Raw genomic sequence first — 144,179 nt, 5'->3', positions numbered from 1 at the left:
TTCAGTAAAATTGTTTCGGTTGTCAGGGCATGGACAATCTCAACAAACACAAAAATCTGCTGATCCGAAGATCGTAAAGTTTTATGTTGACTTACACTGTTACAGAAGTAGTTGTGCAACAATATAATTATTATTGTGTTGTAGTTTGCAGTGGGTGTGGTTCGCATGTCTGCCAAAACATTTTGTGGATCTGAAGACTGTAAATTATTCAAATGCGAGAGTGAATACTTGTTTGTACTTTGTAGATAGGGCCTGAACTCGCCTCCTATAATTTCCATTTGTCACTTGTGGCAGCTTCAGTAAACGACTTACAAGGGGAGTCGGAATTTCAGTTGATGGGAGTAAATACGTATTTGCCGTAAAAGAAATAAAAATTACCTTATATAGTATTTGCAAAAGAGACTTATATAGCGCTTTATGTAGCGAATAGCTCAAAACATTTTGTTTTGTTTGCCAGATATTTGTTTATTTGAAAACACAGATGCATTTCTGCCCTTTTGTAACTACGGAATTGTTTGTTTTGTTTTTCCAAATGGATTAGGTTGGAAAAGTAACATCTAACATTGTATTGTGGCCAACGGTAGAATCTGGGTCAGGTATTGCACACATTGGTGTTGCGAAATAGTGACAATAGTCCTCGCGGCAAACACCGGATGGGTTGACTTGCACGCAAGGTGTCGAGGCCAGAGATATACAACAGCTAGTGTTTGGCTCTTTATAAATAATTGAATTCTTTTGCGTTTTTGATACGGATCGAGTTCTTAAAAACATCAGACATGCAGCTGCCATTTGTGTCATGGCTAGCATTAAAGTATAACTAAGAAAAAGGCAATGATAGATACACTAGCCAGACTTCATTGACTGCATACAGTCATAGCGACAGTGTCTGAAGTGACGAATGTAAACGTGAAACTGTACGTTGTCGCTGGCCACTTTGTCACCCTCCTCCTTGCTAAATTAGTAGGAACTAGGAAGTGGGATTTCTTAATAGGAAGCAGATTTCAGACCCAGCTGCCACTTCCCCCACACGCTGGTCTATAACTGTCAGAGGACTAATGCTGACAACAAAACGGCACTTCCGGTGACCTCACAACATCTCATCCGAGTACACAAATTATAAATCAATTTAATAATATTAACTACTTGGTTGGCAACAAGTCCAGGGTGTACACCAGCTCACCTATGACCCTGAACAAGTGAGTAGATAATTTGCGGTAATGTACAAATGCATTGGACACCATAACAAAGGAGCAAAATCTTATAAAAATTGTAAAGTGCAGTGCAATCTACAACCCCAATAATATTCACAGCTTACAGTGAGATAATAGCAGAGTTGTACAGCAGCAGTTAATTCATGACAGATGCAAGATCAGCAGGCCAATTCCAACAAAGGGGGGGGGGGGGGGGGGGAGCTAAGTGTCTGCTCACCAGTGTAGGAGAGTTCTGGTCCGGCCAGAACGATTCCGGTATGGGCCAATGCCCAACTGGCACCCCTGTTTTGGGGTTGGGGCGCACATAGATGAGTTTGTGACAGCTGTGCCACAACTGTGGACTGAAGGACACAACGGAGCGGCTTGACTCCACTGAGTTGTCTACAGAATAGAAGAGGTCATTGTTTGGTCAAAATATGGCATGTTAATCAGTGGTTACAGATGTTTTACATGGAGTTTTCTTGAAAGAACAGATCTTCTTTCATTGACGTTGACGTTGGGAATGGAAAAAAAAATCCCAGTTTCTTTATGGCACTCAAGCTACATTTTTAGTTGTGCATCACTGCACAAGTTTAATTTCTATGGATTTTACATTCTTTTAAGGTATAACGTCATATTTTCAAGACAAGAACAGCTTTAACTCAGGATGACGTGTGGATCACTAAGTAACTCACCTTCCCCAATAAGAGGTGGATCTGGCCCACTTTTCTCAAAATTAATGACAACACCACTTTGGACTTTTTGGACAAGAGACTCTAAACACTGGTTCAGCATTCTTTGTGTTCGCACGCAGTATGATCGCCCTGAGACAAAAACAGAATATGTGCATAGGTTTGTCGAGTGTCTAAATAAATACCACAGGAAGTGAATGAGTGAGCATGTCAACCTCCTGTGACTTCACACATTTGGGTGATGGCAGACTCATCGGTGGGGACGCTGCCAAGTTGCTCATTGTCTGCAGTAGCAGCTCCAGGGAGCCGAAGCACCAGCGCAAACAACCTCTGGTCCCAACGGAAGGGCTCTTTGGTGAGCTCACTGCCAGCCAGTGGTGAGTTAAGGGGCAGTTGCAGCTGCACAGGGGCAAAAATGAAGGTTATTACAAATGCACATTTCCGATCACCTGCCGTTTGCAGTGGCACAGAAAACACCATGGCAACACAGCACTGTTGCTTGTGTGTCTTTTTTTCATTCACCTCCTCTGGGACCCCGGAACTGTGTGTGAGTTTGTTGCCATCGGTGATGGTGATGATTACAGAAGGCTCAAGGAAGAAAGGGTTACGGCCCTAAGAAGGAAACATCCAACAGTCATCGACAAACTTAGACAAAGTAGTCAATGATCCATGCATTTTCAATTTGCTTATTACGTTGAGGGTCACAACAAGGCCAAATGATAACAACATTCACATTCACACCCAGGAGCAATTAATGTTTTCAATTAACCTAACCTACATGATGTTTTTTGAATGTGTAAACTTGACATTAGGACAACCTTTCAAAAGAAGGTTGAAACAATAAAAGAGGTCAACGTGAGACAACTGCAGTGTATTTAAAACGTCCCCTAACTAGGGCTGTCACTACCAAATCATTTTAGAATCAATTATCATAACAACTCTTCCATCGAGTAATCATCTAAGAAATATGCCAAACATAATCACTGATGAGACGTGCCCCTAACAAGGAAGAGCACGCTGCAGTGTCAAGTTTGCACCAAGAGAGAGCGCTACTAGACTGTAAAAAATGTCATGAGTGTTTAAATGATAGATACAACAGCCTGGAAATTTATATGTGATTGGTGTACAACGGCAATGCTAAATACAAGAAAAACATTGCGTTTACCATTTGTTTTGTAATTTTAATCGAATCTTTCTCCCAGCCTTACTCCAAACTACTCGTGACCTTGTCGTCTGTTAGCCCCCTCTACTGTTGGAAAGCTGACACTGCAGTCAATGGCACTTCAATAGGTTTTGCCACAGTGATGATTTGTTTTGTCACAGTATTTAACGCGGACTACTCAAACAATATTTACAAATATATGACCATTATATAGACAACAAATGCTGGTCATAAAAAACTGTTGTTGTGGCTTTGCGACAGAATTCCTCTGCTAATAGCTTGAGTGGTTGTTCCGTGCACGAAACACATGCCACCACGACTGCCCTGTAGAGGCCAGCCTTGTCTTACTGCAACGCAGACAGAGTGCTTAAAGAGATTTACACACTCCTGAACTGGGGTCACTACTTCACCATTGTAATCCACCCAGCCTTGTCATGAAGAGACATGAGAGAGAAGTGAAGAATATGAAGCCAGATGGGGTGGGATTAGAATGAGATGTCCCCTATGAATCAAGTCCAACTAGAAGTTTTTACGCTAATCCTTCACTCAAACAGTCAAAGTTCATGTGAATGTGTTAGAATTGACTTCTCGATTCAATGTTTAAGTACTATTACGATGGTCACAACTGTAATTGTAGACTCACCGAGCAGCATAAGCACATCCAAAACATCGAATGCCAATAATAGAGCTAAAACATTCAACTTTAATAAGATAATAATTAGGATACAGTATTTTCCCCTGTAGTGGCATCCATTAATGCCTTAGGGAAACTGGGTGTTTCCACTAGTTTGAGTTAATAACATTTAGTATGACATCTGATATGTGCAGGAGTCACGTGGAAGGCATTCCCACAACACACATTGCCTGCGCAGCATACATGGCATCTGTAAAGCTCAACTCTACGGTGGGCTTTAAAGAAAAGGAATTCCAAAATGTAAAAAAAAATAATAATAATATGCCTTGCTACAGGCGGAGCGAAGACTTTATTGTAAATTTTTATGCGCTTTATTTATTCCTCTCTTCTTTGTTTGTTACTCATGTGCAATGTTCTCGTTTGTACTATTTCTGTGTGAGCTACTGGAACCAGAATACATTCATCTTTATCATTTAACAAATGCTAATAAAAATATACTATAATGTTTTTAAAAAATAGCTCTCAGTCTGCTGCGGTGCAGTTTTACGCCACTGCAACCAAACTACTTCTTTTATTATTAACCTAATTGACAAAGTCCATCAAAAACTGATCATTACGGGAAGAGCTCTTGTGTTGTGTCTTGTGAGGTTAGGTAGATGTATTTATTGTTTTGGTCAGTGAGTGTATAAGCATACTGCAGCATGTTTCATAAAGCCCTCTCCATAGGTGAATGATTTGTCTATGCACATCTTCTACTTTTTTCTGGAAGCAACAAATAACACCACAAAGGAGGACGACAACATCACATACTGTACCTGTCCATAATTGTCGATGCCTGAGACGAGACGGTTGAGGTTAAGCAGGTCAAAGGCTGTGCGGAGAGCGTGGCCTAATGTCGTCAGCCCAGACGCTTGCAGGTTCTTCAGCTCACACATGAAGGTGGCATGGTTCTCCTTCCAACCTGCCTGAAATACAAACATTATGAAGTTGAACACAGGAATAGCTACAAATATGTGTGATTTAAACCCTCCCAAATTTCTGAAAAATGTCCAATACTGTGCATTCTCCACAGACTGTGAAAAATAGCAAATACTGTGCGTTTTGTGCATTCTCCACAGACTATGTCTAAGCACTTTTCAGTTATCAAGACATGGAAAAAAAAACATTAGGTTAGACAAACACTTCAAATATGCAGTAACACACGTAGACAGATCCACAGAGAAGAATTTAATTTCCTCCAGAAGGCTCCAGAAATACACCTCCCACTGCTGCCTGTTCTCTGTCAGAGGACACAAGAGTCCTACGGGAGAGGATGAGAGTGTGGAGCTGCTCTTAGACTTTTTCACCAGTGAGGTCAAGTACTTCAGTGCTGCAGCTTCATGCTTAATCTAAGGATGACCTGCAAGATTACCACCATGACATGTTGAAAAGGGAGGGGCAGAAGAGAGCAGAAGAGAGCGAGCAACGTGTTTGCTTAAAGTGTAGGTAGCTAGGTGGGTAGGTAGGTAAGTGAGAATAGAGTAAGAGTGGAAAAGCAAAATGTAGGTGGAATCTCATTGTGGCTGCATATATGATATTAGGTCATTTGAGCCACAACTCTGAGCTACTGAGCCAGGCTATACAGTAAAGCAAATACACCCTCATGTAGGCTGATAGACATATAAGGCCTTGCTTGCACTCAATAATTCAGACTACGGAATCTTTTTATTTTCTTCCCACCCACCAGCCTCTCGCTCCCTCTCTATCAACAATTTATTGCCTGTGTAACGGCACAATTGAGTCGTCCCATGCAGTAAAATCATGTCCTTCCATCACAAACCTCCGTTGCACTCATCAGGCAAGACACAACATACGGTAAAGTGACAAAAAACAAAGAGAGGCAGGATCAAGGGACAGACAACCTATGAAATGGACAAGACATGACTGTGAAAAGGTAACGCAGGGGTCAGGTGACAATTTTCACTTTGAGTCATGATGAATCATTGTTTTCTGATCATAAGACACACTATCGACTCAGTGATCAGGGATATCCTATCCAACAACAGCAATTTATTTCACTTGCACCGCTTTAAAAAGGTACACCAATCTGTTACAGGGTGGTAAAAAAGATGCCAGACTGGCTTATGTCATCTACTCATCAAAACATCTTTGTTTGAATTTCTCTTCTTTCAAAAGAACTACAACAAAGATGATTACTATGAAACAATTATCTGCAGGTAGCCATGCAGCATCAAAACCACTACTAAAAAAAAAATACTGTTGCATCAACAGGGTTAATCTGACATGGACTGTTATGTCAAAACAACAGAGTGGTCAAATTTAAGACCTGAGAAAATATGTAAACATAACTTTGAAATAAAAAAATTAGTTGTTCAAACTAGATTTATTATTGGTTAAATAATAACCAATTATTTTTGAGCAAATAGAAAGCTGATTTTCTATTCCTGGTGATAATGCTAACAAAACTAAATAAGACTTTTTAAAATCAACACATTCTCTGATCACACCACCGTGCCACTTTGACGGCAGGACAGAATTCTTTGAGATTGAAACAGAAGACTGATTGAAAATCAAGATCAAAACTTTGTGCCGCAATATGAATAGGGAATGGAGAAACAGCTCCATGTCATTAATCTAATCGATCACATGGATCCGAATGCACACCAACATTATGTACATTTCTTTCTTTTGAATTTTATTAGAGAAGAACGAGGGCAGGGGGGGATCAATGAAAAATAACACCTAACATTTCTCAACCAATCAAATACAATCTATAAATTTTACATTGTATGTGACATGTCAATTATTTGCAATCATTTGATAAAGAGAATGCGACTTTGTGTGGCACTGATGCTGCAACTACAGAACTACATGTCACGAAAACCGACACTATTGAGTGTCTACAGCATGTAAGCTGTGGCAAGCAGAAGAGCCACCCAACAACTAAATGGCTGGTATTTTTCAAACTTTCAAACTCAACTTAGATATCAACACAGTCGTTAGACTTCAAAGGATGGGGTGCAAATGACATGCAGTTCCAACATATTATATGATCAAACTTTGGGATGAATTAAACAAATATAAAATGTTGCATTTGTGTATGTCCTGATTTGAATATGGATTGAACAAACTGGATTACATTGCAATTTTAACATGTTTGGTCCTTTGCTTGCAAACCTCTTTGGGTTGTTGCTACACACAGATAGGATGTAGATAAATTCATCCGCATGAAAACCTACAGTCCGCTGCCAGGTTATAAAACATGTCAAATAGATGACATGATGAGGGGCTCTTAATAAATGGAGTGTAACACAGGTTGCATCAATTTTTGCCCATAGGGTAGGTGTGTATTTTGGAGATGGGGGAGTTTTATTACATTATTATTATCATTGTTGTTGTTGTCTACACGACAAGTGTAAATGGCAGAATCCTTTTAGGGAGATGGCCAGACATTCATTTGAATGCAATATGTAAACAATGATGAGTCTCTAGGATAATCCATCACACAGGGGCAGTAAGAGAGAGGAGAGTGAGGGAGGAGTGGGTATGATTGTGTGCTGAAACAGTGCTCACAGTATCGGTATGAAAAATAATCATCATATATTGTTCCATTTGCACTCCCATCCAGTGAAGGAGGTTTATCAACTTTCAGCCCATGTTTGGCCAATGGTTATTCGCCAATAGGACAGGGGGCGGGGTTACTGATGACTGACGGGTTCGTTGGCAAATGAGGAATAGTGAACTGTGAAGGGAAAGTGACGTCTCAGTCGATAATAAATTTCTACGCCTCCATCTCAACGCCCGAGAGTTTCTCTACACAAAAGCAAAATGTCCGCTGGATGTAAGGAGGCAGCGCCGCTCTGCTTCTGCGGATAGCGCGAACAAATAAATTGCCGCTCTTTTGCTACCGGAAGGCCACCGAATGCTGGCAACACACAAGACGGACAATAAAAGCTCACGAACAGAAAAAAACAAGTTGGACTGGCAAATGTAACAATTGTATCAGTTGCTAATTACCTTCACTCCGTATGGTGGATCATCGAATGTAACTAGCATGTACCTGTCGCCTCTACTAGCCGGGTCTCGGGCACGCAGCTGTCAAAAAAAGGGAAACCAAAACAACATATATTAATTTCGACCGATTTCGCTCAAGGAAGCCGACGCTCGCCAAAGAAACGTCCACAATTGCTGGGAAAATAAAGTCGGGGTAGAAGCGTTCGTTACCTTCATAAAGACCTCAACCGCGCCTTTAGCAATGTCCAGATACGTCGTACCCAAATAAGTGCGCTGATTCATAGAGGCGGACGTGTCTAACAGGAAAACTAAAATAGGCATTTTAAATGGAAAGTCGCGGTTGTATGTTCTTTTCTTTTTTTAATTAACAGTTATCCACATATGACCTATAGTACGGCCAAGCAGGTCACACATGTGCGTATATATTTTGTTATAATAAGCCCCCCCTCCAGAAGAGGGCCGCTGCCTCTGCCCACCCTCTGTCCGCCTTTCCAGTGTTCTGGCTCGGCTCGCGCTGTTCAACTTCTGTTCCCAACCGAAAGGAACACCCCCTGCCTCCGCCCCAACGTCATTGGCTCAGCGGGCGTGCTATGGACACGCCCCCGTGCGCTAGAGCTATATAAACAAGGAGCAGCAACGCGATTGACGTGATCCTACTTCGTTTGTTCGTTCTGTCAACTCCAACTGTGTACTACACGATGACCGTCGGTTCCTTTTCTGTGTCGTGAATGCGTAATGATTCTAACATTAAATATACACTAATTACGTTTTTAGTAGCCATTTATAAAGATGTCCCTGACAACTTAACATGGTTAATATGCCCTTGATTAGCGCAAAGATCTTGGTTAAACATTAGATTTACATGTCTTTAATGCAACAGCACGAGTGTACGGTGTGCATGGTGCTCCAACGAAAGTAAGCAACAAACACTTGGTTGCCGTCAAGTCGTTTTTGTTGACGTCTCGGAAGACTTCCCAGAATGCAGCGCGAAATCTGCAGCCTATTTTGACCAAACCAGGGGGGAAAGAGGCTAGAAAGGAATAGCAGTAAATTGGGTTCGGCACAAGAAAATCCCGGTGGTGACATAACCGTAGACTAAAGGTAATTCCTCTCTTAATTTTGTTGCTGTCTTTAAAACTGTTCAATTCTCAAGTATGGCAATAGCGGCAGGACAATTTACTGGCGATTAGCATTTGGGTTAGCATATGTGTTGTCGTAGCATGCTAGTTACAATAATACGAGAACATAACTCTTCGGATGAAATGTCAGCAAATTTAAAACAGTTAGGGTCAATTGGCGATTGTTGGCGGCTATTTGTAATAACCCTTAAATAACCTGTTTAAATGAACATCTCAACGATAACATGAAAGCTCAATGTGCATTGTAGATAAGCTTTCTTTTCAGACGATGAAGAGTTACAACCTAACATTTCCTACATGACAACTAAAGTGTAACAAGGGAGCGTGGTTGGTGGACACACAACGAAAAAGAGTATATTGGTGAAATTTTGAGAGTGTTTTTATGGAGCTTTGAGTGTTGCGACATCACGTCGCGCCCTCGTGTTCAGACTCTGAACATGAAAACATGTAAACAAATGACCGCGTGGAACAAGTTCTTGTCATGTATGATTGGATTAGAACTTTACAGACACTCGTCGAACAACTGTACAAATAGTTACATTTATGTTACCCAATACTGTAACTAACATCACTACGCTTTATAGGATAGTCACTGAAGTAACATGGTCTTTTTTTAAATATATTTTCCTTTTTTTTATGACTTATTCTACAATGATTCACATACTTAGTATTTTTATAGTCATGCTTTCTTAACGCAATTTTATTTATGAACACTTGTGGCATACACTGTTGTACATTGAGTAAAAATCAGACTGACAAAAACAAAGACAAGTTAAAACGATAAATTAATACCATGTAAAAACAGTACACTCCATAAAATAATAATAATGTGGAATTTCAGGTGAGTCAACGGCCATATCGTAAAAATTTGTAGTTTTAAAAATGGAGAGAAGGAGGGCTTGCCCAATGTATAACACAAGGCCCATTCCATGCCCACGCACTCAAATAATCTAAAAAGACAAACAATGGTGATATAAAGTTTCGAAGCAAGGTGGCCACGCCCCTTTTTGCCGAGAATATTCAAATTTGGTGGGCCCTAAAATTTGAGATTCACTGTTGTGCCATCACTACCACCAAAGGAAACCCCACACAAGTGCTGCGGAAAAATGCCAACTCTAAACTAAAACTTTAAGAATGTTTGGCAGACACTTAGATCAACTTCCTTTAAATTTGACTGTACGGTTGCACTTCAAATTATTTAACTAAAATCACACATGTTTAATTTTGTGTGCAAAGTATCGCTAACCAGCTCACTGCCACAAATATTACAAGAAACTCTCTATGGAACATTTTGATGTATTTGTATGAAATAAAATATCTAAATAACAATGTCTTTTTTACATTTAGGTTATAAATGTGTGTGTGTTTAATATATTCACATACACTTGTATTTTGTTTGTTAAACACAAACTAACGATTCAGGTTCTATTTTTTTGTTTATGTTAAGATATGTAATCAAAGATTAGATATTTAAATTTGACGAGTTAAACTTTGGCTTCCAACTTCTCCCTGCATTCCATAAACACGACTGAGTAGATTTATAAAAGATTTCCCTCTGAGGCAATATTTCACGTCAGTGTTCAGGTTCTGAATGTTTGGACGGGAAGCCTCGTTAATAGCGGCGTCCACCTCTATCGCCCTCACAGTGCCATGCCATAGAAGCCAGGAGTACCGTTTTCTTTGACACGAACGGCCTGCTTGAGTTTGCCGAGCGAGGGAAGAGGGCGGCAGGGCAGACGGGGGACGGAAAACAGCTCAGTGGGGGCCAATGCAGCAGCAGCATCGACAGCCTGAGCTGGTGGAAGGAAACCTTCCCGTGTTCGTGTTCCCCACTGAGCTCGTCTTCTACGCCGATGAGCAGACGTCTCACAAGCAGGTGCTCACCCTCTACAACCCCTATGAGTTTGCTCTCAAGTTCAAAGGTCAGTGGTCACACACGGGACAGCGCATGGACCTGATGTTTTCTCACTGATCATTGATGTATTTTATTTTTTAATTTCTCTTCTTCCCAGTGCTGTGTACAGCGCCAAACAAGTACACGGTGGTGGACGCCACCGGAGCTGTCAAGCCGCACTGTTGTGTTGACATGTGAGCCTCTTATTTTGATTTGAACAAGCAAAACACCCGACTCGCAAATGTCGGGGTAATTCCGTCTTTCTGATCGCGTCGAGGCCACCAGAGAAGGTTTGGCTTGCTCTGATGGCACACCACTGATTCCCAGGAACTAACTCTCCCCATCTAATCTTACGTGTTGCAGCGTAATCCGACTCCGAGACGTGCGACCATGCCACTACGGCGTGTACGACAAGTTCCGCCTGCAGGTGTCAGAGCAAAGTCAGCGCAAAGCTCTGGGCCGCAAGGAGGTCACGGCAACGCTCCGTCCCTCCCAGGAACCCGGCGGCCTCCGTTCTCAGGATGAGGAGCGCAGGGCCAAAGATCAGATGGCGGACAGCGAGTTTTTTGAACAGACTGTTTTTCAAACAGGTAAGGGTAAATGGGTAATATGCGTTTCTTGATTAGGTGGTGCACATTTTCACAAATTTCATAATCCACAAGTGTTTGATCCACGATTTTATTAGATTCCCAAGAAGATTATACGTGACACTCAAAAGGCCAAATGCTACTTCCCTTTGAAAACATTGTCGATCAGTTGTTAGGATTGATCTCATTCACACGATGTCAAGATCCGAGCAAACTGATTAAGAGGACTGTTTAAATACCAATTGTTAATTGAACCGGGAAATGTATCAGTCTATTTGTAGATCCTAAAAACGATTGTGTATTTTTCTATTCACCGTGCTGTTACAAAAGGACAAGAAAAGCGCCTAGACCTTTTTGTTATTCGTGTATTTTGTCTTTCTCAACATCTTTTGTAGTCGATCCCAAATGTCATCTTTCGCTATAGCATTTACTCTGTTTTTACCCTCATGTCATAATTGTTCAATTACGGTCTGTTTGTTAAAAAAAAACAAAAACAAAAAAAAAAACAGATTTGTGCAATGATGCATGTCCCTCAGAAAGTCGTCCTGCCGCCGGAGGGCCCAGTTTGTTGACGGTGCTACTGGGGCTGGTTTGTGTGGCCGCCCTGATGCTCCCAACTCTGGGGGAGCAAGAATCCACTGTGCCTGTCTACCTCCACTTAAGTGTTAACAAGAAACTTGTAGCTGCTTATGTTCTTGGTAAGATGAATGCAATTTTTTTTTTTACATGCACCAGATCAATTAAATTAGGAGTTAAATTTTGTTCATCCTTGTAATTGTTTCATTCAGGACTTCTCACAATGGTCATCCTACGTACATGAAAGGCATGAAGCGGAGGGGGGCCCAGATGATTCAGACATTGCCACATACCACTACTGTTTCATTAGCTGTCTACAGGGGGAGGTCTTCGCTCCTGAAACATTTGAGTGTTTTCTCTTTCCAAGTGCAGGTTTGTGTTTGTGGCACATTGATGGAAACAGACCTGTGGTGGGTCCTCAGGGGAGTCCGTCCCTAAGCAGGACCTGTGAAGAAGCATGATAGGCCTCGTGCTTTCTAAATGCTATGAAACTGAAGTGAGCAGCCGTGTCAAAAGAATATGCATCCTACGTGTATATAAAGCCATAGCAATTTTCATATTGTATTCACTAGTAACCGACATTGATGTTTCAAGTCATGTAAGTGTAGAGAAACAAAGACAATGCAGTTTTCTGCATGGATCAATACCTATCTGAATGCATTTTCTCTCTCCCCCCTCCCCCCCCCCCCCAGCAGTCATGTCAACGAAGGCCTTTTGCTCAAAATACTTGTACTCTTACAATATTCTGAAGATTTAATAAAGTGTCAGTATGTCAGCCTGTTATAACTGATCATTTTATTTGGTTGTTGACAGCAGAATGTATGACATTGGACACAAACAACAATTTATTTAGTCTCTGATGCGAACGCAAACAAAAAAGCTAAGGTCAGTTTGACATCACTTAAATGTGTGTCCAAGAAAACCTCATGCGTTGACAAAACAGGCAAACATCTTTTTGTGTTGTAATTTTGGATAAAGTAAAATGACATTCAATTGTGTAACTGCAAACAAAAAGGGCACAACTCCTTTCGAATGATTACAATCATATCCTTGTTTGTAAATAAAGGCGGGGGCAACTGTTAAATCACAAATCTAGGTGCAAAAGTCACAGTACAGCCTTAACATACTGTTCGATTGTTTTTTTTTTTGTTTTTTTCCAATGATGGGAGGTCCAGTCAAACTTCACCCTCACTTAAGACTTCAACACAGGGTGAGAAGAAAACAAGATACCCTGTGCAACATGAACCACAGCAGGAACAGCAGCCTCATAAAACAAAGCACTGGTGCCATTTGGATGTTAACTGCATTGGATAGCACTCACAAAGAAAATAACACAAATGTTCACTTTTACTTGGGATAGAAGATTATCACCATCCTATTGAATATTTATATAGTTTTTTCTTTACTATAAATAACTTTTTTTTTTTTCTGAAGCAAATTTGTACAACTCGAGAGGCTTTTAGTGTTTAACACTACAAAGACCAGGTTATTCATTGCTCCTCCTGGTAACGTGCCATGTGACAGGCATCAAGCCACTTGGCAGAAAAGGAAAAAAAAAACACCACAGTTTACACCTTTGAACCAAGGGAACAGTTGTTTACAGTATAACAGTAACAGTTACCTTCTATTTCTTTCGCAGATGCATGGCGTCACAATTAAACTCATCATATAAACTTTAAACTATACAAGCTATTCATAAGATTATTATATGTACAGAATAGCAAACAATACAGAAAGACAATAAGTTAAATTTTCTTTTTTTGACAAATCTGATCGGAAGTCTTTTACGTACAAAGGCCTGTTGGACGATATGAGGTCCAGCACAACGGGGGGAAATACACAAATCCAATTTTTTTTGTTTTTGTCCAGTGCTTGGTGTCTTATCGCTAAGGGAGAACACATGAACGCTAGCTACTGTAATTATATAACTAATGCCAGTGAAGCTGAGCACCATCCATCCCAAAAACTAGCAGCTTGTGCTCAGCATCCTCAAACCTTTCACACAAACGACAACAACATGGCTTTCAACTCTTCTTCTGACGTATCCGGACACTAAAAAGCACACAATCCTCTAGGGATTGCTGAGGTGAAGGTTCTTTGGGGGGGGGGGGGGGGGGGGGAATAGTTTCTTGGCCAGAGAAGAATGGTTTTGGGATGTTCCTCATTGACATCGTGCTCTCACTTGGGAGACAAATCCTGGAGGGAAGCAAAGGGAGAGTTGCTGGACGACGACGGTGACACTCCCTCCATTTTGCTTGGGGAGTCAGTGGAGGAGCAGACGCTGCTGAGGCTGCCGTCCAACAAACCATCTGGCGAGTGGCTATATAAACACAGAATTAGGTGAGACCCCACCCAAAAAGATTTTTAAAGAAAATGACATTGTCTGCATCTCTGTGTGGTGTGCTACAACAATCTCAACACAGCACCACATGCACGACACCATCTTTCGGGCCATCTCGGGCGAAAAAAAAAATAATTCTGAAGAGAACTGTAAGTGGGGGCATTACAAAATGTTGACATCATCAAAAAAAAAAAAGCAACATTGGATAGGAAATGGAAACCAATAGCTCTTATTAACCCGATTGTCATATACATGATGCAATATTCAGGTTAGAAAAGGGGTAACCTGGTGAATGTATAAAAAAAAACAAATACAGTGATCCCTGGGTGGTTGTGAATCGCATTTCCAACGAAAAACAAAATGACACAAAGTAGAAACAGTATATACATATATTATTTGGAAATTTAAACACCACTGTGTTGAAATTTCCAACATGTAGTGTTTCTTGTTGGCTGCTAGAAGGCATTTTGTATTCTAAGTGTGGCTTACCTTGGCAAACAATGCAAAGTGTCCAACCTCAAAATGACATCATGCATGGCCAAACCTAAGCGAGTCATCCTTGCAACAACCAAAATCTTTTGCAACAGCGTGTGATCATTTTGTCTCTTTTCAGAGTTTGATCATCTTCTCCTTTGTTTTCGATTGACATCTTGATAGCCGTTGTTAAACCAAAGTAGATATGCAGGAGCGCGCACGCATTGAGTGAAAGATGGAAGCCGTTGCTGTGGGGCAAATTGTTTATAAAAAAAAATAAAAAAAAAAAAAAATGACTTTTTCTGTCTTTTTGGGTGTATTTTTTACCAAGTGCAGAAAATTAGAACAGTCCAAGCAAAGTTAGGGGGTCAAGAATAAAGTGAGATTTTTTTTTTTTCGTTATGAAGTTTTGATAAAAAGGAAAAAAATTAAACGGTTGCTTTAGTTTTCTGTGTGTTCTTCACAGAGTATGCATGATTTTGCTTTTACATTGATGACCATGGGAAACGTTGCTTGTACTTACAAAACATTTCGACTGACAAACCCGATCACGGGATCAATTAAGTAGAGGTACCAGAGGTAAACGCAGCCTCTTTCTCTTCCTTCTTCTTTCGGCTGCTCCCGTTAGGGGTCGCAACAGTAGAGCAATTGTTTCCATCTCACTCAGTCCCCTGTATCTTCATCTGGCACACCAACATCCTGCATGTCCTCCCTCACCACATCCATAAACTTGGTCTCCATCTGATGTAACCCGGATTCCTCCTCCATGTGTCCAAGCCTTCTAAATCTCTGACTGTATCCAAACTGTCCCACCTGAGCGGTGACAGAGAATCACAACTTTTTCATCTCTGCCACCTCCAGCTTTGCCTCCTATCTTTTTCTAAGGGTGTATTTAGACCTGACTGTTTGGTCCACTTGAAACGGATCAGGGTTTCGATTGTACCGCTGGTTCGGACCTTTTTGTGCAGGTGTGAAGACACGCAAACCAATCCTGGTGCGGATTCAAGGAACGGAGCGAGACCCACTTCTTAAAGTGGTCTCGGTTCGCTTCGGGTGTGAATAGAAACAGTGTAGATCCGAAACAACAGCGGAAATACGGAGAGCAGCGTTAGACTCGCATGTTTTCCTTCATTTCCGGGTCTTTCCGCTGTGCCCCGCCCTGGTCATTGCTGTCCAATGGGAGCACATATGTACTTCAATTACAAAATGTACAGTTTGAATAGGAACCGCACCAAACGAAAGGACTTTTCTGGTCTGATTACACCCTTTATGTCGACTTTCCATTTCACTCTTTCTTGGGTCACAAATCACTCCTGCCACCTTTCTCCAACCACTCCACCCTGCTTGCACTCTTTTCTTTCCTTCTCTGCTACTGTCTGTGTCTCTTTCGATATCCATTTGTGCAGCCCTGGCATGTTGCGGTACAACATGTTACAACTGTACAGTGAAGGTGCGCAAGTCGAAATTCAGACTTGTCTGTACACGAAAAAAACAACAACATGAAAATATGCTATATAGGATGGGCGTGAACAACAAACCACATCAGTGTGGGGTTCACTGTAGTTCATGTAGGTAAAAAGCTACCAGGACATTCCTAGTCAAATGCAATGATGCAATTTTACACAGTATGGATTCTGTCGGGGACCGTAAGCTGCCAGCACCGAGTCAAGTTGTGTGGCCCCCTAACCAGAGAGCCTGTAAAGTATTGAGGTCTTTTTGTCCCTTTCAGACACCATACTGCTTGTTTGTGATTTAAAGATAAAAGAGTGAGTAAGGTGTGAAACAAGCTACACTATGGCATTTGCATTTCTGGAATTTCCCTGGGAGGGAGAAATAAAGGAAAATCTTATGTTATACCATTTGCTGGGCTTGTATATCTACAAATACATTTTTATTACTTGCGCATTCATTTTCAACTTGCGCTTTTTGCTACTCTTACTTTTGCTCCAGCTCTAATCAATAGTTTTCACTCGTCAATGTTTAGTATCTTTTGCCTTCAGGTTGCACAGAACAACACCTCTTTTTTCCAACCCCAATGTTAATTTCTGCTCGGTTGTCGTAAAATGGACCAATCTGGAGTGGGGCATTTATCATTTCTATGATTTAAGATTTGTAAATTTGAGAGCACGCCTGTTAGAGCAGCAATTACAGCTGAAATGTGGCACCCGCATCGGATTTGTCAGAAATTAAGATTTCACATGGAAAACGTGTTCAGATGCTCATTACTTTATATTTTATTGCACTTGTGTTGGATCAGAACAGCTGTAGGGACTCTTGCACAACTTTTGGATGAATTTCTCAACACCATTGTTCAGAGCTTTACCAAAGATATGAGCATATACATCAGTTACATTCGAGTGAAATTTGAACCACTTCATTTATCGGTCACGGTTGATGATGTCTTACCAGGAGCCGAGATCTGTCAAATTGGAGACTTCAGCTGACAACATAGTGGTGGTGCCTTGAAAGAGCCTTTTCGGCTGACTCTCTGTCTCCATCTCTCCTGCGCGGTAGAAGACAACAACGAAATTGACAAATTGATCTCCAATCCTGTCTGGTGAGTTCCTTGGTCTTCATAATACTGTGTTGTCTGAATAACTGGTGAGGCCTTCCTTCAAAGACCAGATATATGTTTACTTAGATCAAATTACAGTGGTGTGTATTTATGGCTCTCAGAGACACATCACATTTATCCATTTTATATTTCTACCTTTGAAATCTGTATGTCATTTCCAGTTCAGTTAACAATTATGTTCTACTTTGTGTTGGTCTATGGCACCAAATCGCAAAACACGTTTGTTATTGGAGGATAAAAAAAATAAATTCTATGTGATACGAATTCTTTTTCAAGGCATGGTATGGCTACGGAAAGCTTGAAAGAAAATTGTTGATAATACTCTAATTCTTACCTTTGCGTTTTATCGGCCCAAGTATGCTGGCTCTGATGCAGTTGATAGGGCTCTGGCTACGTCGGCTGTAGGTCAAAACATGAACTTTACAAAATCAATCTGGATACTTGGGTCTTTTTCAATTACCATAAGAATAAATAATTGAAAATAAATCACTTCATTATCAAATTGAAGCCAGCAAACAGACTACAGAAGGTCAACAGCACACAAATGTTGTTGGAAAATGTGGCGGCATCCCTATGAACTCACCCAAAACGCCTTGTTGGACTTGGTATCGGACTGGGAGTGAGGCCATTGCTGCTCACAAGGATTTGAAGGGAAGGAGAAAAGCACTGCTGCTCCCAGCAAGGAACAACACATGAGACAAATAAAATCAATCTCAAAAATCTATCTCAGACTCCTGCACAGGCTGGATTTTAAAGGTCAACAACGATATTCTTTTTTTAAATATCCACTGAAAATGCTAACTATACTGTGAAAGTGTGGTCTAAAAAAGCTAGACTAAACACATCTATCATTAAATAAATTGTAAAAAATGGAAGCGCACATTTAAAAATTCATTAGTAGTTTAGGGGACAATATTCCTCTACTTAGCGGCAGAACAATCGGTTAATGTGCATTTCAACACACTAAAAGGTCAAACGTACCTTTTTCCCTATGCCTCTGGTTGGTGACGGTGCCGGCGACACGGGCACAAAGTCAATGCGCTTAGGAGATGACGACGCCGACTTTTCCAAATCATTGTCGCTCTACAACAACAAAAACAAAAAAACTGAAAACGACCATCGGTCATCACACAAACTGACAGAGGTTATCCAAATAATGTGGGAGCATTATACTACCAATTCAGCCAGACCTTGAAAGACTGATGGCCCTGTTAACTCCCAAATACAGTAATTGTATTTTTTTTTTTTAATCTAGCATGTTAGTTGACGCTAACTCCACAAAAAGAGCAGCGATGGCCAGAGGCCCAAACATGCCATGAGGAAGTACAGCCAAGAAATGACATTGATGTGCCACTGAAGCTTCCTTACCAGGCTAAGACTCTCTTCCCAGGACTGACTTATTTGCATAGCAGCTTGAACTTCCCTGTGTGGACAAAATATGAAAACAAGAGCTTAATTTTATGAAAAAAAAAAAATGACAGGTGACTTCTGTTTGACACAGTTTGGTTCCGAAGGGTAAAATGAACTCTGTGTTAACTATTCTAAATCTATTCTGTCAATCAATTTTAACTCTTTAGTGTCGGTCAAGCATGTCAAGTAATGAACAGGGGCACGTCACCCTCCACTAGCATATTATACGTGCTACTGTAACCGGTGTCCAAACGAAAGGGTTATGAAAAGGTTGGGAATCTTTCTACTGAATACTGGACTCAACTGTGTGGAAAAGAAGTTTCAAAAGTGATATTGCATCAAAGCTAATTATCAGACCTTCAAAGTTGAATACAATCTCCTCTTGGGCTGCAACTAATGAGGACTTGAGTAATCAATAAATGAATCGGGGGGAAAAAGGTTTAAATTGCAGCCTTTCAAAAAACGGGAGATTACTTCATGTTTCGGCACTAACAATTTAAAATAATTATCATTCAGTTACTGTTTTGTAACTTGGGGGAATAAGAAAACATGTGGATCCCTATTTTCTAAAGTGTTTTATTTAGATTGAACACAATGATCGGTCTTCTTTCATGAAGGATGACAGGAGAATTGCTGGTCACGGCAAAATAAATCCCTGGGTTCTATTGTACGACAACAGTAGAAGCGAGGGACCCTGGAATTTCAAGTAAAATTTGTAAGCGTTATTACTACGTTTTTAAAAAAGTACATTTGTGGCTTGGTAAAGCGCTTAGGGAACCCTATGGTATAGGTAAAGGCACTATTCACCTGATTCTAGAGGGTTTTCATGGGGAAACGACCGCAAGAGGTCCCCAGAACAGAAAATCCTCCCGATGCTTCTATAAATTATCTTACCGCTCGTGTGCAGTTTCTCTGTTCATCAGATCGACGCCTTCTTCCTGCGACGGCACGTTAAAATGTTAATTCTTATTGACATGACCACCAAGACACAATTACCGACTTTACGTCAACGTCTGTTGGAATCTGGTACTACCGATCGATCATTTAAGAATCGACGGTCTTGTTAACCCCAAAATATTACTATAGCATGTTTTATAAAGCACCATTAATCCCTATGGCTTGAGAGGGAAGATGGTGGTCTGCCATGCATATGTTACTAAACGACTGGTTGCAAAGGTTCTTTTTCTTACTTGTTTGATCTGATGAAGTCTGGTGCTGGGAACACGGATGGGCGACGACGGCACCTACGATGAAAGGTGAGGGGAGAGCATTTACAAAGAAGTACTCCAAAATAATATTCAGTTGAAACAATATTTTGTACCATATTGGGCCTGTTGACAACTGTTGTGCTATTTCTGCGGCATCGCAAGACCTCTCTCTGGAACACTTGGGAGTTATCACTGCAATGACAAACTTGTCTTAGCACAGACATTGACAAATATGGTATGAAAAAATATGTTCAACAAATAACAAAGGAACCTTAGGCCATTAATCATGGGTGCACTGTTGGATCTTCTCAGTTGCCCCTCGATCTGACCTAAGGAAGATGGGCTGTCCAGGTCGAGCTCCATCTTTTCTTGTGATAGGACTCCAGAATTGTGCATCGTGCCTTGTTAATACGGCGATTCTTTTTGCGATCCAAAAGGCCAAGTCTGAGCCGTTACATGTTTGCTCCAGGAACGCGTCAACTTCGCACGGCGCGAATTTTTTTTTTTTTTTCTTTTTAAAAAGACTCCAGAGTCAGAGGGAACCGACCGAAATCAACGAGGCCCGTCTTCTGAACAACTCTACCGTGCAGAAAACTTAACGCCTTCAAATCAAATAACGTTGTCACTATATGTCCTCACAATGCAATTATCAGGACATCCACGGATGGTCCGAGTTAACGCTATTTGTAACGTTCCGCGTGCTCACCAACTTTCCAGATAGACGATTAGCATGCAATGGCTAAACGCAGCACAATGACCACGAACTGGAACTGATAGTTGCAGGAACGTGACTACTGACTACAACTGTTCCACTGAAAGCTAGCGCGTTAAATGAAGTAGCTCGGAGCGGCTAATATTACCAAACTGGAGACCAAGTAGACAATGAACGTTCAAGTCAACTGCAGTTTGACGTGAATCGGTTTTGATAACGCGCGGTTATCCTTCTCTTAAAATAGAGATGCCGTTAACGATGTTGGGCTTCGCTTGTTGCTTGCTAACATTAGCCGATTCAACGGCCGCAAGTAGCTCAGCAGTTTAGCCAAATGGGCGAGCTAGCTAGCCGCGTTAGCATTAGCGCCAATAGCCGTAATGCCATGTCCAGACAGCCGGGTCACTCATCATTAGCTGAAACACTCTGTGTTGATGACGAGTGAAACACGCTGAGCAATGGAATAAATAAACAGCATAAAGTTAAGTTATTCCACTTGTGCAGCTCCCCGCCAAAGAAATATTGGATTCGAATTAAAGCAGCTTCTTGTTCGCATAATAAGCAAACTTCACACCCCTTTGAGAATAGGCCAGTCTCCACTTTATGTTGCTTTTCTGCATTACGGTAACGCGCCATCAATGAGCCGCAAAGGCTGAAATCAAAGTAAAGACTCGCAAAATAAAAATAGATATTGATGGTGTTGATTTGAAATCATTCTGGAAATTAATCATTTGAATGTTATGTTTCAAAATGAAACGTATTTGCGTGACTGCAGTTTAATAAAAAATTCCCCATTTCCGCACAACCACTTCCAGAATTTACAAACGCAACCCAGTCATTCTGAAGAACTGCTGTTACTTTTCAAAATAAAAGTAATTTCAAATATGCACACGATGACTGTAATTACAACCCTAATTTTAACTTCAAAAGTTTATTTTAGAAAATCCCTTGGTCGCCACTGTGAGAGACGAGACAATCCTAGCATGCCATGTATGGCACTTTCATGAAGATCTGATGTTATGCCTCAAAATCTTTTTTTTTTTTTTTATCATCTGTATAATGCATTTACTTCCTGGGTGGCATCTCTTGGTAGTCTTATATCTCCTAGTGTAACAGATATTGATAACAAATGGAGACTGAAACTTTCATTGCTTTCCACTTTGAAGTCAAGCAGTACATGATATACATAATATCTCCGAATCAAAATCTTTGCTATCTGTAAAAACCTTTGTATTTTTTTGGGAAAGCAATTATTCCCCTAGCTTATTCTCACAAAGTGATGATTGGACTGACAGCTTCTTGGCCTTAAACGTTATTCTCGATAGGGATATCTGGCTTTTGGATGGGATTTTAGGATGACCCAAAAATTCTCTATAACCTTTGGAACTTATGAATGGGATGTCCAACACTTTTCCCCATTTTGTTGTGGTCTGACTCACAATGAGCAAATTTTTCGGGACATCTACTCAGTGGTCATTCCGAGCAAATCTCGTTTAACGCCCTGCAATGGCACAGTCCTCCGTATTGTCTTATGATGTCAAAATGTGAACAATGAAGAGGACAGTTTACCAATTATCAAAAACAATTTTAGTCGAACCAGAAATGTGATAGTCTCTGAAATGGATCAAACACCTGCCGTTTCATGTTAATAACTAATAAATAGCAAGTTGTGCAAAAAGTACTAAAAATTGGAACAGTTAGATGTGCATTCAAAAGTTTAGAGGTCAAATTAAGTCTACCTATACAGGTTGGGTGCAATTTAGTTTCTTCCTGAAATTTAATCCGAAAGCCAAATACCATTGCAATTACCAATTCCAAACTTCTCATGTAGTCAAATTCCATGACAGAACTAGTATATGTGACCAAGGTGAGTGCATAATACCACACGTTATAAGGCCTTACCTGAAAATATTGGCTAATGTTGGAACACATGACCCAAAACCAACATGCATATTCCCTGATAGCATCATACAAATATACAAGACATCAGTGTGCTATCTGAGAGCAAGATAATTGATTCCATTCTCACATACTGTTTGAGCAAAGTCAAACATATCAAAATACACATCATGGTGTGCATGTGTATTTATTGAGCAGCACAGCACAAGATAATTCATAAGGATGGCACCACTGGTTGTGGCCAGTTGAAAACACATTGAGAACACATTAGCCAGGTCTGCCTACTTATACAATCCAACACTACAATTGATTATTTTTTTTAGTCCTTGTGATTTACCGGCAAATAAAGACTTACATACTATATGGACACAGAAGAAAAAAGAAAATCTGTGAAGATGCAAATCAGCGGGTGCCGAACAGCGAGTATGCAAGGGTCAACTGTATGCATCTATGTCAAAGCAGACTAACAAGTCATTTTTTGTAAAATATTTAAAGAAGCAATGGTACTGTATCGTACACCAGTTGGCAGCATTGCTTTGAATACCATACAAGCTAAATGCTGAAACACTACTCAATGATGTGGCAAAAGCACATGGCCACAATTCTTAAGCAAATTGTATTAGGAGTATATACGGACTGTTTTTAATAATATACAGTTGACCCCCCCAATATTTGCGGTCAAAAGGAACTCAGCAAAAATAAGGATATGAGTAACGCTCACATTTGGGGACAGAACAAAAAATAAATATTAACCTCTTCCAAATTCTTGCAAAAAGGTGATAAACATTCAGTATCCGATTTCAACCCAAATTTGGGGAAAATGGAGGAACCCCCCCCCAAAAAAAATGTTAACATTTCATTTTTTTTTTAAATAGAAAAAGGAAACCCATCAATATACAAATCCATGTGCGGAACCACGAGTATGGTGAGGTGGGCTTTTTCATCTACTGTCACAAATTCAATACATTAGTTGCATTCTCTTCCCTGTTTTTGGAAAATGTTAATAAATGACAGGCAATTATGTTATTAGAAGGATTGACATTTACATTAATCTTGATGAGAGAGAAATAAATGCCTCAGTGTTGTTCTATGAAACTTTAGCAGCATTATCATGCACACCAGTAGATATTGGGTCCCGTAAGATGCTACTTTAGAATTATTCACGTTGTGGATAGGTGCTGAAGAGTCTATTGATGAAAGTGGAATCCCTTATTCTTTGGCGAGAACTAAAAACGCAGGCTCAAAGTGTGTTGATAGGGCTATAGAAATAAATGTGACTTGACTTGATAGCATGTGATTTCTCCTAAAATGTAGATCTCACAGTATTTCTTTGGCCCATTATTGCGATAACTAATCATCATAATCTATCAACCAAGTCAAAAGCAGAAAGCCACGTCAATGCGTGCTAGTATTGCCCAGACATGCTTTTATCTGAGCAAAATAAGAGAGGCTGAAACTTCTAAGTATTGGAGTGGGGGGAACAAAAACGGGAAAGCGTCACTATACTGGTCCACCCCCTGGATAATCTGAGCAGGCAGCATTTTTTTTTAATATGATGGTCTCATAGGTAAAACGGGTCTTCAAAAAAAAAAAAATAATCTGCCATAAAAAAATAAAGGTGCTCTTCACGCTTTATACTTCTCCTTCCCTGTTTCGCTAATGACGCAGATATGCTGAAACACAAAAGAAGCCAAAAGTTAAAAAATGTAGTAGTTAAGAGATAAATTATCATTAGACAGTGGCGAGAAAACACATACTTACATTAAGATCTCGAAAGTACTCGTTGTAGTCTAGCGCATATCCCACAACAAATTTGTCGGGAACTTCAAAGCCGACAACTGAAACGCAGACACCAAACATATCCGATCGATCAATTCACAGAAAACACATGCTTGTTGTTAATAGAACAAAAAAGTTTCAACTCACAGTCTGGTCGGTACCCAACACTTCTTGGTGTCCTTTTCACCAACAAACTAAAGATGGAAACCAAATTCAAATTGCCTCAATTAATAATAAGGATATAAAAAAAATGGAGATTTCAATAAATATTTAAAAGTAGTGAAAAAAAACGATTTTAATTGAATATCAACAAGAGTTTGTACAAGTTTTTTTCCTTATAGACCGCAACAATTGATTCGAAAGGCAGTCACAAGGTTGACAAACAGAATTCCTTCAAGACAAGTATTTTTTTCCTCATTTAAATGACTAGAAATAGAATTAAAACCTGCAATCAAGTTATTGACTTGATTTTATTGGTTTGGAAAAAAAGAATGGATTTACATTACCTTGCCACTTTAACCATTTTGGGATTGTACTGTTTAAGGAGTTCCAATAAGGTCTTCATGGTCTTCCCGGTGTCGATAATATCCTAAGAGACATCGCAAGAGAAGCTCAGATCAAATGGTACTCAAGTAGAAACCAGACAAGAGTGTCGATTGCCGATACATACCTCCACAATGAGCACGTTCTGTGAAAAAGAAATTGAGTTGAGTTGGATTGGAAACATTTTATCTTCCCGCAACCCAAGTGAGGATAAGCGGTTCCGAGTTGAATGGAGATTTTATCTGAACGTGCTGACTTCACTCTTTTGCTGTTCCCGTTTGTTGCATACTAACATGGGGAGGATCACTCCAGATGTGCGTGACAATAAGTGGTGCTTATAATATGAGAATGTGATGTATTACTCACCTTGCCTGTCAGAGTAGACAAGTCATCTCCTCCAATGACTTTGATGTCTCCTGTTGACTGGTCATTCTGCGTGAACACGAATCAAGCCGGCCCATTGCAGATGAAAACCGTAACCGAATACAATTCGTGTCAAACAAAACATTTTATAACAATGATTACGCAGTAGCTCTTGAGGCGAATGAAGTCCACGGTCATAGGGATGGATCGGTCGCTGTTTCTGTTCAGGGCCTTGATGTAATCCAGCAGGTCTGCAAAGAACTTGTAGCCTCCTTTCAGCACACAGAGGGCAATAATGTGGTCCCCTCCCATTTCCTTCATAATCTCCCTGGCCAGTCGCTCTGTCCTGGGATTACATGGGAGAGAGGGGCAGAGAGGGCAGACAACTCACTTTTTTGCTATAGTCATCAGGACAGGGGTGTCAAAGTCGTTTTTTTCGCGTAGTCTTAGTTTCTTTCGGAGGGCCATTATGACTGTCAACCCAAATAAATGTGTGAGCACCTCATATTATATACAGTAAAAGCTACAAAACAAACTGACAAATAACTCGTTTTCAAATCAGACGAGTAAAAACCGGTCAAATATAAAAATAAAAAAAAACTGATATTATTAAAAGTGAAGACAATTTGCAATTCTAGTAATGACACACGAATTTAATGCACAATTTGTCTTCGCCGGCCACATAAAATGATATGGCGGGCTGTATCGGGCCCCTGGGCCTTGAGTTTGACACGTGCATCATCATTTTTTTTTGTATATGTCAGCACTCATTGTGTCATTTTTAAACCTAAGCAAAAGTCTGGTCCACAAAACAAAAACAGGTCAAGCTATATCAAGCAAGCAAATATGTTCCTTGCGAGGTGTTTGGCCACATTGGACGTGTTCCTTCTTCGAGCTACGACAATTTTATAAATGAGCCTTACTGACTTGACGGGCTTTGCTATTTTGCCATGGCTGGCACTAAAGAAAAGTTCCAAAACGTTACGTATAACATGGCTCATTATTTTTCTGAAGCTGAGCTGTGACTGGTTGTGACCTGAGACCTGGCAACTGTGATGTCATTTTCAGTTGACAGCAGGTGGCAAAATGGCCGCTCCGTGAGATGGATAAAAACAGATTCATTTTGCTGCTTAACTCATATTCCACTAACAAAACATTAATAAGAACACTGTGTATTGACTTGTGGGGGGCACATACATATCGTAGAGAATTTTTTTAGGTTGACTTCCCCGTTGAATAATGAGTGTTCAGTTTTGAACCACAAAGATGAACATATTAACCACTGATTTAGACAAACCCAAATCTTAGCAACAGAGGTTGACATCAGCTATCATATTCTTGCAAGCTCTTAAAAAAACGTGATAGACCACCTGTCCAAAATGAGTCCATGTGGGATGTAGACACTCTGTAGGTCACCTGCGTAGTGCTTCGGTATGCAGAACAGGTCCAAATCGTACCCCTGCTCCTCGTCGGTGATCTGAAAGGGCGCAAGAGAAAAGGTTGTTCCTTAACATTAGATTGATCTGATGAAAGGACAGTACAAAATCACATTACAAGCTCATTGGATCCTTACTTCGCCATGAAACGCTTCAATATCGTAAAACTTTTACCAAGTCCAAATGATTATGATTTGAAAAAGCACAATATTGTATAGACGATCACATGCCTACATTTTACCACGGAAATAATGCACGTGGATCGTTCAACGTAATCCTGGTAACAAACAAATCATAATCACTGTGAAGGAGATAAAAATATTGAACACTTCACCACGCAACAAAATTGTAGTTGGCTGTAAAAACCCGAATGGGATTTACAATTTAGACATTATGTAAAAAAAAAAAAAAAATCCACCCCAATTGCAACCACTTGCAACCGTTTGCCTGATGAACGCAGGCGACTTAACTGGTGTCATGTGAAAGCTGAGAAGCTGGTGCAGAACTTTAGGTGCCTCGGGAATACTACGAGTAACCACAAGAAGACTAAACATTTGTGACTTTTGTCAGTAAGCTGTGAATTTGAATAGTGAAGCGTCCTTATGTGCATTCTAACGGAAAACGTGGTTGGTTGAGAAGTACAATTAAAGCATGTGTAAATGAAACCCAAAACGTGCCATCTGTCGAGCTACACACTCAAATCCAGATAACGGTGACATACACGGCAGATGTCCTTCACGACCTCATGATCTGTGAGAGTGTTCTTTTCCACTTACATAATGTGAGGTGAACTCTTGTCTGGGACAACATTGAAGTCAGCACTGGAAAAATCCCATGTTTGGCAATAGTGCACTTGAATTCAAAATACAGGAGTGTTACCATTTTCCTTGAACTCTTTTTAACAAGTTGATTTACTTTCTTTCTACTCCTCCCTTTGCATAAAACAACATACCTTTTGACATTTAAAGCTGTAAAACCTGTTAGTAAATCTTTTAGTGGACAAAAGTATGATACTCATTCCTAATACAGTATTATTTAGTTTCCTGTCTGCAGCTTTGTCATAAGCTAAATCAAAAATGACTCAACTGCAAAACTGTTCATTTTTTTAGAATTACAATTTCAATTACTGGACTGACATTGCCTTGATGGTCACTGTTGAAAACTAGAGCCAGTTAATCTCAAAGCAAGTTGAACCGTAAAACCGGGATGACCTAAGAATTAAAAGGCTTGGAGAATGGGAACCAATATATAGTTAGCAACCAACACAAACACAGGTTGGTGACTAGCTTGACCAGCAATATTCAAACTTTTTTTTCTGTCAGACAATGAGGAACTCCTCCTCTGCTCTGCTCGACGCCACCCCAGTGGAGTTATCACCCCTGCCATCAAACACATGAGGCACGTAGCGCTTGTTTCCGTCAGTGGTCACACAAAACGGAAGTCCATCAGACTAAAAATACCAGATGACAGAAACAAAAATGTTACATTTAATAAATCTTTTTGAATCCAGTGATTGCCGCACAGGTTGGTGCAACAAAACATTAAGGGTCCCATCATTTGTGTCAAGCTCTGTTTCATTTTTTTTTTTTTTTTTAAATGATTCTGTTGTTCAAGTGCAATATCGGATTCTAATAGGCCATTTTTTTTCGTATTTCTTATGCATTATTGATTTTGTCAATTTCATCCGGCCACAATTATAATCATTGGAAACATGCATGTAAAACTCAGGTAAAGCATGAAATACAAATGATGTTTGATTTATTTATGACACGCAAATAATTTATTATTTGTACAAGTAACGGTCTTGCTTGTCACTTGTTTGGCTCTTGCAATTGGCTGTTGGAGTATGAAAACGTCATTGTTGACTTATCATTAAAAAAAAACCACACACAATATGGTAGCGTGGCAAAGAAGTAGCGATACAATAAGAAGAAAAATATGAAGACATCTGATATGGAAGAGCAAAGTTGAATATCTAAAATTTAATTTGTCAATATTTTAGCGTATTGGTTTTTTTCCCAACAGTTTTGGTCATCCATAGTCTGAGTCACGTATACAAAGCATGGTGAGCGCGTGCATGTCATCGTCGCCGTAGGCAACGCTTGAAACCAGGATAAACACTAAACACGTTAAGATGATGCGTATTACAAACACAACGTTGATGACAGGTTGGTACCGATTAATGAAACAGTTGCGACCACGTACGAGCTGCGCGGTGAGCAGCGGGACTGCACCCATATGGCCATGAGCACGCCGACATGCTTACTGTGAGATGAGGGGTGGGGGGGGGACCTACCACAACACACTGGCCGGATGTCGCCATGTCTGTTCCCACCGGGGGGTCCCTTTTAGGATATCGTGCGTAGAAAAAAATAAAAAATAAAAAAGAACAGTTAATATTACTGCCCACCGTTACTGCTCACATGGATAAGCTATGTGCGTCGCTCCTGCTGTACCCTTCCGTCTCTCTTACAGGACGTTGCACCACTCTACCCGAGTGGAACAAAAACGTTGTCAATGACGTAAGGAGGAGGCGAGCAATCAAAGAACGAGATTTGGGAGACCCGCCCCCTTTTCTAACACACTCATTTGTGAGGCTTATTATTATTCATATTTTATGCCAATGTGGTAAAACAAACACACACAAAAAGGCTGAGTTGTTCTTGCAACTTTCTGCTTGTCTCATCAGGGGTCACCACAGTGAGTCTTTCTTTCTTTCTTTCTTTCTTTCTTTCTTTCTTTCTTTCTTTCTTTCTTTCTTTCTTTCTTTCTTTCTTTCTTTCTTTCTTTCTTTCTTTCTTTCTTTCAGTCTTTCAGTCTTTCTTTCAGTCTTTCAGTCTTTCTATTTTTCTTTTTCAAGTTTAGTCTCGGGACCAACGCCTGGAATGCAAGTACAAAAGTAAAACATTAACATGAATTTTTACAGGTACAGGATTAGTGAGAATACACAATACCACCGTACACAGGACTTGTGTGACGCGTAAAGTGCAGTAGTACTGGGGTAGTGGGGCTTGTAGTTAATGCATGCTGCTTCAGCATGCTGCTTCTGCTTTTAGCTGCTGCCGCCGGCTAGCTATCTGTGCGGGGTGCGAAAAGAGGAGCCAAGTGCGTAAGTCTCCACCGTCAAGACTCCTGCAGTGCCTCCACGTGGCCACGTATGGTAATTGGGTACCTCGCGGTCCCAGGCTAAATCTGGAGGGAATCTCGGAGCAACGGTGGGCCCCAGAGAGAAGGCGTGCAGGCCCACCGGTGTGTGCACAATGCCCTGGTGCCTCTCAATCACTGTCCCGGCTATGGGTAAATAGTAGGCAGAGGGGCTCAGCCATGGTAGGCTGCCCATCTAGGAGAAAGTCACTCCAAACAAAAACCACAGGTGCTGCTTTGCCTGAACCTAGACCGTAAACCACCTGAAGGTACCGGGGTGAAGGGGATGAGAAGGGCTTATGCCTGCAGATGCTCAAAGTATAGCATCTTCATAGAGAAGTTGATGAAGTTCCCGAACTCGGCCCGTGATATGGTGGTCAGCTGAACTGTCCCGAATGAAAAAAAGCCTACCACCAATTTCTTCAACAAAGATGCAAGTAAAAAAATCATCACAAACGACTTTTAGTATTCCCTCAAGGTGTGGAATAATGAGAAACCCACAGGATAGTTTTCCTTTGAATAAAAATAAGCAGATTCAAGATAAGCGTCAGTAAACATTAATTTAGGAAATGGTTAAATTTCTCATCGGTTTTATTTCATACATAATTTCTTATCCTTAAAGCAACAGTCCTTTGTGTAACATTTTTTTGTTTGGTTAGGTTATTGGTTAGGTTTTGGGAACATGCCCTTGCTGAATTAGATGGGGTTCACAACTTCACTCTCCTACCACTTATTCAAGATCCAATTGAACTATGTTGAACTGAATAATGGAAACAAATATGCAAAGAGAAATCTGTGCATTAACATGAATTAAATGCACAAATTAATTTATTGAAAATACTAAAAAGGCAGAATGAATGTTCCAGGTGAGCATGATAAGCTTCAGTCAGGTTCAAGAATGTAAAACTAAATTCACAAAGATACACAGTGACTTCATACTTGGGCTGGTGTCACATTCCTCTCATGGACGCGGAACAACACCAAGTTACCGGCTATGCGAGAGATTCTTAATTATTATTTTTTTTGAACACTCAAATAAGACCACATTATTCAGTAAACATGTAAAATACAAAAGAAATTCTATTTGCAAAAAACATGATTGCATACATTTGTAGAGATACGTTGTAACATCACACCAAATAAAGTCAAGCCAACTTTCCTGAAAAGCCGTGTACTGAGCTCTCTTTAGCGGCTAAAGAGAAAAAACAAGAATCCACCATTGAATGCAAGTGCATGCCAGTAAAACTTGTGACCTTCCTAAATCCACACATTCAAAATTACTCATGATGATTACACAGTAGCAAATGTATTACTACATAGCAAGAAATGAAGGCTAACACAAAAAATGTTGAAAGATATGATTGACACAACAAAATGATAAAACTGCACAACTTTGTAGAGACTGCTGACAGATATTGCAGTGAAGGAAAAAAATATTGTTTCATCGTGTGAAGTAGTCTACGAGGTGACGAGTATAACTTCAGTCCATCCAGCTTTTTGAGCATGACAGTAGCACAAATAGTTGAAGATACGTCCATAACTTTTCCTTTGAAAGTTAATCTTTGGCTTTTCATCGCAATTCTGCAGGAGTCCATGCTCTGTAGGGATCACCGATGCGTGAAAAGCTCATCTAGTCTCAATGCAGTGCATCCATTTATTTGGGAAGGCGACGTGTCGAAGACAGCTCATGGGGAAACTAAAGACCGCAACGCTGAGTAGGCGGAGATTTTGTAGAAAGACGCATAGCTCCCCCGCAAATTTTTGCTGTCAGGCACCAAACCTGTTTGAAAAAAAAAAAAAAAATCAATCAAGCAGGTCAATAAAAACCCATTTGCAATCTGAATGGATTCCAGTTGTATTGTTGAGGCTAAAAAACAACCACTATCTGAATTTTGACAATTGATAAATATTGTTTATAGACTTGGAACACTTACATTGTGGCTAGTTGCCATTTACTTGCATCGACAGTGTTCCTCCGCGATCGATTGCCGCTCTTTCTCTACTGCGATTCTCTCGTTCTTCGTCTTCCTCATCTCGCTCCTCGTTGCCACTGTGGTTCTTACAATACAGTCTGAAATCAAGAGGACTTGTAACTAACGCTGAGCGATAAGAAGTCATCCCCCACGAAGCTGTGTCTCAAAACGGTGGAAAGGATTGACTGTGCTAGCATTTTACTAGACTTTAAATAAGGCTGGTAAGAGGAGTGCTCACTTGTAGATTCCACGTGCCATGTTCTCGATGTACTTTGCTTTGTCTTGCAGACCGCAGTGGTAGTGGTAAGTCTTCACACAAGCTTTAATCTCACACCCAATGGTTGCACCCAACTGGCTGCAAAGTGTGCATTTCTTAAATAACAAAACAACCACAAATTCTGATTAGATTAGAATAGGCACATTTTGGAGTCATTCATCAACAATTGGATTAAGGAAAAATCTTTTCACCATTCTTTTGCCTCTTTTAATCTCTTGGATTACGGTTTTCACGTCAAAGTTCCCGAACTCGGCCCGTGATGTAGTGGTCAGCTGAACTGTCCCGGATGAAAAAAGCTGAAAAGTAGGAACAGTAGGCTGCCTTAAACACAGCACATTCACAACGCTTACATTTCTTGCAGCAACACGTTTCCCCCTCCTTAATATTACCATGCATTTGTAGTGAGCAGCCACTTTTTTGGAATTATCAGTGTGAAGCACGCCCCTTGTTCCATTTTCTTCATCACCAGCATGGCAAAAACCGCAGCGCTGGCCGCTATCAGCCGGACTGGTCCGAAGAGGCGACCTCTCCCGCTACAACGCACCAGTGAGAGGCCAAATAAAAATCAATCCAGCACGCAGGTGAATGTTTCTCACACTGTGAATGGCAAGTCGCCTTACATGTGAGGAAGTCTCCTCATCTGCAGCCTGAGAGGAGGTGGAGCGCGTGTCTTCTGCCTGGCCGCGAACCTTGGTTTTTCCCTTTTCAAATCTTCCTCTGCCCCTGTTTTGTGGTGGCGAGGAGTCAGAGTCATTGGCCACACTTTCCTCTTCATCTAAAAAAACAAAACAACTTTTTTTAAAAACAGCATCAAATGTCGTACAAATATGGGGGGAGCACGGGTTAGAACTTTAGATGGACTTACCTTCAATGCCATCTCGAGAAGCATCTCGATGTTTGCGGCAGTAAACGCTACAATTAAAAGCAAGTCGTGGTTCATAAATGAATTAAAAACATGTATTTTTCTGAAGGGCTTTGGGGAAGAAAGTAACTTACAGGTAAGTTCCTTGTGATGCATTCTCTTTAACCTGGGCTTTGTCCTTTACAGCGCAGTAATAGTGATAAGTCCTTCGGCACGTATTCACATCACAGCCAATGGTAGCACCCGGCCGGTGACATGACGAGCACATCTGTAGTGGTACGTGGAGCACTTTTGTTATTTTCAAAACAAAACCACAGACGTTTTTGCTTTTCACAAATGAGATATTATTGTCATGGGCTTAATGACATACAGTCATGATAGTGAATGAATTGCTGGAAGTAGGAATGGTTGGACAGCACCCTCGGTGAGCATGACTAGATTGCTGCAGAATTTCAACTTCAATTTATGAGTATGTACATAAAAAAGTGCCATCGTGAAAGAAACTTGGGGGCTTACTACAAAAAAGAGCAGATCTGACATTGTGCGTTCTGTGTATTGGCAAAGTATGGTTAAAACATCAAGCATAATTCTAAGAACCACCAAGCCACACTGAGAAGGTGAGAACAGCGGCAATTTAAAACAATATACACATTATGATTTTGTAATGGAGCATATACAATCGAGCTGAGATAGTTTCTGATTTTGAATATGTCAGCACCGCCTTGAAATATTTCACCTTGTCTTTCATGAACTATAACTTTCACTTTTTGACTTTCCCCTCAATGATTTTTTTTTTTTGGGCCAATCACCTGTAAAACTGCATTTGGACCCAACAGTATTCATAAAGGTCTTACCAGTGAATTTTAACAGGCTTAATTTATTTTCTGCTTATGACTTTTCCACTTTATTTGGCTTGTCGACTAAACCGCTTTTACCATTGTCTTTGTTTATGCGGTGTAAAAATAAAAACAACTCACCAATTTGTTCCCCCTTTTGATCTCCTTCTTTACATCTTCAACAGAAAACCCTCCAATGTTTTCATTAGCAGAGTGCGATGAGACCAGGGCAGAGGAGAAAAGCTATATCGTAAACAAAACAAAAAAAAGAACATTTGTGGAATCTTGTATCCATTGGCAAAAGTAAAACATTTATCATATTACATCTTGTCAGTGACATTATTCAAACAAACATTTTTTAAAAAGTTGTTAAGACAACATTACTTTTGTTTCTTTGTTTTGTGATCTAGGATTCCATCTGATCAAGGAAGACCGATTAATGCTGGACCACATTCTACACATGACAAATGAGAATAATAATAAAAAATAAAAAGAAATATAGAATAAAACTGATAAATTGGTTTTGGTCCAATGTTTTGTGGGTGTCGTTTTGAGTTTAATCTGCATCCACAATACCTGTGGATGCAGATACCTGTCGCCACTTTGTTTGTTCAAAGTGAAGCAGGATGCAGCAAATCCATGTCTCCATCCATCTATACATTGATAAAATCAATAGTGCTTGCATTTTCCTACTGTATATGGTGTTATCTGCATGTGTGCACCACATTGCCCTGAAAAGGGCACGGTACACACGGGAATGGCACACCCAAGGTGAACAAGGCACACCACAGGGTGACTAAAGTAATAACCAAATGACACAATAAATTGATCATTGAATTCTTGCTAACACTTATCGATTTCCCCTCTTTATTGTTCCAGACTATCCTTTTCTTAAATTATGTTATTACAATGATCTTTCCACATTGTCCATTTCTTTTTTTGTTTTGTTTTGTTTTGTTTTAAATCCCATCAAAAATAGCAGCATCAGAAACAATATTGTATTTATTTATATTACGAGTCGTATTGAAACAATCTGCCACTACAGACATCAAAAGTTGTGCGTGTATCATTGAAACAAAAGATTGCAGGCATACATTGGGTGGATGGGAAGATTTTTTTTATGGTTTTTGAATTGTTTCAAACAATAACAACATGGCTAGTTCTTGCAAGTACGGGTGTACGAATCAGTGGAAAAGGGTCAACATTTTTCTCAACTCCAAGAGAGAACAGGCCATTCAAACACAGGTGCCTGCATTAAACACAGACTGGATCATAATCATGTTTGGTTAGTCACCGTATTATCTGGTTAGTTATAGCGGCCATTCGCTTTAACTTCTTGCTTAATAAGCGGTCAGGAAGCGTGGAATAATGGCAAGGTGTTTGGTCCTAGAGATAACCAGTAAGTTAGTAACTGGTAGGTAACTCATTCAGCTATGGTCGGTGCACAATAGCTTCATGTAACTTTTAACCCCGTTAGCGTTATTGTTTAATTTGTTTGTTTACCTTAGCCGTTTTCCCCTTGGCATCCTAGAACAACTCCGCAATTTCAAATTGAAAAAAAAAAAATCCCTCTGGAAGGAATTATGTCATAATGTTGCCAAGAGAGGGTTAACTTATTTTTTTTGAGTCACATGCTTCAAGTAAAAGACCACAGTGATCTGCTCACCATGCACTTGTGGTGGGCTGCCACCTTCTGGCTGTCAGACACAAGCAGCTGTCCGCAGTCCTTTTCCCTGCTGGTTCGACAAAAGGCGCATTTAGGCAGGCGAGCTGCAGCACCTTTCCTCTGCCCAGACATGATCTAGAGTGCTGATGACTTCCTAATGAAAATCAAAGAGTGAAAGTGAAAAAGAGCAGCTGGATGAGACAAGTTGAACCAAACCTCATCCACATCCGTAGAACTGCTTCAACCACAATGAGTGATGAACTGAAGTCAGAAGGAAAGAGCCAAAGACAAAATGGAAAACGAAATTTTACATTTTCAAAAAAGCTACTATAGACAATAAAATAAGAGCACTGCATCCAATAGAAACTGATTGTAGAATTGTGAGGGGTCCACTCGGATGCTGAATCACCTCTTCTTGCGAAACAGACGTAGTGACATAAACCAAGTCTGAATTAAAGTTTTCTGAAATGACCAATCGTGACATATTGTTTTCTGTATAATGCTGGCGATAGTTGATTATATCAACACAGCAGAGGCCTGTAGATGCAACACCAGCGGTCACTGTAAGTATAATTAAATTAGATTAGGCAAAATCAGGACCAATCAAATTCTAATATTTGAATAATTCTAATACACATTGTACACGATGACTGCATGCACATACTTGATGCAATACAATGTGCTGACACTAGTTGTCCATTATCTGTCTTACTGTATGTATCAAATCGAACTCATTTTTGCATCCATTCTGCCAGTAAAAAACATAATTATATTAAAAATGGGCCATTTTAGAACACAGTGTCTGTTATGATATGCATTGGAATCTTCTTTCTAGTATGATGTAATTATTTATTATCTTGTTTTATTAAATAATATTTAAATATTTACATAACCATTAATTAGACATTAATGTGAAAATTAAAACGCGTTCTGTCAACCAGGGTCAGTTCAACCTCTAAATTTGTGCATTCTTTTCAGGGCTGGCGTGTTGAAAATGCTGCTAAGTGGTGTGTACGGATGAAATAAACGAGAACATTTCAAGATGAGACTCAAAAGCTTACGTCCAAATCGAAGTGGAAATTTTCTTTGCTACTTAAGACAAACAATGTACTGCGACGCCTTAGAACGAGCCATTACTGCCATGATAGCAGAGCCACCATCGCCTCACTGCGGCGGTGAGAGTGGCGTGCAAACACACAATAAGCTCATGTAAACCAAACTTAAAAATGCGTCTTGCAATAAAGTCAAGTGTTCGCTAAAACGATCATCACAAATGAACATTTCGGCATATTGCACGACGAACAATGTGAAGGAATATATGACTACTGTAAATGAAACGAGGAAACTCCCCCATGTTTTCTTGCCACAAAGTTTTGAATTAAAGGGGGTGTGTATCTCCTTCTCGGACAAACTAGCTATAAACTAGTGATTTTGGGGGGAACTGGGTACACTTCCACGCCTCGAAATGTTTCACAAGGCCTCGGTTTAAAAAAGAAAAAAGGCCATTGTCTGAAAAGAGCACTTTTTGATTCGGTGGTTGTGGGAAGCGGAATAGCAGCGAATATTTCCCTTTAAATGAGGGATATAGTCGTGACAGGCGCGGGTCTTTGCAAACCGCTTCGAAAGCAAAGAGCGCCATACGTGATGTATCCCTGAGAAGAGAGCAGCTTGGCTTGAGCGCCAGCACAACGGCCCCGAACCACAGCAGGCCACAGAACACGCTGGCTGTCTCGCAAGCCACCGATACAAAAGTCTTACCTGCTAACTATTATCTTACGGCGCCAAGAGGTTAAGAACAGGGAAAGTGTAGCGAGTGGCGACTGAATTTCACCCCGTCCTTCACAAGCGATCGTGTGCTTTCCCTCACTCAAGTACAGTTAAGCTAGTTACCAAGGCCTTCCACTCGCTACTTCCGGGTGTGGTTTTCCACAATAAAAGCTTCGGTGCCGAGTTGCTATGTGACCATTGGAAATGTGAAAAGAAGATTTCGTACACACGGATGCAAGATACTTAACTATCTTACAATACATAGTATTTAGGTGAAACCGGAGTTGCTGCCGGGAAGCGCACGTCTATGTTCGTCATGATGAAATCAGAATCTTCTACCAAGAAAAAAATCATTTCAAGTGTAGGTGTGATACCGGTTTGTTTAGTGTGGTGATAACTGAGATGAATAATCTGTTCATGTGGCAGCAGGAAGACTGTGGTCTGAATAAATCGTAGCCTACTTCCTGAAGGGAGAAGATAGAACAGGTGTCCGCTGTGTAGAACTATACCAACATGGCTGGAAGTTTGATTAAGAACATCCTCTGCTGGGGCTTTTTAATGAAGGAGATGATTTGAGGTAGTGGGTGACGATGGTGCCCAGGAAATTGAAAGAGTCCATGATGGAGAAGGATGAGTGTGTGGAGTTGAGGGGCCTATGGGGTTGGGAACTTCCTCAAGTCCATGATCACCTCTTCTGTTTTCTGCCTGGTAAGCGGCAGGTTGTTGTTGTACCAGGACACCAGCTAGTGTGCCTCCCTGTTGTTTGCAAACGTATCTGTTTTATTGGCTGATGCCTGGAAGTGCAGCAGTTGGTGTAAAGAGAGAAGACCCAGGCATTAGTGTTGGGTGGTCCTTGTGTTTGAGACAGTCTTCCACAGATGTTGCTTCCAGTCTGTCAGGAAGTCTGTGATCCATCTGCAGATGGATCTGCAGTCATGTTGAGCTCAACAGTCATGTTGAGCTGTGAGAGCTTTTCTTGGCAAAGAACTGGGAGGATGGAGTTGAAGACAACTGAAATCTACAAAATTAATCCTGGAATAGTTTCACATGGAGTCTTGATGTTGCAGCAAGGTGTGGAGGGACCAAGTTGAGGGCATCATCTAGGGACTCTGTAGGAAAAATGCAGCTGGCTCAAGGTACAAGTTCTCTTTGATTCTAAATTGTTTTGTCAGTTCTGTCACAGGGCTCATCTCAAGTCGAGACAAAAACGTACCCACTCTTATTTTTGTTGCACTGGTTTTATTAAAGTAAGCTTATAATACATTTGCATACCTACATGTCGAGATAGAATTTGGGCACACTATGTTAGTATGTGTGTGTTCTTTTTCAACCTTAATAATAATTTTAAACTTTGAACCTCATTATTTTTTTTATTGTATGTGTAAATTTGAATTATAAGACATGAAAAGGTCTCTGCCACTTATCGAACCTGTAGAAATTGCTTCTTCTTGTAAGTGAAGCCAAATTCATCACATTATAATGTGATATTAGACTTTTTTTAACATGTTTACACAACGAAATTAAAGGAGTGGATGGCTTCAGATGACATGTTAACTGTCCCAATTTGAATTCAATTGCATTTTTTTTTTAAAAACAGAAGCAACCGGCATGAGAGAGTTGTAGTAACCTCACCACCGTCTAACTCAGTGTTTGTCAACCTTTTTTCATTCACGGCACACCTTTTCATTGGAAAAAAATCTCGAGGCACACCAACAAAAATCTGTTAAGACGTAGCCACCTATATTAACAATATAGTCATTCTTATTGTTAGAGTGGTGCTCACTAACTTATTTTTGCAGGACAAGCTATGTTAATTATTACAGGTTACATTCCAACATAAGCATAGGATCAAACTAATCTATCAACCCTCTAACACTTATCAAAGTGTCTTGAATAGGAATCAACTCAAAAACGGATTTTATCATCTTTTATAGTTCTTTCAAATTAGAAGTTGACTTAAAGTGCAATAATTGGGAAAGGTTTCACTGTTACAATATGAAAAGTTGCATGTACAAAATGTCAATCTCAGTATACTTTACTCACTTTGTGTGAAACCTGTGCATGTTTGGATGAACACAGAGCTGATATCCTGGTTAATTTGTTTTCAAAAAATATTTTTAGACCAATTAGGTGAAATTGGATAATTTTGCACGGCACACCTGATGATCACTCACCGCACACTAATGTGCCGCGGCACAGTGGTTGACAAACACTGGTCCAACTGTACTCCCTCAATGTCCAGGTGGTGTACCGGGACCTTCCTTGCTGAACTGGTGGCGGCACCCATGATAACAGCAGTGACTAATTGTCCCGAGATGCACCTAAAGTCCAAATTATTTTTACAACTATTTGATAAATTCTCTCTTTTGAATTAAACAGGGTAATATTTTATAATGGCTGGTACTGGCTGTTGTCACATTCAAACTTGTACATAATGCAGCAATTAAAAGGCCATAAGAAACAGGATATAATGGGGGGGGTAAAAAATCGACCTAATCAAAAAACAATGGGAGGAAGTTTTGAAGTATCAAGATATTATCCCATGCTTTCAAGGCACCCATTTTTAGTTGGTATGCAAACATGCCTCAGTGAACTGCTGAATGTTGCCTGGTAGCGCCATAGCGGTCATTCTTGGCTACTGCATGCTGCAGCGGGACGTCTCATAACTGCCCTCGTGTGGCCAAAGCCGGTACAACAAATAGAATACCATTCAGCAGAAGATTTATGTAACGTAACAAAAATTCTTTAAGTCTGTTTAATTCTAATTACGTATGTTATTACTGTATGAAATGAAACGGAATTAAGGGATTTTTTTATTCTATTCATTTTTTGGATAGTTTCTGAACAGGACCTTGTTTTCTGTTGACTATTTCGTGCACTTGATGAAGTAAAAATATTCCGACGCAAACACAATGTTCTTGCTAGATACATAGGAATGAATTGCTCCTCCCAAGAAAAACATATAAACCCATAAACGACCTTTCGTTACGAGCGGGCGGTTACAGGGAGAGAAAAAAAGGGGGCCTTTCTCTCAACACCATTGGCTAAAATAGATGTCAATCATCGCATGGGGTAAAACATGCCCACCCGGTGTCCCTGGGAAGGGGAAGAGGGGGCGAGAGAGGGAGGCTTCAACTGCACACTAGACAACAGGGAAATGAAGTTGTCAGTCTCCTTTAAACGAGGCAGCTAGCTAGTTAGATGACAGTCGTTTGAGAGTAGCCAGGTTTACATGACTTAGCACCGCTACGATGGTCGTTCGTCAGCGAATATTGTAGCCACATTTTTGTTACGAGTCGGGCGTGTAAACTACAGATCTGAGATAAGGTTACATTTAAAGGCAACCTAACCAAGTGAAAAAAAAGGAAAGTAGAGACAACTTGCTAGCCTACCAGCTAAGCTTTCGCCATCGAGCTTCCTCCAAATTTAAAACTTATCTTCGTATTTAGTCGGTGAGTTTTGACACTTGAGAATCTTCTATCCGTGTTTGATGTGTTGTTCGTCGTGTACGATGTCCGCGATTGCTCTTTTCTTGCCACTGGGTCGTAAGCTAGCTAAACTTCGCCAATGAACATTGCTTTGACATTTGAATCGTCACTCAACTTGAGTGAAAAGTTAGCAGAGGAAGTTAATGTCGTTTGCTGGTTGTGTTGATTTTTGCCTTGTATAGTTTATTTTGTTGAGTGTCGATTTGCCACTGGAATAAGAGAACCCAACTATAGCCGTGGCCTTGTTTCCTCAGGTGTGCGTTTTGCAGCCATTTCCTGATGCACGTCACAGTTGTGTATAACTTTTGTAACAGGGTCTGGGATCCTCCCATTGAGTCATGCCGTTCCCTTTCGGAAAGTCTCAGAAGAGTCCGGCAGAAATAGTGAGAAGTTTGAAAGAGAATGTGGCATACATGGAAAAGCTGGACGCCGGGGAAAGTAAAAAGTGTGAAAAGGTGACTTAATTGGAAAGAAACATAACCAATTGTTTTCAACTTGGAAATGTATGTTTCTCACTTTAATTGTGCAATTCTTAGGTAGCAGAGGAAGCTTCAAAAAATCTAGCTTCCCTGAAGGAGGTCCTTTGTGGGACAGGTGACAAGGAACCTCAGACCGAGGCGGTGGCTCAGCTTGCACAGGAGCTGTACAACACTAACCTTCTCATTTCTCTCATTGCAAATTTGCAAAGGATTGACTTTGAGGTAGCATAATGCACCCTATCGCTCTACTGTAGCCACAAAAAGTGTCATTCTGAGAAGTGTTTTAGGTATTACAACCAGGCCATTTACCCACTAAGTTCTTTTTTTTTATTTTTTTTATTAACACAGGGGAAGAAGGATGTGGTTCATCTGTTCAGTAATATCGTGAGACGGCAGATTGGCACACGCACTCCGACGGTAGAATACATCTCTACACACCAACAGATCCTCTTCATGCTGTTAAAAGGGTAAGTCCCGCTTGTCACATCAAAAACCAGAGTATGTTTATATTCACACCCTAAGAATGTTTCTGACACGATGATTTTCTCTTGACGTGCCTTGCAAATTTCACAGCTACCCGAAATATGTTCCAACAACTCCCAGAGAGCGAGCTTGAACTTGCACGTTGCATTTACTTGTGCGTTTGACATGGAAATGAAAATCATTATTGTTGAAAGCTAGTTATGTAGTCTTCTTAAAAGGGACCATCTTGTTTGAAAAAAACAGTTGTGTATTGTGGATGTACAGTTTAGCTTGAGTTAGTCAGCAATTCAAAGATTTTTGCTGTGCACTCTTGGTATGCCTGTGAACAGAGAAAAGCTGCGTGCTGTCATGCAATAGTAAAATGAAATTGACAGCTGTGTATCCATCTATCCATCCATCCATCCATTCATTCATCTTCCATTGGTTCAATTCCCTGATGTTTTATCAGAATTGAGAGTGAAATTGTACAACTCTAGGGATAGTCAATCTTAGAGGTTACACTGCAGAATAAACGAAGCAATGGCATGTGTGGAATTATGCTGCCGTAACAGAAAGACCCAACTTGACTTGGATGGTGTTCACCTGTACAGATATGAGAATGCCGAAGTGGCTCTGAACTGCGGGATGATGCTGAGAGAGTGTCTCCGCCATGAGCCGTTAGCTAGGACGGTACTTTTCTCTGAAGAGTTCTACTGTTTCTTCCGATATGTGGAGCTCTCCACCTTTGACATAGCGTCAGATGCCTTTGCATCATTCAAGGTACGCTATGACAAATTCCTCTTTATTTTTTTTTTAGCCTGTCTGTTCAGCATTGTGTTGTTCCAACAACTTGATTGTGCTCTGGCAGGATCTCCTCACAAGACATAAGATTATGTGTGCTGATTTCTTGGAGACCAATTATGACCGGGTAAAAGCTCACATTTCGTGACTAGAAGCCATGTTGTGACTCGATCTAATATTCCCTTTAAAAATGTCTGTCAGATATTTACAGAATATGACAAGCTCCTGCTTTCGGACAATTACGTCACCAAACGACAGTCTTTAAAGGTACCTCCCTCGCAGCCTTAATGTGAATTCAAGTAATGTCACTATTTGCCATCCACAATTAAAAAAAGAATGGATTTTCAGCTTCTGGGGGAACTTTTGCTGGATCGACACAACTTCACAGTGATGACAAAGTACATCAGCCGAGCAGAGAACTTGAAACTGATGATGAACATGCTAAGAGATAACAGTCGTAACATCCAGTTTGAAGCCTTCCATGTTTTCAAGGTGAGTGGGCGGTTGTTGTGCAATCGTTGAACATGCATGAGAAATTCTGTGGTTGGTATTTCTCTGTGACCATATTCTGATGAGAAGTGATGTTTACTAGTTTTATGCTGAGAAAAAAAAATGCTAGTGATATGTGATCCGCTATATTGTAAGGGTGGGCGATATGTATGGTTTGCGAAAGTATCGTCAATGTTGTTTTGACGATGTGTAATTTTGCAATATCGAGTTGTTTGTAAGTCGCCACGCCACAGCACCGGCCTTAAAAAAAGAACAAAAAATCCTAATACTTTTTGTGACAAATCCAACATAATAATAGAGTTGAAAAGAAAATCGCCCATTGACAAGCCTTTCATGAGTGCTAAACACATGAAAAGTGTTGAAAGAAATACGTCGTCTCTACAAATCACACTCACGGAGGCAATGTAGTCAAGGTCTGTCGGGAGCACGGAATGAATGAAGGTGAGATACATAAAGTAGTAAAACAAAATGATCTTTTTTTGGGGGGGGGGAATATTATCCAAATATCGTTATCGTGAAAATCTTTCAAACAAATTATATTTTTTTGCCCATATCGCCCACCCCTAGAATAGTATAGTCGCAAACACCCCTAAATAGACTTCTGAACTAATTTATTACCTACTCCACAATGTGAAACATTCTCCATTGGATCTCTCAGGTATTTGTTGCAAACCCTAACAAGACTCAGCCAGTCCTGGACATCCTGCTGAAGAACCAGACCAAGCTGGTCGAGTTCCTGAGCCACTTCCAGACAGACCGGTCAGAGGATGAGCAGTTTTGCGACGAGAAAAACTATCTGGTCAAGCAGATCCGGGATCTAAAGAAGCCCGCAGCCCCCGAGGAAGCTTAAGGCCACGGAATGGAGAGCTCCAAGAGTGAAAGATGCAGTAGTGGCGGCCAGCGTCTAAAGACATGCTTCTATAGGCTTTAGTGTTCAGTACAAAATATAGGAACAAAGTAAAGAAGACTTTGTCTGATTTTTAGTTGTGATGGGATTTCCAGACAGCAACCTGAGGGGGCTAAGAACCCCCTACTTACACAAACCATAGCGCTTGATACGTATTGAAATGTCCATTCTCGAATTGTCGGACTTCTTTTCCACGTTTTTTTTTGCCAGCACAGACCTTAGAACCACAGCATCATTCTTTTGGAAGCCCGAGTGCCGGCTGCGTCGACTGAAAAACCGAGAGGGTCATTCCTTTTCCAATATGACCTCATCCAAGCCCTTTCATGACACATTTTGATTCATTGCCTTATTGTTGATTTTCTCTTTCATTGGAGTATTTAAACAATGTCGTAGCACAGCTTTCCTACGTGGATCATTTTAATAGCCAAGTTGTCATTCCTGGTGCCTACTAGGTCACGTTTAGGCCTTTGTCCGCATTTTGCACTCACAGAGGTCAGCGACAAGATTAGCAATGCATTTATAAGCACAGCGAGAGCAAATCAAAACGGCAGAGGAATGAATTGATTGTGAGGTGGTTTTAGCCGCCGCTCGCAGTCTGAAATAGAATTGAAGCATCGGATAGCGCTGCGGGGTAGCAGCCGCCTCGCCATCGACACAATGTACCAATTGATCTCACTGGGAGGGACCCTGTTCCAACCTCGCATTGTCATGTACACAGTATTAGGGCCGCACGAAACAGGAAAAAATACCACTGCTCTTCGAATAATGCCATCAAATTTGAAGAATACAGTCGGAAATCATTTCTGATCAACCAGAAATGTTCTCAAAATTACAGTACTCATGTTGTTATATGACAGGCTACCTTAGGTTTGAGAGAATTTTTACATCAATTTGTTGAAATTACAGATTGAATCTTGAAATTATTTCAGTAGTCCAACTTTATCCCTGTAACATTCCATTTTAAATTTCGCTATATTTTCCCTTGAAATTTACCAATGTCTTTTTGGTTTTCTCACCGTGTGGCCCTAATACTTTTATAATCTGTTTTAAATCATGATTCAAATGATGAAAATTGCTTCTCAGACATGACTAATGGCAGGCAACTGTGGAAAGTTAAGATAGCCTTAATCTGACGCGTCTGCAAGGATGCCCTATAAGTACGTATTTATACAGACGCCCATAATAGTCATACCAAAGTCTGTTTTCTTATCAGTCAACATTATGATTTCATTTCCAAAATGGCTTGCCTTGCTTTAAAAAAATTTCCTTGATTGAGAAAATCTGAGAGTGTAGTGAATTTAATATAAAATCATGTTTTGTTGCAAATATTTAACTTTGGGCAAATTCTACGGCACACGATGTTCACAGGGTCAAAATGTCTGCGGTATTCTTTTTTTTTTTTAATGTATATTAATATTTCTTTTGTTTCACTGTGATGCACTTTTGAAGCATCACATATGTTACGATAATGAGTGGTGAATATAAACATTTCCTCTCAGTCATTTCATTTGGTGTATCGGCTTTACTTTTGCCATTGGGACGAAAATGTAAAATTTTGGGATGTGATTTTTTTTTTGTGCGCACAGTCCTACCTATAGAAAATACCTCAAAAAGTTAGAACCCCCCCCTTTTTATTCCTTGACATTTCAATTTTGGTGGTTTGTACGCATGCATTATGGGATCTCTCTACATGGTCAAACTTGAACAGGGTTTTTCTTTGTGTAAAACATTTTCAAACTATTTTATTGGGTGTGATGCCACATAGATGTTACTTCATAATGAATTACAGTGTGGGACCTTAGCATGAATGATGCCTCATGTTAAATGGATTGTAGCGGTCATGTTCATTTCAATAATTCTACAATTTTAAACCAAAGCCTTTGATATATATATATATATATATATATATATATATATATATATATATATATATATATATATATATATATATATATATATATATATATATATAATACAAATTTGTGTTTAATATACATCAATCATAACTATTTGCCCAAATTCAGCACAATGTGATATTTTCTGCTTCAATGTACAATTTGAAAGACACAATATATACAGTACTTACCTGTACTATACACACTTAGTATCTCCCTGTGTTTTACAGCTACTTACCTAGAGGGAGCATCTCATATTATTTGGCACCTAGTTTATATCGTGCTAAAAAAACAAAAACATTTCATGTTTATTTAATCCTACCTCTAATTGTGACTATAGACAGTACATCACTGGCAAGCTAATGATAAAAAGTCTTTAATTTTTAGACTATAGAGCAAGGCAATAGTAATAATGTATACATAGTCTTCTAATTGACTGTATATTTCCTTAATCTAGTTGCATTTGATGCATGATCATGAGCTGACTTTGGGTGGAGTTCTCTGTACATACATTTATAAAGAAAAGTGTGAAAGCATTCATGAAATAAACGTTCTGGCAATTTAACGGCATGTGATCGATCTCTGGATTGTTTCAAAATTTCTGGGTTACATTTGTAAATTAAAAAAAACATTGTTGCCGTGGATTCACTTTTAACTTGATGCATGCCTAACTGACTTTATGGTATCATGTGACACCAACCAACAGAACGGTCCACATTTGGACTCTCTCGAAAGGTGGACAGTTTCAAGTGTGTACCCCCAGTTGCCTCACTGGCCCCTAAGGTTTTGTTCAGACGCTACAGTGACAGTCCAATAAATCCATGGGGTCCATTTTCCATTTGCCTGTTTTCCATGTTCCCTGCTGCGACACATCTGACTGTCCAGCTGTTTATAGTATCTCCTCAATTTCTCAGCTAACATTTCTATGAAAAATTGTGATATTTTTCTGGATTTATTTCATGGTGTAGTAATTGTTCCTCCGTTTTGAAAGCTGAATCATTTGACTCTAATAATGCCCAAATCAACACTTTTTGGAAAACTAATGTAGGTTCAAGTGTAATGGGATTTTTTTTTATTAATTTTTTTTTTTTTACAGAATTTCGTTCTGTGCTGCCATTTGCATCAACTGTCCTGCTTGTTTAGCCACCATATTTACTTGAGTTGGAAGTAACAACCTTCTCCTCAGTTAGTTTCAGCCCTGTTCTATTTTGCCAGGAGGGAACCAACACAAAAGACTGCTCTTATCTCTGAACAAAGTTGTTTTATAAGTACCTAATTTGCCACAAGTGAAATGGTTGCTGTGACTACTCAAAGCTTCATTTTGAGTATTTGATTCCACAACTAAAAGTGTCCCGGCTTATTGAACCTTATGCTCGCATTCCATCCAACTACAGGTAAATTCAACACGTGGCTTTCCCTTGAATAATCGTAATCATTGAATAATGCAAATATAAAGTCTGGCGGTCCCACAAGCTATGTCGTTTCCACGCTGCACAATCAGGGAACATACAAGATGGGAATGTAGGTCAAAGTTCGATCCGGAAAGAAGGCAAGTTAGGCAACTCTGGTTCCCACAATGAGAGGGGGGAAGGGAGAGGGGTTGCACCGAGCTGTTAACGGCTCATAGAGGTACAAGAAGTAGTAGTAATGAAGACTTTTTTGGGGGGGTATTTGTGTGCAAATGAGGCGGGCTCCTGCAGACGAAGCAGAAGGGTATGTGGGGGCAGGGTTTATAAGGGTTAGAGGTCACAAGCCTCTCCTGGGCTGCTGCTTTACCCGGCACACAAATCAATGCAGCCACATTGGCGGAATAAAACAAATTCGCCCTGCTGTTGGATACTTGTTTAGAAATGCTCTTTATTATCATAGTTTGTTTTGAAATAGTCTTTCGTTGGGGATTTACACCCTCGAAGATTGCGTCCCCCCCCCGACGCGTCCACCCCACCCCCACAAACAGGAAAAACTACTATAAGATGCTCTCACGATTTCATGCATGACAAAACGTTTTGTTAGTGCCAAAAAGGGCCGTGCAGGATGCAACATCTGTGGCCAAGGATGACCAGGCTTGCCGTCCTTCTTTTTCCACCCTCGGTGCAACCAACTCAAGGTAGGCTCGCTTCTTTCTTTCTCACGCGTGTCCCATTCATTGAAGCCATGTTGTCTTTCACCGGACAGTCTAAAGCCGCCTCGTCATTAAAGGCATGCGATCGCATTCATGTTTAACAGAATAATAAAAAAATATATTTATATTACAAAACTTTATTGGCGTGAGGCATGTGTTGAGGTCCTTGTATATTAAGTTCGGAATGCTTATTGTGGACAAAACAAATGCTTAATCTTGTTAGAAATGACGTGTTGGCTGGTTCTATCATTACATAAACTCGGATGGGAGCGTCACTTGGATTTATTTTATGAAGTGAGCGTCGCTGCGCTGATCACGAGGTGTAGTTGGCGCCACTTTGTAAAAGGAGAACTCTTTCCCGTCTCAGTTAACCTGTTGTCGCTGTCCTTTTGGACAATTATTGAGTTAATGAAGTTAATAATAATACAAAATTAACGGTCACATTAAACAGTGACACATTGTAAAATAGACAAAATCACCCCCCCCCCCCCCCCATTATACACGCATTTTTTGACGCAAATGTGGAGAAACGGGTTTTTGAAAATGTACTTTGTATTAAAAATCAAAAGCTCAGTCAAAACCTACATAAGTATGAACGGCTTTTGCTGCAAATTTTGAAGACACATAGTCTTTCCACTGATCAATCTTTAGAGGTCGCTAAAATTTGGATTCCACATGTGCTAAAGCCAGTTCCCACAGGTGACGTCAGAGCCCAAACCAAGCAAGAAGTTAAAGGAATTGTCTGTAGACCTCAGAGACTGGATTGTGTAAAAGCCCAAATATCGGGAGGGGCACAGAAAAGTTCTGTTGATTTGAGCGTTCCAACGAGAACAGTAGCCTCCTTCATCCGTAAACGGAAAATGATCTAAATCAGCAGTACTCTGCCTAGAGTTGGCCATCTGTCTAAACTGAGCAATCGGGGGAAAAAGGGGTGATCAAGAAACCAATGGTCACTCAGTCACTCTGAAGCGATGAGAACATTCCACAAAGACAACCATCCCTTCAGCACTCAACCAATCAGGCCTGTATGGTAGATTGGCCAAATGGGAGCCACTCTTAGTCAAAGGCACATGGCCTGCCAAAAGGCACCTGAATAGCTCTCAGACCATGAGAAAGAAAAACTATCTGCTCTGATGAGACAAAGGTTGAACTCTTTGGCATGAATGCCAGGCATCAGGTTTGAAGGAAACCAGGCTCATCACCTGACTAATATCATTACCACAGTGGAGCAGAGTATTGGTAGCATCATGAAGTGGGAAGGAACTCTGAGTTTCGGCCAAGGACTGTGAATATTTAGGTATGTGTTATGTCTCTTTTTTTTCTTTTTAAATCCCGGATACTTTTTCGGATGTCGTGTGTGGAATATTGAGTGTTTAACTTCCATTTTGGGATGAGGTTGTAATATAAAATGTGGAAAAGAAATGCTGTGAATACTTTCCTTATATACAGTTTTAGACAACCAAATACTGATATTCTGCATTCAAGGTATGTATTCGGTAAATCAAATCAACTATATTTAGTGTCTGAGCTTTGGAACTGCACTGATTTGGGGGATCAGGAATTAGGCAGTCAACCAAAATGTAATTATTTGATTTATACATTTGAATAATTAAGTACCTTTATGGCCAATGAAATATTTTTCGATTTATTTGCACGATGAACCAGTCATGAAATGGTCCTAATTCTAGTTCTGAACATATTGCATACTGTATATTATGAGAATTAACTTGTGGAATGCATACAACAAACAAATAATGTCTGTCCTATTTGGTGTGAATCCACAAAAACAGTAGCTGCCGCCATGATTCCCTGATAAAAAGTTTGGAGGCATTTTCTCTCACAAAATAAAGCCTTTTAAATGCTATGTTGAATTAAAAAGAAAGAGGTTGAAAACACAGCGGCAAAATTCACACAAACGCTCATTAATAATGTCATAAAACAAAAACAGCGCTTTCCATTTATTAATGTAAAATAGGGTGTTGTATCGCAATTGGGAAGTAATAAATACATGTCGTTTTTGCTCCAGTAATATTTGTATGATTAGCACAAAGTGTAATTTTATTGACTAGGATATAATATATCGATGGATTATAATGCACCCCCATTGCAGTGTACGAAACATCTGTTGCTCAATTTGACATTACAAGTTGACAGAAATTAAAGACCTTAAAATAAAGTAAATGTTACCGTTACACCATATGCCTCAGGTGATGTTACAATGTGACTTCATAGCCACATTAGATGTAACCAAAGACGCACAGATCAGCAGAGATGAAATTGTTTCTTGAGGACGACAAATAAAAGGACATCACATCTGTACACACAAACCGACATCAATCAAATCCATCAAATTAAGTATTACAAAAATGAAATGAACACAAATGATCTAATGACATCTCTAGGATAAACTGGAAATAAAACTAAGCTTCACCAGCTAGAAGAATTTAGTTCCTGAGCATTTCATACCTCAGTGGACCAGAATGAGTTCCTTGTAAAATATGGCCACCACCAGAACAACCCGGAAAAAGGTCTTGACCCCTGTCCACAGAAGAAGTTGTTGGTTTGGACCAATTATGCTCCCGAATTTGCACATGTGTGCTTCCTTGGTATTTTAAAACAAGCCCGCGTCATTTTTTACTCCAGAGCAGAGCTATGGCAAGACCTTGGTTGAGAATGTTTGTGTGGACATGAATGACTCAGATAGTGTGCAGCCTTTAGCACAGAACAGTGACCGTGCATGGGTCATAGACCAGTCACCACAAAATGAAACATCAAACTAAAACGGTGATAGTGCAGAAACACACTTTTGCTTTTAGGTCATTACAAAACTGAGAAATTAGTGCAATATTACAGGTTGTATTTTTTTTGGATTTGTATTTGCACCTTCAGAACAAAAACAATAGCTTGATGGCTTTTGTTACTTAACAATGATTCCTATAGGAAGTTTTGGGTTGTATCTTGCAATTAACTGGTTTTATTATTTCCTTTTCAGGTTGATTGGACATGTCTGGGATAGAGCACAACAATCACATCTGGCCACACCTCCGATGAGTCGCTTGACCCCAAGGCCCTCCAGCTAAGGTGCATCTAGTGTAGTATAGTGAAACACTTGATTATCTACTGCCCTAGTTGCTCCTTCTGGCTGGAGAGCTTTTTCAAGCTCGCTTTCTGCGGTGTTCTTTGCAAGCAACGCACGGGAGGGACGACCTCATTTTGACACCATTAACATTGGTTGAATAACTGCAAAATCATAAATAGCATGCTGTTAAACACTCGAAAAGAAAGTACTCACGTGATTCTAATGGCAAACAAATCGTACCTTAAGGTCGTAATTCGGACATTCGGTGGTCCACACATAGTCAGATATCAGAATATATTTCATACTCTGTTACAGTGGAACCTTCACAAGCAATTAAAGGACACCACAACATTTGAAAATATGTCGGTTACAAACTTTAACTGTCCGATTAATTTTAATAGGTAACACTGATAAGTAACAAGTTAACCACTGAAATGACAAAAAAATGTAATGTTTGTAATGTTCTTAAGTGTTAAAGTACAAACTGTGAATTTAAACAAAACACTGATTTGTGAATATGTGAGAGTGTATTTTAGGATGCTGGTGTTTATTACTATTATTATTATTATTATATTTATTTATTTAAAACTTTTTTGGAAGTAAACACAAATCTCAGTTAATCCTTTTAATGCTTGCTAATTGAGGTTTAGTGACGAACGTCACATGACTTTACGCATGACATCAATTTACCCCGCCCCCTGCAACAATTTTGGTGACGTCATTCATGACCTCAAGGCTTTTTAAAATTGACTTAAGAGGTTCCGCTGTAGATGAGAAACAAACGTTTATTTGTAATAATTGCTGTGCGTATCTCCAGTCATCGACTTGGCTGTTCCAAAGTGCTCACAGTGCAGGTAGTGTTTACTTTACCTACTGCAGTTTGTGCACTTCAGGTGTTGCCAGTCACTTGGCCTTCCACCGTACATGGTCATACAGTTATGGACGAGTTGACTTATGGGCTGACGGCGAGTTTTGTTGGTTTGCTTCCAGCTTCTGTCGCTTCCTGCTGTGCAAATCCATGCAAAGCTCTCTGTTTGTCACACAAAACCCACTAAAGATGTCCCCAGGCCTTTATAGTTCTAAATATTGTTCACAATGACAAGGACAAACTATTTGATTCTCTCTGTTGCACTGAGACTTTTTACACTGCCGCTTTTGTCTCGTGGTTTTCGGGTGGATGACCTCGCAATTCCAACACCGAAGTAATTGAAAGGAATTGCACAGTATCCATCTGTAATCCGCCAGATGATTAAATCATGTCTGTGTTTATAAGGCTGCAGCAATATTTATCTGAAGAGATGGATAATATTGCAGAATGTTCAAATACAGGCTCCAACTCTGCTTTTTCATTTACTGATTTCACGGTCTGTGTCTTATCATTATTTGTTGTCTTATGTATAGTGTTTTGCTGCAGCTGTTGGGAAATGCGCTATGTACAATAAATGAAGTTCTATTGTGTGCATGTTCTCTCTTTGCCTAAATGGACTTTCACTTAAGGTCCATTCCTGTTGATGTTAAAACATGCACATGAGTTTGAGGATTATTGATGTAACATGATTTAAAATGGAGGAATGGATAAAGATGGGTTATATGCCATTTTATATAACCTATCTGATTTGTTTCTTATTTTGGTAAAAAATTAAACAAAAAAAAGAGTTGTTTACTTTTTTACACGTCTCCAGTCCCCCACCAAAAATTCTAGTGTTCAAGTTTCTGGTAACATCATTTTGATTGTCATCCATGACTTCTAATTTTAAAATCGATTTGTTAAAAGGTCCTAAAACAATAAAATGCAGGGACGATTTGATTGACACTGTTAGAAGTATTCTCTATTCATTATATTCTTTACTGCTGGTCCTCATTCAGGAACAAAAGGCGTAATAAGATGAGGTGCTCCTATATTTATTTTAACACAAACTGTTGAAAGAAAACATAACTATGGAATGAAATGAATTCGATTCCCTGGAATAACTTCAGAAGTTTTCCATAGTAGTGAGCATCTTTTTTTTCCCTGCATTTTTAGCACGCATATCGAACGCTAGATGGCGTACTTACACCTTAATTGACGCCATGTTTCGGCGAGATAATCTACAGCCAACTTTCATCTTTCTGAAACGGAAGCTAACCAACATCAAGCCATTTGGGGTTTATAAAAATAAATAAATAAGTGAAAACATGTAACTAAATGTTTTCCAGTTGAATAAATGCATTCCCGACCACGTTTGACTCAGTTGTAAATATTGCAGCAACAAAAGACACTGCGACTCTATTTGCATCTCACACAACACGCTCGTGCACCGCATTAAACGTGTCATCCGTGCACTGCTGCTGGTACAAACACGAAAGAGGAACCTGCACTCAGGTGTGTGCGTGTGCACGCGCTTCGAGAGCGCGCGCACATGCCTTGAGCTGACAGTGTTCGAGATCTCAACTTGCCAACGTCGTCGGACTTGCTCGAGTGGATGCTGGAGCGCGACCTGTTCCCGCACAAGGATGCTGACCCCCAAGACCGCAGAGTCATCAAAATATCGCTGAAACATCGGATCATCGAACTTTTAATGCTTGCATATTAATCTACAGATTTAACGTTTTTGCTGTCGCATTTAAGTTTGGCGTGGCGATCATGTTTAGTTTAAGAGTCACCAGTGCCCTTTTGTGCGCCTGCCTCCTACGGTTGTTCTCCGGGATTAGCGGACAGACTCCGAACTGCCAGGAGGTCCGCGCTGTGTTTCAGACTCTGCACCCGGGATCCAAGTGGGTCCCTGAAACCGCCGTGTCAGGTAACTACTTCAACCCGTGCCTTCACTTTCACAAGCAGGACGTCCGTGAAGAAGCCATCGCTTAGAAACTGGATGTAAATAAAATGCATTATAATTAGTTTCAAACTGCAAAGATAGAAATGTTGGAGTAATGCTCCACGTATGCTCTAATATTGTTTGCGCAAAGTTTCAGATTAATAATGATGCACCGAACAAAAACTATGAGTTAATGACCTCTGATAATTAGGATTTGTTTGTCTGGGCAATAAAGTTTATTGCATATATGATTTAACAAAACGAAACAAAATCACCAATGGATAAGTGAATGACTGTGTAAAACAAGCGATTTTATTTTGGGGACAGTCGCACATGTTCATCATCAGGTGTTTCAGTGTCATGAAAGCAAAATGTCCTTAAATGTCTTAAATGTCCTCCAAATGAACTGTCATACTCTCCCTTCTCCTTTCCCTCTATCCTACCAAAATAGGAAAGAGTGGAATAAAAGTGAAAAAAGGCTGCAACTTAAATAACGTGGAAGAAGCTTGACATGCATTAAAATAATTTTTTTGGCATGCCCCTCTACATTTCATATTCATCTCCCATCTGTGAGCACATGCAGCTCTAGCGATGTGTTTTCTCCATGCATCCACTTTTAATCAAACACCTTCCACCTGGGCCAGCAGATATCTGACAGCTGCCGGGAGAAAGATCCAGCACATCCGTAGAAATATTTAGCCTCCACAAATCTCAAAGTTTGTTTTTAAGTCAGCAGATAGTTCAAGGAAGCAATGCAGTCGGGCGGTTCTTCACAGTTGTGACTTAGTTTACTTTTCCACATGGCCATGACACCCACAATTGTTATGCATTGTTTATCACGATGATGTCTCCTACTGGAATATAAAATACAGTATCTACTGCATTGCTTAGGTATAGTAGCTCGACTGAAACCTCTGCAGCAGCTTTGATGTAGCTTTCAAGAAAGGTTTAACATGAGCACAATCAAGTAAGATGCTTTAAAAGAGATATTAAAACAGCACTGCGTTATTTTATAAAGGCTATTCCTATTGTTCTCCTTCAACTATTTTACAGGGAAGAACTGCATTGCCAAACGTTAATACATTGTTTGATATATAGTGCTTCTTCTAGATGCTCAATGATGCTTTACAGCAATTGTCAAACATATTGAGAAAAATGTTCACTTTGTTAAAATATTAATTTGGAGCAAGCGTTATCATCGAACACGATGGACAGCTAAAAGATTAATTTGTCTGACAGTCAGCACGGTAGAATAGTCAAGAGGTCACCCAGTCCATTGCGTACCCCGCCTCTCACCCATCGCCAGCTCCATCGTACGCTTGTAAGAACCAGTAGTAAAGAAAATAATGAATGGACGATGCCTCTGACAGTGTCAATCAAAACAGAACATCTCTGAAAAATGGGTCGGATTTCAATAGATTGTGTCGCTGTACCGTAGACAATGATAAATAAAACAAAGTCATGTGTTAATCCTTAGCGAGACAATAAAGCATCACACAGATTCAACATTGATTTGCATCAGGAACGATAAAATGAGGGACTAACATTTGTTTCATGCGTAATAGATGATAGTAGTGAAGATGTGTGATACAGTAATAAGCATAATGTCATAATTTTAGGTCATTAGATGTGATGAAGTATTGTACTGTATTGGGTTCATGGAGGTGTTTCAAAAAAGTGTGATGATGATGATGTAGGAGAAATGAAATGCCTTCTCACACAACATCAAATAATCAATATGACATTATTCTAATGTTTCCGAAGTGGAAGGTGATTGGATAATTATGAGGATAAAATGTCAGGCAGGCAGCTGTTGAGGAATAAACAAGTGTAATGAAACATTTTATGTCTATCCTCTCCGGGTAAATTTTTTTTTTTTGGTGAGGAGCAGTTTTGCTAATCTATGACTTTATTAAACAATAAAAATCAAACAATGAAATTTTTTTTAAATATATAATTAACTGTTTATACTTTTAATTCACATTGCGTATAGCGACAAACCTTTTCTTGTATAGGAATATTTCATCGGGGTAATAGGAGCAGGTAGAATCAAATTAATGGGTGCTTTTGAAACCAAAAATGTATTTTATTTACATGAATGTATCTACTAAAGCACATTTATCATCTGGCGCTTGACATGTCTATTTAGTCTGATTTGAAAGTTTAATTCCAGCATATTTTTACTCTGAATATGCTATGATTAGTATGGTGTGGCTGACAGTTTAATAAATCTCCCCTGCAGCCTGAAATTAAGTTGATCTTATCAAATGGAGACCATTGTATTGCTTCAAGGTTCTAACCATTTCAGCGTGTGCGCAAAAGGTGTGTGACAGTTTTATTCCCTTAGTCACTGATTGGTCTCCGCTCCTCCACCAGGAAGGGGAGAGTAGGTTGAGATCAGAAAGCTCGGGGAAATTTTTTTTCCCCCCGCAGTTTTGCTCCCTGCTCTTTGTTAATCAGTTTGACTGACACTCGGCTGCATCACTAAATTGTCAGTCCCTGCCTACCATTTATCGTCTCAAGTCTGTTTCTCAAGATCAATAGCTCAAAAGGCCAATAGAGATTGCGTTTTTATAAGACAATTTGATTTAAAATTGAATTTAAAAGGCAATTCTTTTTATTACAGCAGTTTTGCTGTTGATAAACACTTTGCTGATTTACAGTTCAGTCAAGATATCTGGATAAGCAAAATAGAAAATGTATATTTGCGTGGATGGTTGTTATGATTTTGCCTTTATGCCTCACCACAATTAAGATGAAACAAAAAGATGTCATTGGAGTACACACATTCAGATTTACTTTACCAAGTTTCACAAAAATTGGACAATTAACATTTAGAAATTACAGCCAATGTACTTTTAAAAAAACAATTAAATTTAAATTCAATTTTAAAGGTCCACGAGTAAAATTGGTATTGTAAATATGTTGGCACCAAAAGGTGGAATTCGACACAAGCAAAGTCCACAACAAATCAGCACTTTCAGAAACATATTGAAGACAGACGTTGAAAATTCTCTCAATTAGTCTCTCTTTCTCTTTTTAACTTCCTTAATAGAACTGATATCATTTTTTATCACTGTTTAGCAGGAACAGCAACCCTCGTTCCAGGGAATATGTTTATATTTCTACTTGGTGCCAGCTCGAATTTATAGTGCTCAATCAAAAAAAAAACACTCTATAATTCTAAGTTTATTTATATACATTATCGACACTGAATCATTTGTCTCTATTAAATCTAAAAACATTGGAATGTAGGAAAAACTGCCCACCATCTTCCTGTTCTTATTGCAGTGTCAGAGCTGGTATTCTAAAAATAGTCTTTTGGGAATGGTGTCCTTTGAGGTATCATCCGACAATATTGAAGTTCTGTCACGCTGCTCCTCCAACACCGCTTCGTGGCAACCATTAACAGAATAACGGATCGTTCAAACCGTCTTAACTGTCTGTCTTCCCTCTGGTGCACGTTTATTAAATGAAATCCCGTTATGGTACACGTTGCACATTGAGTTGCCTTGGGTGTGAAATGTGTTGTATAAATAAAGCTGCCTCGTCTTTCCTTGCGTACTATCTAGAGAAAGATTCTTGCTGATACTTCTATTGGGAGCTGATTTAAAAAAAATAATCTTGTGAGGCCAATTAGTTATCAATCGATGGGTAAACAACCTTGGGCAACTGCATATTTCATCCTCACCACTCTCATCAGTGGTCATGTTATCCAAGACCATGCTGGGTTTGTTTGTTTGCAAGTTGTAAATGTTCCCAACTTTGTTGTGGGGATTAAAAAGAAAAAAAAAAGCCTTTTTTTTTTTTTCTTACTGCAGTAAGAGTGGTCCCGAAGTTTCTCTTGACCAAATTGGTCCCTGTAGAAAACAACACAGCACAAGTTTCAAAACAACTCATATTTTTAGTAGTTGTTTATTTTTCATTGAGTAACAAGCGCTGAAGAAGAATCGCAAGTTTTTTAGGGCAGGATTTGATCTGATAGTTGCTCTTGGGCTTTTGCGAGAAAGAGAGAGCAGCAATTTGGCTTCTTTCCTTGTACTCATCAAGACTCACTGTTGATTTCCTGCCAGGTGCTGACCTGCAGGTTTGCCAAACCAAAGGCCCAGCCTGCTGTTCCAAAAAGATGGAGGAGCGCTATCAGTTTGCCGCTCGCAGCAACATGGAGTCGGGCTTGCAGGTTGTCAGCGCTCAACTCAAACGTATTATCATCCAGAATGCTGCTATTTTTCAAGGTAAGTTCTAAGATAATAAATCATCAAACACAGACATGGTTTCAACTCCAGAAACTGACAAATATTGATTATTGGTGTCGCTAGCTACATTGTCAGTCACACTTTTGCAGCATAATGTGCATAAAGTGGCAACGTGTTGTTCAAGTCAACGTTCTAACAACAAATGAGGTCTGCTTAAGTGACTTTAGATGTCGTTTGGCTGTAGATGACAGACATGTTGCTCCAAATATAGACGATCCACACTCATAACTGGTTACTCAGTGTGAAAAGCTGCCACAATTCAGACAACCACTCAAGGTCAAGAGGTCAGACAGACAGTGAGTAATATGAAAATATTTACATCCATATAAGGTAACTGGTGCAGGAATTACAACAGTTTGTCCATGTGCCTCACACGTTTTAAGGGATAGTAAAAATAGATTTGGCGTACAAGGTCTGAATTGTCTCAAGGGACACTGCCGCAAATGTGGCCGAAGGAACCTGTGAGACCGATTTTTGTGTAACGAGTCCAGTGAAATGTTTACATACATCAAAACCTCTTCACTGGGTCACCTGGTCGAGAATTTAAGAGGGACAGATGCTCAAAGTTGCTCCTCTCTGATTCCAGCCTCTCAAATGTCATTCTTTCTGATTGAGGCTCACTACAACAGTGAATCATAATAATGATTGATATAATAATAAATTTTACTACATAGTTCTAGTGTAGTTTCTTCTTGTCCATTTTCTAGTATCCACTGCTGTGATTTTCTGTTTTTATCTTGCGCAGGTTAAATTCAGATTCTTGGTTGTGCTATTTTGTATGACAGCCATGTAGTTTAGATATAATATTGTTTTGCTGCATCCCATACATTTTATTAGTGTTGGTCATATTCCAACTTTTTTAGAGGTGAATGTCCTTCCGCCGTGGCTCGTTCCTCCTCCTTTTGTTATTTGACTCCGTAATATAAGTTCAGGTCATGAGCCATGATGACCATTTGTCATCATTTTCTTAGGTGTGTTTATTTTGTTGTTTTCTATGTCTCACTTGCCTGCTCCTATAGTTTTTTTTCAATAATTGTTTTTGTCTTCTTTGGGATACACGTGCATTTTGGCTGTATTTTGGGAAAAGGCAATTTAGTATTTACATAAGTATATAAGTCGACAATTCACCAAGCAAACAACACAGACGCAACAAGTAGAGAACTATCTGAAGATAAACAATAATATAATTTGCAGCTCTCAATTGTTCATGTACTGTTTATGGATGTACAGTAAAAAGTTGTATGTGTTAAATATGCCCACCTCAAAGAGGTGCCCATTTTCAACATTTTTTACATATTCTACAATATTTCACACATTTGCATTCACTATCATGCAATCTGTTTCTTTTGTTTGCTATTTGGGGATTTTCTGTGAACGCACGCACGCACGCACATGCACGCACCCACCGAGACATGGCAATTAAGACATGGAGTTTAATAGGGACTGTGGGGTTTGCTCCACTTGGTCTTCTACAGCTAACAACATTAGAGACCGCTGTACTTTCCTAGAAGGGGTTCAATACTAATTGCTTTAGCAAAGGGCCGCAGAGAACTTCCAAAACATCCCCAGCACTGAAATCCTTTTAACATCCTAGTCTTATCTGTCTCTCTCTACTTCCTCTATCGTCCTCTTCTCCCTCAGATCGTGTCATCCTCTCTCTCCATCTCTGTCTCAGTCAATCTATTTGACTTGCTCGGTCTTTCTCTCCTCATGTGTTCATGCTAGCAGTCTTGAGAATTGAGCGCATGCTATTTGCTGTTTTCTGTTTTTTCCTCTCCAACACTCACTCCTAGCACAGATCAAAAGGCTTCTCGCCACTCGTCGATCTCCCATCTCCAACTCTGCATCGCCATCCCCTTGCCGCTCCACCTGCTCCGTGTGCTTTTTTCCCAAACCTTACTTGAACAAAAGAGGTGGCAAAAGTAATCACACTCTGTACTTGGGTTGAAGTACAGATACTTGTGTAAACTAATACATCGTCTCTTAGATCGATAATAGGGTAGCTAAGATGCTCGGACTTTCCAATAGTGCACAGCTCGCATACACATTGCCTTGTTTGCTCTTCGGACTCTAGTATACCCTGGCTAATATCCTGATGGCATTATTTCCTTCGAAATAGTATGCAGTGGAATATTTGCAGCTTTGACTCTGATTTGTGATAGACTCAAATTTCATTTTGAATCCCATTAGTAAGATCATCATATCAACTTCCCCTGCGTGTTATGATTGCCTCGCTCGTAATGGCTCGATGCTTTCAATTTTGTTCAAAACGAGACTCTGTGAACCTGGGCTGGGTGCTCATCTTTAAAAATTTGAAATGAGAAGTCAAACCTTTCTCGTGCTGGGAATTTAATTCATAAATGAATTATGAATATCCTGTTAGTGTGGTAAGGACATGATACTGCACAGTGGCAGTGGAAATAACTTGATACAACAATGTCATTGCAGAAATCTGCCAATGCTAAAGTGGAGATAAAAGTTACAACAAAAATACTTTGAATTTTATAACACGGGAATATTCAGAAGACATTTGATTTTAACTGTACCTAGTATTAAGACTATTATCATATGGTAACCATTCATGATTTATTGACTGTTTCTTTAAAAAAATGGATCATAAAAATATGCCACAACTCTCACCACCATAATACCCTATCCTGAAACGTTAACATTCCATTTTGCACAAAATAAGTCCACGATGCTTAATACCCATCTTGGGTCATTCATTGTATTTGATTGGCAGCTCTAACTGTTTTCTTCCCCTCAAATATGTCATGCGTCCTGTGTTGCAGCAACAAGCTGACGATGTTCATTGACGAAAAAAATGGTCTTAAATATCGCAAAATATTTGTATTCGAAAATCCCAAATGTACATATTTCAAATAATCTCCTTTTAAATGTAAACAATTATGAGTTATTTTCTTCTCATTTCCTATTTTGGTTCAATCGCACGTTGATTTGCAGTGGAGCAGGCAGGATTTGTGTACTTGTGTAAAACGGCACAATGCTGTCGGCTCAGTTTCATCTCAGTCCATCTCTCCTTTGCAGCTGGGGGGAACAATTCTGATCCTCAGGGCAGTCACACCCAAATCCAAGGAGCAACCCCAATTAATAAACATGAGATGACAGCATTGGCCTGGATTGTTATAATGTCATGCATAGATATCTGAGCGGGTGAGTGTGATATTTCCTAAAGTGGGCCAGCTAGCCCAGTGCTCCTGTAGCCTCGATTTGTGCGCTGTACTCAAGGTCACAGCATGTTTGATTCAGGGTCATATTTTGCCAAAAACAATCTAGGAATATGGGAGTTTTTATATTTCGTCTGCGATCTGTAGAACTCTTTGCATGTAAAGGAGAAGGCCAAAAAAGGCTTGTGTTGAACGTCTGCGACTTTCGATTGTTCAGATGCATTACATTAAAACTGGGATCATTTTGGACGTGAAGAATATTTTCACATGGTCTTAGGAACAGTTCAGAAAACAAGTGTCAATTAAAAGTCAACCATGCAAAGCAGCCATTCATCAACAACAAGCAGAAACGCCGCTGGTTTCTCTGGGCCCGAGCACACCTGAGATGGACTGACAGAAAGTACGTTGAAAGTTGTGTGTGTCTTTTGCAGGGGATGTTGCCGCTTATTTCTGCAAGCCACATCCTGCTCCTGTTACAACGCCATGCCTTCATAGTGGTAAAAAAATGTCTGAGTCATGGAGTCGCCTGCCAGCAGTCCAAAAGTGTCTCCCTTTAAAAATGTCTGCCACATTATGAAGTGCAAAATATGACAACAGACCCCTCTGACCGTTAAGAACTGAAGTTACAAGAATTTCACCTTCAAAGCTTCAACAACGAATGTCCTCCGTTTCCAATCGCATATTGACTTTCGATAAAAGGAAAGGTGATCTAACCCAGCTTTTTCAAACGTGTTACGGGCATCAAGTGAGTGAATTCTAATACCTTATTACTCGTGGCTAGCATGTTTAGCATCTCATTAGCAGCCTCAAATATTTGATCGACTTCTTTTGTAATTAACACAACAACCTGTTACGACCTGACCTTGAGAGTAAGTTGCCCTCGTGTGTCTCCGATAGTGCTGAATGGACATTTTCAGTGGCCGTATCCCAAAACAAGATGTAACAAGAGGTGAATGGTGGGGAATCTCGGCAGGCTCCGGTAGCCAATAAGCAAAATCAGACCCCGGTTGCCCCCCAGCATCTATTCTCTAAATCAGCTTATTTGCCGTTCTCTTAAGCATAAACGGTGCAGGTCAGTCTTGCCATCATCTACTTTGCATCACTTCTACCATGCCGTTATTTTGTCTACCAAAGTAGTTTCCCTTCAGTCATCCCATAAAGACTGGTGGGGTGTACAGTATTCATGCTGCGAGAAGTTGTTTACGTGCTGCCCTGGGCCAATCTAATAACCTAATGATGTAGAGAGGCACTTTTCCTGTGTCCAATGGGCTCCTTGGAGCATCATTTAAACACAATGGGGTTCACCAAGCATTACCACATCATCTTCCATCAACCTGCAATTTAACTTGAACTTAATTGCCGTTGAGTGCATTTTATCATGATGCCCATCACACATTAGTTTTTTTGCGTGCACTCTCTCTGGGAAACTATTTTACAAAGTAATACTATGTGGTGTGTGCATGCTCCCTAAGTGTGCAACGCTTTTGCTTTTAGTTCAAAGGAGTCACCAAGGAGTGTGTCTCTATGCAGTGAATTGCCTCAGAGAACATTTTAGTGTGTGAGTCTGACGAACAACATCGGAAAATGTACCTGTGAATCCACCCCAACTGTGATATTTTTTTTTCTTTCTTCCCCTCATTATCCATTTGTGGATTGAGTCAAATATATCTGGCTTATGTCCCCAGAGGCAAATGCAAAATTGACGCACTTTGTCACTCGATTAGGATGACAAACTTTGCACATTTAGGAGCTGAAAATAAGCACCCTGTTTGTTTTTATTTTTATACACGTACATATGTATTTATATTTATGGTACCAGCCTGGGTAAGAATCCATCGGGAGGTTGAATCTTTGATTTTTAGAGGAGCACTTTGTCGACCAGCCATGGAATAGTGGACCAGATAGATTGATATCTGGATAACTAGCCTCGGGTAGTTAATTCAAAGAGATGAGGTGGGGGCATGCCTTTAACTAGTTTATAAACATGAATTCAAAATGGGTTATGAAATATATGCATCCTGATGATATATTTTTAATGTATAATTGACATTTTCATCCAATTTTCATATATTCCTCCACTTGAGTGGTATTAAGCACACAAATACATTACTGGTACCTTTGGAAAAGATTGAAACATTGACAATTTTACCGAATTCCACACAATCATACTGCTAACTTATTTAACATTTATAAAATGGAAACCTGACATTCATTTTTCGTATTTTTTTAGTGACCTGTGTTTTCGAGTTTCAACACGGCGTTGCTGTGAAATAATCAAACAATAACACAGGGTGATTTATTCAGATATGACATTGAAAGTATAAAATGTCTTTTTCTTGAACAAAGTGAATCACCTTGAATCAGGTGAATCACTTAACACATTTTACTCAGACATTGCTTTGTTTTTATTTATGGTCAATGCTCTCATTTTTCTTTGTTTGTTTACTCAAAAGAGTGTCTTATCCCAAAAAGCTCAAAGTAGGTTGCCAAGCTCTCCTTTCTTCACAGGAGGCCCCGGCCGGCTTCTTTCTTAACAAAAAGAGCTTGGCACCCTGGTTGAAGTGAATTCAAAATCCGTATACCTTTTTAATCACAGTGTCTTTTTATTTGACCAACTCAAACATGACAGCTGTCTCTCTGTTGATAATAGTTCAGCCAATCAGCCCTGCATGGGGTAAAAATTCTTCAAAAGTGGAAATATGAAAGAAACGAGAACCTCTTTCACACATGCACACACTTTGGTTTGCTCATCTTACATGTGAGCTTAACAAAGGGCTGTTCCGTCTCAGAGCGAGTGTGTTATGTTGAGCTGATCTCTGGTGTGAGGGATTTCTTTTCCCGACTTCTCGTTTTGAATATAAATGAGACGCAAGACAACCTGATAACTTTTGTTAACATTTCTAAAGCGTTTAAATGTGTTGTCATAGTTTCCCCCGATGAACAGAGAAAAAAAAAAGTCATTAAATTCAACGTGAGTTTTTGAATTAGAGTAGTTCCCGTGTAAGGCATACTGTTATGCATTTTCTAATCCCAAAATATGACAGATCCACTTCATTAGATTCATTTATTCTAGCACAAAAAACTAATTTCAGTTCCGTCTTTGTGTCGCTATTTTTGTGGGGGAGAAGAGATGATTTCTGTTCATCTGCACGATTGCTGTATACCACGCAATGTTTTTTTATGTTGATGTGACCCAAAATTGTCATGAGTGGTTTTTCAGGACAAGCCTGGTAGCTCTTGGTGTTTGAGCCACATTTTAATGATGCGCCCTGTTGCATGCCTCTCGAGCTGAATTTCATCATGGAGGAAAAACAAACAGTGCAGTGAGGATCAAAGTGTCATTTGAAATGCTCTCATCAAACATAGCAGAAGGGACTGACAGCTCCTCCCATCTCCAGCTGAGAAAAAGAGCTTTTGTTTCTCGAGCTGTCTGATGACAAGTTCATAAGTTTGGATGGAGAGCAGAAAAGAGAGGGAATGCCCCATATTGAAACGTGCACAAGTGCAATGAGCAAATGAGCTGCTTCAAAGGAACCCCCGGTATTTCCATATGTCACGTTTTCTGCCAAATGGATATCAAATTGCTTGGAGACATGTCTTTAGATCAACAAGCTAAGTTGATACAAATTTAGAAGCCTTCAAACTATCAAATCTCTATTTATAATACATGCTTTTTCCCTTGAATTTGTATCATCTACCCAAAGTTTTGTTCTCTACTACTGTCACAGAGAAGCTGAGAGGTTGTCTATGCGGTCTGGACTAATCATGAGCCAATTAAGGGAACAATGCCAAAATAAAGGCAAATCACATTCATTCACAGTATCTATCCCCCTAGAAGAATGATGGGCACTTTACCCATGCACTCATGAAATGCTAGGAAGTTGAAAAATAAAATAAAATGAATAATTAATTCCAAGAAGGAAGGCACGGTGGCGCACTGGCTGGCACGTCTGCCTCACAGTTCAGAGGGTGCGGATTCGATTCCACCTCCGGCCTTGTGTGGAGTTTGCATGTTCTCCCCATGCCTTCATGGGTTTTCTCCGGGCACTCTGGTTTCCTCCCACATCCCAAAAACATGCTCGGTAGCCCGAGCACCCCGAATTGCCTTGTGTGGATGGTTGTTCGTCTCTGTGCCCTACGATTGGCTGGCAACCGGTTCAGGGTATCCTCCGCCTACTGCCCGATGACTGCTGGGATAGGCTCTAGTACGCCCGTGATCCCCGTGGGGACAAGGGGTATAGAAAATGGATGAATGGATGAATTAATTCCAAGAGTTGGCGTCTATCGCAGCTGATTGTGTGGTACTCAGATAGGAAGGCCTTAAGTAAGATCCCAACATGACACTTCACAAGTGTGAGGCAGAAAGTCAAACCACTAGGCCACCAAACAAGCGACTTTGGGTAAGAAACGGGCTATATCCTCGAGCGAGCGGTTGCCAGTCAATCACACGGCACGTACAAAAAAAGAAGTATTCAGACTAACATTCACACCTTTTGGCAAAACACATGAAAAAGCACAATCAATAAAACTCTCTGCTCTTGATAAAAAAGTGATGCGTTTGGAGCTGCTGGAGTTTTATCTCTTTGAATGTGAGTCAGGTTTCTTCACATAATTTCCGATGTCTCTCAAGACCTCTTTTTGAGGTTGCCGCTTCTTTTGGAATGAATAAAATGAAACATGAACCGAGGTGATTCTTTGATGCCGTGAGTTTCGCTGAGGACGTGCACAATATGTTGATCTTACATCATACATGACAGCAATAGAAACTTTTTGTTCAACTTTTTCCATGACTATTTTGATCAAATTCTCAATTGTAGACATTTTTGTCATCATGTTAATTTCCTGTCATTTTTGATTGACTGTGAGAAATCACATGGTTCTTACTCTATGACCGAACAAGATTCCTGTTGAATCAAATCTTTGTGATAGTTGTGTCCTAGCTGCAAAAGTTGCTGAGTCTGTTCAAGTCAAAGCCATCACACCTTTTGATAAAACGTTTTTGAGCTCGGTGAGTTCAACCTCACCCAGGCCACAAGGTGTTTGCCTGTCTATCATTGTCTTTGTGCTGACTTTTTGTCAGGTGGTGATATGGGACTTCTGCTCCTGGATTAATCTTCAAGGTTTTGTTGCTTATGAAAAGCATCTTAGACTTTGGCAAAGTTCACTCTGCTGTCACTTTAATCGCACGTCTGACTTGTTTGAGTCTGAGTCGGGTTGTAGTGTGAGTGTTAAAACCCAGTGAGTAGGGTTCTGTGAATTGTTCACTTTAGTTCTCTTCACCTTATGACCTCACTGCTTGTCCTCTGCTTTTGACCATCTGCCACAAAAGAGATGCATATTTTATATCTGCTCATGAAATATTGAAATGCTTATGCAACATGAGCTCAACCAAGCCATGGTTGGGTGGAGGGGCCGAGGTTTTGGAAAAACAAAGACAAGGGTCAATAACAATAGACCTCTGCCAAGGCCAAATAATTCTAAACCTGTCCGTCTCATGTATTGGTTGGAAAAAAAATGACTCTCTTTACGTTTGAATGGGGGTAAGCAACAAAACAATGAAACATTCTGACAGCTATTTCTTTTTGATTTAGAAATACATGATAACTGATGAATTGACTTGTAGTTTTGCAAAATATTCTTCATTCTTTAACAATCCTGAAGACAATAGGCAGTAGATACCCCAAAATTGGTATATTGGGATCAGAGATGGCACAAATTTTACCCCTTTTGTTTTCTTTTGTAACATTTTGGACGGACTGTACTTTCTGAATTGTTTTAGTGCAATATACTTTTTAAGAAATCCTACTTTTGCTACGTAGCACTGACCTACTATACTATGTACATTCCGCTCACCACTTTTATTGGTAATATTTTTGAATCTATCAATCATTGCTTGTGTGATCTACAGAGAAACTACTGCCTTGCGCCACTGTCACAGGACTCTGTTTCACCAATTCAATGTAACCACTAGCGACGTTTGACTCCACTTTATCAATCAAACAAAGACAGTCACATGACTTCTCACAGTCTCTGTGGCCCCAGCTGCCTTGAAAAGTTTTCAAAGTGACTAATTTACATAAAATATTATAGAAACAATCATTTGATCTATAAAGCGCTGAGTTGCATTGTTCCCGATTTTCTATGTAATTGCTGCCTGGTAAGCCTATTGTGCTATTTTGAGAGCATGAACAAAGTTAATTAGTAGCACTTCATGTGGTCGCATTTGTCTAATTTATATAATATTGTCAAGATTTAAGTTATTATAGGTTTAGTTAAAATGATGTTGTCCTTGAAATTGCGTAGTCCTAATAGTGTCTTTTTGATTTTCATGCTACAATGGAAAAAATGGTGCGTTGAATTTACGGGGTCCTTGACTGTCAGAACAATTTGAGAACAAATCTGATATCTCAGTCGGAAAAGGTTGGAATGCCCTCTCCGGGTCGGGGATGAGATCCTGCCCCAAGTGGAGGAGTTCAAGTATCTTGGGGTCTTGTTCACGAGGGGGGGCAGAATGGAGCGGGAGGTCGACAGGCGGATCGGTACAGCGTCTGCAGTGATGCGGACTTTGTACCGGTCCGTTGTGTTGAAGAGGCTGAGCCGAAAGGCAAAGCTCTCGACTTACGTTCCTGTCCTCACCTATGGTCACGAACTATGGGTTATGACCAAAAGAATAAGATCTCGTATACAAGCGGCCAAGATGAGTTTCCTTTGCAGGGTTTTTGGGCTTTCCCTTAGAGATAGGGTGACAAGCTTGGTGATCCGTATGGGTCTCAGAGTTGAGCCGCTGCTCCTCCACGTTGAGTGGAACCAGAGGAGGGTTAGGGCCCTCTATAGAAATAAACTTGACTTGACTATGTTCTCTTGTTTTTGTATTGGTGAAGCGGCATAGATTGATGATGTGTACAGTATAACAACGGTAGTGCACGTAGAGAAAGAGAATCAGAACCATAGCTATTTCAATTCATTGGTAACTTATTTAATTGAATCTGCTCTACGTGGAAATTCTAGATTACTTTGAATTCTTGCAGGAATTTAAAAGAAAAAGGTCTGAGATTGCTAAATATAGGTGAACATTTGCTGTCACGACTATTGACTTCACCAACAAAACAAATAGTATCACATTGTGGTCGACAACCAGATTATTTTTGTTGTCAACTTCTTATGCCTGGAACGTTTTGAGTTCTCCAAGTGGGACATGTCCTACTTCCCACCAGCTTCAAATATAGCATTGTCACCCTTTTACACAGACAGCCTAAAAGAATTTCCGTATCAGAGGCATTTTTATTTCATTTTATTTCACCTTTGCCTTTTTCACAGTACAGACTTAAACTGTATCTTCTTTCGCGCATCTTCAGAAAATCACAGAATTAGATGTGTAATGACATCAACACCAGCATCTGGCATGATGTATAAGAATACTTACCTGACAACAATTAACACTCTTAACACAACAGGACACAATTGGTGAACTTTTGTTTGAGTGGCGACACCACTTGAACAGTTGTGAAACAACATGTTCAGCACTCAGGTATATAAAAGAAATCTTTGAGACTGCAGCTAAAAGTAAAACTGTCCATATTTAGTGGATACTGAATGATGAAGGACAGCATGTTAGCCCAGCAGGATTTTGAGTGGATGTCAAGGTCCAGCAAAGACTAATTGGGTTAGACAGTGAGACAGAAGAAAGAGAAGTGGCGAAGAGAAGCGCTATGCCTGTATGGCGTGACTGATGTGAGGAGAAATGTTTGGGTTGTGAGGAGTCTGCGCAAATTCCCATAGGAGCACCTCTGCCACCCTCCCCCAACCCAACATCTCCAAGCAAGTCGGATAGGAGAAAGGCTAAGTGGTGTGAAGCGGGGAGCACTCCGACAAGCTCCATTACCCCCCCCCCGCCCCAGCTGATTCCCGGCCGGCTTGTCAGTGGGGAGGTCGGGAGTTTGGGAGTGGTGGGTCGATCAGAGCGGTCGAGTAACTCTCACATCGGCTACGATATATTTTGTCTGTGCTTTTTAGAACCTTCATTATAGCTGTAAAAGTAGTTCTTCTGTCTCGCGTCCGTGAGTCTTTGTCATTCAGCTTCTCCTTCTCAGACACAAACTAGATACAGGCGGGACAGGCTCTTAAAAAAACGGATGAAATTTTGACCTTGTTAGTATTGATCCTGATTGACTGAGCGGCCATTCATTTATAATTTATCCTTGCCTGATGGCCAAGATGGAGGGTGAAGTTGGTGGAGATGAACCATGTTTTCGTACGTTTTCATTAGGAGTCTGAAATGTTTTGTTGTGAATTGTAATGAGCCACTAGAGGGTTGTGTGTCCGCGTCAGCCTTGAGGAAAGGGCTCTGTTTGGCTGTGCAGACTTTGGAGGGTCTGACAAGTCCTGGCAGCACGTTGACCACACTGGGCCCACTTCAGGGAATTCGAACAAGAGGAATGAATCGTGGCCTCGTGATATTTGAGGAACTCTCGTCACTGCAGCGGTTTATTCTACACAACTCAGTCGGGTATCCCCTGAAGAGTGTGATGCAGAGGAGCTGACAGTGTCATCCTGTCATTCAAACTACTTGGCCTCCAACCCCTTTCCCACGAGCCTCTACACTGTTACCTGTCTCCATTGCTCAGATTGTGTCGCTCATTGTCATCCATCATGCTGCTTTAGTACCTGTCAATGTACGCAGGGAGTCTCATTATTTTGCATTTGTTGTCTTAGAGCAAGTGAATTAGGTCAGTGTATGGCATCCCCTCTCAGACGTCTCGATACACTATGTTTTGTGCTCACTTGAAAAGCAAAACATTCATGGCGGGTTTGACCCTATCTTTTCCACCATAAATCTGTCCATGTGTATATCGCTGCTCTGAAGTCAAACAGAGTTCGTAAGTTCATGCAGTGTTAATAACTGAGAGTGCCACATCACTCGTGTTTTTTTAGTAGTCATGACACAATTTTTCAGCCGAGCAAAGGGATTCCATTAAGAATGTCTCAGCGCAACACAAAGACTTAAGATTAATGGGGGGAGAGAAACACTCAATCCGAAATGACTTTTTGTACAACGAGGTCCAAGCGTTCTTTGTTGGCTTCTCTGTCTAATGTTTGGCTGATCTCTTACTGTTCTCCTAATTCTATAAGGATGTACTGTAAAAGCCTTCATTAGACTCACATATATCAGCCAATGGCATCAAACCCAACTCTTATCACCACTGTAATATTCTGGAAAAGTATCATCTTCTCAGTTTTGAAAACTTTAGGAACTTCAAAAACGCATGCTTAATATATAAGTGGCCTGGCTCCTCCTCCTCTTATGGAATTCATCCATAAAAAAGACTGCATACGCAGTACCAGGTCAACATCCAGGGGTGATTGTGAAATTGAATATAGAAGAACTACTTTTGGTAACAGTGTACTCTCTCTCCATAAATGGCTGTCAATACTGGAATCTACTCCCTGCCTCAATTAGAGAGATCCCGTCTTTTGATGTTTTTAATAGGCGACTGAAAGTGGCTATAAAGTTCACAAACTTGTAATCACTTTTAGTAAATAGTTTGCTGGGACGGTTAGAATAGTTTTTCCACAGTGTGGATATAACCTTTTATACGATGTTTTTATTTTTTTAATCTCCCTATAATATATTAGTCTATCTGTATGTCTGCTCTGTCAGGCTGAGTTAATGTAATATCTAATGTCTATTTGTCTCTCTGTCCTTTCTATGTTCTATGTCACGAGAACAACGGATGAAATTTTGCTTCGGCTAATTCCGACTGGTTTTGCACTGGGATATTTGTATATATGTATATATCTTTAGTGTTCATCAATCTGGTACTGTGACATGACACGCTTAATCAAGCGATTGATGTTATTGCTATTATATATTATAAACTTATTATTTTAATCGGTAGCTTGTCCCAATAAAATGAAAATTGCTAAAGTAATTCCAATATTCAAAGCAGGAGGAAAAAAATATTTTTTAAAAACTCTAGACGAGTTTCTCCACTTTCCCAGTTCTCACAAATACAGGAAACATCTTTTGAGTTACATTTGGATAGCTTTCTGAATGAATATGAATTACTCATAAATAATTGATATGGATTTATAAAAAATTGCACAAACTCTATGGCAATAATAGATATGATGATAAGAAGTTTGTAGTAGTTATTGTTTTTAGACCATAATATTCTGTTAACAAAATTAGAGTGTATCGGGATCAGAGGGTTAGGATTGGAGTGATTAAAAGGTTATATGGAAAAGAGACAGCAGTTTGTGGCGATAGGGGAACACAGGTTGTCGCTTTTAGATGTCACATTAGGTGTACCACAAGGATTGATATTAGGACCAAAATTATTTCCATCTATATAAACAACTTATGTAAAGCTTCTAGTACAATTAAAGTATGTTATTTTCGCAGATGACACAAATGTTTTCTGCTCCGGAGAGAATCTCCACCAGGTAATATAAGTAATCTCAAGTCAGTTGGACAAATTTAAATTGTGGTTTGATATAAATGAGCTATCTTTGAATCTTTTAAAAAAAAAACAACAACATTATTTTTGGATGATGAAAAAAAAGAGCAATTAGAATAGTGAATAAGTTGACAATAAAGTTATACATTGAACTGTGACTCTTGGTATTTGGATGCCACATACACCTATGGACAGCCTCACATCCAACATGGTGTTTGTTATGGCCAATCAGTGAAAAGCACAAAAGTCCAAAAACAAAGCATATGCCACTGTGGCCCAATCACACCCTTCCAGGTCTCGTTGTCCCAAATTTCCCATTTGAGTACTTAAAAGCAAGAATGAGGGAGTCGCCTGTGGGACCAGTCTTCACCCCCCCCCCCCCACCACCACCACACTCCAAGATCTCTAAAAAAAAGGAATACACTCTGAGCTTCAGCTTGGTGCACAGACCTTCAGTTTTGTCTTAAGTAATTGAAAAGCAACGGGCTTGGTATTTTAGGATGATCCCATGCAACTGCAAATGTTTTCTGGATGGTCATGTGTCCTCTCTTGTTATTCACGTGTGCATTTATTTACATTTTGATACAATCTGATCAATGGAATTCATCTGTGTGCTTCAAAAGTTCATTCTTAGACTTCCTTTCCTCCCAAAACATTAGTTCCTGACAAATTTAAAAACAACAAAATAGTACATGCATTGGGTTAGTTGACGTATTTCCTGCAGTGAGAATGTAAACTCTTCGCTAATATAAAACAGCATCACTCATATTCATGTATATTTCAGGGCATAAGATGCAGCACTTAAAAAAGATGACACACATGCAGCGAGATCAAGCCAAACCCTGTTAAAAGCCCAGGAGAGGTGTTGGGTTTAACCACAACATTTCAGAACAAACTGGGTACAACACCCTGTGGGGGTGTAATTGTGACTAGATCTGCTTACAACTCTCTAGTAATGCATGTAGAGGCCTTCATGAGGTCAAAATTACAGTGTCTGCCAGGGTTAATGACCAACCCAGGGGAAACAGTACTAGAACGTACACAAGACAGAAGAGGAGCCCGGAGATGCCATAAACTACAATTTGAAAACATTTAAACAAATCCCAGTACATTTTATTCATTGACTATGTCACAATGTTTTGACTATTTTGTACCTCAAGTTGTACATTCATCCAGTTGCGGATTAATCATGTTAAACAGATGAACTGCAAGTATAAACTACGAAAGGGTTAGCAGGTCCGCCTCACAGTTAAGAGGTGATTCCGGCTCTGGCTTTCCTGTTTGGGGTTTGCATGTTCTCCCCGTGCCTGCGTGGGTTTTCTTCGGGTACTCCGGTGTGCTCCGACATTCCAAAATTATGCATACTAGGCTGATTGAGCGCTCCAAATTACCCGTAGTGAATGCTTGTTTGTCTATATGTGCCGCTGACCAGTTCAGTGTGTCCCCCACCTGTTGCCCGAAGTCAGCTGGGATGTTGGATAAGATAATGGATGGATGGATAATGACAGATGAGACACAGTGGTTCAAGGATGGACAAAGAGTAGCCTTGCAGCGCACGCCTACACTTGGAGTGGCCCTGTAAGAATTCTCAAAATGATCAAAATGTTATGTGGAGTAAAAAGTGCAGACAAAAAAGCTTTTGCTCTTGGCTGCAAAACAAGCTTTTTGTGGGGCTGCTTGAAGACAATGACCTTGACCATCTAGTCTTGATTCCCTCTGACTGAGCTACACTGTTCTTTAAAAAATAATAGGAAGCCTTGGGAACACGCTGAAAGACACGGTATGTCAGAAAAGTTCTTTTTTTACTAGAAAGAATTCCCTTTTCTGTTCCCGATTCGGGTCCCTCTGGAAGTCTTCTTGTGTCTGACACAATGCAATAAAAAAAAAAAAAAAAAATGTGAATGTTCACTGTCAAAAAGAAAGCCAACCAATGTAATGTCACTGTTGCTATGCAAGCAACACTTTTGACTGTCAATGTCATTTGAAAGTCTCCATACTTTGAATGGCAGTTGAGAAGCAGCTTCTTTGATGCTTTTGGAGCGATACTGAATTGAGGAACAGAAACATTAAATCTTCAACACTAAGCTGCTACAGTGTTCACCATGCCTGTCACTTCTCATGTTAGTCTTCCTTGCAGTCAAAACTGCACATTCTCTTTTTAACTGCCCAGTGTTTTTAGTCTGGCAAAACATCTTTTCAGATATCTTTTTGTTGTGAAGACCACCTAACCCCTCTCCAAAAAAGAAGGGCTTTTTCTGCTTTCACCAGCACGACTGCGCTGCTTTAGCTAGCGTCACACCTATAGTTTACGTTGTAGACTAAACAGCATCTTGCCATCTTCTGCAGTGAATCAACATAAGTAGGATCATGAAATTAAAGCAAGCAAGTCATAGTACTTTTACTTTTAATGTTTTATAATGCCCATGTTCCAATGTGTATGTGTTTTTTTTAAATTCATATAATGTAGCTTACAATGATCAAGGGAGAAGTTCTGAGCTGTAAGTTAGTGCCGGCTTTTAAAAGAGAAGTGGAAAATGAACTTTTCCATTGCTTGTATATAAATTGAGCATCTGCCTACTCATTAAGTGTGAAATTACTCAAGTGTTTTGTGATTGGTTTATCTCTGAGTAGGCAAAGGTATTGGAACGGACATTAAATAACGAAGTGAATAACCTTTCATATCTGACCACCATTGACTTCAGACTGTAGCATTTGAAATGCTTTTCCAGGCATTTACTGTAGCTGAAGGTTTCTCCCTTCACTTTCCTCTTTAGGAGTGGAATGCAGGTTTTATTGGGTTAAGGTCCAGTGATTGATTCGATCAGTCTTCCACGTTTCTCCTCTAAGTCCTTTGTTGTATCGCTCATGTGTTTCGGTCTTTATCTTGTTGCAAGATGACATTTCTTTCGATTAGTTTGAATACAACCCTTACCAATCGTCTCTGCGGTGGTTGTGTAATGTTTTCTAAATGTTTTAAGATTAGTAGTAGATTGTATCTACGACGAGAAAAAAAATGGGGGTCCGTGTCCAAACCTCGTCAGACAGAAAATCGTATTGACTCGAAGTGCGTAAAATCGAGGCTCATCCGTATCACCTGCACATCAACATTCTCCATTGTCTGATATGCTATGACAAAGCCAAAAGGCACAAAGAGCTGCAGCAGGTTTTGTTTGATGTACATTGTCTAACAGTTGCTTTCCTGTTCACCAGCACTTTACGATGAGGGAAATGATCTGGGGAGGCAGGGTATTAATGTTTGTCAATGAGTCCGCAGCATGCACTAATGAACAAAATGTAAGAAACTGACAGTTTGGTGATGAAGTTCTGCCTCCTTGAAATGAAAAGAGTATGTTTCTCTCTACTCGCTTAATCTGAACACTCTGATCCGTCACCCTTCCGAAAGATATACCCATCCACCCGTCGCAACACCCTTGCTCTGGTCACCGTGGTAACAGCAGTGTTCTACATTGGACCAGCAGTAAAAGGGGGCAGGCTGAGTATGGTCTCATTTGCATGGCAATTTTAGAAGACTAAGTGGAGTGAGGCTACATGTATAGTTTACATTGAAATAGTTGAAAGTTCACTCTGATTATTCGTGAATTAGACAAACTGTACGTGGATTTCAGAGGACAACCACCTAACGCAGTGTTTTGCATATTTGTGACAGAGAACTGGCATGCAGCCTAGTGCGTGTCCCGTCCATGAGGTTGTAGATCTAATTATGGAGCCTCACGAAGAGCCAGACACCAACAGGTGTTAAGAAGTGGCTTCATCCTGGATCAAAGTCGGCAAAAATAATTACACTACCTGTCCCTCCCTCTCCTCAAGATAACACTAACTGCCTGCTGCTTCCAACCAAACTGTGTTGTAACGTCACAGACATACATGCACTTACTATTGCAGACTGTTGCAACTGTGAAACTTTGAGCTTCATGACCATTTTTAATGTGATGATTAAGGGTGAGAGCTCACAGACACATTTAGAATAACATTCCTCACGTAAATATTTCATCTTGCTATCGTTAACACGCAGCCAGAAAGCCGACGGTAGACTTAAAAGACGGCATTTCCGTGACCTCATTTCAATGCGTCTTTTGGAGTTCAACTACCTACAATAATTCATCTTAATCTAATGAACAATAATACAACTCAATAGTTCAATGACAACTGACGTTAATATGGTAATTGTAGCCAAAACAATACATGCCTGACAAAGGTTGCAAGGTAGGAAAATACTATATCTAAAAGAAAACTGAAAAATGTGAAATCCAAGTCTCATTCGTAATGCCACTGGAGGTCTCTGCCGCCTGGAAGCTGTATTCTCTTTTATTAGAAGTTGAGCTGTGTTTGGCATGCATAAAATATTTGGTTTTGCTTTGATTTACACATCCGTGAAAATAGTTCATAGCATAGAAGCGAAATTACTTGTAGTTCCAAGACAATCCTTTATTGTGATCAACAACAAGAGCTCCCAAATCACTGACTGTTGATGGTAGCTTTGTTATCCACCATGGATGTAGCTTAGTTTGATAAGTTGTACGCGGTTAGTTTGGCCTTCAACACCTACTTTTCGGAAAGTAAATAAATCATTACATTTAGAGAGAGGTAGGCATCTTGTTTAAAAGAATGAATTTTCAAATAGAATGCCAAATGGGGAATTTATTAAAAGAGAAAAAGAACATTCGCTTTCTCTAGACAGTAATTCCCTAAGGCTGGAACAGAGAGTGAAGTCGAAAGGCATGTTTTTTGTTGTTGTTTATCTTTTCTTTTCCATAGATTGATGACTACGGGCGCTACATGTCCTTTGTTTTGAAATACCTGAAGTAATTGTTGCATATTTAATGATGATAATAATAACCTGTACTAAATCAAAGTAAGTTGCTACAAAACAAAACAAAAATACTTGACAAATATTAATTTATCGACTGTAGGATTTGCTGTCTTTTTTTCATGTCAATAAATTACAATATAATCAGTAAAAATGGTAAAGTGAATCTTGTCCAGTCTCTTGTACTCAATCAACCACATTCTATAAGATGTACCGTATTTCCCGGACTATAAGGCGCACCGAAAAACCTAGAATTTTCTCAAAAGCCGACAGTGCGCCTTACAGTCCGGTGCGCCTTATATATGGAAAAATTCCTAAATTTAAACTGGCCCTTTGTTTAAAATGCAATTTTATGATGCATTGTGTCATAAAATCAATCATGAGTGGCCCGCTGAAGACTATGAATCATGAATCAAAAAGACTATGATCATTATTTTGTGAACATAAAGTAATTTGTTGCGCCTGAAGTTGAAATAAAAAAGATAAAATGGAGATTGATTTGATTTGGATTAAAAATCTGACATTATGCATTAATGGTGCACCTTATAGTCCGGTGCGCCTTATATAAGGACAACGTTTTAAAATGGGCCATTTATTGAAGGTGCGCCTTATAGTCCGGTGCGCCTTATAGTCCGGGAAATACAGTAATTTAATATCGAAATTATTAATTGCCATCCTTACTTTAGCTATCGTTTACATCAGAACATCCCTACTATTTTATTGACATAGCTAGTGTGCTTTATCTGTACACAAAAACTTGTCATTTTGATGGCACTGACATGTTCAGTGGTGACATTTGGTTCTGAGAGGTATATTGAGGATTCTGAGAGAAAAAAATGTAGGTTTTTTTTTTTTGCATGGGAACCATGTTTTGTTATTTGTGAAATTTATTTGAAGAAACACACATTTGAATTCTGATCTGAGAAATGTACCAAAGCAGCTAACAGGACAGAATTCTTCCAAAATGCAAAAAAGTAATGAGGAAAGGATGCCATCCTTAAATATTTTTTATATTGTCACTGGTTGGTTCCATTGTCTTTTCTGTGTGCTCAGTGTTTTTCCATTCACCTTTCGACTGCTCCAATCAGCTCCGCCCACATCCCCTCACCTGGGCGCATAGCAAGGTCCCGTTAATCCAACCTCTCCTGCTCACTCACTTGCTGTGTCTGAAGGCCGTTTTTTTCCACCGGTTTTTAGGCTGCATGACGTCACGTCTGGCGCGACTCGACAGCACGTCACATGACACACGAATGCAGCCTTGAAACTGGCCATTGTTTCCATGGCGACAGGCGTGTTGATTATTATTACTTTAAATAATATTTATTTGCATATAAACACAACTGCCAGTTGGTGTCAAAAATAGAGCCAAAGAAACGAAGCACTCAAGTACAAGGTTGTGTGTGCTTTGGAATTTGTGCATTGACCGATCGTTACATATATAAATTGGCTTTCTGGTTCATATATCGCCATTTGTAAACATGCCATTTAGCCAGCAGTATTTTTGGAATGTATATTTGTTCAGATTCGTTGCATGGGTAACACTTAAGTATTTTTATTTCACTTGTTTTTTTTTTTCACACGGTTATTAAAAAAGATATTTGTGACGGCAGCTTCGTAGCAAACTTTAGTGACGCTCACAGTGCTCTGCTCTCTTCTTTGAAGTTGTTGTTGCTTGTCCAATTGGAGCATTTAGGTGGTTCCACTTCTTAAATGTCGAAAAGAGTATAGGAAAGCGTAGAAGAGAGAGACAATGAAGCCATTTTCATAGCCTTAACCCACAGTCCATCTCCATAGAAATGAGGCCAGATTCGAAGGCTGCGTGATTTTGGACACTGGCGGTGCGGTCATGTCGTGCTTGCAATGACGTTGCGTCGTTGCCATATTGTGCGTTGAAGAACGTTGCCTATTAATTTGTATTTAGCTATTCTCCCTGTCCAAATTCGCCACGACTTACTTGGCCACGGAACTGGAGCTTCCAGGGCTGTGAAGGCCCCAGCCTACAAACTAGCCTTGGAGGATGCAGCCTGTGAATTTGGACACAGCAACTTTTTGCCAGATTGTTCTTCTTTCCTCATGCAAGACTCCCCAGCACTCTTCTTTAGGCTGATCACAGGCACATTTTCATAAATAGGCTAATAAAAGATTTACTGGTGGTTTATTTGATAGGTAGGCACTCCAGAGGCCGTCACAAAGACTCTTTAACCTCAGGCTGTGCCATGAGGGTCTTCCACCAAAGGTCCCATCTCATTTCAGCCTGCACTCAGATAAACTTAAGCAAGATTCAGACAGACACACGTACTTGCACCCCGACTAACCTCCTCTTACCGAGTTTTGCTCTCTTGGTGCCTCTATCGGTCTTGCTCACTGTCAAGCAGGCAGCGCTGCACCTGGCAGTCTCACCTAAGGGAAGACTTCTGGCTAGCGGGTGGATCAGGCGGTCGTGTTCAAGCCTCAGGTGAGGCCTCATCAAGACATGACACTGGCCTGCCATGTTGTGCAATCAGAGCTGTGAGGTGAGAACTCCATTGCTGTACACAAAGACAGCAAAACTCTTTGACACGAGACGCAGATTTATGTATTCAGGTGGAATAATGATAAGAACATCACAAGCTTGTGGCATCAAAAGGTTAGTGCGCAGACACAATTGTAGAGTCGTCGTCTTCTAGGCAAGGCAAAGTAGTTTTATCTATATAGTGCATTTGATATACTACAAGGTAAATCAACGTTCTTCATGTAAGTGAGTTATTCTGGTGTATTTTCTTCTAATTTTGTTCAGACTGACTGACACGTTCTCTCTCTGTCTGTTTTTAAACTAGATCTGTCGCTCAAGTGTAAAACCAAACACTTGAATGAATGAAACGTACAAAAAGTCAAACAACATCAGCTTTGATAAGAATTGATGTGTATGGTGTTTACTTGTGGAGTTTCAGCTGCTTTGAATACGAATCAGCTTACGCAAGCTGTTGTGCTGTATATTCTAATGTTCACGTTGACTAACTTTCCCGGATCTCGAGTATTTTATCAAAAGCAAAATCACACTTTCAATTTTGCACACACTGTATTCGAAATCAAGATTAATTTAATCGAGTATCTTCCTCATAAATCAAGCCGAAGTAATTGCCATAAAGAATGTTCTTTGTCTTCTGATAAATTATTTGTCAGCGCCTTTCCTGATCTTCAGACATAATTTATTCTCTATTCCCACTTGTGTGTGTGTTTGCATGTGCCCTGCCACTCCTCCACCTTTCACCACTATCCACGTTACACCCCCCCCCTCTCCCTCTCTCTTTTCATCTCTCGTTCCCTCCTTCCAGCCTTTTAATGCCAAAGACATTAAAGCGCTTTCCCGGAATGATAAATGTTTTATTAGGCTGCGCTCTCTCCCTGTTTGAAGGGTAAATACAAAGAGGAAGTGAAGGAAAACTTGGTATCTCTGTCTCCCTCTTGACTTCATTTCCATATCTGTCAGTCTGTTCTCCCACTTGGCCGCGACCTCTCATCTTGACTCGTCCCTCCTCGCCTCCTTCCTTTCATCCAGTCTCTCCATTTAACCCACTCATCTCTGCGTACTGGAAGCCACCAACCTCCCCTTGGCTTCACACAGCCCGATCGGGTAATCTCCCCCAGAAATGTCTCTTGGTCGGAAAAACCGTCGAGAAAACTCGTTTCCTTTCATTCTTTTGTTCTGGATGCTGTGCTGCACACCAACAGCTCCTCAGTAGGTGCACAAGAGTCTTTGATCAGATCTCCAAGCAGCTCAAACACGTTTAAGCGCGGGTAGGGGGTGCTGGTTGGACTTAAAAAGGACCAAACTCCTCTGTTGTGCTGTTGCCGAATCTTACATTTAGCCTCTGGACTTGTCATGATTGTATTTCCTGTGCTTTAATAGCGCCGTGTCCGCTGGGACGGCGTACGCTCGCCTCTGGCACCCAGCGGCTGTGCTGCTGATTGCTACCTCTTACTGGGGAAAATGGGTCACAGCATGTGGGCTGCAGCCTGACACCTACTTCAGGCCGGTTAACATTCAACACAACATCCATAGTGGGATGTTTGTCATAGGATTTGTTTCCAAGCTGTTCTAGGCCCCACCCTCTTATCGCAAACAACACCCACATTTGAATTTCCGGCAGCCTTGAAAGCCCAACACACCTGAGTTTGTGTATGCTCTCCTCGTGCATGCAAACCATCATCATACAGAATATCACGCCACCCAAAGACCTTCAGAAGTGCGTTTTGTTATAGCTTCCACTTATTTGTGACACAATTCTGAAAAAAGAACAAGAAGAACAAGATTAATTAAATGATGCAACAGAATTTCCTTTGCGTGAACAAAGCATACATTCAGATCAGTAACCAAGGTCACTATTAAATTCTTCTCACTCCTACCAATGGCTAACTTTATCCTTGTGCGTAAAGAATGAAGGATTTTTAGACAATCCAGATGAAGGTTGAGGCCATCTACAACTAGAATCACTTTTGCATGATTCCTGAAGGAAATATTACACAACAGACATCCTTAGTTTCCAAATGTAGTTCCCAGTATTTTTAGATCTATTTTGTAACACACATTTTAGAATGGTCTTTTTAAAATGCTTTTTAAATGTTTATATTTTTTTTATTCTTTCAACCTGAAATTGGGTTTATACCTTTAATAGTTCACTCATAATAATATGAAGTTTACTTCAAACATTATCTATTCGGTAATATGTTCCACAAAGCCAACATTTTCATCCGGAAACCAGCTCATTCCACTGTATTTTCATTTTTTGGGATGTAGGGGCGGGATTAGGAAATCCCACCAAATCAGCAGTGTTCTTGTACCTACATTGCCCTCATCCATTCAAATTTCAGAAAAAAAGAGTTTAAAACCTATGAGACTGAGCACACACACAAAGCCATTTCCTTCATTTTCCCCCTCAGCTAGCCTATTATGCTGTAGGGACATGTGATTGGTATGCGAGCTAGGCCAGGGCTAATGATGCAAAGCGGTGTAGCCTCTGGTTAGATGTCACGGACTCTTGTGTACGCTGCAATAATCGGTCATCTCCCGAAACATTAAACATGTCAAAGTTGGTAACAGATTGGCCCAATTAGCATAGCGTTATGATGGAGAACACACCTTTATGTAGCCAACGTTACCCCGCTAGCTTCCTGGAAGATAGATGATATCAAAGTGATACTTTTTTTTTTCTTTTTTTTACAGTAGGACCTCTGCTCTTATGAACATCGTGCCCTAATTAGTCTCTGAGTGGGTTTGTCCATTTAAATAGTCGAAAAATGAGGTGGTCCCCAAGTTGTTGCAAATACCTGGGCACAGTTTGGCAAGAATTTCAATCATGAGCTGATGGTAGATCAAACAGCAGCTACTCTTTATATCTGTATCAATATTTGTGATCATATCCATAGGACATTTTGTAGCCTAAACTCCCAAACTATGGAATTCCTCTTCCCACTGTGACAAACTGCATTTTGAGATTGATTAAAAGTAACTACATTGGTGCCCTAGTCTTTGGATAAACCAGCTGACTTGAAAACAAAGCAGAATGATCAATGAATAAAATAACAAAATACACTATACGTATTTTCAGGATGTCTCTTTTTTATTTTCTGCTTACAAACATGATTAAAAAGAGGGGACTGGGACATGTTTATCCTTGAACCTTTGCTTTCAACAAAACTCAATAAGCATGAAGTGGTAGAAATCTTTCCCATTCTTGCTTAATGTATATCTTCAGTTGCTCAACAATGTGGGGTCTCCGTCGTCGTATTTTGCTATCAATGGAAGACAGTTCTGGACTGTCCACTACCATTGACCCCATCATACTTGCGTTTCAGCACCTACGAATTCGCATGGTCATGCCCCTCCCTCCAAATTCTTTCACAATCATGACCCCCCCCCCCCCTCAATTTCTTTCACAATCATGGACCCCCCACAAATTCTTTCACTTTTTGTTGTACTTGAGTGGACCCCCCCCCGGCCATGGATTGACAAAATGTGTTATTTGGAGGCTTCTCACATTTCTGCAGCCAATTAGACCCTAGTTATTATTCAGAGTGTAGCTGAATATCGATTTACTCCAACAAAAGAGCAGGAATATTATTTCACACCCCTGTCACAGTTTTTGCAATGGCTTTCTCCAGCTACTTCATTGTTGCCAATGCATTGTGTGTGTGTGAGCGTGTGTCTGTGTGTATTTCAGTTTGTTTGACCCAAGAGTTGAAGGACAGTCTTGTTACGTCCTGCCTCTGGCTGCTCCAGTCAATACCCAAGTGGTGTTTATTTAATGTGCTCATCTACCCCCCCCCCCCAACACACACACACGCACACACGACATTCCAATTTAGAAGAATGTGTGTTTCAGTCACCAATACACGAAATGAGACACGCAAAGGCACAAACACCCTGACAAAATCCTGGTTTGATCCCAGCAACACAAATGCATAAGCACATACACGTACACACGTGCATACACACACAAATCTACACATGAATTAGACCTGGTCTAACCATGTGTGCATGCTTCCCTTTCATCCCCCATTTGTAATCCTCCAACCCCCAAATCCTTTCTTCTTTCATCCACACACATTCATGTGCAAAAAATAACAAATTCAAATCAAAAGGCATTGCAAGAATATTACAGGAGTGGTAGTCAAAAGGCAAAGGATGACACCAGGCCAAGTTTGTTATTTATTCCAACATCTCCACCTCTTTTTACCTCCACAGCCCCAAATCCCTCTTGACCCATGTCCTAACATCCGCTTCGAATCATCACAGTTGTCCTTACTTTACAATCTGGACCAACATTGAATTTTTAATGAGGGTCTCAATCCACAACTTTTTCCATTCACCTTCGCCCACCACCTTTTGCTCACCTTCACTTCTGCACCAGCCTTGTCTAACTCGCCCACGCCGCCCCTATTCCTCCCGTTCCCCTTGCCAAAGTCACAGTGATGAATGGGTAAGTCCTGCCATCTTCTCGCGCCCACCAGCTAAAGGCAGAGGCCAGCTAACATGGCTCAGACACTCCCGGGATCATAGGCAGGAGAGAGTAATTAATCCTGTCGGATGGGAGGCAGTGCTGCAGGATGTACCGTTGGCTTTAGGACATATTGTATATGCGGGCACTGAAACTCTAGACAGTTATATTAATATATGTGTAGAACTCGGGCTGATGTGTGTGTCAGAGTACAAGGTTATATCAGTGTGTGCGTGCGTGTGTGTATGTGTTACAAGCCAGTGAGTCACTTTTGGGATGAGAGGGTTTGTGAAGAAGCGGTGAAAAACAAGTGGGTGTAGACGGCGGGGGTACACCTCAATCACCAAAGTGGCATAGGTGTTTGTTTCATATCCCACACATAAACAACAAAGACTTTTTAGTTTCCTTCCTATCATGCAACTGATTTTCTTACCTTTCACCTATTTATAGCGCAGGTGGGGGAGCGCCTCCACGCTGTGCAGCATCGCTCAATTAAGTTGTTTATCCATAAACTTTGGCTAATAAGGTAAACAGAGCTTCGGTTCATGAGAACACTCACTTTGCAGGAATGATCTTTTTGAATAGTTTTTTTTGGAGAAGAAGTTGTTACTATTTCAGTTTTTGGGAGCAAATGGTTGTGAGGATGAAAAAAAAAATGGTGCTCTTTCCATGGTGCTGAGTGGAAACAAATTGCTTTTGGGTGGTTGACTTGTCATCCTCTTTTGGGGATGAAAGAAAAAAAATAATTTATCTGGGATTTCATCACCCAGCCAAGATTTCAATTCCTCAGCCGGAATATATGAGTCTGTTTAGGTCCCGCCTTTCCGCATGCTTGCCGACTGTCATTGTCCTGATTTTCAATCATAGTTTGTGTAATAATTGGCTCATCTACATTTCAATCATTAAGATCAATAGCACTCCTAATTAATTTGTGTCTCCACTGCGCAAATGTTATTTCTTGTTTATCAATTAGAGGCTTGGTAATAGTGTTCCACAAGTGAAATATGTGCATTTTTAAAAATCTCATGACAATAACGACATTGACAAACCCAAGAGTTTTTTTTTCCCAGTAAAATAAACAATGTTAGCCATAAAAAGAAAATACATTTTATGGTGGCGCGACTGGCATGTAACTAATTGGTATTTGTCCAAAGTTGCACATAACCAGTGGATGTTGAGGAACCTCACAGCTATCATTCGCGTAGCACATATTGTGGGAGTGGGAGGTTAACTAAAAAGCTGTACTTATAAACATGCATGCTTTCTGAGATATTTTCCCCCTGACCACAGGGTCTTAGTTGCTTTGGAAACAAGTATCAAGAGTGAAAGGCTGTAAAGACTTGGTGTGGGTGGTCTACTTCTTTGTATGTATCATCTAAAGTAAATTCCCCTTAAAGAGTTGGAAAATGGGCACAATAAATTCAAATAAAACAACAACACTTTTGTGCTGGCTCATGCATGAGCAGCTTGTCAGTGACTGGGGTTAAAATCTTGTCTTGTCTAAAACCTACAAGTACAATCTTCATTCATAAAATTCAGTCAAATGTTTCCAATTCCCTCATTGCTATTTTTGCGCTGGTATTGTCTGCTAATCCTGATCCTCTCTGTCACACTAAATTGCACAGCAACATCTCCCCTCCCCCCCTCCCAAATGAATTCATTATTCCCAAAGGACAGACTATGTTGCCTGCCGTAATGACAATCTTCATCAAATGCAATGTGGTACGGCTGCATGTTGAGCTACCCTCTAAAGAGGTTTAAAAACACGCTTTGATGTTTGTTGCTGCAGTCACAGTACCCAAAGCCAAATGCATTTTCAGGCATTTTAGTATAACACTCAGATCTGTACTCTTCTGTTTTGCTGATTTTGGTGCAAATTAGGCCAGCATCTTTCAATATGATGACATGTTTGGATTTGCCATACGACGGCAGCTTCCCCCTGAGCTAGTTCATTAAGAGAAAAGCTATTCAAATCACAAATCAGTCAAATTATACAAATGACTTCATTAATTGAGCATTTTGACAGTATGGAAGTGGGCACCCTACGAATTACTTCAATATAATGGTTTGAAAACAATCTACTCAGTTGAAAATTAATTAATTTTCAATCCTAACACTCAGTTTGCAATAGGTTGGTTTGAAGAAATAAAATTAATAAATCGAATAAAGTCAGTTTTGTGCTAATCTAATTCCTGCAATGATTGGAATCTGTTGAAAAGTCACAATTAAACAAAAGAAAATGTTGTATTTTTTTTAATAACACCTAAACTCATGATTGCACACATTTCTTTGATTATAAATTACCATAATTTCTGGACTATAAAACACACCTGAAATTAAGGCGCACCAGCTAAAAATCTTTTTTTATATATATATATGTAAATCGCACGGGACTATAAGCCACAATTTTTATTTAAATAAAATGTCCTCATTTCTATTACCTGTATTACCAAAACAAATCATCTTACAATATCATAAAAATTATGAAAAAGATTAGTAGATAAGCCGCACCGGACTATAAGTCGCAGGGTTCAAAGCTTGTGCAAAATGTGCAAATGCTTATAGTCTGGAAATGACGGTATATTTACATATTGATTGTTTTCATTACCATTCTTAATGGATTGGCCGGGAGGAATCACACATTTCTTTTGCCTATTATGGTGTACATTTTGACTGAAATTAAACTTTAAACACGCTTCCTAGTCAGGTCCACGTTGGTGACTTTTAATCATGTGCCTGGAAATGATGCCAAATAAATGTCATATGCTCAATTTGTGGAGACTAGGGTAGAGTCTGCCTGTCAATCAAAGTCAGTCGTGTTAGGCTCCAGCCCACACGAGAACCTGAACAGGATAAGTGGTTGAAAAGGGCTGCAGAACGACAGACCTGGGGCCACTTGCGTACTCGAACGTATGCAGACCGAAAGCAGCGAGACTGCGCTGAGCGAAGCTCTCATTGCACTGCACATTGCAGTTTATTGCCTCTCAACTGTGTGTGTGGGAGGCTTCCACCAGCCTTCTGCTCCTCTTTAAGTCTATTCTGGCTTTAAATGTCAGTCGGAGACTCATATTCTGTAATGTTTGCAACAGGTAAAGTTTAGAAATCGGCGTCTCATTGCTGTGCTTGATGTGCTTTAATGCTATTAGCGCGTTTAATGACAGGATCACAGAGAGCTTAGCTTCAAATTGATTGTCACACAAGAGAGTTCTTTTGAAGTGAGTGCACTGAGCATGTTTTTATTTTGTCAAATATACTCACTGCTCACTTAAATTTGCTTGCTCCACCATTTGTGGTAGACAAAAGACAAAACAAAATATGTATGCCCATTCGGTAGTACACTGGGTAGCACATCTGCCTCACAGTTAGGAGGGTGCGGGTTCGATTCCACCTCCGGCCCTCCCTGTGTGGAGTTTGCATGTTCTCCCCGTGTCCGCGTGGGTTTTCTCCGGGCACTCCGGTTTCCTCCCACATTCCAAAAACATGCTTGGTAGGCCGATTGGTGTCCCCCGCCTACTGCCCGATGACCGGTGGGATAGGCTCCAGCACGCCCGCGACCCCCGTAGGGACAAAGCGGTTCAGAAAATGGATGGATGGATGTATCTGTCCAAATAGTGCACACCAAAAGGAGTGTTACTTGATTTGAGATGTTTGGAATGTTGGATTTTCTCTTCAGATGAGGACCATGAGCAAATGAATTTTAAATGAGCCATTTATACTGCTACTTTGCTTCTTTCTCTTCTTGGGTTCCAAGCATGCTTTGTTCTCATCAAGATTTCAACTGACACTTTAAACAACAGTTCAGTGCTGTGTTCTTTGTCTTCTGAAGTGTTGGAGCTGGCTGGCTGCTTGACCTGTTTCCGTTTCACACCACTTCAGACAGCTGTCGCCTTTTCTTTTTGGAGAAGGTAAAAGTACAACTGTGTTATATGACATGAGAGTGGCGCTTCAAGAGTGGAATTTTCAAGATCATTGGTTGAATCTAAAAACTTCTCCCTATTGCTGATTAAAAAAAAGTTAACGAATGGACTTCCTGCGAATTGCAGTCGTACACTTAGCATTCGTACAAATCTCATTAGGGAGGAACCGGCTCTATTATATATCTTCACACCAATGCTACAAGCAAAAAGACAATTAGAATTTTTTTCCATGACGTCATGTATGAGCGTGTGGACTTGGACTAATGAGAGTGCCGACTAATTTAATCTGATGACATGTACTTGTACTGAGAATGTATGAGGCCAAAGGAGCTCTTGTGGCTTTCTATTAATCATTAAAAGAGCAAGAAAGTCTCCTATTCTTTTTTTATTAAATTCAGCTTGTAATATTCATTAAGGGGCAAAGTAGAACTTGCTGACATCCATTTTTCTCTTGATTTTGATTATTAGCATACATATAAACACCACAAGGCATTAGTGACAAGATAATGAGTGCATTGTTGATAATTCATCAATAGTTAGGTTGTCGGGTAATCGTTGATTTTTATTCTCATTTGGATTGAATCAGGAGCAACAGCTCACAGTAACTAAAGTCTCTCACTTGCTCACTGATGATAGAGTGGGTGAATCGAGCTTGATTACTTTTTAGCTGCTCTTTCTCTCCCCCTGAGTCTTTTAAGACGTGGAAGTATTTGATTTAAAAAACAAAACAAAACAGTATTTGTATGTTTTTTTTGCATCACGTTTAATGATTAGGAAAATGAAACATTTCCTAAGTTAGCACAGAAAATGTGTCATTTGAGTGTATCTCACCAGTAGTTTATGTGACATCCTACTGACAGGGGAAGAGAATGATGAGAACATCACCTCCTTGGTGTATATAACAAAGGCAGCTGCTATCTCAGTGACACTCTTGCTGGATCTCCTCATCGTTCACACTCCTTGTTCCTCTCGCTCAGTGTCTTTCACACTGTGCACCCATCTGTTTGAAGAACTTCAATAACATGTCATCTTGTTGCCCTTGTTTCTAACTTACAGACGATTTCTCATTTATGTCCTCCACACTTGGCTTCAAAACGGAAATAACACTCAAGCGCTTAATGAAATGTCAGTGTTTATGATCTAAAAAATACATTTCTTTGCTAATGTGGTCTTGCGTGGGTGCGTGTGTGGGGGCTTTTTCATCCAACGCCACAGGACCTCCTCTCAGATGCATATTGGAAAAACACAGTGTGGCTACTTGATTTGGAGTGGACCACTTGATCTTGCTTGTTCATTGCATGTAGACTTAAATTGCCTTCCCTGGGGATGGGCTACATAAGTCTTTTTAATACACCACCTTTAAAATGCAGCCCTGGAACTGCATAGAATATAAAAGTAACTGACTCTTGAATTGGTGCATAAAAAATAATTAACTTTTACAACACCATTACAAAACAACAACATAAATTGATCCTGAAATCCTAATCAATCAATGGACTTGGAGGTTGAAAAAAAATAACAAACCCGTAAGGAACACAAACTTCAGATAGCTCTTTTCAAATGGAGGGAGTAAAAGGAAAATATAGTATATTCAAGTTCAGCTCCCTAAAAACTGAATTTACCACTGATTAAAGATCCATTTCTAGATTGGTAGGGGTCCTGAGATGGAAGTGGCGTCTGTCAATGACACTGTCAAAGTGGTTAACGTTTGCCAAGAAGTGCCTTGTGTGTCTTGCAGCTTTGGCACTGCTTGACTCTTGCTGCCTTTGAATGCAGCTTCAAAGACTTTCTCAAGGTTTTCTTTTTTGGCAAGATCATACTAAAACAGTCCTTCTACCCTCTGGCCCTTTGCTGGCTTTGCTTTTACCCTTGCGTCCTCTCCACCCTGCTGTGTCCTTTGCACTGCAGTAGCCTGTCCTCTGTCAGAGCCTGCTGGTCGGCCCTTTTGACCTCGACAAGCACCGCAGCGCCACAGACCGATGGAGTCAATAGTGAAAGTTAGAAATATTGAAAGCGAGGAACCAGACCGGTATATTTGGAATCAGCACTATTGGTTTCTGTATGCTCCGGTTCCAACTTGGAAGAGATGCGGGTCATTATGGGAAATGGGCTTCTCAAACCAATCATCGATTTACATTTAAGGCAATGAATGTATATTTTCTTAGTTGCCTTTTAGAGAAGACTAATTTAAAAATGGCCCAGAGAATGAATGCGGTAAGACAACTACAAATTACAGTGGAATGTGAAAGTTAGATTGTAACTTTGCGGTTCCACTGCATTTGGTCTGGTTTTCGGGGAAAACTTTTCCCACTTTTTCATGAATGATCTGGTGCACGACTGTCTCTTATCCTTAGACATGAGTCATAGCTAGCTCTCACACTACGGTGTGCCAAATGTTGCCCCACACTGTCGCCACCTGGCTACCGTTGTGCTCTGTGGGAATTTTTTGTGGCGACGTTTATTGGTCTATGTATGCCTTGAAGGACAGATGGAGAAACCTAATACAAATCTCATTTCCACCCCGCTGTCCATTGGCCCTCACGGTCTACTGGTGATGCTATCTGGGCGTTAGCAACATCCTGTCTGTGTGGTTCCTGGAATCAGCTCACCCGACTCTGCTTTACTCCCCCCACCCACCAACTCATAATGCCGTGGGCACCCGGGTCCATCCCATTGGAGCATCTTGTCCGGTGATCAGATCTCAGATTACCTGGAACAAATTGTTCAGGCCCACTTAAGAAAAATGTGTCTAGAGAAACAGAATATTGTTTACAGTCAATCAACCGCAAAAGTATTTTTTATAGACACTTATACCATTTCTTCAAGTCGGCTGGGAAATGCGTGCCTGTGTGTGTCGTCATGGTATGTTTTGGCATTTTAGAAAACGGATGGGTAGATTTCAATTGGCATTTGAGCTGAGAATATGTTCATTCATTCAACTCATAAATTTAAATTGGCTATAGTTTTTCAAAAACTTTTTGTCAACTCAAGCACTTTATCCTTTGCAAAAACCACCGTTGTTTTACAGGCCATAAAAACCCAATGCCCCCGTAGGAAATAACGGAAGGTTCTAAAATATAAAACCTCTATTATATAATATGCACTGATGAATGTTTTAATAATTACACATCCTAAAATTTAACTGCTGGATACAGTCAAATATAAAAAATACAATTGAGTTCTAATCCTCAACTTTAATGAAGGGTGTTGGACATTTTTGACAAATTTACTGTAGGAGTCTACTGCCTGTATTTGGGATGGCCATTCCTTTCACATGTTTACCTATGTTTTAACAATTTCCATTTCCACTCATCTAATTTTTTGTCTCTTTTCCACTCTCATAGCCTTAATCACCCTTCTTCGGTGGAATTGGTAGGGGGGAAAAATGTGCAGTTTTTAATATGACAGCTAGTCCAGATGCAATATTTTATTACTGGAAGCAGGTGGTTGCAACTTGTATATCTGTCTCTATGGCGTCTAGAGGTGACACTCCATCAGCCCAATGGATTAGTCTCATTGTTGTGGTTATTTATTGATGTTTTCCTCACACCCGGATCATGGGAGGATGGCGAGAAGATTGATGAGACACAGTTCAGATCGAGTCTGCCGTTGCAGACAACCACAGACAGTGGTCAGCCAGTCTCGACTGCTACGAGCCCCGTTGCTGATTTATTTGACAAGCAATGTGATGGCTTCATGAACATCCAAGACGTTCAATGACAGGACGTTCATAGATTATATGCAAAGCCTGTTTCGTGTCATTTTTAGCTTTTTGATGACAAAATGAAGGGGTGTCTCTGTATTCGATCATCTTAATGTGTACAGCTTTGAGCTGGCTTTTGGATAATGACATGACCAACTCGGAAAGAAGATCTGTCTCGTGAGATGCTCACAAGATTGAAATATAACACTGGTGACAGTGCCCTCTGCAGAGCTTTGAGTGTGATCTGTATTTTCATGCTTCAAGGAAATGTTATGAAATTGAGAGGACAGGAATGCAAAGCAAATAGTAAGATTAAAACGCCAAGTCTTTCTCGCATGTCCTTGCTTGAGTCCTCCACCCCAGTTGCTTGTCCTCTCACTGAACCTTTTTGCCAACATTTGGCTACAGTTTTAAAAATCTTGATGTTTATTTGAATACCTTGGAATTTGGAGAGTTGTGGCTAATGAGGAAGAGATATTTCAATCTTGTTGCTTTTTCCTATGTCTGTGCAAAGCTCTCAGTCTCAGAGGACAATCGGCCAGCCAGCTTGCCTCCATCTGTGACACTGACAAATGTTACAGCTAATTCTAATTGTGTCCCTGTAGCTATCCATCTGTGGCTACTGCTTTGCTAATGTGTGTTCTCAACCCCCCGACAGTCGCATCCAAAGTGTCACAGGTCTCTGACATACAGGCCCTCTCCCTCCATTAGAGGACACCTGATCCCACAAAGGCTTTCACAGATGAAGGGGAAGAAAAAAAAAAACAGCAGCATGCGCAGGAAATGGGCTTGCGGTGTTTCTTACCATGACCCTGGTTGCTTACATTGAATTGCATTTATCACGAGCCCTCTAGTCTTTCTCCGAACTTTACAAAGTGCCTCTTCTCTTTGTGCTGAATGAGATATCATAGGTAGCAGTAGAAGACCATAAGAAGAAACAAAGGATCGAAGAAGCTAATCCACTTGAGGTGGATGCACAGCTCAGCACCACATTTAATTTCAAGTTTCTCTCATCCTCTTGATCTTGTCTTCCTAGTGATCACCAGGGAAGGTATTGTATCTTCCGGTGTAGTTTCAGTCTAAATATGTAAGCGCACTATTCTTATAACTCTTTAATCAAACCATTTTGTTAAATACAAAGGCGATAATGCCATGTTTGCCTCCCTTTCTCCTGAAGCATTGTGTTATCACAATAACCACTGATTTACCATACTTCCTAACATCTACTTCAAGTCATCAGTAAAAATCGACGCAACTCTCATATCACACCATAGCTCCCCTACAAACCCCATTGAACAATGCACACGGAGTCTCTTTGAGAGAAAACGATGAAAGGCGGTTATTATGTATTTACGGTGTGTGTTTGTTTGTGTGTCATTGAGGCAGCCTGCCTCAAACAAAGACAACAAACACCAGCCTAGCACAAACCAAATATATATTTGATTATCCATCCCTTTTCTACACTGCTTATCCCCATCTGTGTTATGGATGAGTTGGAGCCTGTTCCAGCTGAGTCTGGACAAGCAGGAGCTAAACCCTGCACCTGTCCCCCATGCGCAGAGCCCTGTCTATAGTGATCTAAACTGAGATAATGCCGATGGTGTAAATGTTTTTATTTTCCCAAGACCATGCGGGAAGAATTCCGTTGGCAATTAAACCATATAGCAATTTCCGAAGAAATCTGTTTATGATGAGCAAAAAGATCAGATTTCCCTCAATGCACTTTTTTTTATATTGAACATGTCAATCATATGATTTGAGTCACAATTTTATTGGATTTTACGTTCAAATGTTTGAGGGCAGGGTCAACTCTTTATTTATTTATTTATTTTTTTTTACTAAGGGAAGTCATGGTAGCTGTACAATCATGGTAATCTAAAATGCCTGTGCAGTGTGTAGAGTGTATTTGGACTGCAGCATGTCAGAGAGCCGATGTTAAGACAAAGTCCAATATCTCTCCTTTAAAAGCTCAAGAGAAAAACACCTCGTGGCCTATCGATTGAATAGAAATGAAATATCTAAGCGGGTCTTCAAATCTCAGACAGTTAATCGGGAGTTTGTGCTCACCATGGCTTGATGAAGAGCTCTTATTACAACTGTTCTAAAAAATGAAATGCCTTTTAAGACTTTATTCATATTGTTACGTTCATTCATTGAAGTACATGGAATACACACTGACTACACTGCTAGTGACTTTCACCATGTGTCAATGGATTACTGGGTGAATTTACAAGCCCACTGATTCCCTTCTCAAAGATCTTATAAAGGGGCTCATTCATAGCTCTTATTCACAGCAAAGCAGGTTTGCATAGTTGTGTGATGTCGCATATCAACTTCCTTATTGGGTAAAAAACAAACAAACAATGTTCACACTAAAGCCCATTTTGCTTTGCACTAGTGAGAAAGATTGTCAGAGCATTTTGCTGTGCAACTGTCTCAGAGGACTTTTTAGAGCGTCACTTGATGCAAAATGAAGACAAGAATAAAAGCTTCCCAGCAAGTATATCTCCCGTGAAATCAGACATTAAAAAGATCAGATGAAATGGCACACTGATCAAGAAAAGAAAACCACTAGCAATTCCCTGCACCTAGAAGCTGGAGCTATCATTCAAAATGGAGGTGTAGTGGACCCGTGGGGGTATAACTTCAGCATCACTTGCCTCTCTACAGGTAAAAGCTTCATTGCACTGACTCGCAGCTCCCCCGCAAAGTTTAGTAATAGTGCTCTAAATCCCTGCTGTTATTGCCCTTTCATACCATGGCTGCTGGCTGCATTGAGAGAACCTTCATCTCCTGTTGCAGCTTGGAGATAAGACATTGACTCTTTGAGCCTCAAAATGCCAATGCTTATTTTCCTTCGTCATTTGCCTTGCTCCTTGTGCACTCTCTATGACCGACCGCTTGTGTACAGTATTATAGGAATACACTGTGAGTTCCTTTTTGCGTTTTGTGTCCAGTTATTGAGTTGAATTTGATTTTGCCCTCAGTTGAATAAAGAATGTTAGACCTCTGATAAGGAAAGTACACAAAACAAAACAGCTTACATATATTTGTTATGGACTATTTGGGCCATATGTACAAAAATAAGAATCATGTGGATGGTCCATCTGCAACTGGTAAAAATCTGGGATCCAGACAGACCATTTAAGAATGAATAAAGAAATAAAGAAATAAAGAAATAAACGTTTTGCGGGAAAGCTTGCGGGTTGGCTTGAGTAATCGTGAGTTTCCATGTGAGTGCCTGGGCGTGAGCTGTGGTCGATAGCAGCTTCTGCACAAGTGTGCTTATTTTAATTTAGTCCCAGCTTTCACAACGCATAGCAGCCTCTTTTTACAACAATCACCCCTTGTTGCTGTGTCCTTGTCTTGCAGAGGCTTTCGACTTGGTGCTGCGTCATGGTCGAAACGCTACACTGGCTATGCTGAAGTCGGAGTTCCCCGCTCTCGGAGGTGGAGCCCAGAGCTCGGTCGGGCAGCTCTTCCTGGACATGTCTCTCTACATTCTGGGCTCGGACTCCGCAGTGGATCACATGGTGGCGGTGCTCTACGGCCGCCTTTTTCACATGACATACCGCCGCTTGCTCGGGGGCAGCGGGTCCTTGTCTGAGGAGTGTGTCAGAGAAGCCTGGAAGGACTCGGGAGCCTTTGGCCCTTATCCCAAAATGATGATGACTCGTCTGTCCCGCTCCCTCCTCGCAACACGAGTCTTTCTTCAGGCGTTGAACCTGGGCATCGAGGTTGTTAATACCACTGACCACCTGAGACCCGGTCGGGACTGTAGCCGAGCCTTGATGAGACTGTGGTACTGTCCGCACTGTCAAGGCATGATTGGGCCCCCAGTCTGCAGAGGCTTCTGCCAAGCGGTGATGCACAGCTGCCTGGGGGGAGCAGCCGAGGTGCAACCTCACTGGAAGACCTACGTGGACGGATTGGGGAAGCTGGCAGCGGCCATGAGCGGCGAGCAGGACATGGAGGCGGTTGTCCTCAGACTTCCGGCTATCATTAAACTGGCTCTCAAACACGCAGTAAATGCGCGCAGCCGTCTCAGCAGTGTGGTGAGTCACACATGCATGCACAGAAAAGAAACAACAAAATACCATAAATTAGAATTAACAACTCCAGATTTTATGAGGGAAGGAAACAATAATTTTACTGTGAGTCTCAATGGCTGTGAGGTAAAAATCAGACACACCAGTTCACCTTTTGACTTGTCGAATGGTTCTGTGTTCAATCCTTTCTGTGTGGAGGTTTCAATGTTCTTCCTGTGATTGCACACTTTTTCAAATGCATGTTATGTTAATAATTGAATACTCCATAAAGACTTAATGAATACTTAATATGTGCCCTGCAATTGACTGGCGACCAGTTCATGATGTGGCTCGCCTGTCCCCGCAATTATGAGCGTGGAAAAAACACCACCTTCTAAACAGAAATACACACATTTTGTCTTATGCGCAGTCCTCTTCATTCATCATTATTTGGTTTTGATTTTGGGTTAGGGTTTGTCGGTTCATATTTAATGTCTCACTTCCAGTTAGTCATTAATTCAAATGATGTGTAGTCTTATGCATTTGATACTTTGAGTCTTTGGACTTTGGCAGTTTTGAATCATTCCGGGCCTTGTCTGCCTTTTTGTTCTATTGATCTTAAATTCCCTTTTTTGAGAGGACTCCTGCCTTGCTTTCCCGCTTCCCCGCACTTGGCTCCTCAACCACGGACATCCATAACAAGACAGCATTGTCAGACAGAGCTTTAAAAACTATTCTATTAGTGCTCTGATGAATGTTAAGAAAGTGAGCATTATTATTCGTAGAGGTGCATTCCGAAAAAGAACTTTCAGCTCTCTATATAAAGTGTGTAGGTGAGATTATATGATCAATTTTAAAAGCAACGTTTTCCGAGCCATAAAGCGAATGTATAAAAGTGTCAGAGAACATTGTTTTAACAAGCATTTCTTTTTTTTTTTTTTTCCCAGCAGTAAAAGCCGTCCCAATAGCAGTGACCCGTTATTTGCGGTTACTGCTGCAATGAAAGCGTCAGGTTTGTTCTAGGACCACGAATGAAGTCAGGGAGAAGTGCTCATGAAAAATGGAGTCATTTTTCTGCCAGAGCGACAGAGCCTGATGTGTGTTTGCTCTTGTATATCCGGTGAACTTTTCACTCTCACACCCAGAATCCCCACAGTGACTGGGTTTCTACTCACGAGCCATCACTTATTAATTCACAGGTTGACCTCACTTGCTTCGCATCCTCAAATCGCTGATGTTCTTTCACTCTCTCTGTGCAGGATCGCCATTTAAAATTAAATACCATTGCAGTTCCAGTCACCACGGATGACTTTAATTTGTGCTCATGGCTCAGACTGGTTCCACTATATAGGATTATAGTTGCTATGTCAGTGTGTTGCTCCTTTTTTTGTGACAAGGTCGTGCATGTGCCTGAGTGGGTTAGTGTTCCAGTGTAATCTTGCTGAGACACGCCTTGCTCAGGGATGTCAGTCGAAGGTCAGCAGCATTGTTTCTCATACTGCTAGTTTTGTCTCCAAAATGTCACTGGAGAAATAACAACGCTTCATTATTTTACCTCAAAAAAGTTTCACTTTTCAATTTCAAATTGAGGATGAGGCAATAGAGCCATGTACAGCCGTGGCAAGGCAATTTGGTACAGCAGAAAAGGGCCTTAAGAATCCAAACTGTCTGTGATGTCGAATACCTGCTACCGAGTTATTCAAAATTTCATCAAGTATTGTTGGAATAGTGAGACCCATTTTCAATCTGCCTTTTATTTGAAAAGGTCTGGAAAAAAGTGATGCGCATACGGTTGAAAGCTTTACCGGATGGACATGACATCATGGAGAAAAACGCTTTAAGCATCACCCAGTGTCAGTCGTGTTATGAGTTTAACCCTAACCCGCACTATTCTGTTGGCTCATTGGTAGTACCAAGTGGGCATTGGTGGTAGTGCACTAAAGTGATGATGATCCTGTTTGGCTGACAGAATTTGTGTCATGGTTGCTCTAAGATGCGCTCTGCCCCACTGTTGTATGGTGTTCTGCAGGGCTCAATTTTGGGGCCCCTTCTATTTTCAGTGGATTTGCTGCCAATGGAAAACGTGGTTTTTTTTCTTCCACTTTGATGCGGATGACATTCATTGCTGAATAAAAAGGACGCTTTCTCATCAATGACATTTTTTTCCTGTCTGAAGGACCTAAAGGTTTTGGTTGGCACTGAATTTCTTGAATTCTAATGAAAAGAAAACAAAATGTATGGTCCCAGTGGCTCATGGACATCCCTCCCTGCTGGCTTGGGACCCCTGATGCTTTATCTAAAGCCAAAAGTCTCTGACATTGGTTTAATTGGACAGTGGTTTTAAATTGGACTGACAAGGTTGACCTCACTTGCTAGTGAGCTCAGTTGGTGCTGTTGTTAATTTTTTTTTCCATTTTAGGCAGCTGGCTAAGGAAAAGTCTCTTATTTTCTTAACGTCGCTTAGAAACAGTAATCCATACCTTCGTTACATCTGGGCTGGATTGCAGTAATGCACTTTATTTTGTAGTCAGCCAGTCCTCCCTCAAGTATTTCCAGTTGGCTTGCTTCCAAACTGGTGCTCATAGGAGGCACCTATACCCCCTATTCCGGCCTTCTGTACATTTTAAAGTTTGTTTTGACATTCTTCTATTTGTTTTTAAATCTTTAAATTGTCTCATACTACCTACGCAACTGCCCGGTGCTTCACGTCCGCTGACCAGTCGTCACTGGAGGTACCGAGGACTAAGCAGAACTTCAGAGATCAGATACAGAGATACAGAAATCAGTAATATGGGTCCATGACAGATCAGTCTACAGGAAAGATAAGATATGTATCATTTGGAAGAGCGCAACATTGAAAGTTGATCTTTTAAGACTGAGAAGATTATTTCTTTGAAATGCATGAAACCCTAAATGTGTGTATAAGTTTTAGTTTGTCAATGCAAGCCCCGGTTTAGGTTTAACTCATCTAAAACTACAAGAATTCAAGTTTAAACACGTCAAATTATTTGTAAGACTAAAGCACAGCAAATATTGAACACTTTATTTCAAGCTATATGTAGTTAATATTTAGTTTTAGCCTGACTTTGACATCCACCGTGCAAAGAAAAAAAGTCTTCCTCTTTAAATATGCTTCAATAGTTTCAAAAAAAAGTCCTCCCATGATGCCTTGTTTGGTGGTTTCATGTGATTTCAAGTCTCTCACTTAACCTGCCCTCAAGGGAAGCTCTCAGAGCTGTTACCCGCAGTGATAGACAGATTGACTGAGCACAGTAGTGAGAGATGTCAACACTTTAAACATGGACTCTGCTGGCGTGGTGGTAACCATCATAAGTCTGGCGGCCTTCTCCCCCAGCATGTGAATGTTCATTTCTTCCTCCTGGCACAAATCCAGTATGACTCCACCTGTTCCGAGAGAAAAGAGAGGGCAGCCAAGAACCCTGCAGCTCCAATCCATCCCACTGTCAACTTGCCACCCCTTCTCCCGGAGTTTGATGTCATCCACTTCACTCTGTACATCTCACTCTGAACATTACACTCGTTCTTTCATTCTCTCTTTTCCTGCCGCCCATTCGCTTGGCTGTGAGAGAAGATGCATGATTTATGAAGCTCTATTTTTATCAGTTACTCGGGAGAAAGAGGAGCGAAGGCGCGACAAAGACGGGGACAGAATAGAAGGATGGTGGGGGAAGGCGGGTGAACCCAAGAGGACGAAGGACAGATGAGTGAGTGCAGGGGAAACATTCATCACCCAGTCAGGCCTCGGCTCAAATGAAGACAGGAAGTCGGCTACCACGCAAAGATGATGGATCTGGCCGGCATTGTTGGAGATTGTCTGTTGCGTGTTGTTTCACACCGGACAGAGCAGCAAGCACGCTATAATGCCACGTCTTGTCACTGTGACGGTGACATTTTTTTTAGAACTATTCCCGTTGCACTGTTCCCTGATCTTCTATTGTCTTGCTGTTGTGCAGGCAGATCCAGCCAAGTCCTAATAAATATTTTACTGAGGAAACAGAATGTAGAAATCCAAACATTATTCCAAAATAAAAAACAAACATGGTCTGAGCTTGTAAAACATAACAGGTCCTGAGATCATTCTAGTAGAAGGAAAGAAACCATAGCTATCTTTGCCACAGACATTCATATGATTTTGTGAATCAAGTAACTTAATCCTGACTCTTTTGCTGATTGCTAGTTCAGTGAAATGTATCCAATTTACTTGACATTTATACCATGGTAAATATACCGGTTGCAAATCTCAATTACACAGGATTTGCACATTCATTGATGTGCAATGCTGATAATCACTTCATCATTTCCTCCTTATTGGGAAGTTGTGATGTTGAAGTGTGTTTTTTGCCATTTCATCAGAACTCAAAGTGGTGTCTTAAGTGGAAGTCAACTTTGAATGGTTCAGCAATTGCAAATCTGTGAGTGGAAAGTGTGAAATCAAATCAGGACTCTCGTAACCTTGGCTACGTAGCAGCTCTCTTTTTTAAACTGTGCTGTAAATCGCAGCCTTGACTCGTCTATTTTAGCGTTCACTGCAGATGAATGAATGACTTTGGAACTTTTTTTGGTTAAGTCTCATTGACGTGAAGCCAACGTTTACGAACTGAAGGTGTACTGAAATTAGGGAAGTAAGTTGCTTTGATTTTAACTGTATCGTACATAATAGTTCTTAATTTGGAGTAATTCAACCTGAGACTAGACATTGAACTTTCATCTTATCTCAATGAATCAAATATCTATTCATCAAGGTTAATTAGGGTCACATCTGAAAATACTGTAATAAAAAAAAGAAGTCATTCTCATTCAAAACAACAAAATCATGATTTGAAATAAAATGCGATTTCCTTTATGATATAAATAAAAATAAATGCTTCTATAGAATAAGAAGTCAAAATGCCACCTCCTTAAGTTTCCTAAGAAAGAGCTGGTAAACCATGCAATGGGGGGGGGGGGGCAATTGGGTGAGTCCACCTACCCAAATACCCGCGACTCCGCTCTGTTCATTTTAGCCTTGCCACATTTGAGAGCTTACATTGAGAGACACGTTACCTGGATCCTGCTTCGTAACCGCAGCCCCTTATGGAAAAAACAAAGGACCTACAATAATAATGAAACTTCATATAAGTTTGCTGACTCCAAAGTACCTATTATGACCAGTAAAGTGGAATTCTGTTGAAAGTTCTACTTGTTTTTTTTGTTGATATTTTCGCTTGACATCATGTTGACATGTAGATCCAGAAGACCTAAGATGAATTTGAATGATGAATTACAAAGCAATTGTGTGTTCTATGAGTTGTGGATAGGTCCCATCCCTCCATCAGTGCAGCAGGCTGCCCAGTGAAGATAAAACCACGCAGGTATTTCCAAGCACTCCCACCGAGGCAGGCCTTATCAGCTGCTACCCTGTAGCTTGTGTTAGTCCATCGCTGCGTGACATTAATACCCCGCTAATGTGCCCCATCCTTGAAGATTCTCAAAACAATCGGCATGGGCGGACGAAGGAGCGTCTGTGCTGAATCAGTCCCTCCCAGAGTCCCCCGTGGCTTCTCAAAGAATGTGCCAACCAAAAGAAGAACATGGTTCCACTCACATTAATCATGGCCTGTGGGAGTAGCAGCGACCGCTGCAGGCACCGTGCAACGGGGACAATTACGTGAGAGGGAGATTGGGGGAACAGAGGCTGTATGTGTGTGTGTGTGTGTGTGTGTGTGTGTGTGTGTGTGTGTGTGTGTGTGTGTGTGTGTGTGTGTGTGTGTGTGTGTGTGTGTGTGTGTGTGTGTGTGTGCGTGTTTTGTGAAGGTAATACAGATGTTCTGGAGTCCATGGGGACTTCTCCATTTTGGGGAACAGTTGGTGAACAATTGTGTTTGTTTATGTGTTTGTTTTTATTGTATAGTCAGCCAACAAATATAAGATACATTTAAAACAAAAGTAAAACAACCAAACTAAAAACACATACGTTGTTATGGATCGACCAGCGCAGAATTGGGGTGGACCATTCTCCGATCTTCTGCACCTCCGACCCCCTGCATTAATCAAGAACAAATTGAAGCAGACATCTTCAAAATATTGCCAATGAGAAAAGATTACGTCCAATTTGATACTTTTAACCTGAAGCTTTATGTTGCTCTTCATGTTGTGTGATTGTTTTTTTTCCTCATTCCCCTTTGTGTGTGTTTTCTGGTCATCCTCATGTCATGGGGTCAAAGTCTATTATAGAGACTCAGCCCCAGCATGTAGATGACAGCAGGTGAACGATCCCGAGGGTCCGCGCCACCATTGTCAGAATATAGATGTCCGCCGTCTTCATCAGTAATGTGCTGCTGCAAGCAGCTGTCTCTTCAGTTTAAGGAGAGCGAGACACAATTAGCTGTTAAATGCTAGATGGCAAAATTAAGCTCAGGCCAGTATCCCCTGGGGAAATTAAACCACCAGCAAATCTTCAAACCGGCAGCTAAACATTAAGAACAATTTGCATGTTTATAGCACCTGCAAAACGTGTGCCAAGTGCATTATCTCTGGGAGACAGAGTGAGTTTATTATTGTTACGTACATCCCATGTGGAAACACAATGGCATTTATTTAGGAAGCGAGGCAAACGAGGGGCCTTATTTTATTGCCGCACATTTTGGAGTATCGCAATGACAAACTCAAACGGGGGGTGTGAATGAATGGCTGGCGGATGATACAATGACATTTTTGTTATGCAAATTCCCACTTTCTTCTCTTCTCAAAATAAACACACCTAAACAGATGACAATTTGCAGAGGAGCTCAGCAGATGGAGCGCTGACAGTACCCGGCGGTGGCATCCTTGCTACATGCAGTGAAAATAAATACGCTTACGTGCGGGAGATGGAAGCACTCTCACTCGAATTCACCCTCTCTTCTACAGGTGAGCAGCATGTGTGGACAATCTCAGCAGCGGTCCACCCGCTCTGTCGTGTCCCCGCCTTTCAGGCATCCCGCTGCTTCTGTGGCCCGCAAAACTCAAGCCTCAGATCCCGATGAAACCTTAGGGGGCCTCCGAAGGTGAGCAGACCACGGGCTTCTAGCTTGCTATCCCGCAGATGAAAAGTTTATTTGTGTGCCGAAACAACATTGTACTGCTTTCAACCAGTTTCTTTTCCCCACGTAAGTCACAGGTCAGAGCGCGCTTTGTAACAATGCCCCTCGGGCCCACTGGCCTGTGCAACACTACTTAAATTAACGCCAATTAGAAGAAGAGACATTGTTACTTTCTCTCTCCCGTGAGACTCATCTCATTGGTCAGCTCTCTGGTTTACTCGTGATGGACATTCTGTTGCTTCACCTTCTTCAGGGAGTTCATTTCCAATCTGAGAGAATTCAGCTCCTTCTACAGTGGGCTCGGGGAGTCTCTGTGCAGCCGAGAGCCGGCTCCAGCAAACCAATCTCTCTGCTGGAATGGGCAAGAAATGACAGACAGGTAAGTCGACGGCTCGTCTTTTTGAATGGAAGAGCACAAATATGACGTGGGCCAAACTGAAAATACATATTTTATTGACTTCTGTAGTGCTTGTCCTCATCAGGTTCAACTTTAGCCAATATTTTGATAGCCTTTTGGTTAAGAGAATGGATTTCACAGTGAAAATTCATTTACACCGTTACACTTCCAAATAAAAATTTTTTTCTGCTTTCTATTTCAGCTAAAATGATTTTAATGTTGATCTCGGTAGACGTCCTCTTTCTCACTCGCTCTTTCTTTGCTTGCATCATGCTCGCAGTCAACACAGTGCCCATGCGTAGGCAATTACTCTCCTTATATGGTGTACTTGGCAAGTAAGGGGCGGAGTGGTGGTGGTCCACTTCACCCTTACTCTTGAACACCATATCCTATTACTTCCTACTTTCTGTCCATCCCTTCGCACCGTCATTTTAAATATGGCTCTCAAACTCATACTGTGGATTTTACTTCTTGCCCTTTGAAATTATTTGTAGAGTTTAATCTTTGCACTGGCACGTTTTAGAGGAAATGTGCTCCGGGTGAATTTTTTGACCTCTTGTTCCAGAGGGCAGCTGCAGTGAGAGAGTCTGTCTCAAAGATAGGGAATTTCAGGAGGAGACACGGTGCTACTGGAGGGGCAGGGTTGTCCTGAGGGGATGATTACAAACTGGACCGAACTGTGCGATAGGAACGTGTTGGAAGGTTGCAGAGGAGAGTGAATGATGGAATGATTACAATACCTCCTAGCAAGCAATTCTCAGCGTCTCCACCTATAGCATGTGTGCGCAAAAACACAAGTGTTTTTTTTCCCTTCTCAATTTGACCTGGATCATCTTCCAAGATTCAAAAGTTTTTTATTCGCCATGTTTGAGCGTGCCAAACAAGGAATTTGACTTCGGTACATCACAGCCTCTGTTCAACATTTAGGTGACTAACAACACTCAGGACATGTGTAAAATATTCTCAAAGCATCCCCTGATCTTAAACTCCCAGGAGGGCAAGGAAAAACTCAAAACTCCAACTAGGGGAAATGAGAAACCTTGAGAAGAAACCACAGATGGGAGGGTCCCTCTTCCAGGATGACCAGGCTGCAATGGATGCAGAGAGGACACATAGTACAAACCGTGTAGACAATTCACAAAATGTGTGGAGAGCCGGATGTTATTGCACAGCTCTAAGAGTGGTGTGAGTTCATCATAGCAACAGCCTGGGGGAAGAAGCTGTCCATAACCATTCCAGATAGAATCATCTTCCAATTGTCTCACATGGTCAAAATAAAAATGATTTTATCGGCTCCTGGGAGAATCAAGTGCTGGATGTTTGCATTACTTCAGCAGTGACCTTAAAGCTAAATATAGTGGGGGAGTTTTTTCCCCCCCCATACCACTCTGAGCTAAAATCACTGGAGGAACTTTTTTTCACCACATCAAACAGCGTCATGCTGATACCTGATAGATTTGAGTGGTGCGTGTGATCTCAAAGCGTACATATCCACCCCTGCATACACGAGAGAGATAAACGATGGAAGGGGAAATGCTTTGTTGAGTCTAAACATTTCATGTCTATGGGAGGAGTTGGTCAGAAAAAGCAAAAGATACCAGTGCTTATTTTGGTTCAGGTCACACAAGGTGATGTATTGTAACAGGATTGACAATTTGTACAATCTCAATATTAAACCTCCAGTCGTTTGATTTGTTGCTAGAACCGTTGGAAATAATGGAAATTGAAAAAAAAAATCAACTGAACTGCATCTTACTGACAAACTTGATTTAAATTTATAGTTTCAGCTGACTTTATTTCACCTTGTAAGTGCGATCCAAATCTTGAATTATATTGAACAGCTGAATTTATATTCTAGCTCATGTGTTTATATTGCTAAGAAGTTTTATTGTCTACATAACCACATTACTCATCCATTTTTTTCTACCACTTGGGATTCTCAAAGTGTGGTACGTGGGCTCCCTCTAGTTTAGGATTCTCAAAGTGTGGTACGTGGGCTCCCTCTAGTGTTTGGTAAATAATCACTAAGTACAGGTAACGGTTAACAAGTTATTTAATATTTACATTTTAAGTACAATTTTAATTGAACTTTCATGTGCAATACCTGTTAATTGAGTCATTATTTATGGACAGCTTCCCATGTTAAAGTTATAACAAAAAAAACACATCAGATTTATATAACGCTTTTTTGGACACCCCACAGCTGCACTGAGGCAGGCTGACACAGGCATGAGTGCCAGTGTGCGCCCCTCAGACCACCATCAAACATTCGCAACCGGGCATATGTCAGTGTAAATGGCATAATAAAGTTAATTTTTAATATTCAAACTGTGTGTAATTTACAATGCTATACAATGTGGATATACAACAACCTCGTTTTTGTTGAACACTTAGGCCCACTATTCTACTCAGTTAATGATGGAGGTACTTGGACAGCAAAGTCTTTTTTGAGAACCTCGTTGCCATGGAAGCAGACTAATATCTTCTACCACGTGTCCCTGGCCAAATCTGCCAATTTACTTTTCAAATTCTATCCAATCTTACCTTAACTCATGAACAAAAAGCAGAGACCCCAAACCACATTATACATTGGCAGAAAGAGAAGAAAAAAACCCCTCAAATGAATAATTACAGCATTGTGGAGAAAATCAACCAATCACTTTCAGAACCTTGTATGTATTGTGCAATATAACATTGCATGTGGTGAAAAGCAGCAGTGCATTATTAACAGAAGCCACAAAACAGGAAAGTGTGACCTCTGACCATGTCTGTCAGCTTGGGTGGGTGTGCGCCATTATGTCATGCGGAAGGAAACAGCTTCACATCTGGTAGAATCAGCCATATCAATCAGTTTAATTTAGGTTAAGTCATCTGATCAAAGAATAGAATAAGAACAGTTATAGATAACAATATAACTACAAAATGTTACATTTGATAACATTACAGGTATTTATTGCAAGGAGCGTGAACCTACAGATAGCTTAGCTCCTGTCCATCAGTCTTCTAATCTTCCTCTCTCCTCAACCCGCACCTCCCCTGATCCTATGCTAAATGGATCCCACATCTCCTTTCATTATTAATGAGATAATTAGCAACGGAAAGGGTGGAGATCGTGCTTAATAGGAAGAATAAATAATTACGGAAAACGGCTTCTGAATTTAATGGAAAGTTGGAATTAGTCCAAAGGAAAAAAAAAATGATTAATGGAAATTGAAGGTGATGTGTGTGTGTGTGTGTGTGTGTGTGTGTGTGTGTGTGTGTGTGTGTGTGTGTGTGTGTGTGTGTGTGTGTGTGTGTGTGTGCGCGCGTGTGTGTGAGATAGAGGGAGATATGGGAACACAGTTACCTAACACTTTCCAGTCCATCTTCTATTAGTGATATGAGCAGATGTACTACCTCAAACCTTACCTTTCGTCAAGGTAAGGGTTAGTTTACACTAATAATGATGTGAGAACATTGAAATGTTACTAAAATTACAGTTAGCAGAGATTTCATGATGGCAACAATTTGACGTCAGAGCTAATTATTTTCACACAAAGCCTTAATTGGTCCACATTTCCTCCTATCTTTGTCATCAGTGGCCCAATAATCAAATATTTCTGTACAGGAGACTACAGAGGACTCCTCCCCCTTTAATTATCTGAAATAATGTTATTGTGTAACTGACCTACAAACGCAGGTGAATGCCACTCGGTTCATGTTAAATTGTAGATTTACATGACCTCTGCCCCCTATTTAAAACAAAAGAGAGAATCTGCCGTTTACATAATTTCCACAAGGTGGCAGTAAAGTCCTAGTTTTTGTAATTGAGAGAACCATAACGTGTTTTTTTTCTCTACTGTAGTTTTAATAAATGCTATTGTTATTGAGGTTTTAGCTTTTTCTTCTTTATCATAGAAGATTCAGTGTAGCCACTCGACAGGTGACTTCTACAAAAGTCCCTGGGGCCTCTGCGCTGAAAACATTGAATAACCACTGATCTCATTTTCATGACTTGAAACTAAACTTCAAGCTGTTTCGATGGATTTGATATTATTTTACTGATGGCATGCAGCACACTGGACCAATGCTTTGCACGTCTTTCTCACAGTTCTGAGGATTGGGGGTTTAAATCTCTACTCTGGCGTTCCTGTGTAGCAGTTGCATGTTCGCCCTTCTCCGCCTTTTCTACAAGTAGTCCGACTTAGAGAAACATGCGTGTTAGATTTATTGCAAACTCTAAATTCCCCAATGTGGTGAATGGGAAGAGTTGTTTGTCTACCCCTTAGTTCCAGCGCAACTCTATAATGAGGACAAACACTATAGAAAATGGATCTTGGAAAATGGAGAGTCTGCTTGGTAAGATTACATAAAGAACAGTTTGACCGTAAATGCCTCTTTTTGGAAAACACCTCTCAATACAAGTAAGTTTGTAGTCCGCAAAGAGCAAGTCATCAAAAGTAAACAAAATCAGACTGAGTTGTCTTATTACATTTTCTACACTCTTGAAGCCCCTTCCCGTGATGTCAGTGCCGTGTGCCAATTATTTCAAAATGAGCTCCATAATGCATTGCTGTCCTGTCAGGTTTTCGGGGCCCAGCCTGAAGCGGTCGGGTTCTGAATCCCGGAGCAACAAGCCCCTCGAGCCTGTCATCAGTCAGATGATAGACAAACTCAAGCACATCAACCAGGTGAGTGCTATGATTTTTTTTTAATGTAATACGGGAATTTGGTAATGTGTGTACACATACCTGTGAGCCAATGTCAACACGGCTGTGTTGCGGGGGTCATCCGAGACAAGTGAACATTTGTTGATTGTATAAGTGTTAGTCGCAAGAACTCGCGAAACCATTTGTGTCTCACATGCGACTCACATCGTGCGGCCAGTGTAGGACACTCGCGGGGCGATGAAGAAGAATGTTTTGACGTTTAAAAATTATTTGCACTGTAAGCCCCAGCTGATTTCAGGGTTGGAGACCTATTTTTCATACTGTCATCGCCGTGGAAACCAACTTTTGGAGTGTGGCTGGTAGGACCCAGAAATGCTTGCACCAAGGCTCAAAGTTAGCAGGCAGATGGATCTTGCAGAGGCTGTGGCTAAATTTCCTGCTTCCTGGTGGTAGAACTTATAGCTGTCAACATGTTGAATCACCAAAGCACCCCAAACGCAGACACATTTGCCTAAAGTGTGTGCGTGTGTGTGTGTGTGTGTGTGTGTGTGTGTGTGTGTGTGGCGGGGGGGCTGCAGAGAGTCTGCGAACGCTTCAGGCCTGTCTTGGTGGATTACAATGCATCTCTCGGCTTTAAACAACCTGAAAAATCCAAAGAGCAGCTGCCGAACCTCTCAGCTCCTCTGACAAGCCGTATGCTCAAGAAGAAATACAAAGGCTTGTGGTTTCCGACTGTAATTTTCTTTTTCGGCATTACCTCATGCTTAGTCTTGCTGGAAAGTCAGGCTTTTAATGTCATGCTTGGAAGTTTGTTCACTCCCTTTCTGTCATTTCTCTCCATTCGTAACTCTGTTAGGGCAATTGGAGTTTTGTTTTGTAAACAGAAGGCTTATTTTTGCCCATCAATGTGGAATTATTTTCTCACTGCTGCCGCCTTTTGTGCAGACAGTGTAGATTTGATTCCTGGCCACTGGCCAGAGCCCTAATAGCAGCCACTGCTCGTCCCAAAATCAGATTAAAAAAAAAAAAAAAAACTGGTGGGCTGCGTCAGGAAGGGCTTGCTGTGCAAAAACTTTACCAAATATATCTGCAAGTGAATTGTAGTGACAACTTTTGATGGTACAAGTCAAAAGTCAAAACATGAACATGATGTTGTCCTTTTCATCAACATCACACGCTCACTGTCCATTTAATTAGGTACACCAATTATGAAACAATATGCTTATTATTGTATAAATGATACTTGCAGTGCAGTGTACAATTTGTGCGTGTGTGAGTCTGCTTTAGTTCTGTAAATAAAACTTGATATTTTTGTCCACCTTGATCGCTCCTATCTGCTTCTCGTACTCTTCTTGAGTTTAAAATCCGGGAAGAACATCTGATAAAAAAAAAAACTAATTGCAGATTTTATGGGCTGCCAAAACATTCACGACCAAGCTGTCAAGACAAATATTCACGTCGCAAATGATCACTATTCTGCGGTACACAAAAATGACAGGAACGCTCTGTAAAGTACAGTAATGCAATCCAATTTGATAATTTGGTGAGAATGAGGGAATATTATCATGTCTAAATGAAATGTTTTTTTTAAGCACAGCCTTTCAGTCTAGCTCGGTTACATAATATGCAACGTGTCTCACTTTTCACCCACTTTTTTTACAACCCTGTTAAAATCAGCCAGCTATGAGGGGGTTGTTCTGTCTCGTGTTCATGAACCACTGCCGTCCGTGCCCCACTCGACCATGACAAAGCCATCTCCCAACAAATGTGAGACACTGCACGGATCGGATTCCCAAATTTCTCCTAAAATAAATTGCAGCGGTTTATTTTTCAACTTCTCTGCGGTTGGAGTTTTTAACTTTGCCCAAGCGTGCAGGTGCTTCTCAGTTCATGTCATCGTCACTGAAGCTTGGTTCACACGGCTGGATAATCGGCCCAAATTTAGCCCCGAATCTCCCCTCCTGACAATCGTAGGTTGGCCCCGATTCTAGTACCTTATCGGATAATCTTGCCGTGCGTGGTGTGACAGTGACTTGCAGCCCAAAAACAAATTGACGAGGTGGTGCGGAAAACAATTGTGGGGAATCCAAACTCAAAATAATCATGGTGCAACAGAATGTTCATGCTTGCGCTGTCTCCACTCATTTGACCAAATGCTTTTTATCATTATTATTTCATAAATTCTGTTATTTTACCAAGCAAAGTGCTCGGAGTCGCTGTGTTGTAAACATCCTCTGGAGAAAGTGGCCTTGTTCACTTAAAAGCACTTTTACAAGGTCTCCGCCTCAGCGCCACTTGGCTTTGGGGCTCATGCAAATGGATTAACTTACGCGTCCGATAGGAGAAGAAGAAGAAAGCTGCAACTCACACATAAAGACTTTCATCTGCTCCTGTTTTTGCAACGTGCCAACAACCCAAATAGCATGTTTAAATGTCCCTGGACGTGGACCAGAGGCGTGCCATGTTGATTCCATATGGCACTACATCAATCTCAGGTTGTGTGCTTTACATTCAAAGCACGGCTCACAAATATTTGTCTTGTGCTTTTCTAATTGAATTGGCGTAAACAAGAAAGTCAATAATTTGCCGTTTTGACGCCGCATTCCAAATAAATCGGTCCATCAGAGGTGTCACCATTTGGTCTGCACCAGAGAGTGTTTACACAGCAGTTAGTGCTTGCCAAATAAAGACAATTAGAAGCCCGCTGACATCAATGACAATGACGATTGCTTTTTACACAAAGGTGAGTGGACAGTGAGTCTCAGGTGTCAAACTTAAATCTGTTTTTACATCTGGTGGTGTTTCTTCCTTATGACTTTGATATACCTCGAATGCCAAATTGGAAGCCTTAAAGTTCCCCCCATGGCAATTAATGATGACAATTACATTACAATGGCAAAATGATGACAATTATTCTAAATGAAAAGTTACACCTTTATGTGTGTGGACTGACGGATTGACTACAAGAGACTGGGCAAGATTTGCATTTTACTTTTACTCTGCAATCTGATTTGTTGACATCTCAGGGGTTAACAGCAATGTGATGTTCAACAACAACTTTTAATACTTTATGATCAACTTGACAACATGAAATGATTGCTTATAAAGAAACAACAGATAATTGTACATAATCATTTGACATTATTTGAAACTTGTTGAAAGAAATGAGAAAGTGCTTTTTTTAGTGTGCACAAGTGATGAAGATTGAACAAGTCGTTTTGAAAAATTCAGTTTTGATCCGACAAATGCACCAAAGCAATTGAGAAAAAAGAATTAGATTTTTTTTTTTTTTTTTTTTTTTTACAAATGACATTTAAAATTAAGCCCAACTGTACTAAATTAATTGACTAGGATGAAAAATGTACTGTAGTTTCAGTTTGTTTGTTTTTTGTTTTTTTTTAAAAGGATTTTTGTTTCTATTTTATTTTGTTCACAAAAATACCTTTTCACTTTTTGTTTTAGTTTAACTCAAAACCCTTGCAACATACCATCTGCTCACCTCGGATCTATTTCTGGCCTACCTGGTGAGTCATATTTCCAAACCACTTCTGGTCGCTCAGCTAAAAATGACTAAAATACACACAGCTAAAAATGAGAAAAATAAACACACATTGTAAAGTTAGCTTTCTTTGTTGCTATGCCTTTGTCCGGGCCATTGCAGTATTATGCTCCAAAGACTACATTTTGCTGCTTTCTTGCTGCTCTGAAATTAAATTCGGCCGACCGCTACATGTCGAGACGTAAATAATCTTATTCTCTTCCATTGTTGTTTGTTAACGTCTTATTCCAACTGACACATTGAAAGTGCTGTGGTTTTCACGGTCTTCTATTTTGAAGCGGGAAAACTAACTGTCTATCCCAAGCTGAACTGAGCCAAGCAATACTGTACAGTGGAAAGCAACCAAATTATTTTAGATGACAACACTGTTTAAACAATCCAATCTCTTGCAAAAAAAATAAGGCCGTGGCTGGTGATGTGAAACCAGTAGTTAATAATCACTTTGTCTAATTTCTCTGGATGGACTGTATGTGTTCAGACTTGAGATGTGCTGTTTCCAAAACCTCCAATAACCCTTTTTAATCACATCTTCAATTGTCAGGCTACACTGGGAATGTCCGATTTTTTTTTTTCTTCTTCTTCTCTGCTCCAAGTGCACGATGACGGAAACCGTGAGAAATGCAAGTATGCAGCGGAAATGTGTCGTTTCTCAAATTGTCAGCATTGATCTGAATATCACAAAGGCTATCTGGTTGGGGAACCCAAAGGAAAACAAAAGAAATCCAAATATATCTTTTCTCACGCTTAACACTACTAATCACGGCTAAGCCGCATCCAAGGTTAACGCTAAATGGATTGAGAGAAATTTGCTTTCGTCTTCTGTTTTAACTTCACAAATTGTTGAAGCAACACAAGACTGAGGAGTCGTGGCACATTTTTGTTACTGTGTGAGGTGCCGTCTGTGCAGTTTGGAGTATGTCAAAGCTGACGTAGTCAAGTGTACGTCAAGGCAACGCATCTCCTCCGCTGCCACCATACTGATGTGTCTGTTGTGAAAAGTGGCCCGGACAGCTCTCGTGTAGTGACGAAAGCCTTCAGAGCATATTATTTTGATGATGTCTTCTTGTTCTTCAAGGATGAGCTTTTTTTTTTTTTTTTTTTTGCTCCACATCTGTTGAACTTCCCAGAGTATCGAGTTTCTGCTCCCAACAACTAATCTCACAGGAGATGGTTGAGCTACTGGCAAAATAGAGCAATTATGTGATTGGTCTTTGATTACAGAGCGTTTCCCACTCATTTGTTGGATGAATTTGCAATTTAGAGGGTCAGACCTCTTGGGACTTCTTCTGACAAACTCAACTTGGCAATGTGATGCTCTTTAGAGAGCTACATTAGCAACACAATGGATATGAATGACGTCTTTGTAAGGATGCTATTTTGGCAACATTCAATTAATTCATGGCAATGGCTTTCTCATTAGCAGATTAACTCATCTTTGAATTCTGCCTTAAGTGTTTTACAAGTTGGAGCGTTCTTTATCTCTACTGGCTCTTTGGCCCTCTTTCCAACACTCCAGCTGTGCTGACTTGTGTGTGACAGACTCCAGTTCTGTCGCGCCTCCCTCCCTTCCTTCCCACCTCGTCCTTCCCTCTAAAGCCCAAGATCCCCTCCTCTCTTTCCAGCTTCCCAGGCTAATTGAAGCCAGAACCTGGGAAAATCCAGCAGGTAGAACTGGAATCCAGGGTGGAAAATAAACCAGATCCCGAGTGCCAAAAATTCCATCACACAGTCTCACTTCCTCAGAGGCACCAGAGCCTGGACGGCCAGTATGTGCGTGACACATTATGCAAACTCGTATGGAATACACACACACACACACACACACACACACACACACACACACACACACACACACACACACACACACACACACACACACACACTGAACATGTACATGTACTGTGTACTTTTTTTTTTTAAAACACGCGTGCTCATATAATTATAACCAATACTTTTCACATATGCCTGTGACATAAAACCAGATGGTTTGAGCATAACGCCATAAATTATGTGACATACACATTCCACATGCATAATTGCAGCCGATTCTTAAGAGTGCGAGCATTCGTTAACTTTCTCTTATCAAGTGTTCTTGCAATCAGACTAATAGACACCGAGGGTGTCAGACAGAGCCTGCTGTTTTGTAAACGTACACTTGCTCACATAGCCATTATGCTCCCTCAAGTCAAAGATTTCTGTTTGATGTTATTTACCAAGCGTTATTCAACAAACCCCCTCGAGGCCTTCGTCCTCTTGCCCTCCTAGGTTTTATGTGGCTTGAAGTACCTTTGCTCTTGAAGCAGCGGAGGCTTGTTATTCTAGATTTGTGAGCGGGCGATAAGCCATGAGGGTTTTTTAAATGAAGTGTGACACCTGGTGTAAACCTCTGAGGAGCTGGGGGACATTTATGCAGGCAAAGTCGTCAAAGCGCCACACGCGTGTTATCCTTTCAGGTGGCTTCGGGCTTCATGCTAGCTTTGAGATTGGAGGTGTTGTGTGAAGTTCTGGTTCTTTAACTTGAGGAATCTAACAAGCAGATAACCCTGCCCACTGCCCCCCCAGACGTCCACATAGTCCCAAAGCAGCCCTCTCCCCTGCTGGCTGGGAGGTCAGACAGAGCATGTGAGGGCCCTTTTCCTCCCAATTAGTCTGCCTGCTAATGAGGCCCAAGCATCCCTTCTGCCACTGCCGCCCATTTCTCCTCAGACTTCCATACTTCCACCCCCATGCCTGCCCCCCCCCCCCCCCCCCCCCCCCACTTCAAGCCTTTTGGCTCAAGTCAGGGTCACCTCTCACCTACACCACGGCCACCCCATTGCACATTGTGTCATTATGACATGGCAGGGTTATTTTTCTAAAGTCTTGCCTTCACTAAAAATAAATTAGAATTTGGACCAACTTTTACAAAAATATATATATTCTCGTCTTTACAACTAATTTGATCCTTTTCGCTCCGATTATGATTTTAGTTGATCCAATTGAAAGTATTAGTTTGCCTTACTCAAACAGTTACAATGACACAAAGTAATTTATTATAAAAAACAGACTACATTGACTAATAATTCTTCTGTTTTCTCCATTCAAATTGCCTTTCTTCCTTTTGCTTCCGTAGATCTTGTTCCTTTTGCTTTCCTATTTCTTTACTGTCTTGCTTCCGGTGTGGCGGTCATGCTCAGTCATCGTGTTGTCCTCGTTTCTGCTTTGTATCATTTGTCTTGATTTAGCTAAGAATGGACGTAAGAAAAACACATTAGCCACTTAAAAACCAAGACATCTCGACTTTATACCTTCACTAAGTTATCTCGAGCAATTGACGTCAACATGGTGTGACATCACATGGTCGGTCATACATGTGACTTGAAAACCTCTGGTTTGAAGTGAAACTGTTGCTTTTGATTCAGTTTGAGGGATTGAAGCTTGCTATCATTCAAAATTGGAAGACACAATTTCATTCAACTCAGCTAAAAATGCACTTGAATGTCAGTTGTTTCACTTTGTGGCACAAGGTTATTGTGCAGTGTTTTTTACTTTTGTTTATCTTGGTACATTATTACTGTGTTTCTTCCTTTCTTGTGTTTTTGCCAAGAGGCATATGAAGATATGAACAGCTGAGTTCTTCGTGCTGAAGTTTCTGACATGCTGAGCTTGTTGTCACTGGGCGCAGTCACATGCTCCTGTGTAACAGGATCCCTTCCCCCGCAAAGAGGTCAGGGGTCACACTTCCTGTTTCCTGCCTGTGCTAGGTCATCAGAGGGTCTCCATGTGAGGGTCATAGACCTTCTCCGCCTTTTGTTTGGGGCAGGCACAGCAGAGAAGAGGCTCCTCTCTGGACCTGTCAGAGTGTTTGTACTCCCTTAACTTTTTTTCATTGCCCCTCAAGGTCCCTGGCTTTTCATCTCAGCACACCCCTTTTACCCCTCAGGTTGTGGCAGCTCTGCACGCTTGTCTGCCAGGGCTGGATTGGGACAATAAAATAAAATGACAAATAAAATGAAATATTGTTGTACTACTTAAACCATTCTTCATTTTATTTTAAATGCAATATGCTTGCAATTGCCAGTGTTATATAAAGAGAAGACCCTTTGCAATTTTGCAACAAACATAAATTTGATGTGGATCATTTGCTTTTGTGGGCCACATTAAAAGATGTGGCTGGCCACGTCTGGCCCCAGAGCCTTGGGTTTGAGACCTGTGCTCTAAATAGTGAGCCAGTTTCTAATGGGGAAAAAAGGGAGGGGGTTGAGGATAAAGACAGCTTTGACCGGTCCCATGAGGACTATTTCAAGTGTGTCTGCTGTTCACTTCAATTCCGTTTGGATTGTGTTTGTCCTTATACATGAAGCAATGGGCATAGGTATCAATCAATTCATTATTGAAGTAATCATTAAGAATTTGAAAAATAAAAACAAGGTGGTGCCTGCTATGAAACTACAGTAACATCCACCCGAAAATTATTCAAGAACAAATTTGGAATTGAAGCGATTTATTTGTTTATTTATTTATGTATTCATTTATTTATTCATTCATTCATTTATTTGCGAATATTTTAATGTCAGCTTTCTCCCACATTCCAAAAACATGCACATTGGGATGAGTGAAGGCTAAACTGCTCGTAGGTGTTAGAGCGAGCAATAATTTGTGCCCTGTTGTGGGCAACAAGTCCAAGATTTACCCTGCCCCTTCCTCTGCTGGGATAGGTTCCATCCTACCTGCGACCCTAAAAGTGCAATAGATTTATGGTCTTTTCACTCATCAATTCATTCATCACTCATTCAATGAAGTGCTTTCCTTCTTCTGCTGCTCAATAATCACCACAGGTATAGAAACATGAACTCATAGCCTTTGGAGAGATTGTTCATCATAAAAAAAAAATAATAATTATTGAACAATTAATAAATATAGTATCATAAAGTTTCTTGCTGGTCAAGGGCATTTAGGCCATGGCATTGTGGCCATGGTTTGCATCATGAAATTGTCAAAATTCAAATTGAGACTTTTGTCCTTTGAATTGAGCTTTTGGGAAACTTTTGGGAAACAAGCTAAAGACTTTTTTTGTGTACTGTTTTAATTCAATATACAGAGATTTTTTGGTAATGCTAATCTTTGTGGACATGGATTTTTTATTTTTTTTTTGGCACCCCAGACGTCAGTAAATTTGTTTTTAAAAATACCGTATTTTTGTCCATTCGAAATAGCTTTAGTCAAAGGCCCACCCTTATTACGCACTATCTCTGCTGGGAGTTCATATTATATTATTTCATCCAACTGAGAGTCTGTCGGCTAAGTGTGATCATGGGATTCTCGTGCCGTGACCATCTGCTGGAAATGGAGGGTTTCTTAGCAACACATGACTCTGGGAACCACCTTGACAACGTGCAAAGAAAACGAGTAGAAGACAAAAAGAGATTGTCCGAGGAGAGTAATCTGATTTTGCATCCAGCTGCTTGGACTCCTGTCCTAAGTCTTTTCAAACTGTTCAACTTCATGCACACAATCAGTCACATTCACAGAAATGAGTCAAGATTATCATAGGGATTGCCTCTACTTCAGAATGGTTGAAATTTATTTTTTCACTAGCTATTCTAAAAACTTTTAATACAGGGCACTACATTCATATCTTAAACTGTCCTGAGTCTGACATTTTGCAAAAATGGCAGCGCAACAAATGATTTAATTTGATAGTCCTAAAATATGTAAACAGCTCAAGAGATTTTTTTTTCAAAGATAATTGAAACAAGAGACAAAGCGAGTGCCAGCAAAATATAAATTCTAGTTTTCATTCCAGCGAGGAATCTGGAAATGAAGTTGTGGGCTTAGTCACAAAGGTGGAGTGGGTCCACACCCAGTTTAACAGCCGCAGAGCTGCTTTTCTTTTCTATGTTTGTGTTACGACTGGAATTAACATCAGGAAATTAATCTTGTCTGCGTTAACTGTCTGAGGCAGAGCGACCGTTGCGTGACATACTGAGCTACGCTACAGGAGAACAGGAGTTGGGTGGGGGCACGTTGCATTGTGGGCCTGTCAGAGAAAAGAATGCAAGAGAGAGAGAGAGAGAGAGAGACAGAAAGAGACAGAGAGAGTACATGTTTGTTCCCTCTATATATTTGAGTTTCTGAGGAATATAGATGAATAATGAGCTGAGAGCTGCAGGTGGGACGGCAACGCTATACACAGAGCTTTCCATGACTCAGAGGGTGGAAAGTTCCTGCTGTCATACTTTATGTAGACTGTCTGCCTGCGCGGCTTTGGCTTTAAGGCATAGAAAATCAATGTTCTTTATGACCTCCATCAACAGTATTGGGAGTAAACCTTTACAGTATTAACGCACAGTAACTTTTTTTTTTTCTTTTGCTCCAAGGCATCAGAAGACTTGACCTACATTTGCAATGTAAATTCTAAAAGCGGTACCTTACAATGTGTGAGAACCGACGTGTGAATTTTGCGGCAGTCGTTCGAATTTTGCTTTGATTTGGGAGCGCAAATTGGAAATATGAGCGCTGTATGATGATTTTATTTGAATATATTGTAGTAATTAGATAACTACTGTCACTGAATTACACTTTTGTTGTGCTGATGGTTACTATAATTGCCACATGATGGTAAGGTGAAAGGTGAAATATCTCCTGACTGAAAGTACCAAAATGTACAGCAGACCACTGCTATTTCAGTTTTCAAGTCGCTCATTTATACTGTCTATCAATGTGTTGAATATGATTATCAGTTTTAGATGCCACAGACTACCTTGAAAAAAGTGTTTTATAATCATCTGCATTTGCGTTTACTCAAGCAGGCTGTGACTTGGGTTTGTAATTGAGTGTAATTTTCCTGCTTGTCCGACTGTACTGCATGGTCTGCTTTTTAGCGACTGTTGATGCATTAAAATAGAAATCCTTGAGTGTAGCAGAAATGTTTAGTATGTAATGTTTATCACAGCAGGAGTAGTGGTTAACAGCACGCCTGATTCACATCTCTGAGGTTTGGGGTTATTTTAATACTTGATGACACTTGATGATACAAGCTGATAGTCACAACAAAGTGACTGGAGAGAAAAAACAACTAATGATTGTTTTTAATGTAAAACCGTGTCAGTTCAAAAGTATTCTCTTTGAATTGTTTTAATTGTTGGTATTGGTTTTGGCATTGTTGTTTTGTTAAAGGCTTTTGTTAAACTCAAATGTTGTAGTTTTGCATTCTGCAGTTGTTTTGATTTAAAGTATTGCAAAGTATTTGGGAGAGGTGACTGCATTTTCTCTTTTAGCGATGCTTTAACTGTTTTTGTTTTTTTGCTTTTTTTTTTTTTTAACTGTGTTGTCAGAGACAGATAAGACCAAGCCAATGCTGCGTTTTGACATATTGTTGCACTGATGTAATGTGGTAGTGTGGTTTTAATTTCATATTTCACTCTTCCTCTTGGTGGAGTTGACAGCTTGCTATGAAACTGTCTGCACATTTATTTATTGCAGTTTATGGAGGAATGGTTAACACTTAGTACTTTGCTTCTCTGTGACTGTCTGTCTTGTACGATTAAACTAGTCAGTAAAGTGATCAGGAAAAGCAAAATACACTATCCCCTGATGGTCATGATGACATCACAAGTGCACTGCCAAATGATCTATAGCTTTGCTTTTTTAGTGTTGTGGATAAATGGTGAACTTTTGCTCTCACTGTTTAGCTAAGCTGAGGGGTCTTTACTCATTGAGTTGTACAGGTATACCTCATGAAACTTCGAATCAGTCAGTGTAACGATGGCAGCTTGAATGTTTATGCGCAGAGGTGTGTGTGTGCTGGCAGGTGGTAAGTTACACATGGCTGTGTTTGCACAAACTCCACACTCCACACAGGCCCACAGTTATTTTTTGTTTCGCCGTTTTTCCATGTTATTTTTCAAAAATACCTTGAACCATTTCGTCATCGCGGTACTTTTCGGGTGTTGGTTTGTCTTGGATGTTCACAACAAAACGATCAGTCCCAAAAATCTTTATTTTGATTTGGTGGGCGTAAAGCACAATACTTTTGAATGGTCCTTAATGTGCCACTACCATGTCAAGAGACAACCTTGTACTAACTACACCTATATTTATTTACTATTAGGGCCACACACCAGAAAAAGTTAGCTTAGTAATTAAGATTCATGTCTCAAGTAAAACAATATATTCTGATGTTATTTTCAAAAGTACGACGTTTTTCACAATGCTCATTTCAACAACATTTCCACAGTTTTTCAACATTGTAAGCCCTCTATTATGGAAACGCTCCAAATGATAAGGTGAAACCAAGATTAGCGGAAATAGATATGCATGGAAATCAGTAGTCTCTTGGGGAACTCCCCAAATTGTGCAGATTAGATTTGTGGACAAGATGTGTTGACGCATTGCTTGAAACTTTGTGAGCAGCAGATTCCGTCTGGGCCTAGTCACAAACGTCTTGTCCAGACTTGTCCTCTGCATTGAGAAGAGCATAACGCAGGACTTGACAAGGAGACCCTTTTTCCTAACATGTTCTGTCTTCATTACTCAACTGCTGTCTGTCACTTGCAACAGTGCTCGTTCGCTCTATGTAGACACACGCAAGATGATACACGTTTCTGTTCCGTATTTGTCCTTCCTATTTTTCACGCATCATTACGAATGACAGAACTCGACCAGTAAGAGCAGGTTTATTTGTATCAGCGCAGGTTCCCGTTGCTTGGTTGCAGCTGTTGTGTCCAGCACTGACCCTGTGTGGAGTTCATGTCTTGTGTGGGAGGCTGTGACGACCTTGTGGTTTCTGTGTTGCTGTTTGAGCTGGCCTGCATTAAGCACAATTCCTCACAACTGTGTGTGCTGCTGCTGTAAAGTGAGCATTTCCTTGGTGGGATTTGTGCTGGTGGTGGTGGTGGGGGGGAACCCACAATCATTTGGAGGCTCATAGCTGTGTTAAATTCATGCTGCCAGCCCTTAGTGCAAACCATTCAAGGCTTAATGGAAAGCATACTGAGCACTTTGCAAAAATCTCTCTTTTATCTGTCCCTATGCTCATTTTTGCTTTGGGGGTTTTGTCTTATTTCATTCCACAATACTCCCTGGTGCCTGGTGAAGCAACTTGAGGTTTCTCCATTTTGTGGTGACTGAATGCTCTGTTCAGATTACGGTTCAAGCCATGCCAAAAGAGCCGCGTCACTTGTGACACAAGCATAAAATCCAGGCCTCCCTCCAAGAAACCGATGGGGAGAAGCCACCGCGCCCTGCCACTGAGGCCCACCTCTTTGTGGAAAAGGGCACCGACGCAAGGCTACTGCTTGCTTCGACCACTGCTATAATTATGCTGCCCACTTCTTTTTATAATTCCCCAAAAAACATCTCAATCCTCAGCCTCTGTGCCTCTACTGGTATTTATACCTGGCCTGATAATGACCTTGCTCTCCTTGTGTAGGACCAAAACTAGACTTCAATCAAGCAATCAATCAAGCAATCAACCAATTTATCATTTCTGTCATGATCCGTATTTTTGTTGATTTGGTTTTCATTGATGATTGATGTAATCCGTCTCGTAAATTTTTTCTTTCTTGCGTATTCTGTTTTCGTCTTGTTCGGTTCCCAGTTGTAGGTTCACAGATAATGTATCTTTTTGATTCCATGCACCTTGTTTGACTTTTTGTTCTTTTCAGAGTAGTTTTGAGACTCCTGCGCCATAGTCATGTCGCCTTGCTTTCCTGCACTTGGGTCCTCAACCATGCAAAATGATGACAATTTTTACATTTTCAATCAACCATTCTTCTTTCACCACGATAATATTCCGTTTTGATTGACACTATCAGAGAATGTTTCTCGTGCACTGGTGGAGTGAGGATTTCTTTTACTGGGGGGCCCAAAGGATATCTGTTTTTTTTTTGCAAACACCCAAAAATGCTGCTAAATTGTTTTATGTGTTTCTTGGGAGGAGACAATCTAATATAATCCACCCAAAAGACAATTATTTGGCCTGGCACCTAGGGCTGCAAGTATATTTCATGAGGGGGTGCTCCCTGTGGCCCCCCTCTAGCTCCGCCAATGGTCATGTGGAAAAAAAACTTGACGTGTCTACTCAGTGAGTATATTGTCAAATAGCAGTTGAATATTTTTGTTTTTTTAAATGCTCCACCTCCCACCTAACTTGCCGTGAACCATTTTGTCATCACGCTACTTTGTAAGTGTTTGTTTGCCTTAGCTGGCCTACAAGTCACCTTCAGAAGTCCAAACGGGTTGCCCTGAGAAGGAATTTCTGCGAGTCAGTAAATCTATCCAAGACTCCGGCCAAAGTGTTCTCTCTTAAAGAAGAAGTTCTCTCAGTACATTTAACTACCACTCATCATTAAGGGTATTTGTTCTCCTGTGACACCTCTTGTCTCACCTATGTATCATCCATTCTCCCCCTGGAAGGGTGTTTGTCAATCCTAATATGTATGTGAATAGCCTTTTAGAAATGTTTTCTCTTCTATACTGTTTGGAAAAAAATTGGAAATTTGTTTAGGCATGCATAGTAGATTATTGGGCTCTGTTCGAATTGTAGAATTTATGCCAAGTCATTTATGTCATTTTGTGATTAGTTTTATACTTCAGCTGTCTCTCTTTGTCTTGCTTGAACACGCACACAAAACACTGTTCAATCACAGCTGACTGGAGACACAGCACATATGAACCCAATTTTCTCTCAGAGAAAGCCTAAAGAACAAAAAAACAACAACAACACAACCTGAATGCTGACATATGCAGATAGGAAGGAACACAATAAAAAGCATACAAGGAGGCGCAGCGGTGAGATGAAAAGAGGACTCGCAAAGCAGGCAGTTGGAATTTAGCACATCTGTTAGCTTGGCAGGGCTCTCAATCATGTGTAATGTTTAGGAGGCTGAAGGATGGTCAGAGAGTGACAGGCGAGGTCGTCTCTGCGCTCACTCGCGTTTTTCACCAGTAGGTACAAGAATGAACTTTCACCCTTCATGCATCAGAATGTTTCCTCTTTCAAGTTGTAATGTTTCACGATTTTAATAACGGAATTACACACTGCAAAATATTTGTACAATTCTGCTTTTGTTTCTGAGATTGGATTACCATAGTGCTCAGTAAAACACTTCCGTTAAGAACTTCTGTATATTTCTTGGCAAGTATCAGAGTGAGGCTGCTTTTCAGCCAAGAGGCCAACTTGTGCTAAGAATCCGCTGTAACATATGAACAGATGTGACAAATTAATCGAGAGATCGTGGCCACAATTTATTTAACAAAAGAATACTGTTTATACAACACAAGTTAATTTTCCTTTACTCCCCATTTCTTACACGGTGTTCACAATATGCACTGGAATATTTATCCAACCATATTTTTATGGACCATGGCACAGTCATGCTGGTATAGAAAGGCACACGGTTCCCGCAAATGTCTTGTTGAATGAAAACTTGAGATTCGAGTAGTACGAAGAGGTCAGTTCAACTCTTGATTTGCCAATACTGTGTCCATCTTCCTTTCATCCATTTTCTATACTACTTGACCTCATTAGAGTCTCTGTTGAGCTGGAGCCTATCCCAATTGACTTTGGCCATGAATCATAGGACCTTTTTTTTTCTGTTGAGTAATTTCCATTTATCCCAAGTTGTTTGCCAGGATTAACAAAATCTGTGAGCTCCACTCTTTCATTTTGTAAAATAATCAATTATATGGAGCTGCTGTTTGCATGGAATTAGTATTATTTTGCTAAATGTCATTAAGTTAGAGTTTGTGTTGCGTTGGGTGATTCATATAATACAGAATACAATCATAGTGTTGCTCACTTCTTGAATGACCTTGATGCATTTGACTGTTTTGAATGTTAACGTACTGATAGGCTTGATCGCTTCCTGTTTCTTGCACAGCTGCTGCGGCATGTAACGGTATCTGAAAAGCGCTGGAGGGCTCGGACGCGCACAGGTGGCATTGACGGATGGAACGACGAAGGCGAAGAGGGATTTCAAAGCGGCGACTGTGATGATGAGGACGAATGCACCGGCGTGTCTGGCCTGGGACCACCGCCGCGACGCAAACGGTTACGCGTCTTTGCAGGTTAGATGCATGCATTCATTTATGACCCTTTTGTCCATTGTATGGTTCCTGCTCGACTTACCTTAGCTGTACAAAAGCAGGTAACATCAGGTACAATGAGGTACTGTTTCTACCTGGTCAGCCGGGTTTCAAGTATGCAGGGCTAATATCAGATTGAGGATGTAAATAACCTCTGGTTGCTCACTGGTCCAGGTGATTCTTCACCGCCATGTCATATGTCAAGGCATAAAACACCCCCAAAAAATAAATACACATGCTGTAGTTAATTATGGTTACAACGTTCGGCTTTCTTGTTGCCTGTAGTAGTACTAAATCCCCACCCAGTAGAAACCCATCACCAAGGAAACCTTCCTTCTCAGTGTTGTTGCGTGTTTGCATATGTTCTAATTCATTGTTTGCACAGTAGTCCTAAGTGCATCCAAACCGAGGCAATATGGAGGGACCCAACTATTAAATCACCCATGACGACTTATATCGCAATTAAAGAAAAATAATAAGAAAAGACGGATTAACAACCGTATTCTAGCAACCTGGCGTATCACTCAATAGCAAGTGGTGGGCGCAAAGAGTGGCCCAGTCAACGACTCAACGTCACATCTGTTACCAACATTGCACTGTGCAATAAAATAAACCAGGGGGATTGTTTTGGACAAATGTTCTTTAGCAAAGACTATACTGACCTGCAGACGGAGTACTCTGAGGCGCTGCTGTTGATCTCCAGGAACTTTAATCACGTGACTTTGGCCTTCACCCAGTATGTGGATTGTTACACCAGGGGAAATAAGCCTATTGACCTGCTGTATGTGAACGTTGAAGATACGTACAATACCACCCCTCTGCCACAACTTGGTTCTGCTTGGGCCGCTTTACAAGACAAAACTGACAGACTTACAAAGACCACTCGCCTGTTAAGGATGTGGTCGCCTGAGGCTGAGCAGGCTCTGAGGGATTGTTTTGGGACCACCGACCAGGATGTGTTGCTGGGGCCACGCATTGAGGATGTTGAGGAGGCAGTTGACCATACCACTGAGTACATTAAATTCTGCATCGGTGTTCTGGTTCTTGTAAGGACAGTGCACTGCTATGCCAACACCAATCCTTGGATTACGAATGGGATCAAGGGCCTCCTGAATCGCCAGAAGCGGGCCTTCAAAGATGATGATGAGCAGGAGCTCAAGCAAGTGCAGAGGGAGCTCAGGGTGCAGCTCAAGCAAGTGCAGAGGGAGCTCAGGGTGCAGCTCAAGGTGGCGAGATTACTTTATAGGAAGAAGCTTGAGCAGAAGCTGCAGCGGAACAGCATGAAGGAGGTGTGGGACTGGATGAGGTTGATCACCGGCTACAGCCCAAAGCAAGGTGTCACCGTTTGTGGCGGTGTGGAGAGGACTCACCAGTTGAATGACTTTTTTACCAGGTTTGACAACACCCGCTTGCTTGCGCCCTTGCTCCCACCTGCTCCCCGATCTGCCCATGCTCCATCACTCAGCTGCAGGCCGGTGGATGATACCCTACCACCCATGGTGACCACAGCTCAAGTGAATGGACAGCTGAGGAGACTCCGCCCCAGAAAGGCTGCGGGTCCAGACAAGATCTCTCCTCGTCTGCGCTCTGGAGCTGGGTGACCTATTATAGCGTATCTTTAACCCCAGTATGGAAAAATGGGTGGTGCCTCAGCTGTGGAAGACCTCGTGCATCGCCCCTGTCCCAAAGAAACCGCGACCTGTGGCGCTAAATGATTTCAGACCAGTCGTGCTGACTTCACACGTGATGAAGAATTTGGAGCAATTGCTGCTTCACCACCTCAGGCCTGCTCTCGACCATCTACAATTTGCGTATCAGGAGAAGGTGGGGTGGAGGAAGCTGTATCGCTCACTCTCTCACCTGGACAAGAGAAAAGGGGCTGTGAGGATTACTTTCCTGGATTTCTCCAGCCCCTTTAACACCTTTCAGCCTATGCTCCTGAGAGACAAAGTGTTGCTGATGGGCGTGAGCTCACACCTGAGGGAGTGGATCATGGACAACCTGACGGGAAGACCCCAGTACGTGCGCATGGGAGGCTGTAGGCCAGGCACGGTGAGGAGCAGCGTGGGCGGTTTGCAGGGAACGGTTCTCTCTCCCTTTCTTTTCACCCTGTACACCTCTGATTTCCAGTACAACTTTGAGTTCCGCCATGTGCAAAGGCTTTTGTGGACAACACTGCAATTGTTTGATGTATTAGAGTTGGACGAGAGAAGGCGTACAGGAGCCTGGTCTGGTGCTTTGCCAATTGGTGTGGTTCTGCAGTTCTGGTGGCAACTGAATTTCCCCCCAGGAATAAAGAAAGTATCTATCTATCTATCTATCCATCTGTCCATCCATCCATCTGTCCATCCATCCATCCATCCATCCATCCATCCATCCATCCATCCATCCATCCATCCATCCATCCATCCATCCATCCATCCATCCATCCATCCCAAAAAGAGGAACACCAGATACTTTACAGAAACTTTACAATATTGCTCCCTTTCTCCATCAATACCTTGAAGTGGGAGCTCCGGAGGTAGTTATTTGTTAACAAAACTCAAGCTATTTGCCGTAAGATTAGTAACCGCACCACAGGGTTCCCACTGCAGTGAGTCAAAGTGAGCACAGTCCAGAGATGTTTACATGACTACTGTACATCTTGACACCAACGTGACACTATGAGGTGGTAGACGTGAGACTTCCTCAGGTAGCCACCTCAACTCAACCTCTTGACCTCATTGCTGTCAGTTAAAATGGTCAGACAGGCTCCCCTTTGGCCAAACAAAGAACTACTGAGACTACAAACTGCTCGGAGAAAAGAAACTAAACAGAAAAAGAGGGAGAAAACTGCCGGGGAGCAGGAACAAGGGAGCTCGATAGGCCAACACAAAGCCGGTGCAGCTGAGCAAACAAGGCCAAGGGAGTAGTCCTCCTGTTTGGGATGTTGTGGCAGAGATTTGAGTTTTCTAGGCAGGGAGCGAAAGTAAGACGCAGAGGTTAACACAGGAATCCTGCAGGGCCATCACTTCCAGCGGACTTGACCGTGAGAGCCTCTTGCCCTCACTTCTGGACTTAACTGTCTCATTTTCATAGACATCAAACTGTCTCTTATCTCTTTACCAGCTGCAGAAGGTTGACACTGTGGGACATTAAAGCTCTATAAACAAAGTGCCAATTCAAATTAAATTCCCTTCCTTTGTCTTCCATCTAATTGGTAAATCAGCAGATAGGGTACATAATGATTATCGGAGTGAATTTGATTATCCCGTGATGTGTTATTTTCCAGGTCAGCCGGCTATCAACATTTTTATTGTTAAACCAATATGCAATATTTATGTGTGAGGACAACACCGACTGTGAATTGGAACGATAGCCAAATAAAGTCATCTGACGTTTGCGCTTTTGCCAAACCCAAGGAGAGACAACTGGTTGAGTCGAGACAAGAAGGGTTTGCAAACTGGACATAAGTTAACAGTTATTTTAGCTCCTTCTATTTCTATTACTACTGCTACTACTCTTTCTACTTTATATTTTCCGTGAGTCTTGATGCACTGTGGCACCATGCTGTCTCACAGGTCATTCTTAGTTCGACAACAGACATCTGTTTTAAAGGAGACTTGGGATTGTCGGTGGAAAAGTGGTTATGTGTGCAGTTTTTGTAACCTCAAGAATACCAGAGATAGATTTTAAACATTGTAACCAGATTTAGAATTGACTTTAATTTTGTGACTGTCCTCAGGCTGTTTAGACCCTTATACATGTAAGCCAGAAATGTTTGCAGACCTTGGAAAGTCGTTGCTCATTGGCAGACAAACAGATAGCTGCTGATAGCATGTAATGACCCAGCAACACATTGACCTTCCATGGCCTCTCACCCTGTTTTGGTCAAATACGAGACTGGGGGATTGGGGTTCAAAGGTCAACCTACAGAGCATAAGGTCTAATGGGCTGGGTGTCTGAGCTGTGGGGCTCCTATATGGATGAGACAGATCTGCTTTCACAAAGGCAGAGGTGCAATGACGATACAACACATACAGACAGACACGCAAACGGTAAGGTGACAGAAGCCATAACAATAAGGTGCTGAAAGGTCCGACGCGGGGCAGAGATGCCCACACAGCTTGGTTGTCAACCTCCAAACACACAGGGGATGTTCCCAAATGTGTGTAATGATTGATCTGTCCTCACTGGCTCTCAACATAGATTCCAAAACTGACTGATTACCTTTACTACACACATGCACACACGCACACACTCTGTTCCCCTCCTGACCAATCAATCCTCTTGCCCAACATTCCCCAGAACATTCCAGGCCAGGAGAGCTATTCCAGGACAGGGACAACCCCCAGTCCCCACCCTGCCCCCCGTCCCGTCACTAACAGCCAAGCACATTAGTCATTACCTGTTGTGATTTGGGCTGCAGAACTGTTAAATCGTTTGAGGCCGTACGCTTTGTTTTGTTCCTCATGAGAGGTAGCACGGTGACATATAGGCTAGTATGTCCGCCTCACAGTCAGGAGTTAAGTCTCTGTTGGAACATCTCTGTGTGAAGTTGTGTGTTGCCGCTGCGACTGACTTGAGTTTCTCGGCTGAAGTCAGCTGTGATAGGGTCCAATTTCATGTCACTTCAGAAGACGAGTGATATAGAAAATCATTAAATGGATCTTCTTGAGCATTTCTTCATTAGTCACTATAAATATCGTACACAAAATAGTCTATCATAATAACATTTGGACTTGTGTGCTTTCATTCTTTGTTTCAGTTTTATTTTTCAGTGTGGCCCTTGTCCTCCTTGATATGGTTTAACCTTTCGTTGACTGCAGAAACCTGTGTAAAAATGTTTCAGAAAGGGTATTTGGAACTATGAATTAATATTATATAAAATATATATTTAGATGTACTTCAGAAAACGGATTGTCTAAAAGCCAAGAAAACCAGAGCGCAAGCTTTTTTTCTGTATTTGTTGTTAGGTTTTTTTTCTGCCTGGCAGGATATGTGTTGTAACTCAACGTTCTTGGCAGGAGCCGTGTGAAAAGATCTCTTGTAAGTACCATGCACTAAGACGCTTGGTCGCTTCAAGTACCCCAAAGGAAAGCTGTTTTTCTAGAACAGGGGTGTCAAGCTCTTTTTTTTTTCGCAGGCCGCATTGTAGTCATAGCTTCTTTCGGAGGGCCATTATGACTGTCAACCCAAATAAATGTATGAGCACCTCATATTATATACAGTAAAAGCTACAAAACAAACTGACAACTCATTTTCAAATCAGACGAGTAAAAACTGGTCAAATATTTAAAAAATATATATATTATTAAAAGTGAAGACAATTTGCAATTTTAGAAATGACACAAAATGGATGCACAATTTGTTTTCGCGGGCCACATAAAATGATGTGGCGGGCCATATCTGGCCCCCGGGCCTTGAGTTTGACAGAGTATTCTAGAAACTCTGTAGAATTTTATTAAAACTGCAGGTTAGCAAAATGTGATGTGCAAATATAAATCTAAATCAGTTCCTGTCTTTGTGTAAAAGATAGATAAAGGTGGCGAATGAATGTAGGGAAGAATAGAACGAGATGTAAAACACCTTTAATAACTGTAGATTGATACACTGGGAAACCTAAACACTGTGTCCTCTGGATGTGGGTCAAATTAACACCCGCACATGCTGCCAGTGCGAGAACGTGGCATATAAATTAGCTACAGCTGTGACCTTTGACTTTCAGCACCTGATAGGTGAGTCACACGGCGCCGCTCTGTCACAGAAGTGTTTACCACATGTTCTTTAACGCAGCCATAATCCAGACACTGATGGTAACGCTGGTGGCTCCGACTGTATCCACTATATTTGATGTGTATTGGAATTTCAAGTTCACTATGCAGATTATGTGAGGTACATGAACCTGCTTCCAAGTACAAGGTTTTCCACATATGGTGACTGGACGTAGACCACGTACCAGGAGTTAACATGAGACATTATGGACATTATATTATATATAGGAAATATATCCATCCAGCAGAACTGGCTGCCAGGCACATAGAAAAAAACAACCATTTGCACTTGCAATCACATTCACATCAGGCAGTAGGCGGGGCACACAGAGATGAACCATTCGCACGCACACCTATGCGCAATCTGGTGTTCGATCGCTCTACCAAGCGTGTTTTTGGGATGTGGGAGGAAAGGAAAGACTGTAGTCTGCCTCACAGTTTAGAGGTTACGAGTTCGATTTAACCTCGGGCCCTCCCTGTTTGCATGTTCCACGGGTTGTGTAGGACGTTTCAACAAAAAAAAACTGTCATTGCTGAAAATGTTTGAAGTTACAAGCAATTTCTTCAAGGTCACATTTTGTGTGAAAAGAACCTTTTCAATTGTTTGTATATAAAAAATGGGATCCCTGGAATATCAACTCATCCATCAAGCATGAAATTAGAAAACAAAGTAAATATTTTGTGAACTGCCTATTGTGAAGTGATTTATGCTCCATTGTGACACAATAGTGGGCCTGATTCACAAAATACTGTCAACGCACCATCCACACATAACTCAACAGCTGCAGTAGGCTGTGCGAAGAGCCGCCTCTTTGAAATGACAGCCAGATTACACTATTTGAAACAATATGTCAAAGTCAAATCTAAAGAGACTTGCATAGAGTCTTGTTGTTTTACATAGGATGCCGTTTGCTACCGTCCGTGTAAATAGCCTCGGCTTGTTGCAATGTGGCTCTCTTGTTCTTAGTGAATGGAGTGTGTACTCAGCTACAATATGTGTGTAGTGCTTTAAAAATGAGATGGAATACAAGTGAGGACAACAGAGGGAGGAAGTCACCCTCTGGACTCTTACTACTGGTCTTCTGCTATGCTGCCTTGTCAACTCATTCCAGGGATAAAAATCCTTTAAGATTATTCAAAGACCGGAAGAGTAGCCCTGGTTTTTAATTTCTGTAGAAACAAGCAGAAATCTGACTGGATTCTCATCATTTTTATGAAGGGGGCCCAGCCCACCAGCACTTGATTCATTTTCGAGGCTTTATGCATTTTTCTGTTTGTGTGTGCGCCTTTTGGAAAAGCGTTTGTTTGCTCAAGAGCTTTATTTACATTCACAGGCACTTTTGGACGCACTAAATTGATTCCAGGCCCGTTCCTGGGTTGTGTCCATCAGCTCAGCCACAGTCCACAAACACTCTGCACACAGTGGGTCCATTCTCGAGCCTCACTGCTCCCTCGCTTGCTGCCACATTTACACACTGCAGCCATTTTGTGGGAATCTCCGAAGGAACCTTTTGAAGGCTGGAGTGATTTACATGTCACATGTTAACCCTCAACTCTCACACGCGGCTCCCAAATTCTACGTATGTAGTCGTGTCTCCTTCCAAGCGGCCTTCGCTTTTGATTATGCAGCTCATTCCTGAATGTAATTCAACAATGCAGTGAGCATTTCTGGAATCTTGCTGTCGATAGACTGTGAGCTGCTGCATGAAACCACAGGCTGACCACTGGAACCGGCTCCAAATATGTAGTCAGTGAAATGACTCAAACTGAGCTCAGTGTGTACTGCCAAATTGTCCCTCATCGTGGTAATTCTAGTCTGCCTTTCACCAGGCATGAATGCAAAGAGAGCCCAGCGTGTTTGTTGGCAGGCATAAAGCATATGTCCCAAAATGCCAGCTCCGGTTCTTTCTCTGGACGGCTGTCAGTGGAAATATGTAAATATCTCTGTGGGATGATAGCCTTCCTCATTATTGGATGATAAAGATAGCAGAATATGTTCTTCAGAGGATCTTTGGCCAGCAGTTCCTTCAGGCAAAAGCTGACAGACTCATCCTCATGACTGCACCTTTGTTTCTTTTTGTCCGTAACTCACGCAACCTGATTAAAAAACGGGTCGTCTCAGGCTTTAGGGAAAAAAAAAAACATGTGTTCCAGTCAGCCTCGGACATATCTGACACTTCCAAACTGTGAGTTGTGTAAGGTTACTGGCCTTTTCTGTGAGTGCAGGAGCTCCCCACCCTGAATGAGCCCCTTCCCATGCCTTCAGCATAGAATCGAGTCTTTGTATGCTTGAGTTGTTATAGTTTTTACCTCACTCACTCACACACTTTCCCTCCTTACCGCTTGACGCAGAAATTTTGTTTGATATGAAGGCCGCTGTTTCTAGTTTTTATTTCTCTTCCACCCCTTCACTTTGAAATTGCTATACTTGCATTAATCCTGATACCCATCCATCCTACAATCCATCACTTTTCTGAACAGCTTATACTCACAAGGGTCATGGGCGTGCTGGAGCCTATACCAACAGTCTTTGGGCGGTAGGCGGGGTACACCTTGAACTGGTTGCCAGCCAATCGCAGGGCACACATAAACAAACGACCAGTCATGCTCAAATTCACATCTACAGGCAATTTGGAGCGCTCAATCGGCCTACCATGCATGATTTTTGTTTTGGGAAGTGGGAGGAAACCCACGCTGGCACAGAGAGAACACGCAAACTCCACACAGGGAGGGGCCAGAGCCCGAATCGAACCCTGCACGTCTGAACTGTGAGGTGGACATGGTAACTGATGCCCCATCATCTCACCCTGATACAAAGAAAAAAATTCAGAGCTCCAAAAATTAAATAAGATATTTCAAAATGCAGCGAGGGGAAATGACTCAACTTCTCACCCCCAAACAAGAATTTCCTCTGGTACATTACTAAGCTCCATTGGTTATGTCATCAGCATTTACAGTACTTCTCTTATTCTTCTTATTCTGTCACATAACGCAGAGTGTTTTGGAGGTCGCAAGGCCAGAGCCACTCAGAGAGTAGTGTTGTCCCATAGGCCCCAAGGCACTGCCTCCGTGGTTTGTCCCGTTTCTATTGGCCTGACATTCCCAGTCCCTCCGATCACCCCTGTGGTCAGCCTGTGGGTGTGGAGGCAGACGGTCACATTCCACGGACACAAGCATCCTGCACGGCTCCCTCAGTTGCTTCTCAGCTCTAAGTCCAAAATGTCATGGGACAAATTACTCTGGTCAAGAGAAGCAATATAATTTGACGAGAGTCTTGCACAACAAGCCCCTAATCGCAGTCCACCGCTTTAGCCATACACATAAACACAACCACTATCAGATGATACAAAAACATTCCTTTATAGAGCTTTTGTCGTCTTTCTGTGGGAGTATTGTGCTCTCGTTGAGTTTGCAATTACGTACACTGGTCAAGTATCCTACATACAGAGAGCGGGAGAGTCAGACAAGAGAGACTCCAAATTTGCTGACTTTGCTGTGTTGATATGAGGTAAATGATCAAATATTTGCTTTACCTCAGACTCTTTAATATCTTCTAAGATGATAATTCTTGTTGAGAACCGAGCTCAAATTTGACCCGCTTTGGCGTGTTATGTGCACACAGCGTCTGCCAATGTAACAGCAATCTAAACCATCTCTCCAATTTCATAAGAAGCACCTGTGTTTGGAGACTTAACATTCCACATACTTATCTAACCAAAAAAAGCCTTTGTGCATAGCGCACATGTACTGAATAAACTGTACTGGACCATGAAGGTACACATTCACTCGAAGGGTTATAACAATCATGTCATCTGGCAATGTTCACCTTCAGTGAAAATAATTAAGCTGCATAAAAAAAAAAAGATTTGTAATATATATGATATCATCACCGTGAATCATGTGAAGATAAATAACTGCAATCCTAAAATTGGCAATTTCAGCAATATTTTCTAAAATAAAATCTAGAATGTTGCACACAGCGTTGGTCACATGACATACCAGCAGACTAGGGTTGGGAAGATTCACCGATATGCATCGGAAAATCGATTTGACCTGTAAGATGCAGTTTCATCGTGTCTTATCACACTGGACTGCATTGTTTTAAAATTAAATCGTACTGTAGCCCACCGTATCGCAGGAGATGGGAGAATCGTATCGCATCTTATCATTGGCAATTCCATGAATCGTGAATGCATCGAATCGTTGGCAGTGTATCGAGATGTGTATCGTATCGCTTTGACGGTGAAGAGTCCCATCCCTACAGCAGACATCAGAACACCTCATACCGTAAAAACTCGGTTTTAGTAATTGTCAAACGGTAAACTAATTGAGGCGTGTCCAGCTCCGGTCCTGGAGGGCCTGTTGTTTTGCCTGTTTTACAACACCATTGATTCACATCCTCAGCTCTTCAGTAAGCTCAGAAGAAGCATGATAACGATCCTGATCATTTCATTCACTTAAACGTAAATCTCAAGGCACTACATAAATTCATGAAAGCCCACTAGTGTGCTCTACCTTGAAATCGTTAATAACCTAAATATGATTTCGTATCATATTTGGAGCATGCCGACATAAAATCCGGCCTGACGGTGCATCAGTTGGCCAACCAGGAACACCGCACAACATCCTCCACAACACTCAACAAAGCCCGGTCAGTACGTAACTCCACCAGAATAATTAACAAAACAGCCAGAATAAGTAAAAAAAGCAATTTCCCAAAATAAATAAAATCATCAACGCTCATATCCCCAGCAATACAGAATGAAACTGGAAACATTTCATGCAATTTTTCACATCAAAAATAGATAACATCCATTTCCACCACTCAACAGTACCACACTCGACCTGACCCACAATATCAGTCACAAACAGACTCGCCCATTTCACTGTCATAGCACAGCAGGAGGTCGAGAAGATCATCAATAAATCCCAACCGACCCCCTCCCATCACCTCTGCTCAAAACTCACTGCTCCTCTATCAATCCCCTCATCACAAAAAATATCAATACCTCCCTAAAAACAAGTCATGTCCCCAACACCTGTCAAATTTTCATGATCAAACCCCTCCTCAAGAAACCCACCCTCGACTCTAAACTGTCAAACTACAGAGCAATATCAAACCTCCCATTTCTTGCAAAAATACTACCAAAAGCTGTCTCGTTCCAGCTCAACCATCACCTCAAATCCAACAATCTTTTTGAAAAATTCCAATGTGGTTTAATCCCCTCCCACAGTACAGAAACAGCCCCCATCAGAGTCACCAATGACCTAATAAGGGCTTCTGATAAGGACCACCACACACCTCCACAAGGACCCGAACAGGACACCAGCACCGTCAAGTCGTGCCCAAGACACAGCTCAAATGTGTGTGTGTGTGTGTGTGTGTGTGTGTGTGTGTGTGTGTGTGTGTGTGTGTGTGTGTGTGTGTGTGTGTGTGTGTGTGTGTGCGTGTGTGTGCGATTTAAGTCGAGTTGAGGTGGATTAATCGATTATCTAGATATTTTTCAGCACAGTACCTTTTCACATGAAGACATTGTCAACCAACACACCCAGAAATAAAATATAATAAATGAAAATAAATTTGAAAAATTGTTAAATTTATAACTTGCCATTACGATAACTGCAGTGATTGTAATTAATTGGGTCCTGCATATTTTTCTCAACAAACTGACATGTCTCATTTTGTGTTCTATAGAAAATACTTTTGACTTGCATGTCTGCTGCTGTCGCCAGACAATAATGAAGTGAAAATGGCTGACCAACAAGGCGACACAATCTTCATGTGTGCATATGCGGGAATCAGGGAGTTTAAAGATAAGCCGGTTGTGGGTGAGAAAAGCGGTTAGCCTCGCTATCTTAAGTGATTCTTATCTAGTCTAGTCTTGCAAATTGTTTTAAAAGTATTCACACCAGCGGAGATGAGAAAGGAAGCGGTGGTTTGAAGCTTCATATTTGTCGCCAAAATGTTATGACTGATAATGTACAGACATGACAAGAACTTTTTTCATCATCATAAGTGTTACAACACACAATAACACCACATCATCTGTGTTGCTTTCTGACACTGATTTCAGGAAATAGGGCTGTATGGATGCTACGAGTGGAAATATTTGACCTAAAGGAAGACTGATAGTCAGTGTGAGATCGATTCCCACATAGTGATGGAGTTCATGTGGGTGTGGCTGGTTGGACGTCTCTATATGTCAAGTCAAGTCAAGTCAAGTTTATTTGTATAGCCCTAAATCACAAGCAGTCTCAAAGGGCTTCACATAGACAAACAATTGACAATTATTCTCAAAGCATCCCCTGATCTTGAGCTCCCAAAAGGGCAAGGAAAAACTCAAAAAAAACCCTACATGGGGAAAAATGAGAAACCTTGAGAAGAACTTGTGTGCCCTGCGACGGGTTCAGGATCACCCGATATCAGCTGGGATATGCTCCTGTACCCCCGCACAAACCTGATGGATGGATGGATGGAAACCACGATCAAGTCTTTCCTTGAAAAAAAGAATCGACCTATGATAAAAACTTTGATTGTGTTTGACTCAATTGTCAGCACAATGTGGATTTTCACTACATTTAGCCATTTAGGATACATAGCTTGACAGAAAAAGCCTCAAGCACTGTCAAGAAAAGTCCAGACTCCCACCCCCTTTAGCCCCATTTCCTTTTGCACAGACAGACCACCACATGAATCCACATGCATACATGCATGTATATACAGACACTCCGCCACTCTTTGACCCACTCCGGGGATCCAAACAAACATCCGATCACCCCTAAAGACCGCAATTCCCTGACCTGTCCTGCTCCTGGGGACTTGTGGCTAAAAACAACATAAAGTTGGAGCTTAAATGCATCAGCGGCTGTTGACTTGCATGTGAAGTGCCTCCCTGCCTGCCTCATTCACAGACATGCACAACCAGAGCGTTACCAATCAATGGCTGACCTCTTGACTGGCTTGTAACTTGAGCTCAAATGGCCACAATAAAACTAGCATGGCGGTGCCCTTGGTGCGATCGTCTCAAAATGGAGGTTTTGGATAGTAACCAATGAAAGCCTCAAGGGCCCAAATTGGTCACATTAATCACACACGGGATTGTATCGATCCATCTAATTGTCACTGCGTGTCCTCTGTTCCGGGTTCTGCCTTGAAGGATTCACCAGGTGAAAGACGCAAAACTCTTTTCAATGCATACAGAATTTGTCATCCCCTCTGTCGCTCTCTCTCTCTCTCTTTCTCGTGCTATGAATTTTTACACAGACGCAGATGTTGATCATTAATTATACCAGGATATTATTAGGTCCAACCCTCCGATCGACTGTTAGGGATTTAAGTTTGTGTAATGGTCTGTCCCTCTGGAGTTGTTTTTAAAGCTTGCAGAACAAGGGCCCTTCTATGTTCCTGCTCATGAAGTTAAACTAACAAAAAATGGGTCTTTTTTTTTTTCACATTGCACACAACTGTTAGGCACACAAAATAATGCTTCCTCCCTTACTGCTTTTTCCTAGAAGCACTCACAAATAGCCAAATGCCAACAAACACACTTGCTCCTGGCCTCTTTCTTATCCACAAGCCATATTGAATCGCACCTTCATTTTAATTGGCTCGGCATTAGAGTGCCCCGTTGTTGGCAGTGACAAATTGTTCATTCAGAGTCTCACAAAATGTCTGCTCGCCCAATGCCATGACATGAGTCAGCGGGGAAAAATCACACCAGAAGAGAAAAAAGTTAATTGTCGCTCTGGCTTGAGTTGAAATGTCGTAACTGCAAAGAAATTCAGACGAGGTGCCGTTTCAAACTTTTTATTTATTTGGCCGCAAACGACCTAAGCACCAAGGACTCCCGCAGGAACGTCACACTCTTGTTTAAAGAGGGCATTTTGAATTTGTTGACTCTCTAACCGCTTCCTCCCATTGCACGGTGGTTAGGCGACACCCTTTCCTCCCTCGTAGAAGTGTTACACACAGATCAGATTAGGCGGTCAAGTCAATTTAGAACTTATGAGCACAGATGTGTGCACGTCCATCTGGCACTCGCTCATTGTTGGCATATCGAAGTACAGCACGCCTTATTACTGATATCCTACGGCCGTCTCTCATAACTCAGCCTCCTTATTACAGTCTCCCTCACAGCTTTTCGCCAGACAAAGCATAGCTGTCAGTGTTTCTCACTCCCACACACACACACACACACACACACACACACACACACACACACACACACACACACACACACACACACACACACACACACACACACACACACACACACACACACACACACACACACATGCGTACGGGAGAGGAGGCTTCTGCTCAGTGTCAGTAGGAGCACAGCTGTGGATGCGAAGCGATGAGGCAGCTGTGAGTAAGAGCTCAGCAGCAGGTGACTAAATCCTTTGCAGCATGCACAACAGATGGACAAGGAGAATTGTGGAGTAATGGCTGATTCGGGAAAATATCAATCATATTTTAAATATAGCTTTTAGTTACTCTAAATACAGTATACACCCACTCTCGTAGGAATACCTGGAAATTGTAGCACTTGTTATTTTGTGAGAATTACCTGAATGCTGAGTTGTGCCCGCCGGATCCTTTTCTTATAAGGAGTTGTGATTGTTATTTAAAACAAAAAACAGTTACTAGTTCTTACACATACCTTGAAAATACGAAACATTTCAGATTTGCATTTTCTTTATTTGGGTCAAAACGGGTTTCCCTTCAAAATATGACATTTGAATAGAAATGCAAATGGGTTTCTTTTGCTTTTTTTTTTTTCTTGTACAGATGTTGTCAAAGTAGTTGCTGTTAACGCGGATGTGCCAAAATGACTAAAAATGCTGTCGTAAAAATGGTAGGCCAAAACGTAAAGACTCCAAAGCACCATAAGGACACAGTTTGAAACAGACTGAAGTAAACTTTTGTTACAAGTGATGTTTGCTTTCTCTCAATTATTTTATTTATTTTGCATACTGATATACGTACACGTTGTATGCCTTTGAAAATTTGCAACTGTTGGCTCCATTACACTTTACTCAGAAAGTTCTGCAAATGATAAAGACAGACCAATTTAATCGAAGCTTGGTACGAGGCAATCGTCCAAGGTTTGTGTCATCTCACCTCTTTATTTCACACTTTGGTGAAACATGTTTTGCGATGCAGTTTGTGTCGACCATCACACATCTGGTTCTACAGTTTTGTCATCCTTCCAGTGTAACATTGTTGTTACAGCTGTGCAAGACATCATACAGAAGGAGGACAGACATACCACACATGTTTTTCAGCTTTGTGACAATGAGGGGTCTAAATGTCTCCGTCCTTCCTGTCCTTTCCTGCTTCTCACATATTTTTCATTCTTTCATCCCCCACCCATCTCCTCTCTCTCTCTATTTTCAGACCTTGCTGATAACCTGGCTATGGATGACTTCACCTTCCAGGAACAGCTTTTGACCCCACGGTTGGCCACAGCTGGAGTTGGAAACGTCTCTTCACCTGGGTCTGCACTGCAGAGTGTCTACCTAGTCTTGATGGTGCCTGTCAGTCTGTGTTTCCTTCTTCTGTCTCAGCACTGAACGTCTGCCCTGCGAGCTCACTTGCACGCATTGCAAACTCAATAGAACAAGAGGAACTTATTGTTCCACAGTTCCGATAAGATTTAATCATCAGACAAGGCTCCATTCTCTTGAACTTGGAATTGTTTTTTTAAAGCACAACTGATGAACTCAGTATGGTATGTAAATAAGAAGTTCATTCTCTGCCTCTCCCACGATTACCAAATGAGAGTCCTGCAGCGGCCCCGCTCTAATTCTGATGTCCCCACTCTGATTCTGATGTCCAAGTCTTCTCTTTTTACTGAGCATTGTCATTGACTGGCAAGTGAAAATGGGAGTTATGTAGTTGGACTTTTCTTTTAATGCTCTCTGTCCTTGTCTGCACTGAATTACCTCCCGCCTTACCTCCCTCAAGATGTCACCCACAGAAGTTGTTTATGTCCTCGAGAGAGCCAAATCATTTCAGACTGGTTGCTCTTACCGGCTCGTCTCAAAAGGAGCCGAGGCCTGAGAGTATATGTACAAACTGTGTAAATTTGTCTTTGTTGGTTCCATGTTTTCAAAATATGTTCATTTGAAATATTAACATACTGTATTTCATAGGCAACGGAGTGGACTGTGTAAAAAAAAAAAAAAAAAAAGGCTGAAAAGCGTGTGAAAAGTATTTCACATGCTGTTAAACTGGAATTGTGTGTAAATATTTCGACGTATGAACATTACCTCCACCAAACACAAGCGCAAGGGAGGAGGCAAAAAAAAAAAAAAAAAAGATTTTCATTCATCTACTTTGATGTTCGATGATGGGTAGATGTTCTTGATAGCATGTCCCCGTTGTTTTGGATGACACATTGACAACATTGTAAATAATTATGACCATTTAAAATACTCCTATTGTTTATAACCACATTCAAATTTGGTCACATTTGAAAAAGCCATGGATGTGGCATGGCGCGTTGGCCCTTTAAGAGATTCATGTGTTGTCTGTGACACTCGCATCCATAGATACATAGACAGTGCCTTGAGCACTGAATCACACCAAACCAACATTTCTTACATTATTTTTCTATTGTTTGTACGAGTGTTTCCAGTTAAATATCTATGTAACATTGATGGTAAATATATACATTTAGTTTTCCTGGGTGTCTTTAGGTATAGATGTGATGTGTATGTTTTCTGAAGAACTGACTTTGATCTTTCTTTTTTTCGGTGGTTTATCTCAATTTGACATGAGCAATCAAAAGAGCAAATTTGTTATTCATGAGTCTACAAATTCAGTTTGCCCATAAAAAATGCAATGGGCCGTTTAAATAGAATCAAAGAAATTGTTCAGTCTTAACTGTGGCGTAGACATTAAAATGGTGAGTACACAAGAATGAAGATTTTTTTCATCCTCCACTCGCTCCACTTTTCCGATTTTTCCATCGTTGCCGTATGATTCAGCTATCAATGTGATGTCAATGGGTTCTATTTTCATAAACGACACACCTGCACCTGCATCTGGGTATATAAACAAATTGTAATGCCGGCGCAAGCTTAGTTTAGCATGTTTGAAAATTTGTCTGACCATACTGGCCATACTGGGCTTTTCAGCAGATTGAGGGCTTTTTTTTTTTTTTTTTATACACACCCTCGGCCCACCTGACAATTTGGTGGCTTAAAGTAGACTAAACTTTAGACCAGCTGGAAGCAGATCACATACAGACACGGATTGAAAGTTTGTCTCAAGTGCCCACTTAGCGGTGATCTGTGATCACCCTGGCCAACTTTACATCATCCACCCGTGGAGGTCTGCTCGCAGGTTCTTGTAAACATTCTTTGCCTGCTTCAATCTTCTGTATGGACTCCAACGAGTCTATTTCTTCCACAATGTCAAAGACTGCGTTTAAAGGGAGTAGTCACCGTGAAACCCAAGTCAGCTGTGTTCATGCCCACAATGGCGCTCACGCCCGCTTCTGACTGTGCTCATCTGCGAAAAGAAAAAAAGCAAACAATTAGATTGTGCTTTGCTGGGCATGAAAATAGAACCCTATGTGTATAGTATGATTATGGGAAAGGGAGTGAACATCAATGATGTCATAGTCATCAGGAACACTGTAGTGGAGTATCCTGTCAATGTCAAGTCACAAAATAATTCAATTCATTTTCACTTCCAGCAGCTGTTATATGCACTTTCTGATCCTATGTTGCATTTAAAGTGTTTATTTATTTATTTATTTATTTATTTATTTATTTATGCTCATTGTAAGTTTGGTTAGAGGTTATTCAATTATGAATGCAGCTGTCTCCAACTGATTTTCAAAAGTGTGAAGACTTGCATTATAAAGTTGCTGCCGCCAAAATGGCATTACTTGTTGACTTGAATGACAAAAGTGGCTCTAAGTGTGTTGCCACAGAATAGGTCAGTAGGATCCAATTGAAAGTTGCATCATTATTGTGTATTTGTCACACAAAATGTGTCCAAACAAATGGTTTGCAAATTGCTGTGCTGAACCGTATTTTAAAATGCAGATTGGGAAAAATGGCATTTAATTTCAATGAATGTATTTCAATTGAAATTAATTATTTAACATTTATATAAATGTATGTCTAATGTGTGTAATTAATTACCCATTGATCATTCTATTTATTTGAAATACATGTTCATGATATACCATTTTACATCATCATTAAAAGGAAGACATGGCCAAAGTCAGTTTGTCTACTTTTAAGAAAGGTGCAAGTTTCACATTTACTAAACTGCATATCATGTCATGTGTTAAACATCCAAGTCAAGCTTTTGTCATTTTCGAAAATGCCTTGGCATTATTTGGGTCACAAGTAAGTGAACTATACGAGTTCCGGGCAACAGTTGAAAAGCAGCGGCATCCATCACAGACTAAGAAAAGGAGCTGCCAATCTCATATACGTAAGTGAGCAATAATTCTCTCTTCTTTGTGTATTTTGATGAAAGAATGTCCATTACCTTTTATTGACACACTTTTACATTGTGGGGAAACAAATGTAAAGAATGTAGCTCTGTTCACTTCATGTGAGTTAGTGTGTGTAATATGAAAAAACATGGTTGTATGCAGTCATAAAAACATTTTTGCTAAGCAAAAGGGCAAACGTACTACTGCATACAATGCTGTCTCGTTTTCTTCTAGTACTTATCTCGTTAAGGGTCATAGAGTCGTGGAACTTATTCCATCTGACATGCCAGCCTTGGACAGTCAGTCAACACACATAATACAAACAAGCATTCAGCCTTTCAATGTAATCACTTAGATCCTACAAAGACTGATTTTAAAACGATTTAAAGTAGTATTGAGACCAATGGTGACTCATTTGTAAGAGAGGCGGCCTGAGCCATCATGTGAGTCAATGTGACTCATTTTCATATGGTGACTAAGTGAATACTGCAAATGTGAGCGTCAAGGGTGGTTTGCTTTTAATGTAATAAACAACAAAATGTTCTGAATAGATCACACATTGGTTTCAGACGGTCATGTGCTTATGTATTTTGTCCGAGCCGCATGAGAATCATATCGTTTGCACAATTCTGTATTCTATTATTCCCAATCCTTGAAGAGACACCTCCATAATGTCATTTGTTATTTCTATTTCTCAATCTCAGCATATTATTTGTCCTCATTTCTACTGTGAGCAGGTGACAGATGCTGCCAACACCCAGCGATGATAAAGGTTCATTAGACTTGATTGTTTGTCTTTCACCAATAAAGCTATTCACTTACGTAACAAGATCATCACTGTAAACACATTTGAAGATCTCTTTTCTCTGTCTGGGTGCTCGACTGTAACTTTTCCCACCTTTGGGCCCTCCTCGCAGCAGCTTTAGATGAAAACTGCATTGCGCTCCAACTGTGCTATTCTCTCATGAACTGTATTGCAGCTTTTTACATGGAAAACAGGGGCTGATTAGGAAGAGGTGAGCAAACTCTGGCTGCCTATCCGAAGTGCGCTGGAGGGGGTGGTATATTCTGAATGCTAATGCATAGCTGGGGAAAGGGTAAACTGGCCTATTGAAATGCAGAGTTCATGTGTTTTCTTAAGGTAATATTGAGGCAATGTCGAAAGAGCACACAACACCAGAGTGAAAGGTCAAATTGATGTAAGCCACCAGGAACACAGAAGAGCTGCATTGGTTGCATTTTCTTGCCTCCCCGTGAATATGTATTTCACGGTTTGGCTACCTGACTGACCATCAAACCTTGCATAGAATGAAGATAACATTATAATTCAGGTGCTTCCATGTGTATAAGATCCCCAGTCCACTTCAATTTGAACCAAGCTTGATGCTTAAATTCCTCTGTCAGATGGAATGCACAAGACATGTCAGGTCGCTCAAAGCTCATTCATGTCTAATTGCCATGGCACTGGAGCATTTTCAAACCTTTTGTTGGCCTATTAAGAAGAGCACCGGGCCCACGCTCTCCCAAGCACACAACTCCAGCATCCTCCTCCTGCTCCTCGGCAACCCCTGGCTTCCCCTGCAGCCGCCACAGTCACACGCAATGAATGCAGCCGCCTGAGGAATGTGGACACAAAAGGAGGAATGTCATTTTGCTGAGTGCTACCCCCTATACCAATGAATGTGCACGCACACACACACACACACACACACACACACACACACACACACACACACACACACCATAAGTCAGACTTGTTGAAACATGTTTAAAAGCAGTCATATAACTTTCTAATATGCATGTGTTCATTTAATGAAGGGACGTTTTTGGATGATTAAAAACACAAGCTGCAATTTCTCCCCAAAGCCAACATTTAAGACCAAGATCATGGTTGGAGGGTATAAATGAAGTGGCTGAAGAATGTGGGGAATTTTAATTTGAGTAAAATGTCTTTCAGACAGTTGCGTGAGTTTGAACCTTCTGAATGTGTTTGCTTACCAAAAGTAACAAGATGGAATAAGAGAGTTGAAGTTGGAGGCATCGCAGCAGAAGAATCAAATGTCTTCCACTGGAGCAAAATGGTAAAAATAAACATGTGAAGACTATATGTCATCAATAACAAGAAAATCCTAATCAGCCCTTGAAAATTTGAGTTTCACTGCTATTTTTGTATTATTACAAACAGTAAAAGCTTTAATTTGCTTTTTTCTACATCTTCTGTTTGAAGCCATCTGCCTGGTGGTTCCTTTCAGGCTGCGTCAGTATATCGAGTTATTTTGACCAATAAGCAACTAAATATCAAACGTATACCTTTGTAAGCTTCATCTGTGTTTGTGTAAAGTAGAGTTGGAAAGTTTTGTCTCCACGGTTACTGTAACTCTATCCGGATTTTCAATAAACCGAGACGTACTGAATAATAAAAAGCTGAACTGAAACAACACCTCCAGACAAGCACGACCTTCAGTTTCATGTGATTAAATCTCCCCTAAGAAATAAATAAATGTATGCATGTTTTAAAGTGTTACAACGAAAAGCACGTGTTTGTTTTCATGAGGTCTGTCCATAATGGCTCCGATAGATGCCTCTAAAAGGTCCACTGAATAAGAAAAGTCTTGTTTTTACATTTATTACGTTTCTTAACTCATTAATCGGGTTACATTTACATGACAAAACACTGTAGTAAAAAAAATGGAATGTTCCCTTCTTGACCTTTTTCCACCAAACAATCCCCCCCCAAAAAAAAAATCATCAAAACCTAAAAAAATTACTACATTGCTGTCTTGACTGAAAATTTTATTTGTATTCATGAAAATCCTCGTAAACAAGTTCAAGTCCATGAAAATACGATTCCCACCAATGACTTAATTTTAAAGGTTGTTATACAAAATAATCTGGTTATTATGATGAGGTCATAATAATGTCTGATTTTGACTGAAATGTTTTAATCACAAAAGTATAGCCTCGAGAGTGTACAAGGCCTGTAACCAAAGTCTGTTTTAGGGTTTTCCTTTAGGTCAAGTCAGGTGGTGGCCACCTCTGCTTTCATTTCTGGGCCACCTTTGGCTCTAAACGTTCTGACTCTGACATGATCAAAACTGTTGTTATCTGTGTTGCATTAGTTGTTGCATATTGGAAGTAGTAGTTGGATATTGAGTAGACGATAT

General features: G+C 40.8%; 7 protein-coding genes across 10 annotated transcripts in view; 3 read left to right on the top strand and 4 right to left on the bottom strand.

Moving 5' to 3' along the window:
• The window catches only part of ints6l (integrator complex subunit 6 like), a 13,144-nt gene extending 4,914 nt beyond the window's left edge, over positions 1-8,230 (bottom strand). Inside the window, exons 1-7 of the mRNA XM_085932865.1 lie at positions 7,903-8,230; positions 7,696-7,773; positions 4,494-4,643; positions 2,405-2,494; positions 2,098-2,281; positions 1,886-2,014; positions 1,429-1,592 (exon numbers count right to left, since the gene is read on the bottom strand). Of these exons, the coding sequence (XP_085788991.1) occupies positions 1,429-1,592; positions 1,886-2,014; positions 2,098-2,281; positions 2,405-2,494; positions 4,494-4,643; positions 7,696-7,773; positions 7,903-8,013 (906 nt within the window). The 5' untranslated portion in view covers positions 8,014-8,230. The remainder of the gene's footprint in view (positions 1-1,428; positions 1,593-1,885; positions 2,015-2,097; positions 2,282-2,404; positions 2,495-4,493; positions 4,644-7,695; positions 7,774-7,902) is intronic.
• A 111-nt stretch (positions 8,231-8,341) lies between these two features.
• mospd1 (motile sperm domain containing 1) lies at positions 8,342-12,680 on the top strand. The gene is made up of 6 exons (XM_085932902.1): positions 8,342-8,793; positions 10,478-10,753; positions 10,844-10,919; positions 11,089-11,315; positions 11,849-12,010; positions 12,101-12,680. The coding sequence occupies exons 2-6, from the start codon at positions 10,600-10,602 to the stop codon at positions 12,130-12,132; spliced, it is 651 nt and encodes a 216-aa protein (XP_085789028.1). The 5' UTR covers positions 8,342-8,793; positions 10,478-10,599; the 3' UTR covers positions 12,133-12,680.
• Positions 12,681-14,000: 1,320 nt separating this feature from the next.
• Positions 14,001-21,416, bottom strand: pabir2 (PABIR family member 2). 2 transcript variants are annotated; one of them, XM_085932866.1, is made up of 10 exons: positions 20,168-21,416; positions 20,010-20,088; positions 19,879-19,932; positions 19,583-19,626; positions 18,647-18,701; positions 18,260-18,361; positions 17,862-17,947; positions 17,613-17,677; positions 17,110-17,206; positions 14,001-14,208 (listed from the first exon to the last, which is right to left on the bottom strand). In XM_085932866.1, the coding sequence occupies exons 1-10, from the start codon at positions 20,290-20,292 to the stop codon at positions 14,067-14,069; spliced, it is 849 nt and encodes a 282-aa protein (XP_085788992.1). In that variant the 5' UTR covers positions 20,293-21,416; the 3' UTR covers positions 14,001-14,066. The 2 variants fall into 2 exon arrangements, with proteins under 2 accessions (XP_085788992.1, XP_085789000.1); XM_085932874.1 differs by lacking the exon at positions 14,001-14,208 and adding an exon at positions 14,215-17,020 and having other exon boundaries at positions 20,168-21,414.
• Positions 21,417-22,675: 1,259 nt separating this feature from the next.
• On the bottom strand, positions 22,676-29,173 carry hprt1 (hypoxanthine phosphoribosyltransferase 1). Of its 2 annotated transcripts, XM_085932888.1 has the most exons (9): positions 28,922-29,149; positions 26,560-26,666; positions 25,352-25,535; positions 25,193-25,258; positions 24,954-24,971; positions 24,790-24,872; positions 24,431-24,477; positions 24,266-24,342; positions 22,676-24,177 (listed from the first exon to the last, which is right to left on the bottom strand). In XM_085932888.1, the coding sequence occupies exons 1-9, from the start codon at positions 28,946-28,948 to the stop codon at positions 24,130-24,132; spliced, it is 657 nt and encodes a 218-aa protein (XP_085789014.1). In that variant the 5' UTR covers positions 28,949-29,149; the 3' UTR covers positions 22,676-24,129. The 2 variants fall into 2 exon arrangements, 1 of the variants encoding a protein (XP_085789014.1); XR_015068406.1 differs by lacking the exon at positions 22,676-24,177 and having other exon boundaries at positions 24,954-25,114; positions 28,922-29,173.
• A 1,376-nt stretch (positions 29,174-30,549) lies between these two features.
• phf6 (PHD finger protein 6) lies at positions 30,550-37,303 on the bottom strand. Its single transcript, XM_085906341.1, has 11 exons — positions 37,142-37,303; positions 35,384-35,537; positions 33,859-33,960; positions 33,016-33,149; positions 32,885-32,931; positions 32,640-32,794; positions 32,409-32,552; positions 32,211-32,315; positions 31,981-32,114; positions 31,704-31,840; positions 30,550-31,549 (listed from the first exon to the last, which is right to left on the bottom strand). Exons 2-10 carry the CDS (start codon positions 35,513-35,515, stop codon positions 31,711-31,713), a joined length of 1,083 nt encoding a protein of 360 aa, XP_085762467.1. The 5' UTR covers positions 35,516-35,537; positions 37,142-37,303; the 3' UTR covers positions 30,550-31,549; positions 31,704-31,710.
• A 2,922-nt stretch (positions 37,304-40,225) lies between these two features.
• On the top strand, positions 40,226-46,257 carry cab39l1 (calcium binding protein 39, like 1). Its single transcript, XM_085905587.1, has 9 exons — positions 40,226-40,602; positions 40,953-41,093; positions 41,175-41,339; positions 41,466-41,584; positions 42,191-42,359; positions 42,448-42,507; positions 42,582-42,647; positions 42,729-42,872; positions 43,549-46,257. The coding sequence occupies exons 2-9, from the start codon at positions 40,977-40,979 to the stop codon at positions 43,738-43,740; spliced, it is 1,032 nt and encodes a 343-aa protein (XP_085761713.1). The 5' UTR covers positions 40,226-40,602; positions 40,953-40,976; the 3' UTR covers positions 43,741-46,257.
• A 7,067-nt stretch (positions 46,258-53,324) lies between these two features.
• On the top strand, positions 53,325-140,777 carry gpc3 (glypican 3). 2 transcript variants are annotated; one of them, XM_085904562.1, is made up of 8 exons: positions 53,325-53,673; positions 57,762-57,923; positions 94,387-95,069; positions 101,952-102,088; positions 102,378-102,503; positions 107,086-107,191; positions 122,594-122,780; positions 137,952-140,777. In XM_085904562.1, exons 1-8 carry the CDS (start codon positions 53,517-53,519, stop codon positions 138,125-138,127), a joined length of 1,734 nt encoding a protein of 577 aa, XP_085760688.1. In that variant the 5' UTR covers positions 53,325-53,516; the 3' UTR covers positions 138,128-140,777. The 2 variants fall into 2 exon arrangements, with proteins under 2 accessions (XP_085760688.1, XP_085760679.1); XM_085904553.1 differs by lacking the exons at positions 122,594-122,780; positions 137,952-140,777 and adding an exon at positions 107,749-108,229.
• Positions 140,778-144,179: the final 3,402 nt, after the last annotated feature.

The sequence above is a fragment of the Syngnathus leptorhynchus genome, chromosome 2 (genome assembly GCF_054491065.1).
Source record: "Syngnathus leptorhynchus isolate UIUO chromosome 2, UIUO_Slep, whole genome shotgun sequence".
Lineage (NCBI taxonomy): Eukaryota > Metazoa > Chordata > Actinopteri > Syngnathiformes > Syngnathidae > Syngnathus > Syngnathus leptorhynchus.
Note: the sequence above shows the minus strand (reverse complement) of the source record. Positions and strands in the feature narration are given on the sequence as shown.

What these genes read in the sequence shown, in the direction of transcription:
- gpc3 (XM_085904553.1), top strand. Translation starts at nt 53,517, where the DNA reads ATGTTTAGTTTAAGAGTCACCAGTGCCCTTTTGTGCGCCTGCCTCCTA. An exon ending in CCCTGAAACCGCCGTGTCAG is followed by an intron (nt 53,674 to 57,761) that starts GTAACTACTTCA and finishes ATTTCCTGCCAG; the next exon opens with GTGCTGACCTGCAGGTTTGC. An exon ending in GGGCAAGAAATGACAGACAG is followed by an intron (nt 102,504 to 107,085) that starts GTAAGTCGACGG and finishes CTGTCCTGTCAG; the next exon opens with GTTTTCGGGGCCCAGCCTGA.
- mospd1 (XM_085932902.1), top strand. Translation starts at nt 10,600, where the DNA reads ATGCAGCAGCAGCATCGACAGCCTGAGCTGGTGGAAGGAAACCTTCCC. An exon ending in GTTTGCTCTCAAGTTCAAAG is followed by an intron (nt 10,754 to 10,843) that starts GTCAGTGGTCAC and finishes TCTTCTTCCCAG; the next exon opens with TGCTGTGTACAGCGCCAAAC. An exon ending in CCGCACTGTTGTGTTGACAT is followed by an intron (nt 10,920 to 11,088) that starts GTGAGCCTCTTA and finishes TACGTGTTGCAG; the next exon opens with CGTAATCCGACTCCGAGACG.
- pabir2 (XM_085932866.1), bottom strand. Translation starts at nt 20,292, where the DNA reads ATGCACAATTCTGGAGTCCTATCACAAGAAAAGATGGAGCTCGACCTG. An exon ending in GACTTCATCAGATCAAACAA is followed by an intron (nt 19,627 to 19,878) that starts GTAAGAAAAAGA and finishes GTGCCGTCGCAG; the next exon opens with GAAGAAGGCGTCGATCTGAT. An exon ending in AGAGAAACTGCACACGAGCG is followed by an intron (nt 18,702 to 19,582) that starts GTAAGATAATTT and finishes TTGTCCACACAG; the next exon opens with GGAAGTTCAAGCTGCTATGC.
- cab39l1 (XM_085905587.1), top strand. Translation starts at nt 40,977, where the DNA reads ATGCCGTTCCCTTTCGGAAAGTCTCAGAAGAGTCCGGCAGAAATAGTG. An exon ending in TGCAAAGGATTGACTTTGAG is followed by an intron (nt 41,340 to 41,465) that starts GTAGCATAATGC and finishes TTATTAACACAG; the next exon opens with GGGAAGAAGGATGTGGTTCA. An exon ending in AAGCCTTCCATGTTTTCAAG is followed by an intron (nt 42,873 to 43,548) that starts GTGAGTGGGCGG and finishes TGGATCTCTCAG; the next exon opens with GTATTTGTTGCAAACCCTAA.
- phf6 (XM_085906341.1), bottom strand. Translation starts at nt 35,515, where the DNA reads ATGTCTGGGCAGAGGAAAGGTGCTGCAGCTCGCCTGCCTAAATGCGCC. An exon ending in CAGCCCACCACAAGTGCATG is followed by an intron (nt 33,961 to 35,383) that starts GTGAGCAGATCA and finishes TTTACGATATAG; the next exon opens with CTTTTCTCCTCTGCCCTGGT. An exon ending in GCATCACAAGGAACTTACCT is followed by an intron (nt 32,932 to 33,015) that starts GTAAGTTACTTT and finishes TTTTAATTGTAG; the next exon opens with CGTTTACTGCCGCAAACATC.
- hprt1 (XM_085932888.1), bottom strand. Translation starts at nt 28,948, where the DNA reads ATGGCGACATCCGGCCAGTGTGTTGTG. An exon ending in TTCGCCTCAAGAGCTACTGC is followed by an intron (nt 25,259 to 25,351) that starts GTAATCATTGTT and finishes GTGTTCACGCAG; the next exon opens with AATGACCAGTCAACAGGAGA. An exon ending in TGTTGGGTACCGACCAGACT is followed by an intron (nt 24,343 to 24,430) that starts GTGAGTTGAAAC and finishes TCTGCGTTTCAG; the next exon opens with TTGTCGGCTTTGAAGTTCCC.